The sequence below is a fragment of the Folsomia candida genome, unplaced genomic scaffold (assembly GCF_002217175.1).
Source record: "Folsomia candida strain VU population unplaced genomic scaffold, ASM221717v1 Fcan01_Sc012, whole genome shotgun sequence".
Classification (NCBI taxonomy): Eukaryota; Metazoa; Arthropoda; class Collembola; order Entomobryomorpha; family Isotomidae; genus Folsomia; species Folsomia candida.
Genome location: NW_019091204.1, coordinates 920,396 through 1,051,163, shown reverse-complemented (window position 1 = coordinate 1,051,163; position 130,768 = coordinate 920,396). Strand labels below are relative to the sequence as shown.

The 130,768-nt window shown below is 35.8% G+C and overlaps 16 protein-coding genes and 3 long non-coding RNA genes across 29 annotated transcripts in view; 11 read left to right on the top strand and 8 right to left on the bottom strand.

Annotated features, from left to right (window-relative positions):
* The window catches only part of LOC110855477 (neuronal acetylcholine receptor subunit alpha-7), a 20,062-nt gene extending 6,191 nt beyond the window's left edge, over positions 1 to 13,871 (bottom strand). The window contains exons 1-13 of the mRNA XM_035855946.1: positions 13,325 to 13,871; positions 12,442 to 12,700; positions 7,695 to 7,834; positions 5,891 to 5,935; positions 5,684 to 5,793; positions 2,527 to 2,707; positions 2,350 to 2,425; positions 1,427 to 1,542; positions 1,260 to 1,266; positions 1,136 to 1,176; positions 960 to 990; positions 429 to 497; positions 325 to 342 (exon numbers count right to left, since the gene is read on the bottom strand). Coding sequence (XP_035711839.1) covers positions 325 to 342; positions 429 to 497; positions 960 to 990; positions 1,136 to 1,176; positions 1,260 to 1,266; positions 1,427 to 1,542; positions 2,350 to 2,425; positions 2,527 to 2,707; positions 5,684 to 5,793; positions 5,891 to 5,935; positions 7,695 to 7,834; positions 12,442 to 12,514 — 907 coding nt within the window. The 5' untranslated portion in view covers positions 12,515 to 12,700; positions 13,325 to 13,871. The remainder of the gene's footprint in view (positions 1 to 324; positions 343 to 428; positions 498 to 959; positions 991 to 1,135; positions 1,177 to 1,259; positions 1,267 to 1,426; positions 1,543 to 2,349; positions 2,426 to 2,526; positions 2,708 to 5,683; positions 5,794 to 5,890; positions 5,936 to 7,694; positions 7,835 to 12,441; positions 12,701 to 13,324) is intronic.
* Positions 13,872 to 16,228: 2,357 nt separating this feature from the next.
* On the top strand, positions 16,229 to 17,132 carry LOC118437195. Its single transcript, XR_004835936.1, has 3 exons — positions 16,229 to 16,739; positions 16,854 to 16,879; positions 16,967 to 17,132. It is a non-coding gene; the product is annotated as an uncharacterized LOC118437195 (long non-coding RNA).
* A 2,207-nt stretch (positions 17,133 to 19,339) lies between these two features.
* Positions 19,340 to 23,716, bottom strand: LOC110855322 (uncharacterized isochorismatase family protein PncA). The gene is made up of 4 exons (XM_035856037.1): positions 23,683 to 23,716; positions 23,548 to 23,626; positions 22,730 to 23,112; positions 19,340 to 20,284 (listed from the first exon to the last, which is right to left on the bottom strand). The coding sequence occupies exons 2-4, from the start codon at positions 23,612 to 23,614 to the stop codon at positions 20,147 to 20,149; spliced, it is 588 nt and encodes a 195-aa protein (XP_035711930.1). The 5' UTR covers positions 23,615 to 23,626; positions 23,683 to 23,716; the 3' UTR covers positions 19,340 to 20,146.
* A 12,696-nt stretch (positions 23,717 to 36,412) lies between these two features.
* Positions 36,413 to 37,464, top strand: LOC110855438. Of its 2 annotated transcripts, none has more exons than XM_022103849.2 (3): positions 36,413 to 36,452; positions 36,712 to 36,784; positions 37,054 to 37,464. In XM_022103849.2, exons 1-3 carry the CDS (start codon positions 36,432 to 36,434, stop codon positions 37,371 to 37,373), a joined length of 414 nt encoding a protein of 137 aa, XP_021959541.1. In that variant the 5' UTR covers positions 36,413 to 36,431; the 3' UTR covers positions 37,374 to 37,464. The 2 variants fall into 2 exon arrangements, with proteins under 2 accessions (XP_021959541.1, XP_021959543.1); XM_022103851.2 differs by having other exon boundaries at positions 36,414 to 36,452; positions 37,057 to 37,464.
* A 6,365-nt stretch (positions 37,465 to 43,829) lies between these two features.
* Positions 43,830 to 45,181, top strand: LOC110855437. Its single transcript, XM_022103848.2, has 3 exons — positions 43,830 to 43,911; positions 44,128 to 44,200; positions 44,525 to 45,181. The coding sequence occupies exons 1-3, from the start codon at positions 43,891 to 43,893 to the stop codon at positions 44,848 to 44,850; spliced, it is 420 nt and encodes a 139-aa protein (XP_021959540.1). The 5' UTR covers positions 43,830 to 43,890; the 3' UTR covers positions 44,851 to 45,181.
* A 1,556-nt stretch (positions 45,182 to 46,737) lies between these two features.
* LOC110855476 lies at positions 46,738 to 48,264 on the top strand. Its single transcript, XM_022103882.2, has 4 exons — positions 46,738 to 46,803; positions 47,046 to 47,118; positions 47,770 to 48,094; positions 48,159 to 48,264. Exons 1-3 carry the CDS (start codon positions 46,783 to 46,785, stop codon positions 48,081 to 48,083), a joined length of 408 nt encoding a protein of 135 aa, XP_021959574.1. The 5' UTR covers positions 46,738 to 46,782; the 3' UTR covers positions 48,084 to 48,094; positions 48,159 to 48,264.
* A 1,821-nt stretch (positions 48,265 to 50,085) lies between these two features.
* On the top strand, positions 50,086 to 53,143 carry LOC110855475. Its single transcript, XM_035855965.1, has 7 exons — positions 50,086 to 50,430; positions 50,721 to 50,819; positions 50,954 to 51,337; positions 51,404 to 51,531; positions 51,597 to 51,703; positions 51,806 to 51,936; positions 52,034 to 53,143. The coding sequence occupies exons 1-7, from the start codon at positions 50,197 to 50,199 to the stop codon at positions 52,169 to 52,171; spliced, it is 1,221 nt and encodes a 406-aa protein (XP_035711858.1). The 5' UTR covers positions 50,086 to 50,196; the 3' UTR covers positions 52,172 to 53,143.
* A 1,038-nt stretch (positions 53,144 to 54,181) lies between these two features.
* LOC118437187 lies at positions 54,182 to 54,859 on the top strand. Its single transcript, XM_035856034.1, has 2 exons — positions 54,182 to 54,664; positions 54,731 to 54,859. The coding sequence occupies exons 1-2, from the start codon at positions 54,200 to 54,202 to the stop codon at positions 54,815 to 54,817; spliced, it is 552 nt and encodes a 183-aa protein (XP_035711927.1). The 5' UTR covers positions 54,182 to 54,199; the 3' UTR covers positions 54,818 to 54,859.
* Positions 54,860 to 63,935: 9,076 nt separating this feature from the next.
* Positions 63,936 to 66,866, top strand: LOC110855331 (RCC1 and BTB domain-containing protein 1). 4 transcript variants are annotated; one of them, XM_035855982.1, is made up of 8 exons: positions 63,936 to 64,297; positions 64,373 to 64,680; positions 64,755 to 64,820; positions 65,053 to 65,409; positions 65,755 to 65,876; positions 65,982 to 66,088; positions 66,218 to 66,348; positions 66,424 to 66,866. In XM_035855982.1, exons 1-8 carry the CDS (start codon positions 64,057 to 64,059, stop codon positions 66,562 to 66,564), a joined length of 1,473 nt encoding a protein of 490 aa, XP_035711875.1. In that variant the 5' UTR covers positions 63,936 to 64,056; the 3' UTR covers positions 66,565 to 66,866. The 4 variants fall into 4 exon arrangements, with proteins under 4 accessions (XP_035711875.1, XP_035711874.1, XP_021959452.1 ...); XM_035855981.1 differs by having other exon boundaries at positions 65,755 to 65,879; XM_022103760.2 differs by having other exon boundaries at positions 65,053 to 65,418.
* A 489-nt stretch (positions 66,867 to 67,355) lies between these two features.
* On the bottom strand, positions 67,356 to 71,406 carry LOC110855321 (zinc finger protein 530). Its single transcript, XM_035855983.1, has 9 exons — positions 71,390 to 71,406; positions 70,680 to 70,991; positions 69,966 to 70,188; positions 69,674 to 69,895; positions 69,307 to 69,357; positions 69,050 to 69,238; positions 68,948 to 68,986; positions 68,132 to 68,428; positions 67,356 to 67,560 (listed from the first exon to the last, which is right to left on the bottom strand). Exons 2-9 carry the CDS (start codon positions 70,978 to 70,980, stop codon positions 67,401 to 67,403), a joined length of 1,482 nt encoding a protein of 493 aa, XP_035711876.1. The 5' UTR covers positions 70,981 to 70,991; positions 71,390 to 71,406; the 3' UTR covers positions 67,356 to 67,400.
* Positions 71,407 to 75,457: 4,051 nt separating this feature from the next.
* Positions 75,458 to 78,137, top strand: LOC110855402 (juvenile hormone acid O-methyltransferase-like). Of its 4 annotated transcripts, none has more exons than XM_035856139.1 (6): positions 75,458 to 75,575; positions 75,779 to 76,580; positions 76,700 to 76,928; positions 77,039 to 77,171; positions 77,524 to 77,671; positions 77,827 to 78,137. In XM_035856139.1, exons 3-6 carry the CDS (start codon positions 76,780 to 76,782, stop codon positions 78,027 to 78,029), a joined length of 633 nt encoding a protein of 210 aa, XP_035712032.1. In that variant the 5' UTR covers positions 75,458 to 75,575; positions 75,779 to 76,580; positions 76,700 to 76,779; the 3' UTR covers positions 78,030 to 78,137. The 4 variants fall into 4 exon arrangements, with proteins under 4 accessions (XP_035712032.1, XP_035712035.1, XP_035712034.1 ...); XM_035856141.1 differs by having other exon boundaries at positions 75,491 to 75,563; XM_035856142.1 differs by having other exon boundaries at positions 75,779 to 76,928.
* A 4,128-nt stretch (positions 78,138 to 82,265) lies between these two features.
* Positions 82,266 to 83,851, top strand: LOC110855473 (juvenile hormone acid O-methyltransferase-like). Its single transcript, XM_035856098.1, has 4 exons — positions 82,266 to 82,720; positions 82,825 to 82,957; positions 83,035 to 83,182; positions 83,522 to 83,851. Exons 1-4 carry the CDS (start codon positions 82,452 to 82,454, stop codon positions 83,722 to 83,724), a joined length of 753 nt encoding a protein of 250 aa, XP_035711991.1. The 5' UTR covers positions 82,266 to 82,451; the 3' UTR covers positions 83,725 to 83,851.
* Positions 83,852 to 85,209: 1,358 nt separating this feature from the next.
* LOC110855472 (juvenile hormone acid O-methyltransferase) lies at positions 85,210 to 88,684 on the top strand. Its single transcript, XM_035856089.1, has 5 exons — positions 85,210 to 85,633; positions 85,831 to 86,217; positions 87,050 to 87,182; positions 87,244 to 87,391; positions 88,307 to 88,684. Exons 2-5 carry the CDS (start codon positions 85,859 to 85,861, stop codon positions 88,507 to 88,509), a joined length of 843 nt encoding a protein of 280 aa, XP_035711982.1. The 5' UTR covers positions 85,210 to 85,633; positions 85,831 to 85,858; the 3' UTR covers positions 88,510 to 88,684.
* Positions 88,685 to 88,768: 84 nt separating this feature from the next.
* LOC110855405 (endo-1,3(4)-beta-glucanase 1) lies at positions 88,769 to 89,737 on the bottom strand. The gene is made up of 3 exons (XM_022103831.2): positions 89,554 to 89,737; positions 89,369 to 89,485; positions 88,769 to 89,207 (listed from the first exon to the last, which is right to left on the bottom strand). The coding sequence occupies exons 1-3, from the start codon at positions 89,657 to 89,659 to the stop codon at positions 88,960 to 88,962; spliced, it is 471 nt and encodes a 156-aa protein (XP_021959523.1). The 5' UTR covers positions 89,660 to 89,737; the 3' UTR covers positions 88,769 to 88,959.
* A 3,781-nt stretch (positions 89,738 to 93,518) lies between these two features.
* On the bottom strand, positions 93,519 to 95,479 carry LOC110855471. The gene is made up of 5 exons (XM_022103878.2): positions 95,062 to 95,479; positions 94,955 to 94,989; positions 94,562 to 94,677; positions 93,954 to 94,001; positions 93,519 to 93,716 (listed from the first exon to the last, which is right to left on the bottom strand). The coding sequence occupies exons 1-5, from the start codon at positions 95,259 to 95,261 to the stop codon at positions 93,519 to 93,521; spliced, it is 597 nt and encodes a 198-aa protein (XP_021959570.2). The 5' UTR covers positions 95,262 to 95,479.
* A 2,386-nt stretch (positions 95,480 to 97,865) lies between these two features.
* On the top strand, positions 97,866 to 104,284 carry LOC110855304 (long-chain fatty acid transport protein 4). 3 transcript variants are annotated; one of them, XM_035855986.1, is made up of 12 exons: positions 97,922 to 97,936; positions 98,004 to 98,176; positions 100,326 to 100,476; positions 100,562 to 100,687; positions 101,072 to 101,183; positions 101,495 to 101,727; positions 101,801 to 102,025; positions 102,366 to 102,555; positions 102,881 to 103,088; positions 103,246 to 103,397; positions 103,488 to 103,727; positions 103,819 to 104,284. In XM_035855986.1, the coding sequence occupies exons 2-12, from the start codon at positions 98,019 to 98,021 to the stop codon at positions 103,968 to 103,970; spliced, it is 1,947 nt and encodes a 648-aa protein (XP_035711879.1). In that variant the 5' UTR covers positions 97,922 to 97,936; positions 98,004 to 98,018; the 3' UTR covers positions 103,971 to 104,284. The 3 variants fall into 3 exon arrangements, with proteins under 3 accessions (XP_021959420.2, XP_035711879.1, XP_035711881.1); XM_022103728.2 differs by having other exon boundaries at positions 97,866 to 98,176; XM_035855988.1 differs by lacking the exons at positions 97,922 to 97,936; positions 98,004 to 98,176; positions 100,326 to 100,476; positions 100,562 to 100,687 and adding an exon at positions 100,694 to 100,887.
* On the bottom strand, positions 104,105 to 106,830 carry LOC118437155. The gene is made up of 2 exons (XM_035855989.1): positions 106,287 to 106,830; positions 104,105 to 106,197 (listed from the first exon to the last, which is right to left on the bottom strand). Exons 1-2 carry the CDS (start codon positions 106,561 to 106,563, stop codon positions 104,672 to 104,674), a joined length of 1,803 nt encoding a protein of 600 aa, XP_035711882.1. The 5' UTR covers positions 106,564 to 106,830; the 3' UTR covers positions 104,105 to 104,671.
* Positions 106,831 to 116,174: 9,344 nt separating this feature from the next.
* Positions 116,175 to 117,026, bottom strand: LOC118437198. The gene is made up of 3 exons (XR_004835937.1): positions 116,799 to 117,026; positions 116,558 to 116,733; positions 116,175 to 116,476 (listed from the first exon to the last, which is right to left on the bottom strand). It is a non-coding gene; the product is annotated as an uncharacterized LOC118437198 (long non-coding RNA).
* Positions 117,027 to 122,611: 5,585 nt separating this feature from the next.
* On the bottom strand, positions 122,612 to 124,034 carry LOC118437283. Of its 2 annotated transcripts, none has more exons than XR_004835992.1 (4): positions 123,703 to 124,034; positions 123,258 to 123,434; positions 122,749 to 122,860; positions 122,612 to 122,653 (listed from the first exon to the last, which is right to left on the bottom strand). It is a non-coding gene; the product is annotated as an uncharacterized LOC118437283 (long non-coding RNA). The 2 variants fall into 2 exon arrangements; XR_004835991.1 differs by having other exon boundaries at positions 123,344 to 123,434.
* Positions 124,035 to 130,768: the final 6,734 nt, after the last annotated feature.

The following is a 130,768-nucleotide window of genomic DNA, read 5'->3' as shown; positions in this document are numbered from 1 at the left end:
TAAGAAGCTCCGTAAAAAGTAACCTTGGTAAAGCGAATTTTTAACGACAAAATCTTATCCCGGTAACAAAAAGTTCGTAAAATATTTTACGATACGAAGAAAAGTGGCTGCGGAAGCGTGTTGACAGAGGGACAATGTTCCCAATGTTTATTTAATGTCCCCATCACCTTCCCGTGTTACAGGAACCCATCCCCCTATTCTACAATGTTGATGCCCCCAGATGTCCCCACAGCTTCTGCGGCCACTGAAGAAGAATACTAAGAATACTAAGGATATTTGTACGAAGGCTTCCTGAACACGTTCAATAATTGTAAACAAACAAACCCAAGAGTGGGACGGCATCTACGAAAAGAAGGAATCATGTCGTTACATAAATACATACATAAATATGAAATTTCCCAAGTAGAATATTTTCGAAAAATACCCACCTGAAGTTTCCGGCATCGTTTCAGCCACCATGTTCAAGAAGAGGGTTAAACTAAGCAGGATTGTGACACCTGGAAGAATGACATAAGTTTTTAATAATACAGTAGAAACTTCCGCGGTAGGCTCGGAAACATATTTTATGATTTATGTCTTAGGAAACACATTTTCATAAATACCAAATTTCAAAATTCCTTCAGTGTCATTTCTTAAAATTTCATTTCACATGACTTTGTGGCATGTTTCTACCACATTACAAACTTTCCAACCCCACAAATGGCGTCATGTGCTGTTTAAACCGCGTAAGGAAAAACCACTGCAATTGATTTATGACGTTACACGTCATAGCGTGACACTGATTTATGGTGTGACTTGACGTTCCCTTTCAAAATTCATTGTTTGCAATATATCTCGTAGTTCGGGCTAAAACCCCGATTTTTTATCGGGTTAAAGGAAAGAAAATCGGTTTTACCGGTGGTGACACGGAAAACGGAACGTGAACCGGTTTTAAAATCCAAAATCAAATAGCAACTTACCCAAAGATAATTTTTCACCAGAGTCTGGAGGCTGTTTATAAAAAAGTGCAGATTTTTTAATGTACAAAAAAATTTTGCACAATATAAAATATCCAGGTTAAAAAGTCGCGCCAAAATATGAATAATGTAGAAAATCATTACAATTTGATACGTTAGAGATTTAAATATAAAAATACCAGTGTAAATCCAAGAACGGCCATGGACGCGATCAATACACCTAAAAATTGCAAACATTATGCAAATTTTTTTCACTGCAATTTGAATATTTGACTATGCAGATATAAATAATGATGAACATACATGGAATCTATTTCCAGTAACGGGTCACAATTGTTTGTCAAAGTGACGAAGGGGAAAAATGAGACAAAAGTGAGAATTATCAGTAATGATTTCCAAGTAAATTCTTAAATATTTAATACTCATTAATTGGAATTAATTAATAATCTTAATTATGAATTATATCTTACAATCAAGTTTGAGAAGTAGTAGAGAGTTCTTCTCTGGATGTGAATGACAAACGTAATGTCGACATACGGGCTGGGACAGCAGTCATAATATTGCGCAGTTCGCGTAGCTGGAAGACCTGAAAAAGTACGAATATGAATGATTAATTGTGTTTTTATTTGCGAATTTTTAATAATACTGACGTTCATGTTAACTTCAAAATTTGCAGGTGGGCTAAAACACTCTTTTCAACATCTCATATTTCGTACTTATCGCAACTCGATCATAATATAGTTCGTGAAATAAATAATAGCATATTGTTTGCAAATAAATTCCAATCGTCTCCCAGAAAAAAAAAGTTTTTACTAAGTGTCGAAAACTTTCCGTAATAAATAGGCAATTTATTTTGGTACACTCTTAGAAATCCAATATAACAATATTACCATACGGTACTTATGCATGTATGACTGTACCAAAAAGTGGTATTTATAAATAATTCGGTTTAGTAATATATAGCTTGGTATTCAATTTTGACCATATCTGTAGCAAAATTTTTACCACTGTTATACCCAATTTTAATACCACGTGGAAGCCACTTCTACATAATACCGAGAAATCAATACATGCCTGACTATATCAGATTTCATAGTGTATTCACGTCAACATCTCACTTTTCCCATCTCAACTCACTTAGAAAATAGTTTGCAAAATATGCAAATAATTTCGCAAAACCCTTAACAGCATCGCAGAAAACCCCATCGCTTCCAAAGAAAAAGTTTTTACGTTGCAAACTTTCGACAATAAATAGGCAATTTATTTTGATAAGTACGAACCGTTACTTATAAGATTTGCGAGTCAAGTGAGTACCCCCATTTGTACCAAATTCGAAGAACAAGCTACATCTTTTTTTTCTTAAAAGTTCTTAAATTTCCCAGAAACCTGATACCTTTCAAATCCCATTCTCCATTCTTAACGAATCCACTTATGTCTCCGCCATCCTCCGAGATCAGTTGCAGATCCAGCTGAAAAGTGGAGATAGAGTGAAACTCTTTATATAAAAAAAATGATGCTCTTTTGTATTTCCAACATGTATGTGTGCAAAAAAAGAAAGAAACTTATGTACCTGAGCCCCGTCATAAGTCCAACTGCCAAATTTCATCTCGCACTTTTGTTCATCGAAGGGAAACCAAGTGATGTCGATTTTGCACGTGCTCTTAAAAATGCCTGGAGGGATGTAGGAACAATTTCCGTCGCTTTTCACCACCACGTTCGTTGGGTACGTGCCATCAAACTTTTCGTCGGCACTGCCAAAAGAGAGAAGAAAAACGGGGATAGAGTTACGTACGACCACAATTTATACACATTTTATTTATAAGATTCTTATAATTAAATTATAATTGATCGTTTTGTTTACATGCAACAGGAATTATTTATTAGCAGAACAGAGGGCGGATATGTACATTTTTACGCAAAATAGACGAAGTATGTAGATATTTTTTAAGGGTCATGTCCGTTGGAAACGTGCCATCAAACCTTTCATCTGCACTGCCGAAAGAGGAGAAAACTGAGCTACATATAGTAACGCAGCCACAATTTATACTGATATACTTCTCTTGTTTATAAGATTATTCTAATTAAATTATAATTGATCATTTTACATGCAACAGGAATTATTTATAAACAGAGGGCGGATATGTACATATTTATAGAAAATGTCTGGAATGTGTATGCTTTTAACGACCACGTCCGTTGGACACTTGCCAGCGAACTTTTTATCTGCATTGCCAAAATAGGAAGTACCGAATCTGTAGTAACGCACCCATTGTAACGACCACAATTTGAAGTTATTTTGTTTATAAGATTGTGGAAATTAAATTATAATTGATCATGCTATGTATGTATTTAAATGCAACAGGAGTTATTTATTAACAGAGGGCGGATATTTATTTGTTTGCGAAAAATCGCTGAAATGTGTAAGTATGTATATTTTAAAGGATCACGTCCGTTAGACTTTTTCATCTGCACTGCCAAATGAGGAAGAAACTACGGTTAGTAGGGTTCGGTCGGAAAGTAAAGAAACATTTGAAAAATGCCTGTAAAATCCGGAAAACTTAATTAATTCCAATGACACTTTTAAGGGTTAAGAACAAGGTCCTTATCGTTCAATTTTTTGCTTCATATGGTCCATAGACCCCCATCCTTCCTATCTGGCGAATTATTTGCCTCGCGGTCACCAGAAGTGCTTTGCCACTCTTTCTCGCTACCACTTTTGAGGTGTTTGTCCAAATGTGACGGAATCTTACCAAGTTTTTGGGTGGTTTTGTTCGACGACTATATTCTCTCTTGCATAATGCCCAAAATCGTTCAACTGGTCTTGCCCGAGGGACGTAGGGAGCATATTCCTTTTCTGCAACAAAATCGATTTTTTTCGACCGCAACAAGTCCAGAACAACTTTTGAAGAATTACATGTTGCTGTGTCTGGTCAGAAAAGTACATTACGATTATTGATAAAGGGGATCAAGATCTACTTTACACAATCGTTCAGATATCTTTCCGAGGTCATGGTGGCTGTGGTCACGAACGGCTTTGAGACGTCCCCCAATGAGTCCAATGCTTGCCCGATTATGTGCTTTATGGGGAATTTTGACTTGGGCGTGTATTTGAAGGAATCTTTAAACGTTTTCTTATTAGTATATGCGTAGTACTTCCTCCCAGGGACTTCATCTGGATCATTCGAGCAATTGGTCTCATCATTCATGACCAGAATCACGGGCATGTTTTGCTTGACTCGTTTTTCAGCAATCTGCCGAGAGTTGGGGTTTGCTCTTTTTTGCTGACCTTGGTTGTACTTTGGTGCAGGTGTCGCCCTATAGGATTTGACCCCCAACTTCGTAGGTTTAATGTCATGTAAACTTAATTTTGATATTTTCAATTTGTAGCCCAAATTACTATCTGATATCCCAAGGTTATTTTTGTTTTCCTTCTGAACTCTACGTATCACTTTGGGGGTCGCTACACGAGCAGGGCGATTTTTTAATTTTTTGAATTCAGCATTCCTCCTCCCCTCATACATATCTAAAACTCTGCAAATTGCCCCATTATGATTTTTTTCTTTTTCGAAGTGGCTATTAACCATTATCCGGATGCGCTCGCACACTTTTTCGTAGTAGTGGCAAAATTTTTTTGCGAGTTCCTCTGAATTTTTTGTTCTCATTTTTGAACTAATCGAGATATCGACTTCCGGTTTTCTGATTTGGATAGTCAATCGCATGGACTACAAAACTACCGCGTTCCAACTCAGTGACAATTTTTCTTTCAGACAAATAAATATACTTTTTCAAGTGTTTCTTTACTTTCCGACCGAATCCTAACTTACCCATTGTAACGAGCAGAATGTTAATGTACATTCTTATTAATTAGATTGATATAATTAACTTATAATTGGTCGTGTTATTTGCGTACATGTAACAAGAATTATGTATAAACAGATGGCGGATATGTGCATACATCTTTGCGGAAAATCGGGGAAACATGTATTTTTTTAACGAGCACGTTTCGTTGGGAACGTGCCATCAAACTTTTCATCTGCACTGCCAGACAAAGGAGGACAAAACTGGGATGTTGTAAGTATGTAAGGATACTTATTAACTCACTAATAAAAATTTGAACCGCCTTATTTATAAGATCGTTGCAACTAAATTATAATTGGTCACGTTATTTATGCACATGCAATTGTCTACAATTCCTGGACATGTACATATTAATCTGTAGTTACGAAAAAATCGCTGAAATGTGTTTGTCTTTTGTACTACAAGCCGGAAATATCTATCGGAAGTGAAAGTAGTTTTCCGAAACCGAAGTGAAAGTAAAGAAAGTCGAGTTTCGAGTGACGCAAAACAAAAATTCAAATATCAGAATGTGGGATATTCTTTATGGCGTAGTTCGTGGTCTGAGGGTTATCTGTGCGTGGTGGTTATCTGGGTTAGGTTAACCCCCAATATTTCAATATGTAAAAATATGTACGGATATTTTGAAACTTTTTTGATCTACTTATCTATCAGAGTTAGTGAACACACCTACAAAGTTTGACGGTCGTTCATGCTCAAACGAAAAAGTTGAAAGTACATAAATTCATACATTTCCGCCCTTTGATCACAAACGATCATACTTTCTCTGTAAAATAAAAACTTGAAAATATGGTGTTCTTTCCTTAAACAAATCGAAAATTTTCTGAACAATGCTAACCTGAATTTCTAAAACTTGGCGTGAAATCACCTACCTGTTGTACATTAACACATCCGGTTTCCAAATCCTGTGTGGCGGGATGCGTAAATTCGTCATGTTTCCGTAATCGCTTTCATTCCAACTTAAATTCACATCGTTCCATTCCTGCGGCGGAAGAAAAGGGAGTCAAACACGCCATTTTCAAAATGCATTTATTTATTTAAAGGGGCGAAAGAAGTTGTTGTAAAAAAGAGTCACGTACCAAATTGAGCCACGTATTCGTTATAAGTATTTGATTTTTCTCATCCTGCAAATATTTACACACATGGAAATTTTAGATTTGGGGAATTTCGAGCTTTAAAATTCTGAAAACAATACTTTTTAGGAGGAAGAGAAATGTAAATTAAAGGGTGAAAATAAGCGAAAATTCAAGTGTTGTAAATATGTATGCAAGATTCTAAATCTTTTGGAAACCCTAGTTAAGTAAGCATTTTGAAAATTGAAATTTCAGTTCTGCCCCAATTTCTGAAAACCTTGCTTTCAAATGAAGCTGAAATATAGAAAAACTTAAGATGTGAAAATATGGGTGAAATTCGAGCTTGAGATTTTTAAAAAATTCTCAAAATTTTGAAAAAATTCGTGATTCTAAAATTCTTGGATATTTTTTAATTATTTTGAATATTGAAATTTCAATGATGTCCCAATTTCTGAAAACATTGCTTCTAAATGAAACTAAAAGAAAACCTCAACTAGTTTCATAACCTTCAAGATTTATAAAATGTTCTCAAAATTTACAAATGTTTCATAATTCTAAACCTCTTAGAAATTTTAGTTAATTATTTTGAAAATTAAAATCTCAATTTTTCCCGATTTCTGAAAACATTGCTTTCAGACAAAGAGATGCCTAAGGTGACAATGTGAGTTGAGTGAAAGTATGTAGACCGCAATTCGCTCCGCAAGTTTGCAAGAATTACAAAGTTTTCTCAGGTAACTTTGCTTTTACGAAAGTTTCGAAAACATACAAAGCAAAAAATACTTTTTCATTCGTAACCTGACCTTCTTAAGTTTTAATTTGTTTTATTGCGACAAACTCGATTTGCGTCATAAAATGGTTCGTACACAAGTTACGAAATTTATTTAGGTAGGTAACGAATTTCGTAAGTGACGTGAAAATTCACCTGTCAGGCCCTGGTAACTTTGTAAAATCCATAAATTCTGTAAACTAACAAAATTGTACAAATATTTTGAAGGAAACTAGCTTGCAAATTTTAGTAAACTTACACAGATCAGAGGCGTTTATTTTGTGTGTAAAAGTTTGAAAAATTATTTTACAAAATTTATGAATGTTACAAAGTTAGCAAGAACTGTGTGAATTTCCGTATTATTTATTTCATGTAAAATTTGCTTTTGGGGGTATTCACTCGTTGTTCGTGCAGTGTGTAAAAAAAACTTAACGCAATTCACGCATGGCTTACTAACATGTTAGTAAGCCATGCGTGAAGTTTAAAGAATTTTACGAATTTTACACTGTTATAACAGTGTAAAATTCGTAAAATTTTTTAAACTTCCAAACTTTTACAAAATTTCACAAACATTTCAAAGGAAATTTGCTTATAAATTTTGGAAAACCTACTCAGATTAAGGAAGTACGTATTTTTCTTTTATAAAGTTTGCAAAATGATTTCACAAAATTTCCCGATTTTACAAGGTTACCAAGATCTACGTCAATTGCCTTAATTAAGAAATAATTTTATGTATCTGGGACACAATATCGTCACCATTTCTGCCTAATAATTTGCAATGTTTGCCTTCAAAAAGTTGCTAATAAATATTAAAAGTTACACATTTTGTTCATTCTCTTTAATGGAAAAAGCTTGTAATTTCCCAGTAAAGTTTGCTGTTTTGCAAAATAGTAAATCTGTATGCGGAACGAATAAATCCATTAAAGATGAAAATTCAATTTGCCCTAAATCTAATCAGTTATGGCGTACGGAACAATATTTTTGCCTCCACGATGAGGATGAAAGGGCAATTTTAATTAATTATGAGTGACACTAATTACTTACCAAGTCAATTATCTGCATCAAAGTTAAGCCAAAATTGAGCACGAGTGGACTAGACTCGTTCGCTACGGGTCGTTCTAACGAGTTATATCTGTCAAATAAATCACTCAATAATCGCCGCTCGTTGGGACCTTGCAGAGATTCTGTGAAGGAAAAAAAGATGAAATTTATTAGTTTTAAGTTGAAATTATTAATAATTTTCACAAGATTTTGAAAATTTTGGAACGATTTTCAGGCAAAAGTTAATCAGTTTTTACTTGCAATTATTATTTACTTGCATAAGACTTTACGAATTTTATTTCAAAATTCGTAAAAACTTCATTTAAAAAAGTTTGAAAGGATTTTTAAAGAACTTAAAGAAATCAATTTGTTTTTATTCGCAATTAATATTTTTTTGCACATGATTTTGGGAATTTTGGAAAGATTCTTTGAGATGGAAAAAATAATGAAATCAATTAGTTTTTATTGCCAATTAAAATTTAATTACACAAGATTTTGCGAAGGTTGCAAAGATTCTTTTGAGGGAAAAAGTAAAGAAATCAATTCGTTTTCATTTGAAAAGTTCTGCAGTTATTATTTGCACGGGATTTGCGAACTTTTTGACATCAATTTTATTGAGCTGTTTGAAAAAAGTTAAGGATAAGAGGTTTTAATTGTACATACTCATTTCTAATATGCAAATGAACTCGACACCACTCAACTAACGAAACGACGTAATTTTGTCTCCTGCCAAATTAAGGTTGAAAAATTACAACTTTATTCAGCCCGTGTTCCCACCGAAGTGAATTTGACGTGAATGTGCCAATTTTCATAAATTCTATTGTATGCATGACGCCGACGACAATATCTGCGTAGTCGTAGCGCAGACAAACTTTGTCCATTAATATCGTTCAACTTCATGGACTTTTCCCCAGACGGGGACCCTCCGAGTTTGCGAGCTCAGGAGGCGAGAAGGATTACAATTTTAGTCTATCGGTGTCTATGCATGGATGTAGTTTGTATGTATGTATGTACAAGGTGCAGGGTGGGTGTTAGTTTGTCGTATTTGATTAGGTCGGGGCTCTCGAGGGGATAGGAGGCAAAGTAAATTCGGGGAGAACAGGTGTAAGGAAGGGGCGAGAGGGAAAAGGTACAAATTCTGGATTGAAAAGGCGGACAGTAATAGGATATGTAGGTTAAACAAGTACATACAAAACGTGGACACGTAAAGTATGTATGATGAAAAGACAATACATGGACATGGACAAGGCAATGACAGAGGCATTAAATGAAAACGTAGCGTTACTGCTAAAACATATAGAGAAAGCAGTCCCGAATGAAAAATGTCCAGATTTTGTCTTTTCTTTCCTGTAAAATTGTGTCCGGTTTTTTGACTGTCCATCTTCCGTATGAGAAATGATACAAAGAGTTGAAACTATGTCACTGAACGCAATTAGCTTGTGCATATATTTTTGTCATCTAAATTTATGTCCATCTTTTAGCCTGTCCATCTTTTGTTCTATCCACATTTCTTTGCCCATGTGACAGCCGGATACCCATATCCGAAGCCGAAATCAAACTAATGATTTACCTTCGATAGATTCGATATACGGATAAACCGCCGGACAGACAAATCCATCCCAATAAGTAGCTTCTCCACTTCCTCCCACTATGTACATATGTATTTAATACTTCCTACTCTCCCGAGTCTACCAACTTCTACGGTTGGCCTCCGACCTCTGTAAGTCTGCATTACGTTGAATAATAAATGACACAACTTCAACACGGCCGTTTAAAATGAGTGAAATTGTGCAGACTGAGAGTCCCGTGATTTCCGAGAAAATTTACATTTTCTTCTAAAACTTTCCAACAAAGGAGAAGAAGAAGAAGAAACAGATTTTATTGATCAAAGGTTCTGCTTTCTTTCTTCTTTGTTAGTTCAGCAGCAGCGGCGAGCAGGATATTGAGATGAGTGAAAGTTTGGTTAATTCACCCGTCAGCAAATCTTACCTCGCTGTTACCTACTTAATTTGATAGGTGTCAAGACTTCGCTTGAAAACAAAACTCGGTGATTTTGTTTTTTGTAGAAATCTACTAAATTAAAATGTTTGATGATTTTGTGATTTTTTCTCGGTATGAAAACTCTTAAAAATTATGCCACCCTTTTGAAGTGCAAATGCTTAATTTGATAAGTGTCAAAACCTAAGATGAAGACAAAACTCACTGATTTTTTTAAGGAATCTACCAAATCAAAGTGTTTCATGATTTTTTTCGCTATGAACACTCTTAAAAATAATGTTGCCCTTTTTCCAAAGTAAATGCACTCTGAATTCTAAATTAAGTAAACTATGTACACAAAATCCAGAATAAACTAGACCCTTTATCAAGTTAAGTTTGCTCTGGATTTAGAATAGTTTACTTAATTTAGGATTCAGCCGACATTTACTTTTCAAAAGGGCAACGTTATTTTTAAAAGTGTAAATCCGTGTTTCCTGCACAATAACGAAATCGAGATGAGAGAAGCTTATTCGTGGTCACGCTAAGATGTATTGATTTCACCAAAATATTTACACAACGGAGAAAATGTACTCGGAATTAGAGAAAATCAAGACCCAGCGATTTTGTGGAATCACAATTTTTTGGTAGTGAAGTCGCATTTCCTGCTGAGGAGAGTAAGTACCACGATTTCCTGAGTGTAGTACATGCCATGAATAAGTTCAAAAAACGCCACAACAAATGACATCGCTTAAACCAGGGAATGGCTGAGAAAACCGTGAAGAAAATTTTAACGCCTATACGACACAAGTTCATCAATTATTCCCAGAAGTACGTATTTTACCCTTCACAATTTGTCATTTAAATGAATAGTTGGCGACATGCCAAAAACTGAAGTGGTGTAATCAGTACTTTAAACCTTATACAGATACTTAGCTGTTACCAAACTCTATATTGAGTTTGGTAACAGCTGTATACACAAAATGGGTATACACTACATGAGAATTACAAACGTTCTTTTCGTTGGAGAAAAAAAATACTGCAACAATAAATAATGTCACAAAATAAATACCTCGTTTAAACCACAGAGCAACAAAACTCACACGGGAAAGAATGATGTTATTTTCCCTATTGAAAAGTAAATGCAGTCTGAATTCTAAATTAAGTAAACTATACAAAATCCAGAGTAACGTTAACTTTTTACTCTGGATTTAGTACAATTTGCTTAATTTAGAATTCATACAAAAGAGTAATAACATTTTTAAGAGTAAAATTCACATTTCCTGCAGCTTATGTAGAAACAGGATGAAGATTAGTCAAGTTTAACTATGTACATACTAACGTCAAAATATTAGCGCACAACTAATTTCCACCTGCAAATATTTGCACAACGGAACAATGCACTAAATTCAAAGAAAATCTACGCTCGCACTAGTACGAAATACAGCTATTTTGTGGACTCAAAAACTTTGTCATGTTTCAAAGTCGCATTTCCTGCTGATAGTACTGCATGCAAACATACAATGAATAAGTAAATAATGCCCCAACAAATGACATCGTTTAAACAGAGACAAAACCCTGAAAAAAATCTTTTCGACGCCTAAAAACGACCCAAGTTCATCAATTATTTCCAGAATTGTGTTACCCTTAACAATTTGTCGTTCAAATAAGTGGAGACATGCCAAAAACTGAAGGAGCGCAATCATCGTCTTCCCAAAGCTTAACTTATATATCCATCTCACTTACTCACTTAGGTAACTAAGCTTCTGTCGCCAAATTCTGCTTAGAATGAGAATTGGACACGTCCCTCTCGTTTAATGGACGGATCCACACAAAAGAAGACCACAATAAATAATGTCACAATAAATGTCGCCGTTAAAACGGAAGAAGTTGAGAAAAACCGATGAAATTCGTCTCAACGCGAACGACACCAGTTAATCAATTATTTCCACAAATTCCTTACAACTTTCTCTTTTGAAAGAATCTCAATCGGATAATCATTGGCTTACATAACTTCACAATTCTGTATTACCAAATTCTGCCCTGAACCAGAACTACATACACGTTCATACTTTTCATGACAAAAAGAACACAAAAATAAATAATGTCACAATAAATGACATCCTTTAAACCGACAAAAAACCATGAAACGCGTCTACGACATCTGTTAATCAATTACTTCCACAAATTCTTTACAACTTTCCTTTTAATAGAATCTCAACCAGATAATGATTACCTCATGTTACATAAAATTGCAATATTACCAAATTCTACTCAGAATGAGAGTTACACACGTACCCCTTCAGTAGTGTAAAGCGAAAAACGACCATATCCCAATAACGTTGCCATAAATGTCATCGTTTAAACCGAAAAGAGTGACAAAAAAGTAATAAAACTCGTCTTCACGCGAACGACATCAGTTAATCAATTAAATATTTCCTGAAACCCTTTACCACCTCGTTAAACAGAATCTCAACCGGATAATCATTTCCTCAGGTTACAAAACTTCTCAGGATGTGCCAAATTCTATCCAAAATGATAAGTACACACGTACCACTTCCATTTAAATACAATAAAAAACGACCACAATAAATAATTTCAACGCTTAATCCGAACAAAATTATTTAAAAAACATGAAATTCGTCTTGTTAATCAATTTTTTCCAAAAATTCTTTACCATCTCATTTACATAACCAAATCTGCCTCTTAGAATCATTACCCTTACATAACTTTACAATATTACCAAATTCTACATACCAAAATGTTGAATACATACCTTTCGGCAAGGAAAAGACGACGACAAACAAGGTAAAAAATGTTCTTCCATCCGCCTGTGAAATGATTATCATCCTGCCCGAAGGACGATTCCGTGGGGAGGAGGACAGCCAAGGGACGAATTTGTTCTAAGGTGGGTTTTCAATTTTACAGGGCAAGAAGCTCAACTAACCAGCCGTACCACGTTCCACCGCTATTTACGAGACGAACCAACTGGTCTCTCGACAATTAGAGGCATCATCTTCTCCTCCGTCTGCTGCCTAAACGGAGCAAATAGGTAAGTAAGTAAAAATGAGCAAACATTTATTTATTGATTTCAGCTTGGTTCAAAATTCAATTTCCTTCTCCCACGCAATACTAAATTTTGGGTTGGGAGGAAGTGAAGGTAATAAAAATAGTGGATAGGTTAGAAGTGAAAGTCAAAAATAGTCGATTTGCCGGAAGTGAAAGTAAAAAATGGTCGATTTCAGGGGTCAAAGTTCAATTTCTTTCGACTAGAATGAAATATGTAGTTTATTAGTTAGAAATGAGAATGAAAAGTAATCGATTTTTGAGGAAATGTAAATAAAAATTGTCGATTAATCGGAAGTGAAAGTAAAAAATAGCCAATTTCGGGTTCAAAATTCAATGGATTTCTCTCAAAAACGTTTATTGGTTCGAAATAAAAATAAAAAAATAGTCGATTTCAGAAATGAAAGAAACATAGTTAATTAATCAGAAATGAAAATAAAAATAGTCTACTATTCAAAAGTGAAAGCAAAAATTGTCGATTTCATCCTCAAAATTCGATTTATTTTTCTCCCACCCAAAAAACCGTCTATTACTCCCAAATCAAAACCAAAACCGTCTCTTAATCGAAACTCAGAGCAAAAAAATATTCCCACCGGCGCTTCCCACAAGCTCGTCACGGAGACAGAAAATCGTTCAATTTCTTGTCCCAAAATCTTCTTCACCCGAACAAAATATGGACACTTTTTCCTTCTTTTTCCTCCTTCTAAAAATACAACTTTCCCCAAATTTAAATAAGCACAACCTCCCAGATTGACAATTGAATATGTATGTATCGGGCTTTAATCCAATTTAATACGGGGCACGTTGTGCATGCAAACTATTGACTGCAGGGGGAGAAAGTTTTTTCCTGGAGGAGGACGTGGTCTCGCCACGGATTTCTGTCCTACACTGCAGTGCAGAAGTGAAAGTGGTGGCATTATATCATGCGTTAAAAGGATGGGGTAAGTCTCAATTGAGGCAACTTTCTCCTGGCAATGCTGCAGCAAAGCGTTGTGGGATAGAAAGAAAAAGATAGCGGAGAGACGTGGTGGTGGGTCGGATGGAAATTCTGTGAGGAATTTGGTACATTTGGTGGGTCTCTGTGGTGGTGGATGAACAGAAGAGACCAGACCAGAGGAGAGAAGCAGTGGCTCTTTTTTTATTTTATATCATCCGTCGGTCTCTTCTCTTCACTGGATCGATTTACTTTCCCCACTCCGACTTTCACTCTGTGTCATTCCTCTCTTTCTCTCTTGTGAAAGAGAAGAGAGAGAAAGAGAGCGAGTGGTTTGTGGTGGGGGTATGCACGTGTAGATGGATAGGTTTATGAGAAAAAGAGAGTTAATGAAAAAAATTTGCAGGCGAATTAATGAATGCAAATATTTTTGCCAACGTTTAGCCGGCGTGGTTATAGATGATCGGGGTGAAAGTGGGAGTGAAAGTTGCGTACATACTACTGGTGATATGTACATGATTTTGGCATAGCTGCGGCAGGGAAAAGGCATTAATGGAAAAATTTGCGGAAAAATTCATTAAATTTGCATTCATACAGATATGCAAGGTTGAGGAGGCTGGATATCAATATGAATATAATTGTGGTGAAAGTGAGAGTGAAAACTGCGTAGTTATGATACATAATTTTGGCATAGCTCAGAAATCGCACAAATTGAGAATATTGAGCGACATGATATGGAACGTATGTACCAATTTTTTAAAAGAAATTTGAAACAGCTTGAAACTTTGTGGCTTGATTTACATTAAATCTGCTAAACGAATCATGCACATGTACATACATACATATTTTGATATCGTGTACGTAAATGTGTCTTATACATACACGTTTCGCAAGATTATTTCGCAACCGATATACTTATAAAGCAACTCCCGCAGTCCTTGGTAACACTATGAAATCCGTAAATCTTGTAAGCAAAATTCACTACAAACCATTATAAAATTTTGCATTTCTAACATTCATTTCTAACATTTGCATTTCTAACATTTCTAAACATTTCTGACAAAAATTAGCTTTCAAGTTTCTGTAAACTTGGTTAGATCAACGTCTCTTGGATTTGTAAAAGTTTTCAAAACTATTTTGCAAAATATACCGATTTACCAAGTTACCAATTACAGTGTGGATTACCTACTGTATTTTTGGCGTTAATGTAAACAAAAATTGCTTAGAAAACGACAAAACCTTCCAAAATTCGTGCATGGACATACCCAGGAAATTGGCACATTTAAAATTCTCCAGTTTTTCCAATAATCTTCTAAAAAAAATTATTGACTTGACTCCCCCCAAATATTTACGTATACAATTTGGCCCCAATAAAATAGCTCAATTTTATTTTACGACGTCCTTTTGTAGATTTATGGTTCAAATTTGACGTGAATTCGCCCAGTCTGCATACTAAAATTTGTGCTGCTCTTTGCTGCTTGAGCTTCAAGGGGGACGCAGGATAACTTTCTCCGTATCATTATCCATCTCCTAATGGACTGCCACGCTCTTTTTCCGACCACCACGACACACAACCTGCCTACGAGTTAGATGAGATGAGAGGCAGAGAGGTACAGAAGAAACACACTTTTATCCGAATTTATTGCTGGGTGGAGACTTTTAACATAAATTGTGTCTTACCTTCTTCTTCTGCTGCTTCTTCTGGTGGAATCATGAATTAAACATAATTTTTAACTAGGATGGCAAAGTTTGTTTTGAGGGGGAGAGAGATATCTATATTTTTTCTGGGGAGGAGAGCAGAACACTGATGGAAATCTGGTGGTAATCAGGGGAAGAGTGCTTTTTGGGTGTAAAACTGCTATTAAAAAGGGTATTAAATTAAATTAAATAAATTGGTATTAAAATTATATGGGTTCAAAGAAATTTGGTATGGATATGGTAAAACTTTAATACTGAGCTATATATTACTGCATCGTGTTACAGGACAATTTGCTTTCTCAATGTTGAAGTTCTTAAAGTTGCACCGTTTGGTAATAAGGTTCGCAAAAATTTGATACCGATATGGTAAAACTTTAATAACTAGGTGTTACTACACAGTGTTGCTTATCAATACCACTTTTGGTAAAGTCAGAAAAGTATTAATGCAGCTTCGTATTATGCAAATACTGGATTTCTAAGAGTGTATCGATGACGGGAAATATGTATCTAGTTGATTGCAAAGATAAAATTCACGACTCACAAAATTATTAGCGTCGCTGTGAAAAATCTGGTATTAGTTTCTTGGGATTAAATTATTACGGCGTGGTATTAACAGTTCACGTTCATTTACTTAACATAATAAATAAATTATGCATTCATTATTAAATAAATTCATGAATAAAATGAGTGAATAATTTTTAGAAATTTGTGAATGAATGAAACTTCAATAAAAATATATTCCTTTCATATTCATGAAGAGTGAGTGAATAATTTTAGCCATATTTAATTCAGTTTTTACACTCTTAGAAACTGGGTATTGATCCTTGAAAATTTTTAATACCGTCGTGCTGGTATCATCACTCAGTCACGATTCGGTATTAAGATGTTGCGAAAAATCAATACCACGAGCTTGTACTTGGATAGTATTAATTTGTAATACCGAGTTGGTAAAACATCAATACTTACTGGTACAGATTTTATACCACGTTTACCCAGTCTAAAATCTGTCCGGTATAGACTCGTGTGCGGGATTTGCAAACTACTCACTTGCAGTTGCAAATCGTCCTCTTTTTAAAAGTAAGTTCTTCTAAATTATTTCGGCTGGTGAATTAATTGAGGGGAAGAAATTGACTACATCCAATGGAAACTTTGACTCGTTAAATTTGATTCTTGTTAAAGGGTAAGCATAAATTTATTCTTTCTTTTCGTTTTATCTTTTGCTGTGTATTACATTAATAGGGAGGATTTTAAACCACCAATTTCGTTATATTTTCTGCATTATATTAATTAACTTAATTTTTTTTATTTTGCGCGAGATCATCGACTTAACCAATTCCTAGTTCCGGTCGTGAATATAGGATTCAGGATAATTTTAGGTTTGTGATAACATTTACAAATCAGATCGACAGTTTAAATTAAATTAGACGTGTGTACATATTCTAAGATTTCAAATTTCAACTAATTGACAAATTGTTTTTCACTTATTTCAGTGGGACATTTCCTATGGAATTAAGAGGTAAGATAATTTTAAATGGAAAAATATATAAAAATAACTGCCTCAATGTGTGAATTGTTTACATAATTTATTTTTTAAATTACATAGGCTTTTAGATCCAGTCAGCTCAACTTTTCAACATTATGGTGTGTAAGCCAGTTTTATAATTAAGTTAACTATATTGCATTGGGCTGATTTCCATTTTTTTTAAATATGTATGTCATTTATAATGTTGCGACTTGTAATTTTATCAAATAAATAACGTTAAAATCAATACCAAGCAGTGCTAAACCGTTATTTTTCTTACTGCATGGTATCAATCATCAATACCGTATTTAGTCTTTTAATACCGCTGCATCCTAGATTTATACCATTCGGTATTAATAAACAATACCACCAGGAAAAAAAATCAATACCGCAAGTGACGTTTTTATACCGTCACGGTATAAATCCAAAATAATACCGCTTGGTATTAAATCAATACCAAAACGGTAGAGTCACATATGAATACCGCGTGGTATTGATCTGGTATTGATTTTTCTAAGAGTGTACGCTATACATAGAACATGAGGTATGTTGAGAAACCCATCTATCCGACGGATTTTTGATAAGATGAATAAAAATGAACAATGAATAAACATTTATTTTAAATTTGTCAGTTTTACATATGAATATTAAATGAAAAATAAATTTTCTTTAACATACAACTTATTAAAATTGGGCATACTGGTCGGTAAAAAAAATGCTACCGAAATAGCAAAATTTTAATACCAAGCTATTTGTACATGGTATCACTTATTAATACAACTTACTTTTCTTATGAATTATTTATGAATACCGCTTGTTATTATTATAATAATACCGCATTTCCAAGAGTGCAATCCTCCCTAAAATCCAATCCGGGCTTTTACTTTCATAAGAATTTATGGATTTTCGCTGCGGTCAGTTTTCTGTAGGATTTATGTATCAACGGCATAATGAAACTCACATATTTATGGCAAAACCGCTTTCAACAGCAGAATGCTCCCCAAAATGAAATGCATACATAAATTATCTGCGTATGCATGTCTTTTACATTTCTGCATGCATATGATTTATGTATGGCGAGCATAATGAAATTATTTAGGTTCATATGTACACACATATAACAAGCTAATATTTATCTTATTTCTCTGTATTAAAGGTATGTAAATATGTATGGTGGAAAAGGAAATTGAATACAAATCAAACAATGTGAAAACGAGATATTTATGTAAATTTGTCTGTATTCATTTTGAGTGCACACGGCAAGAACCACTAAACCTAATGAATAAGTAAGTACTTACCGGCCATAAATTCGGCTAAATCTAAGAGCATCTTGGATTGTCGGAATTAAGCACTCTTAAGAATAAGGGGACCCTTTTGAACAGAAAATTCACTCTGAATTCTTAATTAAGTAAACTATAAATGCTCAATCCTGAGTAAACTTTACACTTTATCAAATCAACGTTATTCTGAAATTAGTATAGTTTAGTTAACATAAAATTAAGGGTGCATTTAATGCCCAAAAAGGTAACATTAATTTTAAGAGTGTGGAGAAAATTTGTAAATCCAGGGTACCATGAACTTGATAAGCAGTAAAGTTTGCTCAGGATTTAGAATAGTTTACTTAATCTATAAATTAAGTAAATATACTCTTAATTCTATAGGATTCAGGGTGAATTTACTATTTTTAATAGGGTAACACTATTTGTAAGAGTGTTCCTTAGAAATCTTAGAAATGAAATGTTAATCTACTTATGAAATCGTAATCCATGAAATTGAACTGGAGGAGTCTCATCTGGAAGAAGGGACTTTCCACCATTTCATGCCTTTTATTCTCTCTTCTCCTTTGTTAGCAAAGCTGAATGAGTGGCCCCTCTGGAGAAGAGTTCATTAAATGTGTAAGAATTTTATTTATGCAGGCATTACCTTATTTTGGTCACCAACGTCGGAATGCATTAGCAAGCAAAATTAGAATTGACGAACAAAAACTGATTTATCAATTATACTTTAAATTCATTCATTTCACTTGGAAATGAAATGCTAAATTTTGAAAGTCATTTTCAAAATTTTGGTGTACATAAAAAGAAATTATATTGATGAATAATTGTGAAGGTGAAATAGTTTTATGTACATATGGAAAAATATGTCATGAATTCTACTGCAATTGGCATCAGCTCGGGAACGTCCATAAATTACGTCACCAAAAAGATAGATGGGTTGTTTTAGATCGCTATCTTACTAATGTTAAGCGTAACATGAGTAGGATAGGGAACAGGTGGGCGGGTGGTCCAAAAATCAGTGCTATTTTAATCACATAATTTGTGAATGTTCCCCTCCTGTTTCTTCTAGCTTACAAAACTCACCAACATTTCGAAGGAAAGTAATTTGTGTTAAAAAACCTCACATGGCTAAAAGCCACCTGCGTACATACCTCGTACAATAAATTCGTAAAGTCACTTTCACACATAAATTTTTTATTTCCCCGAATTCAATTCACCTCAAAAGGTTCGTAAGTACATATACGTTACGAAATTTAAGTTACGTAATAAAGCAGCATAAATATTTATCTTCGCTCCCTCACATAAATAAGTAATTCCTTTAATTTCAAGACTATCCCCGTTTTTCGTTAAGTGTAAATTAGCCTTAAAATGTAATGAGTTTTGAAGGGGTGTCATTTTAAGAAGTTTTATTGTTCCAAGTGAGCTGTTATTTACTGAAAGATTATATACTTTACTCTTAAAATGTAACAATAATAAATCCATACATATATCGAAACAAAACATACTTTTCTTAAGAGGATGATTCTTTATTTACAAATAGCCATGTTGTTTTGCTATATACATATGTAATCCATCGAAAATTTATTGCCACCTCATTCATGACTTGGTTAAACTTTACGGTTTCGCGTAAAGTAGAACCAGAGATAAATTTAAGCAATTGTTTTAAAACTTCCAACACTTAAGAGGTACCCACATACTATTTTACACTACCGTCGACGTTATCACTCTCATTATCAATAGTGGTATACAATCGTAATAGTGTTGCAAAGTTATGCTCTTGGACTAAGCACTCTTAAAAGTAATGTTACCTTTCTGAAAGTAAATGAACTCTGAATTCTAAATTAAGTAAACTAAACTAAACCCAGGGTAAAGTTAACTAGATGAAGAGTAAAGTTTACTCATCGTTTAGTACTGTTTAAGAGGGTAGAGTTACTTTTTAGAGTTAATTCGAATAGTAACAGAAAATACTACCAAATGTTCTTTATTAATGTTTTTCACGTTCCTGGATTCGATTCAGTGCTTCTCTCGTTTTCATAACTATTCCCTTGCATCCCAAAAATTTTTTAAACTCTGCAATCCCTCGGCGATGACCGGCTTCCCCACTGATTGTTGTACACGCATCCTATTACATGGTAAAAAATTGGTCAATTTTTTTAGGATTTAGGGGACAAGTCCAACTTAAAAAAGGTTTCAAATTTATAAGAGTATTGCTGATGGCATATTACACTCTTAGAAATCGAGTATTAAAATAATACAAAGCGGTATTCACATATCACTCAACCAAAGTGGTATGAATAATTAATGCTGTGTAGCGATACCTCGGTATTAAAGTTCAAGTTTAGCAATTTTTTAGCGACCGGTACAATTTTACTGCCAAACGGTATGAACTTAAATACTGAGAAATCAATACTTGCGCGACTACATATGTACATACATATACCACATTTCTAAGAGTGAGGATACATAGTTACTTATTTTTCATGGAATCCCGTTTACATTTAAGGCATGTCCCAGGTTTGGTTAGACAGTTGGATCATATGGTATACTGCGCAATTAGTGGAAACTGTTGCTTAGCTTTCTTAGTTTTTTGAAACGCAATTTCAAGGGCTTCCAGCAGGTGTAAAGTATTTTTTATTAAAAAGGCGAAATTCAATAGAAATCTGGGTCAAAATCTGGGTCACTTGCGAATCGAGTTTTTCAAAATTGTCGCTTGACGTGAGTCGAACATGACGTGCCAATACTTCAACGCGGAAATATGTCACAAAATGGCAACGTACCTTTATATTTCGAAGTATGAGGAAGCTATAAATGTAGACATTTATTTATTTATTTACACTATTTAGGAGCTATCAATTAGTTCATTGAGTAATTATATGTGATGAATACTAAACACATTGGATGAATAGGACGAACAGCAAATGTATTGGATGAATAGGGCGAAGAGCAAATACATGTAATGAATAGGGCGAATAGCAAATGTATTGAATGAATAGCAAATGCTCATTTGGCCACTGCTCAAATGGCCAATGCTTCAATGGCCACTGCTCAAATGGCCACTGCTCAAATGGCCACTGCTCAAATGGACAACACTTATTAATACATAGAAACTCACAATATAAGAGTGATCACGTACACATTTATGTAATGTTCTATATCTAGTAATAGTTACTTGTTAAGATCTAGTATTTAAAGATTGGTATTGTATTAATTCGGGAGAGTCTTCGGTTGATCTTCAACTGAGGCGGAACTCTTCGGGAGGACTCCAGCTTTAACTAAATAAAATATTTCTTGTTCCTGTTTAAACTACAACTTGGTCACACCGCCCATTATTCCACATACGGGAAACATTACGGCACACCCACCATTTCTTAGAAGACTCAATTACTCTAGGCTAACCAATTAACAGAAGGACGGCCCTTGGAATCCCAGCAGGATTGGTTTGTATAAGAGAATAAGGCATTTTAAGGCATTTATTTAATAGTCAAATAGCGTTAAGGTAAAAAGTAGAAATAAGGCTAGGCTGGGACCCTTGCAAAGCCAAAAAGTGCGCTTTTTAAAAATTTACAGGCCACCTCTATTCATAGCCACCTATCAAAACTCCAAAGACATAAAAATACTTTTCCGCACTAACTCTTCGACGTAAATTAGTGTCGCTGCTCGGGTACGGCTATTTTCAAAATCTTTGTTCCACAACATTTAAGTTCATAAACTGAGGATTACGAAAAAAAATAAACAAAGTCTCCCAAAGAACATTAAGGACCAAGAAAGCAAAGTACAAAAAAATTATAAAAAATAGTGTCGATGAATGTCATTAAAAATTATCGATATTTATGACGGACACTTCGGCAAAGTTGATCTCTTAGAGACTCCGGGATTGAAATTTTTTCGCTCCGCCAATCCCTCTGACGTGGAATATCAACGTGAGTTTAAAGTGAAAACCAAATTCCTTGTGAAATTCCTAGTTTGGCTACGGCCGGGCAGTTTTGGCAACATTTTGTCAGCTTATATTTGTAAAGGTACCATAAATACAAAAGTTAACAAAAACGCGTTTTTGAAGCGGTCACAGCTCTGGATAAGGAAACTTCGGAATGAAATTTGATTTTTTCCGGACCTCGCAACCTCCCAGTACGCCAAAATTTGAACCCCGTACTTTGGGGCTCATGGAGTCGAATTTGTGCTTCAAAAAGATTACCCCTCAAATGCCCCTCAATTGTAACCAATCGAAAAGTTTTATGCCTTTTGCAAAACAAGGTACTCTAACCTAAACTCCAATGCGAAAAAGCTGGAAGAATTCAAACGTTAGTGGCGAAAAATCTGCCAGGACATTTCGCAAGCGGGTGGAAAATCGATATTTTGAGGGTTGGTGCGGAAATTCGTATTGGTGGCCAAGAAGGGACTGAGGCAAATTCTCCGCAACAAAATCTGACGGCCATGGTTCCCAACTACTCTACCCCAAAGGTTTTATAAAAATATTCTAACCAGGTCGAAAACCACAGGTCATAGATGACTGTCTAACTTTCCCTGGGACACGGTATACCTACTTACATTATACATCTTTTGTACTTACCTGAATCAGCCAAACTTCATACCCTCGATAAAATGCGTCCAACCCGGAAGCGAAGACGCAATAATCCGTATTAATTCCGGCAAGCATGACCACCCCGACATTTTCGGGGGCCATCAGGTTGTCCAACTCTGCCCCGTAGAACGCCGAGTATTGAACCTTTTTCACAAATGTGGATAATCCTGGTAACTTGGTTATCAACTCGGCACACAGTTCGGTCCCCTTCCTTCCTGCGATACCAACGCCGGGATAAAGTTCGTGCAGGGATGAATTGTCAGCAGGGCTGATCCAGAGACGTGAGTCAAAGACGCGTTCCTTTGGCAGAGCTTGGGCTAGCGAGAGGATGTGCGCATGCCCAGGCCACGACGTGATTATGGGGGTCCCGTCTATGGCGGATTAAAGAATTCTTATAAAGTGCTATGAAAATACCTATGTACATAAATACATATCGATATTCAGGGTATTCGCACTTGTTTTCGCATCCTTAATATCATAAACTACATTACGAAGGAAAACCGAGGGTTCAAGCTTCGTAAAAATTGTAACCTTAGTAACGCGATTTTTGCTGAGAAAATCATACTCCGCTTGCAAAATCTCGTAACCGTCATAACTTATTTTGCGATACGAAGAATACTAAAGATGCGAAGAACTAATGGATACAATTTTGTATGTAAAAAACGTATCAAAAAACTAAACGACGCGTATGAATTTAGCAAAAATTGAAAAAAATTTTGTACAAATGTCCTTCTTTTTTACTTGAAATGTTAACGTATATACGTTTTTATACATTATTCGTATTTATAGGCTATTTACATACTTACTTGGATGGAACTGTTCCTGTGCCATGTCGATAATTAGGAAGGCAATGTTTCTCTTTGCTACTGCCATATTTATTGAGCACTATAATTACAAATGTACACAATTTAGCAGTCCATATTTAACAAAATTTGATTTACTTTGCACAAAGTTTTACTAAATTCGCTCCAATGTTGACATGACTACAGCTGACTGAGAAAAGGAATGATGAAAAAAGCAAATACGTAAACAAGTTTGCAGATCTGTTGCTTTGATTGCATGACATAACCAACCCGAATATTGCGTCGAACTCTGCAATACTCGAGGAAAGCTCGATGCATAGTTTTTTTTTTACATAATCCTGCAGAAATTTCAATTAGTTTTATTTTGCAGACTGGTATGCGAATAATCCTCCTTGTTTCTGCTGACCCCTACTTTAATTCCTTAATTCCTTAGTAACTTTGAATTATGTATGTGTTACAAAATTGCAGCATTGCATAAGCTTGTTTAAAAAAATAAGTATTCATAATTTGCCTGAACGCGAATTAAGTTGGTTAGACAAACAAATTACTCAAATAATTAGTACTATAAAGATGAAGGTTATGCTAATAATTGAGTATATTTGTACATATATCTAGACATATTTACATACATATTTATGTATGCAAGTATGCATGCAATTGCATACATACGTAAATAACTCCATATTTGCATAGGAATTTATTGACTCAAATGCGCGTCAGTAGACACAATTAGTTATTTTCGTACACACCTATATATTTATTTACGTGAAACCAGAGGATTTTTCAAAATTCTCTCATAAGCGAAATATTAAACTATTAATACTTCACTTTAATCAAAAATTCACAACCTTCCTAACAATATCGTAAAGAAGTGAAGAAGATATCAAAATGTTCACATTTAGTTGATTTATCGGGTAAAATACAAAGCCGTGAAGAAAAAGTCAATGTTAGTGTTGAAAAGTGAGCTTTTTGGTCAAAAACTACCAACGTTATGGGCTACATACCACGTTCTGTGCATAAGTATATGCAAATTTATACATATTAATGTACACTTATACATATGTGGTAGAACCCTTTACAGTATTTGCTAACTTGTATGACTTCAATTTTGATTCCTGAAGTACATACTGACTTTACAGGTAGGGAACTAAAATTGCAGGATTCCATAAGCTTGTGATCGGATTTAAAACGAAATAAGTTTTCATAATCTTGAATTTTGTGTAATCATTAGTATTTGTAAATGAGGATAATAAATGCTTATTATTATTATTATAATTTATTTGAATTCAAATTATGAATTTGACAATTAAGCAGCCTCAAGCTTTCAACGCAAAATGTACATTCTTACCTGGCTCTAGGATAATCACTATTACAAATAATTATGTATGGCAATAATTGCACTCTGACAAAGGTATAATTTCAAGCATACATGCATTTGCATATTTATTTTCTGCAGTCACAATTAAAATAATTTAAAAATTGGGGCTGTTGCAATGCAACAAACTAAATAATTGTGACTTGCTTGGGCTAATGCCTCTTGTTGCATTATTATGTAACATATTTTCATTGCATGCATACATTTTGATTTATTGATCTGCGCGTTATTTGAAATCGTCGGTTTTGTGCATACACATATGCAGATATTTATATTTAATGTGGAACCAAGTGATCAAGTCGTACATCTATATTCCCAAAACTACCCAGCTTCCAAGTTGGTTTTGGAATTTCATAGCTCCTGCATTACTTTCCTCGTCAATAAATATGTGGCACGTCGAAGGTACTCGTCACTTTCGCGCTTGTATAGCATCCATTAAACTAAACTCGCTACGATCCACATATTTCCTTGAGTGGGACAGCAAAGTTGGAAATGCCATCCCGAAGAAATCTTCATCCCGGCAATATCGGGCTTTTTAGTCGTTCACCCTAATTTCTACGCTGATTGTGCAACCCATATTTTTCCTGCGGTGTTATCAAATCTCCAAATCCCCACCGGGGTCAGTCACCTTGATTGCGTACTACATTAACGTCATTGGCACCATTCTCGCCTTAGTTGCTCTCCCATTGCTATGGTTTTTCGCGAAGGAATCAAACTTGCAGAAATTTGTGACATGTTTTCACGAGGTGCTGAATTTAGATAAGCGATTTTACGGTAAGTTCATTTCACCAGCATTCCTAATAGGTTCGTAGCTAAACTCTTTAAAATCCTGGCTGCGAGATAAAGTTTCGTTTCGGATTGCCGAATTTCCACAAATCGGTTTCGGAACTTTCGGCATTTATAACGTGTCGTTTTCTAAATAATATTGTACGAATTTCTTCCACCAGACATTCTTCCCCAGCCTGTCGTGCCGAAATCAACAAACTTTTTCCGAAATTTAAACACAGTATCAAATATGGCTAATCTCACCACCTTTATGGCTACCTGCTACTCACCAGTGATCACAACCTGGATATCATTCACTGACAACGCCCCACTCTATGGATTTGCCTTATACGTGTTGAAAGTCACGAGTTTAAATTTCACCTTTCGCGTAGTAATTGCGACCTTTGCCAGTATAACTTTTAACATATTCGCGTCTGTAATATATCTCTCCGCCTTAGTAGAAGCCAGTGGCATAGTGGTCCTGAATGTTTGGACTAAAATCCTATCAAAAGCTGACATTTCTTTCAGCGAAACGATCCAAATTTATAATCAGCTAAAAGTGATGACCATACTGATGCAGGAAATAGGGCAAGATCTAGTCTCAGTATGCCTCCACCACGCCTTCGCCGTGATAATGTCAACCAACGCGATGTACCATTTCGTTCTGCAGTTTACTTCGGGTAGAGGCATGTCCATTTTGGTCACATATACGTCCCTTGTCACGCTCTTTGCTGCAACAGGGATTGAAATGTTGGCAATTTGTTTCGTCGCCAAGTCTTCGTCCATGTCGAAGGAGATGTTAAGAAATTTGTTAAGGAATAATGGACAAGATAAGTATCGACGAAGAGTTTTACGATCAATGCGGCCAAATTCAATAAGTTTCGAATTTTTGGATTCTGTAGACTCGATTCGAAACGGGATTGGGATGGATTACTTTGTTAGATACTTGGAAAGAGTGCAATCTCATACGGTTACTTGGTTGCTTGCGACGAAACATAATTAATAGCTTTTATTGTTTTAATAACATGTTGAATTTATTTTATGATTATTGCTCACGGACACATAATATTGAAATGATACATATGTATTTGAGGGGTTGTATAAAGCGTCTTGTATAATGTAGGTTTATCTTCGTATGTTGCAAATTACAACCTAAAAATGAACATGTAAATACACAAATCGTCGGACTAATTCTAAAACCACGTAAGTGGAGTCTCATCTTACTTCTAAAACCACGTAAGTGCACTCGCTTCGTAATTCTAAAACCACCTAAGTGCAGTCAATGTTTAATTCTAAAACCACGTAAGTGCACAACAAAAAACAAGGAAAATAACCTAATTGCAGTTCCAATATAATGTGCAGTTAATTATTTATGCAAGATCACACTATAAACTTAAATATGAAAATTAACTACATATTGTATTGGAACTGCAATTAGGTTATTTTCCTTGTTTTTTGTTGTGCACTTACGTGGTTTTAGAATTAAACATTGACTGCACTTACGTGGTTTTAGAATTAAACATTGACTGCACTTAGGTGGTTTTAGAATTACGAAGCGAGTGCACTTACGTGGTTTTAGAAGTAAGATGAGACTGCACTTACGTGGTTTTAGAATTAGTCCGACGAAATGTAATTAATACAATCATGACTAAAGTTACATGCACCTTAATGTACGTATGTATATTTCACATAAATACAAACAAGATTTGAAAATTGTATAATAAATGTGACATTTTCGACGAAATAATTAATTTGACACTTGCAAAAGACACGATTTCCCGTCGAGCATGTTTGGCAAATATATTTGCATCCAATGGGGAGAAAATGCGGTGTAATGTGGAAAAATTCTATGTACACGTTGCCAATTTATTGCGCATTGTGTCTTCTTAGGATGCAAATACCATCCCTGCCAAACATGAGGACATGCAAATAGTGCACTATTTGCATGTGAAAACCCATGGGTTTTCATAATTAAAGCTCGGCACTAATTTCACCTATGTAAGAATTTGCCAGTTTTTGAGGTTTTGTCACTTTTTAAAATTTGAGTAAGGGCATACCTATGTGTTGTTTAATAATTAAGCTATTTTTGTGTGTAAATATATTGTTTCTGTATGTTTAAAAAAATAAAATGAAAATTTTGTTATCGGGTCGTATTAAGACAAAGCTACATTTAAGAATTTTAAACACGATGTAAATTAAGATAGGGCAGATTAGGACAATTTTACTGATTGCATGGTTTTCAGGTGTTATTAGCCTTAAATGCGCTACCGCCGCTGGCCTGGCTATCTCTATTAATGAGTACAGAGATTCGCATTTTTATTTGATAACGAATTTGTCGTTGAATAACCCCGGAACGGTTTGTCGCAGCGGGTCAAAATTTTGAACAGAGGAGCATGTTATCCTCAGATAGTTGTGTGCAAAAATTCAACTCTCTACTTTCAAAACTGCCTCTCCCACAGCCCCCAGAAGTTGAGTCACTAATTTCAACTCTTTCCAAACTCCGTCTAAAAAATTAGGGTTGCCCCGGGTAGTGGTACTACCCGGTACCCGGCTACCCGGTACTCGGCCTTAAATTGTCGCCGGGTACCCGGCTACTCGGCCGGATACCGGGTAATATTTGTATACTAAAAATAACGGGAATTTTTCTGTTTTTTGCTAAAACTCGTAACAGTTTTATAAAGTTTAAAAATTGCCAGTTAAACACAGTGCAGACGTTATTTACCCAGAGTCAGTGTCTGATTCTAAATTTGTCTCCGAATTGACATGACTATCACCCGTTATGGCATGCCGAATATTAAAAAAAATTTCCCTGGTGCATGTCACCCGATTTTTAATGTATTTACTAATCCTTCCCCTTGACTGCCACTGTCAGGACAAGTGAAACTCGCCCTCTTTGCTTCTTTATGGACTTACGGGCATGACGGTTCCATAAGACATGATTCGAGCTAAAAAGTGGATATTGCATATTGAAATGAAAGCATCATGTCACATGATTCATGTGGGACACACGAAGAGTTTGTTTCTTAAGGGAATTCCCTCACCAAAGACGTCTATTTTAATGTTGGTTTCGTGTCATGGATTTTAGAAATTTCTGTCGCTGATGATTGCGAGGATGATTTTTCGAAATAATCTTACGAAAAAAACAATAGCTTCCTAGCAGAAGCTTTGAGAAATCTTAAAAATTTCTCAAAACTTCGAAAGTACTTAATGTGCGAAATATGCAAATTGACTGATGGCGAATTGGTTGACGCAAATGCACTCAAACTAATTGTCAAATTTGTAGGATAATTTCCACGTAAGTGTTGCTAAGTTTGTATCGATTCTTTCCACACTCATGTATGTATACATTTATTATTTTTTATCAATTTTAAACATGAAATCCATCGGATTATAATTATTTTTGTAAGGTTTTTCATTTTAAGGAAGAAAATTGAATATTTAAATTACCCGGCCGGGTAGACCGGGTAGTGAAGTGTACCCGGCCGGGTACCGGGTAACTACCCGGTACCCGGGGCAACCCTATAAAAAATCGTTCTCCACAGAATTTTTGTTTATTTTCAAGTATCTGAACCCAAAGAAGTCCATTTGACTTACATCGGGGGGATTGTACAGGTATTTCACTATTCGAAGTGATTTTTATCTCCAGTATAACTTCAAGGTCATTTGCATAATCTTGGGTCAACTTTGCCGTCTGGGAAGACGCTCCGTCATGATGAAAAATCACCTTAATTATTTTTTTCCCGTGCAATTTAGGAAAATATTATTCTAAAAGTGGTTTCAATACACGGCCCACATAATACTTCAAAGATTCCTTCACTTTTTGGGGGACTTTGATAAGTGGGAGGACACCACGACCCGAGATTGCACCCACAACCATAAACTGTTTACAAAAGTTCTCCTCACACGGAAGCAACAACTTGCGTGAATTGTTTTCGGCATTTGTCGTGTAGTAAGCTCTTCGAACCCAATTAGTAACTTGTAGTGAAATTAGTGCTTCGTCAAATGTCACCAATAACTCACTCTGATTCCTTCACAGAAAATTCGAATAATGTTTTTTGTAAACACGGGCGCGATTTTTTTCCTGCTTTTCGGTCAGCTGATGCACACGAATTTTCCGAGGAAGTCGTTTTTTCAAAATCTTAATTTCTCTTTTCACTGAACTCTTAGACACCCCGACCTTACGGGAAATTTCCTTTTGGGTCGGTGGATTGTCTTTGGAGGTCAATAGGTCAATTTTCCTATGCACGGTCGGAATTCACACTTTTCTTTGCCATCTTCTAGGGGGTGGTGGCTGTCCTTGACACAAAATTTTGAGCTTTTCTTTTATATTTTTCAATACCTTATTGATTCCAGATTTTGAAACTATTTTCCGTTCACTTTTATGACGTTTAGTTATTTGGCTTTCCGAGTATTTAAGTTTGCAACGAGTTTTTATGACTGCTCACCTTCTGGGGTCTATGGGGGAGGCATTTTTGAAAGTAGAGAGTTGAATTTTTGCACACACCTAGGACAACATGCTCCTCTGTTCAAAATTTTGACCCGCTACGACCAACCGTTTCGGGGTTATTCAACGACAAATTCGTTTTCAGATAGAAATGCGAATCTCAGTAGTCTGGTCACCCCATAGTACATACAATGGTTTTCAGGTGCCGAAAAATCGGTAGTAAAATAAACACGTAATATTTATAAGCCTCGGCCCATATGTGGTCTAAGTGCTACATAAATTAAAAAAATATGTTATGAACTCGATTTCCTCGAAAAAATAACGAATATGTATTTGTTTGATTCCACACAAAGACATGGGGCCGTTCATAAATTATTCAACGCTAGAGGGGAGTGGGGGGGGGTCGATCAATGATATTCATGGGGGATGGGCGAGGTCGAGAAAATTGCGATTTTAAAATTACATAATTTATGAACAACCAAAATTTTACAAATTTGACATTAATAAATACATATAAAAATAGGTATATATGTATGTACAAGACGTGTGCGGCACACGGTGTTCTGTATGTGTGCACATGAATTGGCATCAATGTAAATATGTAGCTAACAAGGAAACCATTTTCGATGTCTCACCAAGATTTCACCAAGAGTAGTGTTTCGGAAATAGAGAACTGTACGTGTATTTGTGTGTACGTGCGACTAATGTGTAACTCGGTGGCGTAAATGTGACCGTGTTGGCGTAAGTAAGTGGTGGTATGGTCACAGAATGGTTACTTGGTTGGTGTCATTTATTTCACACAAATAGCCAATAATTACAAATTTTGAGTGTTAGAGAGACTAGGGGAAAATATGTGTTGTTATTCTGAAGGTTGGAGAGACACTGACTTAAATTCACACAAGATTTCACATACATATTTGGCAAGGCACTGCAACAATTACACCCATTACCAATAGGTGAGAGGAGACGCGGAGGGAGGAGATCACTAAATTTTTAACCAATGATACTAGATAGGTGACAAAGGTTCACAAAAGGTTCAAGGGAGCACAAAAAATGAGATAATATGTGGACAAATTTCCTATTAAATCCAGACTGACTGGCGACTAAATAATTTGAATTTTCCCTCTACTCTTTTCACAATTCACCGTGCATGTACACATGTAAATCCTCATATCATGAAAATACATACAAATCATGAATTCAATATTCATAAATCATTACCATCATCTAGTCAATATTCATAAAAATAATTATGCAGATTCTCGACATTCGACAGATATTCAATTCAATTGCATCCCACTTAAGCTAAAACGTTAGCAACATCGTCGCCGTATAATTTAGTCCCGTCTCGACCAGTTTTGTTGCCCAAGAGGTTGATACCACACCGAATTCACCGCACCGAATTCCCACCGCTTTCAACGAATAGATCACCCTTTTCTCATACTTGGTTAACTTCTTGTGCCGTGCCGTGGCCAGAAATTTGGCCGACTTTTCAATCACATTTACCGTTTCTGGTAACAATATTAGTGGAAAGAAGTACGTAACTATATTTACAAAGGGAATAAATGGATAAATCAGGTTTGAAATACGTCCATAGAATCGAATCGTTCCATAATTGAGCAGAATGATTAAACCCGTTCCGAAAAGGATTATGGGTGGCATAGAATTTGAGCAGAATTCTGAATTTAAAAATTGATTAAATAGTCCAAGTTGGTAATACATTCTGGACGCCAGTAACAGATTCCCGCCAATTTTTATGTGTTCATTTAAACCCAGTGCCGCCCTGGTGGAGCAAGCTAGCATAATTTTACCAAGGATTAGAAACGTGGCAACGGATTTTGTAATCTCTATCATGACCAGAACGAGGGCTACATATCTTACGAAACAGTATCCAAATGAACGGAGTGCCAATTTTGGAAATAAATAGTCCGATAAAGCATCCAAATTTGGCAAAACGATGAAAAGTGGGGCTATCATTGCCAAGCAGAATGATTCCGTTATCAAAAGTTTTAAGAAGAGTTCAGTCCTTCGCGATGTCATTTTGGTCGTTACGATGCGAAGATCTGTTTGAGCAAAAAAAAAATAGTTATTTTTTTAAAACTGACTTTAATGCCTATGCGTGTAAGTAACTGCGAAAGATGAAGACAAAACTTTTGACAGTTGCGTGACATTTAAAGTTAATGTAAATGTCACGCTACAAAAGAAAATTTTACTTTTAATTTTAAACCACCCTGTACACAGGCAGGGTACGGAGAACCCCGGGGTTTTATCTGGGTTTAGCGAGTAGTCAGGGTTTTGGGGGCGAACTGAATCAGTGTCTCATGTATTAAGTTCAGAAATTAATGAAAAAAATCAGTTTTTCAGTAATTTCGCAACAAAACTGCTTATGTATTAATTATATTTTAACAAGTAATTAATTTGTTGAATTGCTAGTAATGCCCTGTTATCATATTTTGTAAAATTTGAATACCCCGACTACCCCGACTACCGGTGGGTATTGCTCAAATTTGCTACCCCAAAACCCACCAAAACCCGCAATACCCCAAAAACCCGGGGTAGCATACCCCGTACATAGGTATGTATTATCCAGACAAACATTATGCATGTGTTAGTGTACGATAATCGTATCAATTTTAATTCTTACGGTTTGGACGATTTGTTTATAGAGATGAGAAATCTTCGTTTTAGGCTTAAGATCCCAAGACGGATTGTAATTTCCGCTTAAATACATACTATATTGAAATACCCGTGGATATGTATATTTTACCTGAAAATTTCCGATCCAAGACCAGCGCGGTGTTCAATATTGTGCCAGCAACGGCCTCATTAAATGCCAACGTCCAACTTATTCCAGTAATGGCAAGGATGAAAAACAGGATCCCCACACGTATAAAGATTTGTAAGATGCTGACACCTTTTATAGTGGAGGAGAAGAACGCCTTCACTAATTGATGGGTTGATATCACGGCGTAAATCCACATCCAAACGGGAGACGCCTTCATTAGGAAGTTTGACTTGGTGGAAAGCCGTGAAAGTGAGATTTTCTTATCAGACCGTGCTACGTAGAATGGAATAACGGTTACGAAGCCGTATTGCGATTTAAATTGGTCAAGGACATCCCACATTCCGCGAGAAACGAGGTTTCCGCTAATTTCGGGAAATTTTAAAACGTTATTTTTCTTTCTGTTTGACATTCTGAACTTTTACGTATAGCAACGTATAACAGGGTTAAACGTTTAACGTATAACAGGGTAAATCTGGCTTCCTTTGCACATACAATTTTGTTTATATAAATAATGTGCACACTCTTAGAAATCTGGTGTAATCAGACAAGTTTTGATTTTGCGGTATTAAGGTTGCTACCGCTTGGTATTATAACTATTCATATATATGTAGGTCGATAATAACTTGCGACCGAGACGGCGAGTGTGTTATGGCCAGCCATTCCTAGATGGTACATGCTTATCAGTTCCAAGCTGGTAGGGTCATACGTATACGTGCAATCAAAACGAAAATTTGTTAAATCAACACCGCCGGTGTCAATAAATACATGACTTAACCGCCTTGGTTACAATTGTGATTTCGAGTGGTAATGAAATTTTTCCGTCCGGTCATAGCATTAAAACTACCGGTATCAAAATCATCATAACTCGGAATCAACATTTTAACCAAGGCGGTTAAGTCATATATTGACACCGGCGGTGTTGATGTAACAAATTTTTCGTTTGAGTGTATATGTATATGTATATACCGCTTGGTTGGTATTATTTTAAAACAAGATTTCCAAGAGTGCAAGTTTGATATAGTTTTTATGTCGGCCTGTTTTTGGTGGAAATTTAAAATAATTTATCGAATTAAAATTATGTACATATGCATTATAAGCTATTATGCACCTACATATATGTAGATTTATCAAATACATATGTATGTACATGTAGTTAAATGCATGCATACATAGATATCTACATAAATAATTGCACTCGTTTATGCACTTAAATATGTGAAAATTCTGAACATATTCAAAAACCCGGTTTTTCGATGAAGGATAATTATATGTATTAGTTAGCTGCATGCGAAATGCATGCATGTTAATTTAAAACTCAATACTGCAAGCTGTACTTAACATTTGGTGAATACGCTTACATACATACATACAAAAATACCTACGATTATCTTTGCCATATATATTATTCTACCGATTATTAAAAATTCCACAATTAAAAATGGAACAACTACAAATATATGTACAAATACATATGTATGTATGTACGAAAGGGAAACGGGAGAACTGAAATTATTTCATGCCAGTTAGAGAATTGAAAAAAGTTTATTAGTCTTAGTTTAATTTTTTTTCAAAAGTCAGTTATTTCGATTCCTAATTGAAGATTTTCATTCACACTCAGTCATTTTCGTTCAAATTTGGTTCATTTCATAATTTCATGTCATCCGACCTCATTTCTTACTCGAGTCCTCTCCAGTCGCTTAAATTAAACTCACATCCACTTATTACGGTGCATTTTTCAATTTTTGTAATTAAGTGAGAAATTCAAAAATTTATGAACAATAATCCACAATATATTTTTTTAATTATACACATATCTATAACGTAATGAGATGGATTTCGTGCACCACAGAAAACGGACCTTGTCTTAACGATGTTCATTCAAATCGCATACTGAATTCAGCCCCTGTCACGGGAAAATCGGACATGTTGCTTTGAGAACAAAGTATTGAACTCGCGTTATCTAATTATTAATACAGTATCTATTTTATAAAGTAACACTTTTCTTCAATTCATATCTAGCCTGATATCGAGCCAATTGTCACCTAAATCAATTTTTAGATCAACTCAGCACACTCTCTGACAGTTTTACATAACGAAGCTGAACACAAAATCAAACATTTGAATATATGTAAATCCAAATATACATGTTGTCTTAGCTTAAAATTCAAATTAGCGTATACGTATTTCAACAAATTATGCAAAAATGTTTGCAATTCCACCGAATTAATTATGCAAACCATCAGTTTATTCAATAGTTGTACGAGCACACGCCAGTTAACGCTGTAACTCTGCAGACTTTGGTAACATCAGCGCACGAAATTTGGTCGGACGTGCAACTCTCGCAGTTTGGTCGTTTACATGGAATCGACGCGGTAAATGTACCGGATGAAAAACAATCCGGGATTCCTCCACTCGACACCGAGCAAAAGTATTTGTCCGGGCACATTCTGGAGCAGCATGCAGCCTCACTGCAAGTCGGACATGGCGCTAAAAGAGAAGAATCACAGGGGAAAAATTAGTGCAAAAATGTTAAACTTAAAAAATTAAAGGAAGAAATTAAAAATTACACTCTAAAAAATAATGCTGGCGTTTAGAAAAGTAGATGCACCCTGAATTCTTTGTTAACTATGCTCAATCCAGAATAAACTTGACCAAGTGTAAAGTTTGCTTTAGATGTAGTGTGTTTAAATATAGAATTCGTAGTGCATCTGTTTTTAAAAAGGGCAACATTATTTGTAAATAGTAAGAGTGTACATACTCTGGGCAAGCAATGACGTCGCTAAGAGAACCGTGAAGAAGACAGTAATTAATTTTGAATCCATTTTTTTATACGGAGCAAAAACTTCCAAAAATTTCCCCAATTATTTGAGTAGTCGTGTAGCACAAGTGCAAAGTTACGCAGAGCAAGGTCACCCTTTTATGCAAATCAATGTACATACATACATATGTAAACGATGAATATAACTTGATTTGTGCGAATTGAATGAGTATGAAAAAAGCTGGTTAAACAAAGATTGCAAATTTTAGATCGATTGTAAGGCGTGGCACGATTACCGAGAAATCCTTAATGGAAAAAAACACGCCATATTTTCACACTTATATAAACCCTACTGAAATCTCTTTTTAGTTGTAACGTTTTATTAAACATTTTGTATAGTCGGTTACAACACAAAAATGGTGAATATTTGTTTATTTTCATACACATACAAATACCGAAGGAGCAGAACGGTTATTATTATTATATAAATACTTATGTGTGTGCACACATATTTACATATTTGCAAAGGTTAATTTCATTATTAAATTTATCCAACATGTCCGATAGATAAACTCGATAATAAAAATATGGTGCTGTGGTGGGTACGTGACTGCAACAATGAACCCAATTTATATTTACCTTCGTGCTTGTTCTGGGCAAAATACCATATTTTTTTACGTAACGATCAGTTTAAAAGGAGACTATGGGTGGAGGCCACGTCTACATTCCATTGCTAAGCATGAACACAAAAGTCGGCACCATGGCGAAAATGCATGTTTTTGTAAGTTGCGAGTATTTACAAATTTGTCTTTATTTATTTTTACTAATTATGTAAATACGTTGAGGATTTCTGAAAAAAAATCAAAACTTGGTCACTCTTTCCTTAATGATAACGCACATGAAAATGCACAATGAAAACGTGCCCAATGAAATCGAAAGCCAACCTGCAACTTATTTTTGAGCAAGATAATTTAACTTTGTTAATTGACAAAGAACGTCAAAATTGCCAAAAAAAGTAACTTTTTCTTTTGAATTTCTAGTTTGTCGTACTGAGCACCTGTTTTGTTGGGTTTTCCGTCGCAGAAATTTTACAATTTAGGAACACCTCGTCAAGTAAGTGCTGTCTTGAACATTTTCAAATTTAAACAGCTTCTCTCTGACATTTGCAAAGCTATCAAAATGGTAAAGATGTTTATAGGTTTACATAATTTTTACGAAAGAAAATCACATTTTTTAGAATTTACTTCAGAAATTTGGTTAATGGACTGTTTAACTTTGAGGATTTATGTTTCCCCGGGTTAGCGACATCTGAATGAACTGTGTCCATGTGATTTCAGGTTGCCAATTTTTCGTAGTATCAAATAAATAATTTGAATTTTTAGCAGGACAAGAATGGTACACGCGCAGCAGGCCAGCCACGCGTCAGGTGGCAAGCTGCCCAGGCGGACATTGTCACTCGAGAAATTGCTGCTCCTTCTACTGCCTCGTGGGTGAATCGTGCTTGATGATAACAGGCAAACCATTCTGCGTTGATGTAGCTGGACAACCCTATGATGCTCCCCATTGCGTCGAAACGCGTTGTCTTGATTGCCCCATTTCGTCCGGATTGTACTGTTCGACCACCATGTGCGCAGATCTTGAGGCATATCCCTCCATGGTGATGTGTGACTTTAGCAGTATTCGCGGTCCCGTCCGATCTTAGGGGTGATCCAGGTTTTTAGGTTTAAAAGTGCTTGTCAAATGTAAGAGTCAACTCAACATCTCTAAATTAAATAAATGCCAATTATCTTAAATTGTTGTAATTCATTTCTTAATTTGTTTAAGCTTTTAAACAAAAGTTATGCTGAAAGTTTGATTTGGATTAAAAAATATATGAAGATAGGGCATTTAGAAATTACGCTTTAAAAATGTGGTAAAGTCACATATGTATGTGTAAACTCCGTACTGGTATTGATTTGGTAATAACTGTGCCTATTTTCGGCGATATGGAGTTTCCATGTTGAAGAAACTCTATGTCTCTCGCGAATGCGTTAGAACATGCAAATGAGGTGACCGGCTATAGAAATTCGACCGTAAATACTCTCGACCCTATTCAGCTTCCAAACTGACTTTGGAATAGCATAAATCCAGACTTTCTCCATCAATATGTGGCATATCGAAGGGACTCGGCACTTTCGCGCTTGCATAACATTCATTAAACTAAACTCGCTAGGATCCACATATTTCCTAGAGTGGGACAGCAAAGATGGAAAGGCCATCCCAATAAAATCGTCATCCCGGCAATATCGGGCCTTTCAATCGTTCACCTTAATCTCCACGTTGATTACGCAACCCATATTTTTCATCCGGTGTTATCAAATCGCCAAATCGCCACCTGGGTCAGTCACCTTGATTTCTTACTACGTTAACATAATTGGCACAATTGTCACGTTAGCTGTTCTCCCATTGCTGTGGTTTTTCTCGAAGAAGTCAAATCTGCAGAAATTTGTGACATGCTTCCACGCAGTGCGTAACTTGGATAAGCGCTTTTACGGTAAGTTAGTTTTATCAGCATTGCTAGTTTTACAGTTTATTAATCCAGCCTGCGAGATAAATTTGCTTTTCGCACTGCCAAATTTCTACAAATTATGTCGGAACTTAAATATTTACTTTTATCGGAATATGTACTTATAATTATGCCAGGACTGGGCATTCAGACATTTATCACATTTAGTTTTACTAAATAAATTTCTTTCTAACGGACATTCTTCCCCAGCCTGTCGTGCCCAAGTGTAAAAACCTTTTCAGAAATTTAAATACAATAACAAATCTGGCGAATCTGACCACCTTCCTAGGCTGCTGCTATTCACCAGCGATCGTAACCTGGATCACCGATAACGCCCCCCTCTACGGATTTGCCTTACACGTCCTGAACGTCACGAGTTTAAATTTCATATTTCGCGTAGTAATTGCGACCTTTGCCAGTATAACTTTTAACATATTCGCGTCTGTAATATATCTTTCCGCCTTATTAGAAGCCAGTGGGCAGTGGGATAGTGGTTCTGAATGTTTGGACCAAAATTCTATTGAAGACGGACTATCCTTTCGACAAAACGATCCAAATTTATAATCAGCTAAAAGTGATGACCATACTGATGCAAGAAATAGGGCACGATTTAGTCTCAGCGTGTCTCCACCACGCCTATACCGTGATAATCTCAACCAACGCGATGTATCACTTCGTACTGCAGTTTACTCCTGGTAAAAAAATGTCCATCATGGTCACCTACAGCGCGCTTGTCATACTATTTACTTCGACAGGGATTGAAATGCTGGCAATTTGTATCGTTGCGAAGGCTTCGTCCATGTCAAGGGAGATCTTAAGGAATTTGTTAAGGAATAAACCGTAGTAACGTTAGAAGTAGCTCACCCTGCAATGACTTGATATAATTTTGCACCATAGGTGCAGAATAAGCGACAAAATAAGTACATACATACGTATACTACAATTTTGCACAATTGGTGCAGAGTAATCAATGAAATTAGGTATATTGTAGTGGTATAATTTTGCATCAATAATGTAGGATAACGCGAAAAAATAAATGTTTACTTTTGACGAAATTTAGACTTTTGGTACGCCCCAATTAAATCGTGATGTCAAATTTTTTGTAATTATTTCTTCCAGTTATTCTTCACTGTTGGTGCACTTTGCATCGATTCTCTCAAGTGTTCCGCATCATTTTGGACAACCGATTGTTCGATACTAACGGTGCTAAATATTCCAAAATTGTAGTCCTTCATCGATCAATTTTCCCAACTAATTTGTACCATCTGCATACTGATTGATCAAATTGTATAATTATTTCTTCCAGTTATTCTGCACATTTGGTGCATTTTGCATAAAGATTTAGATTAAGCCATTTATTTCGCATCATTTTTGATAACCGACTATTCGACCCCAAAGGTGCTAGTAATTCGAAAGTTGTAGTCTTTTCACTATCGATTTTCTGAATTGATACGATATATATGCCGTTTATGGTGCAAAAGATTCGGCCCGCCATTGCACCATTAGTGCAGAATTAGCGACCATTCGGGTTATATAATTTTGAAAACTTTCTCAAAATTGTATGATCATTTCTCCCGGATATTCTGTACTATTGGTGCGTTTTGCATCCCATCCCCCAATTATTTCGCATCATTTTGTGTTACCGATTATTAGATATCAACTGTGCTATTTATTTACTAAAAAAATTCGATCCAGTTTGTTCAATACCAATGGTGCGCCTAACATAATCAATAATTGTGAAGGGGATTTATAATTAGCATCAATTCATGCAAAAAACTCGTTAACAGACAGACAGACAGACGGACGGACAAGAGGAATTCAATAGCTCCCGTGCTACACAGGGTGAGCTAATAATGGACAAGATAAATATCGACGAAGGGTTGTACGATCAATCCTGCCAAATTCGATAAGCTTCGAATTTCTGGATTCAGTAGACTCGATTCGAAACGGGATTGGGATGGATTGCTTTGTTAGATATTTGGAAAGAGTGCAATCTCATACGGTTACTTGGTTGCTAGCGACGAAACATAATTCATAGTTTTTAACTTTTGTTCGAAAAATTGTATTACTTCAATATATAATGGAGACTATTGAATATATATTAATTTATGTGCAGTGTGTCTCGAATTGTATTCAAGCACACAATATTTACATATTGCATTGGCTAGGGGTTGCCTATTGCGTCTAGTATAATATATGTATGTAGTTTTTTTATTTAAGTAAATATGCATGTAACACATACGCTAATATCGAAAGCTAAACAACGAGGTACATTATTTATCTCTTTTATGGTGCAATATAAACAACACTTCTGAATATAAAACTTACTCTCAATTTTGCATAGTTTATTCAAATTAGAATTCAGAGTACAATTAGTTTTAAATCGGGTAACATTATTTTTATGAACCAATGAGTTTAACCTAACCTGAATGTTCAATTTGGTATGGACAAGCATCGAAAAATGCAGATTGAATGATAATAATGAGGAAATTTAACATTAGATTATTTAGATCAAGGCGCGACAAGATTGATGAGAAATATCGTTCATGAAAATTAAAAACAAAACACGCAAATATTTACAGGCCTTGATCCATCTGAATTGTTATATATGTGGTTTTGAACGCGAAGCTATATACATATTTCATGCACTAGATTTGCATGCAAAGCAAATAACGAACATTTGTTTAATTTGTACATTAATTTGGAAAGGGTAAAACTTGTCAACTTTAATTGGGAATGGTGTGCTTTGGAAATTTCATGTTAATAAATATGTACATGTGCATATATCTATGTACCAGATTGCTAAATGTAACAATGCAACCACTTTTGATTTCCCACCAATATTTTACCCAGATCCGTCTCATACAACAAATAATTTCGTAACACCTCCATTAAACCTTACTCGAGCTAACTAGAAAGTGAGCAGCAAAGTTGCCGTATAATTAAGTCCAGCCTCCATCAATTTCGTCGCCCAAGAGGCCGACACCACACAAAATCCACCGCACCTAATTCCCACCGGTTTGAACGAATAAATCACCCTTTTCTCATACTTCGTTACCACTTTGTGCCGTGCCGTGGCCAGATATTCGACCGACTTTTCATTCACATTTGCCGTCTCAGGTAACAACGTGAGGAATATGGAACTATATTTACAAAGGGAATAAACGGGTAAATCAGATTTGAAATAGCACCATAGAACCGAATCGTTCCAAAGTTCAGTAAAATAATCAACCCCGACCCAAAAAAGATCACTGGTGGCATAGAATTTGATAAGAATTCCTGATTTAGAAATTGATTAAACAATTCAAGCTGGTGATACATTTTCGACGCCAGTAGCGTATTCTCTTCAATTTTTATGCGTTCAGTTAAGCTCATGGCGACCCAGGTTGAACAAGATAGCATTATTTTACCCAGGATTAAAAGGGCGTGGTTGGACTGAGGTTACTTTTTCATGTCGTTTGCTACAGTTTATTCTAAACTCACCCGGGAAGAAGGAAGGTAAAATTGACTGATTGGGCAGCAATTGGAAATGATGTTGAGAAAGTGGTGAACAATTTCAGAATGGAAAAGTTACCATGACAAAGATACACTCTTAAAAATATTAAAAATATTAGAAAGTCCAAAAAAATTATCCATGAAGTTTTCATTTTGGCCTCTCATTTTGAAATGGGAAAAAAATTCTGACCTTTGACCGCGCGGTGACCTTAAAAATCGGCGACGAGGGATTATTCGCCAATTAGTTTATACAACTGCGTACAAAGTTTCGAAGCTCTAAGTGCCCTGGATCATATCGCAATTTAAAAAAACGCAAAGGTTCGCTTAATCTTTTTGCTAACTGTATGTGTCCAAATTTATTTTGAGTTTTATTTTATAATTCAAATTTATCGCATGTGTATTTATTTCATCTCTCAAATTAATGCAAAAATGCATGTGTGTCATCAATTTCGTCGAATCAATTATACGAAAACCAGTCTATTCAATAGTTGAACGAGCATATGCCGGCGAACCCAGTGACTCGGCAAACTTGCGCCACATTAGCGCATGAAATTTGGTCGAACGTGCAAGTCTCGCAGTTTGGTCGTTTACAGACTGTCGACCCAGTGAACCCATTGGAAACTGGGTCGAAACATTGTGGGGCACCGCCACCCGTGACGGAGCAAAAGTATTGGTTTGGACACATTCTAGAGCAGCAGGCGGCTTCGCTACAGGTCGGACATGGCGCTAGAAAAGGAATGAATTACAGGTGCAAAATTAATGGAAAAATGTTCAGTTGAAACATTTAAAGTCACGATTGAATGCCACACTCTAAAAAATAAGGTTGCCTTTTCGAAAGGTATGATATGAATTATGAAATATAAAATCTATAATGAATTACTTATATTACTAAATCCAGGGTAACGCTAGCTTGATAACATGTAGAAATTTCTCTAGATTTAGTACATATAGCTTACTTACAATGGGGACGCAAACCATGTTCAACCCGGAGTGTTTTTTTTACTATGTATGTTAGTTCGAAAAACTAGCTCTAAACATATGTAGAAACAACAGTTAGCGCGGCACTTGCGAAAAATTCTGCAAGGTTTTGTCACCCCAAATTCGCGAAACGTGCAATTGCTTAAACAAAGACAGATTCCGCTGAAATACCGAGCGACTTCGCGAACTTGCAGTTCTTAAAACGCGCTTAATTTTTCATATTTTCGCAAGAACCAAAACTAAATGTTGTTTCTCAAGAATTAGTCTTCCAAACAAAAATGGTAAAATAATAACCTGGGCTGAACATGGTTTGCATCTTCAATATTAATATAGGATTTAGGTGCGTCTACTTTTCAATAGAGTAACAATATTTTTAAGAGTGTATGTACATACTCTGGGCAAGCAATGACGTCGCTAAGATAAGCTTGAAGAAGACAGGTAGGAATTTTGAATCCATTTGTGTACGGTGAAAAAGTTTCGACAATTATTTGAGGTTATTTGTATGTAGTTGACGGAGAACGGGGGAAAAACAAGTGCAAAGTTACGCGGGGCAAGGTCACTCTTTTACAAATCACTGTACATCACTGTACATGCATAGGTATGTATGTACATAAAGGATGAATATAACTTGATTTGTAGAAATGGAAAAAGCTGATTAAACAAAAATTGGACATTTATAATGAAACGATTGTAAGGCGTGGCACGATTACCAAGAAATCCTTAATGGAAAAAACACGCCATACATATTTGCACACTTACATAAACCCTATTGAAATCTCTTTTTAGTTGTAACATCAAACTAAACATTTTGTACATATGGTCGATTACCACACAGAAGAAAAGTGAATATTTGTTTACTTTCGCATACATAACACATCAACCGTTCTAATTGAGAATAAAGAAGGAGTATAAAGGTTACTGTTATAATATCTTTACATATTTGAAAAGTTAATATTTAATTATCAAAGGTATTCAACATGTCCGACTAAACTCGATAATAAAAATATGGTGCTGTGGTGGGTACGTGACTCCAACAATGAACCCAATTTATATTTACCTTCGTGCTTGTTCTGGGCAAAATGCCATATTTTTACCGTAACGATATGGTAAAAAACCATTTAAAAGGAGACTATGGGTGGAGGTCACGTCTGCAAAACGCGCATTCCATTGAGACATAAACACGGACGCAGAAGTCGGCACCATGGCTAGAATTTATGTCTTTGTAAGTGGCGAGTATTTCCTAAATCCGTATTTCCAATAATCACGGTCACGGTTTCTTAAAAAAATCAAAGTTGGTCACCAACGATAAATTCATGCACAATGAAAAATACAGCTTAAATGCTTCCAACTTATTTTGCAACAAGTCAATTTAACTCAATGATTGGTAAATTATCTCAAAATTACACAAAGTTTGTATTTTTCTCTTTCAAATTTCTAGTTTTTCGTACTGAGCAGCTTTTTCGTTGGATTTGGTGTCGTGGGAAATTTACAATTTAGGAACTCCTCATCAAGTAAGCGGTGCCTTAAACATTTAAAGCCTAACCAACCTCTCACCTTGATTTTCAAAGACTGCAAAGTTGTAAACCAACATATGGGTTTACACAATTAGTAGGAAATAAATACAAAGTCATAAAGCTATGGGGTTACACAATTTTTACAAAATAAATAAATGGACAATCTTGCACATTTATTAGAATTTAATTAAGAAATTTACTTAATAAATAAGCTATTTAATTTCGTGCGTTAATATTTTTCTGGGCTCTGAGTGAACTGTGTAGATCCCATTTTTAATTTCTAGTTTGTCCTAGTAGGAAATAAATAATTTGAATTTTTAGCATTTCGCGAATGGTACGCGCCCAGCGGGCCAGCCACGCGTCAAGTATCAAGCTGCCCCGGGGGACATTGTCACTCTAGAAACTGCTGCTCCTTCTACTGCCTCGTGGGCGAGTCGTGTGTTATGATGACGGGGAAACCGTTCTGCGTGGATGACGAGGGAGGCGTGGAGCCCTATTTTGCCCCTCATTGCGTCGAGACGCGTTGTCTGGATTGTCCCATTTCGTCCGGTTTGTACTGTTCGACCACCATGTGCGAAGATCTTGAGGCATATCCTTCCATGGTGATGTGTGACTTTAGCAGTATTCGTGGTCCCGTCCGATCTTAGGGATCATCCAGGTTTTTGGGTTTATGTAAGAAAGTGTGTCAAATTTTAAGAACCAATTCAATATCGTTAAATTAAAGCAATGCCAATTATAATCTTCAGTTGTTATACATTGTTTATCATTTTTGTTATTACACTTTTAAAGAATTTTTTTGTCTAAAGTTTGATAAAGACCAAATATAAAGATTGTGCATGCAGAAATTACGCTTTAAAAATGTGGTGAAGTCATGACTACGTGTGTATACATTCCGTACCCCTGGTATTGATTTGGTAATAACTTCCCACAAGATTTGTAATGGTGTGGTTCTAAGGGTCCTAAGTAGTACCACGTATTACCCAGACCCGGTGATGTGATATTCATATTATTCATATGTACTCCGGCCGGTAATGGCTCAATACCATTTTTCTAAGAGTGTACTGCAAAAATAATATAATTCCATTCTGCCTTGCCAATAAACCTATGAGTGCTTATATTTAAATATGCATTATTTTTAAGACTGTCGAAAAGACATGAGTCTTTCAAATTGATATCGTTTTATTTCGAAATTCAAAATCCTTTACGTCTCAATCTGAGATTTAATTCGTTACAACTCTGCTCGGTTCCTCAATAGTTGTATGAGCAGACGCCCGAGGACGCAGTGACTCTGCAAACTCGGACCACATTAGCGCATGAAATTTTGCGCAGAATTGCAAGACTCGCAGTTTGGTCGTTTGCAGACCTGTGCTGCCACAATGATTCCGGAAGTAGGGTCCATACACTCCGGATCAGTGCCTTCAGTCACTGCGCAGACGTAGTTATTTGGACAGAGGGTAGAACAGCAGGCGGACTCGTTGCAGGTCGGGCAGGTAGAGTTACCCTGGCCGAGGGATCCTTCCGCGAGGAGGAGAATTGCCATGACGACGGGTGAAAGTAATTTGAAGTTCATTTTTATCTGCAAGAAATAGCAATTTTGAACTTTTTTGCAAGATGGAAATTTTATACTTTTTCCATGAAGTGTAGTTTTGTAAGGTTACGTGAATACGGGGAGAAGGAGAGAGGCCAGCCAGGTGTATGTCTGTACAACCTGGTGGAACGAGGATACCCTATTTATGCAAATTATTGTGGTATACATATGTACATCCTGCTTTAAAATTATTTTAAACCATAGGCAAAGACATGCGGCAGATGTTTAAATCAAAGGGAACAAGTCAAGGTTTCCAGGGAATTGTTGATAATTTACAGATTAATATTAGACCAAGTTCGTTCATTATCAAATTCATATTTAGATAATTTTGGTTGCGAATATGTAGAAAAAATGCATACACATGAATATATCTAAATACATGCAAAATCGACCTCGATTTTGAAATCTGGTCCACATTTCTGTGTAAACTAGGTAAAATATGTACCAACACTATTTATTTATGTATTTAAGTACATAGTTTTGTGCACATGTGCATGGTGAAGCTGATTAAATACTTAAATTATTCCAAATATAGGTCAAGGTTACGGAGAAATTGTGTATGAAAACTTAAATTAGATAAACATTTCTAAAGTTTAGCCCGCTTGATATCGCAGTTGCGATTTTAAATCAAATATTTAATGAGCTCAATTTACATATATGTATAAATGAATACAAAATATGGTTATTACATATTTGTTCCGCGATATTTGTAGGGAAAATAATACACAAAAATCGAGCTGCATGCCAATTAAACATTGAAGTATTTGCCAAGTTATTATGGGACTTGTTCAAGATTTCTGACTAAACTCGGTAAAAAAAATCATTTCTAATGAATTTACTGATCACAGAAGGGTAAACCAAGGAGAGTAAATCTGGGATTTTTATATGTAGAAATTAGAGTTACCAGAAAATTTGCACTTTAAAAGGACTGCGAACATCGGAAAAGATCACAGTCTAAATACATATCTCCTCGAATCAAGAAGGTAGCATAATGTCCAAAATCGGTATTTGTGTAAGTATACATATGAAATCTATTAAAAAAAACAGTTTTGTCCAGGGGCCGTTCACAAATTACGGGAAAATCGAGATTTTTTAGCGTCCCCCCTCTAACATTTGTCACATAGGCACGATGACGATGCCATTGAAGCCTTACCTTACCTCGATCTCGTTCTACATGATTTATGAACGGCCTCTAACATTTTAATTTCGCAGAGATTACATTTTTCTTAAATAATTTGTAACCTAAATTTCTAGTGTGTCGTTCTGACCGCCCTTTTTCTTGGGTTTACCAACGCTGGAAGTTTACAAGCTGGAGAAGTCTCGTCAAGTAAGTACATATGTAAATGTTTAAGGGCAAAGAGGTCACAAAAAAGGTATTAAATAGAGATTCAGGCAGGTTTTGGTAACATTGAAAAATCCGTAAATTCTGTAAACTTGCAAAATTTTAAATAATTTAGGAAGAAAATTACATGTGCATTATTTCGCATATTAAGGGCGGCTCCTTATTTTGTAAAAGTTGGTAAATTATTTTACAAAGAGCACGGGTTTTACAAAGCTAACAAAAACTGTTAATTATTGCCTCAGTATTTATAAAATGATTAAAATTGTTCTACAGGCCTTGGCAAAATATTAATTTTTAAAGATTTATTAAGGGGCGTACACAAATTTTGTCGGAAAAATTTCTGGTTTTGTGAATTTTGTGGGTTTTTTGAAATTTTGTGGATTTTTTTCGAAATTGTGTGGATATTTTTGAAATTTTGCAATGTATTTTCCCTCCGTTTAGTATGTATCACATAGGCACGATATCATAGGCGTCCCTCACCCCTCTCGCGTTACAAAATTTACGAACGGCCCCTTTAAGCAGATTTTATTTGATAAATTACGTAAAAAATAACTTTCGAAATGCATAATTTTGCACATTTCCGAGCGGAGTATATGGATATTTTTTATCCGGAAAGTAACTAATTTAAATTTCTAGAGCCGCAAGAATGGTACGCGCCACGGGTGACACGTGCAATCTCACAGTGCCCCGCGGGTCATTGCCATTCTCGAAATTGCTGCGCTTTCTACTGCTCCACGGGCGACACTTGTCTCATGATGTCGGGCAAACCCTTCTGCCTTGGTGAAGGGGGTGTGCCCACTAATGCCAATACTTGCTTGGAATCGCGCTGTCTAGATTGCCCCCTGTCGGCCGGGTTGTACTGCTCGTCCACCTTTTGCGAAACTTTGGTGGAAGATCCGTCCTTCCGTGTTTGCAACTTTGACCGTATTCGGGGTCCAATTCAGCCTTAAGAGTCATCGAGGTTATGTTAAAATGAAAATATTTTATTCAATTCCTTAATTAAATTAATTAAGGAATCTATGTAGGTTTCTGATGGATTGGACATTGTCGGGAATATGGAAGGTTTATAGATAGAAATGTTAATTTGGCAATATTAAAATTGGAAAATAAACCTGTTGAAGTGAAACTCTATTTACTTAGTATCCCATTATTTATTTTGTTTACTGTATTTGTACTAAATCAATTTATTAATCCATACATACTCTCGTTCCACGGAAGTTTGAACTTTTACAGAAATTTATAATTCTGAGAACCTACGCCACTGCCGGTCTCAAAATTCCCCGCCAGCATTATTTGAAGGAATTTGAGACTGACAGTGCCGTATCTTTTCAGAATTCTCAATTTTTGTAAAAGTTAAAACCTGCATGGAATGAGAGTACATACTGTGCTCCACGTTAGGTTTGTCACCTCATTTGCGTAAATCTAACTGTGCACGCCCATTTTCGGCGATACCTGCTTTCCATGTTGAATAAACTTTATGGCTCTCGCGAATGCACAAATGAGTTGACACGCACAAATAATTCCACTGTAATTTACGTTACGATATTTTCATCTGCTCGTAGGAAAAATTAGAATTGGTGCCTGATTTTTTTAATGTTTGAATTTGATATATATCAAAAAGGCCGGAAATCTGATTTTTTCAGAACATTTTATTTAAATCGACACAGTGCCAAGTTGAAATAAATGTATAACAAATTTATTTCATGAATATTCGCTCGGTATTTTTATTTCATAACCAAAATGTGCATTTTACTTTGATATTGGTTGGATAATATTTAAACGCATGGATTTGATTACGCGCTCACAATGTTAATCAAGTACAGTGGCCGCAGAAGGGCAGGGACAGAGGGACAATGCCCCCATTAGATATCCATATCATCTCCCATGTTATAGAAACCCCTCCCTCCTCCCACATCCCCAGATGTCCCCACGGCTTCCGCAGCAACTGATCAAGTGGGCACGTGTTTTCGGCAGGCAAAAATTCTCATTTATTTCGTCTTTGAATTTGATGTAGTCAAATAAAGTGTATTTCGAAAAGGCTGCAAAGTAAATATTTTCCAAAAATATTATTGAAATCCAGAGAGTTCCAAGTTGAAATGAATGTATAACATAAATTTATTTGATGAATATTTGCCAATACATATTTGGTCACTTTCATTCATTTCATGCCGAAAAAGACATAATATTAATGAAAAATGTCACCTTCCGTCTCACTATCCCCGTCTCACTTTCTTTCTCGTTGTCGTAGCGGGTTAGCAAAGTAAATACTCGCACGTGTCGCACCTGAATTGTTTTCTTGGCGAGAAAACAAATTGCATTCAACTCGTCAAAACATTAATTAAATTAACGTGTAGTTATCACAAAAATGGAGTCGACCCCTGGAGGAATCATTCCTCTAAACAAGTTAAAAATTTGGAAAGTTTTTCGCCACGTGGGACCCGAAGGAAAGGAGATTTTAAAAACGGCGAAATTGGCCCATGTTGTCGACACGGAGCTCGGATTCGTCGTCAGCAAGACGGATGAAACATACTTCTTCTTAATTGACAAGAAGGGCGAGTGCAAAACTATGAAAATTCCGAACCTTTGCGGCGTCCGGGTAAGAGGCAAGTAGATAATTTTGTGGTCCTACTTTTTCTTAAAAAACCGACCCTAAAAAACGTCCCCGTTACGAAAATCCGGGTGGGATCTTTTTTCTGGTTTTTGCCCCCGTCCCCTCGCTTTCGTGGCAAATGCAGTGCGGTTCAACGTTTACACCACAATAATTAAGAGACGTCCATAAATTACGTGACGCAAAAATGCTGATTTTCAGACCCTCCCCAATTTTAACATGTGGCGCAAATGAGGCTAACTTTTACCCTGCTCAGCCCTGACATAATTTATGGATTTAAAGAAAGTCTTCCAAGTTAATTAATTATCCACTAATTATCACCTGAAATATTTACAGAATTTGTTGTTGCCCCTTTACAAAGCCAAAGCTTCGCCGTGACGGAAGACGGACTCTTGTATTCTTGGATTAAGGTGCCTTGTTGGGTGTATAATTGCGAGCAGCAGGAGGATGAAATTATGGGCTGCCTCGCCCCGCGCCTCGAACAGTTAAGTTTGGCGGGAAAAAAGGTGCAACAAGTCGTCTTGGGGAGGGCGTCTCGCGTCATGGCGTTGACGATGGATGGCCACGTGTTTCACTGGGTTCGAGACATGTACCCGGTTTTGATCCACAAGAAGAACTTTGATTACCAGGAGGTCATCTCGCTCGCCTGCACGGACGACATGTACGTCGCTCTTACATCGAATGGAGAGGTTAGTTTACGACTTTTTAACGGGACTAAGTAAAGGATGTTGATTTAATTCGTCCCGATTTTTCCGAAATGTTAGAAAACTTATTGGGCTCTTAGGGTTAATTAATGCTATGAATGATAGCGTAAGATGGTCATGATTAGGATTTACATATTTTATCTTCATTCTAAAGATAAATATTAGCGTGTTTAAAAGTTTTACATAAACACGGTTCGAGCCAAAAAAGCCTTTATCGGGGGACGAATAAAATCAACACCCTTTAATTCGTAAATTTGTATTATTTGAATTTACAGTTATTCCAACATTCAAGTGCCTGTCCAGTTTCGAAGTGGAGACCGGGAAGGGATCTCGAGCCTCAAAAAGTGATTCTGGATTCGGCTCGGGTAAAAAAGGTGAGCCAAACGACAGGAAAAAAGTTACAATTTAAAATATTGGGATGAAGTCTTGAAGGAATGTCCTAAATTTTGTGAAATTGTAAAAAAGGCGAATTGCGAAATGAATTAATTCCTTCCTGTTTTTTATGCAGATCGTTGCAATCAGCCACATTATTTTTGCCCTCACTGTTGAAGGAACCCTGTACTCGGGAAGAGTGTCACAGGAAAGGAAGCCTGTTTGGGGGGTGGTCATGAAGAATCTAAAATTCCACGATGTTGCCGCAAACGCCGGATCGGATGACGTCGTCCTGGCCGAGTTGAAGAAGAACAAGGTCTGCTTAGCGTTGTCCTACCGTGGGGGAATTTTTGATCCGCAAGTTCTCTCAATTTCGTCCAATGTTACTTTGCTAGACGAGCTTTTTGCGGAAATTAGCTCGTCGACTTGGCGAACTATTTGGGCGGACGGGGAGGTGGAAGGTGGTCTGATGAAACCAGGTAAAATGGGGGACGACATTGGCAACCTGTGGGGGAACAAGGTCTGTGTAAATTTAGGGGAATTGTAAATTTTCGTTTATCGAGTTATTTACATATTTATTTTCTAGGAAAATGTGGACGTTACATTCTCCGTGGAAGGGAAAACTATCTCGGCGCATAAATTGATCCTAACATCACGAAGTGAATATTTCGCTAAAATGTTTAGCAACGAGTGGAAGGAGGCGAAATCAGGATCGTGAGTGTTTTTTCGAAAAATACGCCTCTTTTTCAAGGATATTTTTAAATTGTAAATTTCTGCAGGTGTATCGAGATCAAGGACACGAAGTTCGAAATTTTTGAAGCTCTACTCTTCTACATTTACCAAGATAAGGTCAAATTCGCAGGGGACGCGTATGAAAACATTTTTGGTAAGGGGTATTCAAAATTGTGATTTTTTTACGGATCCACCAAACTTTATTGCTGTGTAAAAAGTGGCGAAAATTATGGTAATTTATTTAAATTTTTGTTAGGCCTCATGATGCTGGCGGATGCCCACTGTGCCGTCAAAATTCGTCGGGAATGTGAACAGATTCTGATGCGAAATATCAACCCGGAAAATGCCGTCTTCCTCGTTCGAAACGCTGCCTCGGCCAACGCTTCGGTTTGTAATTAGTTAATTAATACTATTAATTTAATAGTTAATGATTAATTATTGTGTGATTAATTCGTTAATAAGTAAGTTATCATTATCATTTCAGAATTTGGAGAGCAACGTGATCCGATTTATTTTGGATAATCGACTCCTCAACGTAGGTTCGTCGCCGCAGGAACTAATCGACTTATTAGGAATGGACGCATTCCAGAAAATTTCTGTGGCCGGACTTCGTCGGCTGTAATTAAGAAGTTCTTTTGGAATGACTAAGGGTCTAATAATTATATTTCCATGGTAGCCAACATAATTAATTTTATAGCATTCTAAAATGTGCATAATATTCTTAAAAAAATGAGAAGGCAGCATTACTGTCATGAATGTATGACGTTTTATTTAAATATTAAGTATTATTTTTATGACTCGGTTAGGATGTTGAGACCCTTTTGTGCACCTTTTTCTAATCCTTCCAGGAATTCACTTCATTAACCTTAATATTAAATAAAGCTTTACATAACTAGGCTGTGGTACATAAAATACAGTAAAGTTAACTTTTTCCAACATTTAACTTTTTATCTCGAGTTAAACTACAAGTTCGTCACACACTTTTCACAGTTAACAAGTGATACACAATTTTTTACGACACTTTAAATCTGTGTTAATTTTTAGTTCGTTTTTCCTGCTGCTGCTGATTAAAAATTCATATTTCTCTTGTCCTTACTGTAAGGACCTTACAGTTTTCCGTCTTATATCTTACCGAAATTTCCCTTAGTTGATAAGTTAGTGACCACAATGGCCTCGTCACCTGACGTCATTCCTCGGGACAGGTTAAAAATCTTGGAAATCTTTCGTGACGTTGGACCCGAAGGAGAAGGGATTCTGAAGACGGCGAAATTAGCGCATGTTATCAACGCAAAACCAGAGCTGGGAAAATCTAGATTAAAATAATCAAGATTAAGATTAAGAATAATTAATCTTAATCCATAATCTTAATCAAGAAATTTGTTCGTATTAATCAATAATTTTAATCTTAATCTCACGTCAATTTAATTTAATTTTTAATTTTTAATCTTTGAATCTTCGACTTTAATTTTAATCAGGATTAATATTATGATTAAAATTACGCCATCTGTTACTCGAATCCTTGTAAATCTCTAAATTTCAACGCATGATCATCTCTTAACACTGGAACCATTTTTTAAAATAAAAAAAAATTCTAAGTTGGCAGGTTCTCTTTTGAAAGGAACGTTATTTAAAATTGTATTCATTAAACAGATCAAAAAATTTGTTGCAATTAAAAAATTATTTTTTATTATTTTTATTATTATTAATATTATTATTTTTATTATTATTATTTTGAGTTATTATTTTTTGAAATTTAAAAACGCGTTGCATTTGACTGATTTTTACTCGTATTACAAGTTATTGTATTCACCTTAATTTACCAGATAAAACTTCAATAATTTTGAACAACACTTATGAAGCGCTGATACTTCATGCTTTCTCAAATTTTAGAATTTATGATATTATATAGATGTAAACTATAAAAAACGACGAAAAAATAAAATTATTCTTAATTAATGTAATTAATCTAGATTAATTAATCTTTAATCTTTAATTTGTGTCATAAAAATAGATTAATTTAATCTTAACTAATTTAATTTAGTAGCGGAAGAATAATTTTAATCTTAATCTTAATCTCTGATTCAGGGATTTTAAATCTCAAATCTTAATTTTTAATCTGGAAACTCATTAATTTCCCAGCTCTGCGCAAAACACGGAGTCGTGGTCACCACGAAGGATGAGACGTATTCCTTCGTACGTGCCACCGAGGGTGGAGGGTGTACAATTAGTAGAATTCCGAATCTTTGTGGCCTCCGGGTGAAAGGTATTTAAGTAATTTCGGATTATTCGTCAAAAAAGTGTTCAAGGTTAAGGTGGCATTGTGTGCGGGTTTTGAATTTGAATTGTCGTTTCCCTTCTTCCATATATTGAAATGGCGATTTTGAAACCTGTTCATCTCCGTGGGTTTTTTTACAATGTGAAGATTTTAAAATCGATAATTTTTAGCTTTACAAAGTTAGGAGTCTATAATTTTGATTTTTATCTTCCATGAGAAAATAAATGAAAAAAATAGATGAAAAATAACGAGTAAAAACTAAATATTTTCTTATTGAAGAAAAAAATCAAAATTTTAACCTCTTAACTTTGTAAACCTAAAAATCAGCGATGTTTGGATGCATTAAAATCTTCATATTGTTTAAACCCCACGGAGATGAATAGGTTTCAAAATCGCCATTTGTATATCTGTATGGAAGAAGGGAAACGACAATTCAAACTCAAACCCCGCATACAATTGCACCTTAATTCATTATCCACCCACCAATTTTATTTTAATTTAATAAAATTTGTTCTTCTCATTGATGGCCTTGGCTTCCTCATAACGGAGGAGGGATCCCTGTATTGCTTGCTGCTTTGGGAAATTAGGCTAAAAAATAAGTCCTCCGACGTTCCTCTGCGCCTCATGGGCGGAAATTTGGCGGGAAATAAGGTGAAACAAGTGGCCTTAAGAGGGACGCATATCTTGACCTTGACGGAGAGCGGGAACGTGTATCACAATCACATTCACAACATTCGAGACTCAAATTTGATCCCCAAGAACAACTTTGATTCCCAGGAAGTCATCTCGATCGCCTGCACTGCAGACGGCTTGGACGTCGCTCTTACATCGAACGGAGAGGTATCGACATACATTTTTCATACATTTTTTAGGGAGACTAATTCGTGCCCATTTGTATTCTTGCAGTTATTCCAATGGGGACAGGACAAGTTGCCGAAAAAAGTGATCTTTAAAAATACAGCCGAGTTTAAAAAGGTAAGCTGGATTAGATAAGGGACAAATTGGACACTTTGCAAATTTACTGCTTGTTTTCTCCATGCAAAAATAAAATACCCGATAAACTTCCATATTGAGATATGATATGGTGCGTTTTGTAAATTAATTTAATTTGTGATAAATTGACATTGACAATAAATAATTTGGTCAAAATCTACCTTGGGATACTTCAATCCGCAATTTTACAGGATTAAAATTTCTGGAAAAGATTACAAAAGCAAAATATGTATAAATACATATTTACATAGCCGTAAATTGATTAAGGTTTAAGATAAGCGAAGGAAATTCGCGTGTACATAAAACAATTTTAGAACCTTGCCGACTTTACAATACCCTTGAAATTCAATTAATAATTCATCCCCATTTTGCAGATTGTTGCCATCAGCCACATGATTTTTGCTCTGGCGCTGGAAGGAACCCTGTACTCGGGCAGGTTGGATTATACAGATGTTTGGACGGTGGTCATGGAGGATCTAAAATTCCACGATGTACAACCTCTGGAACGGATGACGTCGTCGTGGCCGAGTCGAATAACAATATCCGGTTAGCGTTGTCCTTCCGTGGGGAGATTTTGGAGCCTCGTGTTCTCTCATTTCGCCACGTGTTACCACCTCGCTGGACGAGTTTTTTGCGGAAATTAGCCAAACAACTTGGCGAACTATTTCGGCGAAAAGTCTCCTTAAACCAGTCACACTGGGGGACGACATTGCCGACTTGTGGGTGAGCAAGGTTAGATTGACGTACATAAATTTACATATTCTGTGGTTTAAAAATAATTTGAAAATTTAGGAAAATTCAGACGTGGTATTTTCCGTAGAAGGGAAAACCATCTCGGGACACAAATGCATTCTTGCCTGTCGAAGTGAGTATTTCGCAAAAATGTTTAACAACGAGTGGAAGGAGGCTCAAGAAGGGTGGTGAGTAGCGTACTTACAATGGAGGTCTCCCAACGTATGCTCACAAATTTGGACGAAATTAGTGTCAATCCATCACAAATATAATTAGTATGAAATTTGCAAATGGAACTATCTGCCAATGTACAGGTTTGGCGGAGATATTTGCATAAAAAGAGGAGAAAACGCACCAAAAGGCTGGTATATTTTTCATTTTCCAAATTTCCTGAGCATTTTTTCTGTTTTGAATGCAAATATCTCCGCCAAACCTGCGTATTGGCAGATAGTTCCATTTGCAAATTTCATACTAATTATATTTGTGATCGATTGACACTAGTTTGGTCCAAATCTGTGAGCATACGTTGGGAGACCTCCATTGTTAGTTTTAAAGTCCCTAATAAGATTTCAAATTTAAATTTTTAAGTGAAACATTTTTTTAAAACTTTGCAGCGTGATTGAGATCAAGGATACTGACAATGGAGGCGCAAACCATGTTCAACCCAGATAATTTTTTGACCTTATTAGTTTGAAAGAGCAAGTCTTTACAAACAACATTTGGTTCACCACTTGCGCAGATGCGCAAAATTCAGCAAGTTATGGGCGCCACAAGTTCGCAAAAACGCATGATTTTTGATGCAAGGTCCAGCGCGAGCCCACTCTCGACCACTTTTTGCGAACTTGTGGCGCCCATAACTTGCTGAATTTTGCGCATCTGCGCAAGTGGTGAACCAAATGTTGTTTCTAGAGACTTGCTCTTCCAAACTAACATGGTCAAAAAATAATCTGGGCTGAACATGGTTTGCGCCTCCATTGTGAGTACGAAATATTTGAATCCCTTCTCTTCTACATTTACAATGATAAGGTCAAATTCGGTGAGGACGAGTACGAACATATTTTTGGTAAGGTGAATTCGAAATGGTGAATTTTTTAGAGGAATATTTTTTTTGCCAAAATTTATTTGTCTATAACCTTTATTCTTTATAGTATTAAGTGTCGAAAATTATGGCAATTGGTATTTTTGTTAGGCCTCATGATGCTGGCTGACGCCCATTGTGCCTTCAAAATTCGTCGGGAATGTGAACAGATTCTGATGCGAAATATCAACCCGGAAAATGCCGTTTTCCTCGTTCGAAATGCTGCCTCGGCCAACGCTTCGGTTTGTAATTAATTATTAGTTAATTAATTATTATTGTGATTAGGTAATAAGTAATTAAGTTGGTATCATTATCATTTCAGAATTTGGAGAGGAAAGTGATCCGATTTATTTTGGATAATCGAGTCCTCAACGTAAATTGGTCGTCAGAAAAGCTAATTGCCCTTTTGGGAATGCAAGCATTTCATAAAATTTCGTTGGCAGCACTGCGTCGAATGTAAATTAGTTGGACAATCACAATGTTTATGTAATTGAATAAGAATTGCTGCAATTTGAATTTGATAAATAAAATTGAGTTACGAAATTAATCAGCCTTTTTTTGCACTTAAATACGTTGATAAATATTATCTTACCCGAGTTAATTTCGTTGATAGTTTTGAAATTAGTGAAAAATATAGTTAAGCATCATAGAAAGTTTGCATGATAAAAACTTATTTTTAAAAGGGTAAAACGCATAGACATTATTTTTTTCATATAATATTTATGCAAGCCCGTTAAATTTGGGAAACAATTTCGACATATTTAAATTCAGAAATTTGCAGCATTCCTACAAATCAGTGGTATACATACGTGTGCATAAACTGAACTATGTAAATAAAAAAACATCCGGGACGGGAAGAAACCCGTAAAATCAAAAAAACTGGACTTATGTATACAGGGTGGCCCTCAGTAACTGTAAGTGAAATGAAGCGCTGTAGCTTCAACAGTTTTTGTGTGGCACATTTCTAGTAAATTTTAATGGAAAGCCAGTTAATTTTTAACTAGAAAATATTATTTGGTTTCCGAAATTTCTTCCCCCAACATTAATGCAGAGCTGCAGACGCGGCCCACAGCCCTCGATTGCAGCCATGGATCTAAAGGAAGGGATAAATCGGCTTCAGTACTTTGTTGCCAGAGCAACATGTCGGATTTGGCCTGTATTCGGGGCTGAATTCAGTAAACGAGTTGAAAATCACTTAGTTAAGACCAGTTTACGACAAATTCAGTACGAGGTGCAATAAAATCATCATATAATTAACTTGATTAATTTTGGAACTTATTTAATAATATTTCTTTAAAAAAATTAACATTAATTCCATAAATACGCAGAAATTTTTGCAACTTCGCTAATCTCATGTACAAATGTACAAATGTCATGTACAATTAGTACACAAGCTTTTAAAAGCTGAAGTTGCGTTAAAACGCTTGGAGTGGCAAATAGATGCGTCGCACCAAACCCTCGCCATCTCTCGGAGGTGCAATGGAATTGCCTGGAGGGCAACTCGCTCTTCCCGCTCCGTCAGGACCTGTACACAAAAATTTCATTAATAACAATCTATTATGCATTATGATTTACATGTAATTTGTAATTTTGACGCACGACGTAATCGATCAGTTTATGATCGAACAATCGAAAAATTGCCTCCGCAATTTCCAAATCGCCGGGATGCAAAGGCATGGTGACCTGTGAGAATAAAACATTATGCATTCTATTTAATATTTTTTATGTGCAAATAGTGAAGTTATATAATCAGAATCCACAGTCCAACTATGAAACAGCATTTATTTATTGATTAACAATTTTTAGTGAGATACAAGTCTCTTAAGGCATCTTAACGTGAATCAGTCACGTAGAACAATTTAAAAATAATCAGTAAATTATTCTAATATAATGTTTACATAATTTTTAACTATTTTAACTCTAACATAATTCTAAAGACAACTTCAATTAAACTAGGTAATCCCAAATAATGCTAAATACAACTTAAAATACATTTAAATAATTCCAAATAGTTGTAAATACTTAAAATATATTCTTAAAAATTATAAGGAGCATCTGTAAGATAATTCTAATGCGCTTCGGTAAATATTGTTAATTTGCCAAATTTGTGCCGTACAGAAGTTGAAATTTCTCGCATCTTTTGAAACCTATTTCCATGATCAAATAAGCGAATTTTCAAAAAATGCATCGAAATTCGAGAACAGAGATCAGACAAATGACTAGTTTCAGTTAATGGATCAAAGTCAATTACGTGATGCGTAAGATGTGGGAAAATTGTGGTTTCTAAGCATCGTGCAGTAACCATCATAGAAATCCTACGGTCTAGGTTAGATACCTTCATTAAACCACCAGAAGTTTTGCAAATTTGCCGATAACATGCATCAGTCAGCTCAACTATACGGAAAACGGAATGACAAGGGGTGAATAAGCCTCCGCTATCCTTAGCCTCAATTAGCTTAGCAAAGTGAGAAGGAAGAAGATCATCGTCTGTGTTAAGAAGTGATTCGGCACAAATCTCACACTTCAACTTCGTCCCAACTACTCTTACCACATTCCCGCTAATATAAGCTAGACAATTCCTATAAAAATCTGAATAATGTGGATCAGAGAGGGCGCTAAGATCTATAATGTCCAACGCATCAATGTCATCCATATCGAGCACCTTCAATTTCCGAACACGTTTGAGAGGCAACATACCACCAGGAACTTCACCTTCGTCAATCTGCGCAATGCAGTTACCCGTGTTGGTGGACTTGAGGAGATTTTGGTGCCAGATGGATTTCATAATGTTCCTAAACTCGACCACAGTTGGATTGTTGTTATTACCTAATCTTCCCCTCACGGTATTAAAAAAAAGTTCGAAAGGATCTTGGCAAAACCGATACGTCAGCACGAATTTGAAAGGATTAAACTCTCTGATCAGAAGAGCTTTGCTAATAGCAATGACTGACTTGATGGATATCATCATTCCTAATGCAGCCCGTCTTGAATCACTATCTATCAGCCTTTTCTCGTACACCGCACGTTTACCTGACCTCTTATACTCTCTAATTCCCACGTATTTCATTCCGTACACAGTCCTACAGAATTCGTTTAAGATGGAAGTCATATGGTCAAAGTTAAAAATATTTATTGGTGACTTGTCTCCTCTCTGACCACAGTTCCTCGAGTTTAAAATATCGAAAGTCGTGTCTAATAACTGCATGAAATATGTAGTTCCTTGAGATCCTCTAAAATCTTGCAAATCTAACGAGTCTCTGCAAAATGAAATAGCATCAACTACAGATCTGCTAAGACTTTGGACAGCTAGTTTTACGTTCATTTTATGATTTATAAAATCTACATGATACCTGCCTAGTTTATTGGCTGCTCGAATTTTCTAAACTGTCTGGAGTTCGAAAAGAGCTTCAACAAATCCCCAAGAGACACAACGACCATCCTCCAATGAGATACGACCACCTTTTTCGAAAGAGCGACCCATCAAATTGCGCCATAATTTCATCATATGAACTACGTCATACATTGCGTATACGCTTTTAGAAGGATTGGCAGGATTTGGAAAACTGCAAGGAAAGTCACCATCGATTTCGAAAGAAGCCCCTTGTATTATGCTATCAGATACGCCATACCCTTCAAACAGTGATACGTTAGACGTACAGCCATCAGAAATTAGCGCCCAAACATTAAATTGCTGCTCCTCCAGTAACACAAAAGCTTTATGCAGAAATGCCCTCTGAGTCTCCCCATTAACTTTATCCGTGTATATGTACCCTATCGGACATTTCCAGCCACCAGATATCCCAGCAATCATGCATACTAAAACATTGCTAGCCAATTGAGGGTTTTCAGGCTCATCAATGTCAGAAGTGCCGTAATCAACGAAGCCAACATAGCAATGCTTAGATGAATCCCAAACTAAAGCTCTCCTTATAGCCATTTCGTCTATGATCATTACTACATCTGTCATGACATTATTTGTGTCAGAAAGTCTTGCCTCGCCTAATCGAGAGATAACGTCTAAATTATACCCCGGGCCACAATCTGAGGATTTCATCCAGGAAGCAATAGTTGATGGGTGCGGCAAAGTTAAGTAGTGACGCAAAAAACGATACGCTTTGGGAGAGTGATAATGAAGTGTAGCCGAGAATTTTTTTATCTCCTCATCATACTCCATTCCACTCTTTCCTTTAATACTAAAGGCTCGTTTTTCATTTTCTACGATATGGAAAAGTAACTCAGGAAACCTAGCATCCAAAGTATCTACCTGCCGATTACTTAATGCTTTAAGGCTTTCTAGACTATCCATGTGAGTCGACTGAGCACGATCTCGACGTTCAAGTTTAAGCTCTAATTGATGATACTTAACTCTAAGGTCTGCCAGTTGTTTTTTTACAGCTTTAAGTTCGTCTGCTGCCTGTCCTGGAGATGCGCAATAACTATGCTCGTTCCTAACAGCTCGCCTTGACTTTGGGGTGACAGTAATAAATAAGGGTGATGAGACTTGAAATGAAACGTCTGATGAAGGGTGGTCGACATCTTCTGGATCATGAAAAAGGCGCTTTCTGGACTTACTAGGGGGAAGATTTGGTTCACCAGGTTGGAGCTGATCCGTGGCACAATGTCCCTGAAGTTTCCCATCGATCTCAGTCACAGAAAATGTGTTGGCACATGAAGGGCAAGAGATGGTTCCAATGGACTTAGCTGTTGATGGTGTGACCTCCATCGGTTCTTCTGGAACTTGTGGGACGTCCAATTGCATTCCGGTAGAATTTACATCGGCTGCTGGTCAAACAAATTATTAGGAGAGGGTGATCGAAAGCAATGCTAAAGTTCTCGCCAAGTGACTTACTCATTGTAGCATCGTGAAGAAAGAGAGTTGGGACAGGTTGTCCTCTGAGCCTACGTCGAATACCGGCCGTATATAATTCTTCTGTTAGGAAGTGACGACTACATATCCTAAACTCACGAGTAGGTTCCCACGCCTCATCATTTCTAAGGTTTCGAATTATGGTGATCCAGTTAATTCGCATTTTCTGATGCATGGCCGAATTTGGGAACCTGTTAATTTATAGTTTTGTAATATTTAACTAATTTCATTAAAATGGAGTTCAGGTTGGACTTACAAATGCCATGATAAATCTATCTCCCGATTCCGATCGACCACCTTACAAGAAGGTACAACGCAAGTGCGCTGTTTGACACAGGCCATTGTTCACGTTGGACCTATGATTTAGACGTTTAAGATTTATGAAACTTATTTGTTTATTCAACTACATTCGCGTAAAATTAGAGATTGTATCCTACTTTGGTCTAAAAAGACTTCGGAATTTTAATTACAATTCGATCTTATTTTTCCAAAATGGGTGATAATGCTTACTTTCGGTGTCAATGAATTTGTAGCGTAAAATAATAGAAATGGCTTCATGAAATTAAATTCCAGTTGAAACGTAGGTAAAATTAGTCTTAGCTGGGCTTAAAGTCAATATGCACCTTGGTAACCATGGTAACCTAGCACTGAATTCGGCCCCTGCTCCGTAAGACCGGCCGTATCCTAGCTCGCTTGCGAGGCCATCCATCCATTACGGTGTACAGAAAAGACTCTAGTTTTTACTCATTGAAAACTGTTTTAAACTAAATTTTAAAAACGTAAAATCGCACCGTACTGAATGGACAACCTCGACTTTCCTTCCACTTACAAATGCACACCATCAAATAATAAATATTCAAATAAATGTACGCAATGAATCAATTCAATATGAAAAAAATATAAAAAATTACCTATGTACTTACTGTGTACTGCTGCGATGGCCAGATACACTTTTTTCAGTATTTCAAAATATAATTTGCAATTATTTGCGAGACTTTTATATTGTAAACAAGTGATGATGATGATGGATTTGATAATGATGATATGAGAGGAGCTACTACTTATGGCCTGTCTCCGCGAGAGGCCTCACCTTCATTCACTTTTATTTCATCTCCAAATTGACTGGTGTTACGAGGCATTGATTGCAGCACGCTCTGAATCCGTGGACAAATTGTTCCATTTCGTGGTCAAAGAATTTTTTAAAGCTTTCAGGCTTCTGTGAGGCTTAGAACACACCTTTGTCCCTAAATTTGACCGTTTTTCATAGTCCAGAGATTCAAATCCAACAAGGAGCATGACAATTCCCAAGCGGAGATAATGTTCGGAATTTGGTTTTTTAGCCACCCTTTGCTCATTTTTTGCACTATTCACTGGTACTGAGTCGTGTAGCGAGGTCCAGTCGACTGGATTGGCTTGGATCTCATTTAGGGGATGTACCTCGGAGTCAAAAACGTATTTCAAAGATTTTTATTCTATCAGGTTCCACCCCGTTTCGACAAAATGAGGAGAAATTACCCCTGATTAGCTCTCATCTGCCAAAATCATAACAAAAAATGGATATTGGGAACTTTTGACCTTCTTTTTATATTGAGGGATATCTTTGACCTATTTTGCGTAAACGAAGTCATTTTGTTTGTTTCAAAAATCCTACACACTGAAAATCTGCTCATCTGGAACGACAATTTTCTTTACTCTTTTTTTAACGTACCGCTTAAAGAGAGCCCTGCATTTCTTTAACCGTTTTCTTCTGAGAGATAATCAGCATGCGATAAGTGCTACGTTTCAAAGCCTTAAGTCCATTGTTCAGTTTGAGCACTCGTTGGATAATGTGCATCGACAATGTCAGCTGTGAGGCTATTTTCCGTTGGAATTTCGAGAATTTTTTCGGATTCTAGCCTTCAGCGCCTTCACGGTGGGTGTGGTCCTTGGAGGTTTTCAAAAAATCGTTCTTCGACTGTTCTTAGTATGTACTGTCCCCATAAACGTTTTTATAGTGCGTTAGACTAAATTAAAGTACACGTTCGATTCCTATCACAATTTTCATATTCAATATTTTTCTTCGCATTTTTTTGTCAAAAATTATCGCCGTCCGCGTCCTTTCAAGATTTTCCCTGCTGATATGCTTTTCAAGTAATTACAAACGGACATGTGGTATTTACGTAAAATTGCACGGGGAATCAAATGCGCTTATCAGATCTTGATTATCTCCAGTGGTTTTGCCGTTAAGAGCTACTTACAGCTAGCATAAGTCCACTAGGTATGAATGCAAAGCTAAAATTATAGAAATAAATTTACCAGAATCAAATCCAAACTAATTATTTTAATTAATTTATAAATTATAATATTCTTCATCTTTTTTAAGCCTCTTTCCCATGATTCAAAATAATCTTATGCATGTCTCAATTTCCTCAAGTTGTCATTGAGTTTCCCACTGGCTCGAACTCCAAGCTACGTACGCACATATGAGTCAATGTTTCCTGCTGCTGATTAAAAATTGATATATTTCTCGTCCTTGCAGTTTTTCATCGTATCGCAGTTTCCTTTAGTTGATAAGTGACTACAATGGAGTCATCCGCCTCCTCACCTGGCGTCGTCATTCCTCGCGACAAGTTAAAGATCTTTGAAATCTTTCGTGACGTTGGACCCGAAGGAGAGGAGATTTTAAAGACAGCGAAATTGGCACACGTTGTCGACACGAAACACGGAGTCGTCGTCACCACGACGGATGAAACGTACACCTTCGTCCGTGAGCGAGGGTGCAAAATTACCCGAATTCCGAACCTTTGTGGCGTCCGGGTGAAAGGTATTTCAGTTTATTATAACAGCTATAAAAAAGAGTTAATTAATTATTAACCACCAATTTTATTTTAACTTGCAGAATTTGTCGTTAACATTGATGGCTTGGGTTTCGTCATAACGGAGGAAGGATCCTTGTATTGCCTCCCGCTTTGGGATATGCCACCCACCGTTATTCCCCACCTTGTGGCGGGAAGTTTGGCGGGAAAGAAGGTGCAACAAGTGGTCCTTAGACGGAAGCATGTCTTGACCTTAACGCAGAGCGGAAATGTGTATCACAACATTTCCGAGCCAAGGTTGATTGGGGAGGACAACTTTGATTCCCAGGAAGTCATCTCGATCGCCTGCACGGCAGACGGCTTGTACGTCGGTCTTACATCAAATAGAGAGGTATCGAGAGTTATCCAGCCATTTATTTACATATTTTAGGGAGACTGATTAATGCAAATATTCATTTTTTTCAGTTATTCGAATGGGGTCTGTACGAGTTGCCGGAAAAAGTGATCGTGGATACGGCACCGTTAAGAAAGGTAAGCTGGACTGGATAAGGGAAAAATTGCACACTTTACAAATATGGAAATATATGTTTCTAAAAACGGCCGCAATTTTACAAAATTAAAATTTCTGGAAACGTTCAGACTTCAGTTTATGAAAGCAAAAATCTAGCCGTAAATAAATTATGATTTAAGATAAGCGAAACCTTGCCGATTTTACAACGCCCTTGAAATTTCGGAATTAATTGATAAATCATCCGTTTTGCAGATAGTTGGAATCAACCACATGATTTTTGCCCTCACTGTGGAAGGAACCCTGTACTCGGGCAGATTTCGATATCCAAAGCCTGTTTGGACGGTGGTCATGAAGGATCTAAAATTCCACGATGTCACAACCTCTGGATCGGACGACGTCCTCGTGGCCGAGTTGAAGAAGGACAATATCCGCTTAGCGGTATCCTACCGTGGAGGAATTTTGGAGCCTCAGGTTCTCTCAATTTCGCCGAATGTTACCACCTCGCTGGACGAACTCTTTGCGGAAATTGGGCAGTCAACCTGGCGAACTATTTCGGCGAAAAGTCCCCTTAAACCAGTCACACTGGGGGACGACATTGGCGCCTTGTGGGTGAGCAAGGTTAGGTTGACATACATACAGGGTGGTTTAAATTTCAGGTTACAATGGAAAATTTTTCAATGGGAAAAATTCGCTAATCTCCATTAGTAACTCCATTAGAATTTTGCCATCAGTGTTCCATAAGTTTTGATAAAAATTTATCAAAACTTATGGAACACTGATGGCAAAATTCTTAAAATATTGAATTTCAGAGGCAAAATTTCAGTTACTAATGGAGATTAGCGAATTTTTCCCATTGAAAAATTTTCCATTGTAATCTGACATTTAAACCACCCTGGAAATAAATTCACTACACTATTCTGTGGTTTAAAAAAAATTGAAAATTCTAAAATTTAGGAAAATTTGGACGTGGTATTTTCCGTAGAAGGGAAAACCATCTCGGCCCACAAATGCATTCTTGCCTGTCGAAGTGAATATTTCGCAAAAATGTTTAACCACGAGTGGAAGGAGGCTCAAGGGTAGTGAGTTTGCGTACTTACTAGTTTCTTAATTTTAGTTAGTTTTAGATGGTTAGTTTGAAAATCTTTAATAATATTTCCAATTTGCATTTTAAAACTTTGCAGCGTGATTGACATCAAGGATACGCAGTATGAAATATTTGAATCCCTTCTCTTCTACATTTACAATGACAAGGTCAGCTTCGGAGAGGACGAATATGAGAACATTTTTGGTAAGGAGAATTCGAAATGATTTTTTTCAAGTATTGGCAGAAATTTAACTTTCGCCAACACAATCTGCAAAATTATTTATCTTGACTGAAAAAAAGTTAGCTAATTCAAAATAATCATTCATGTACCAGGCCTCATGATGTTAGCGGACTCGTATTGCGACCTCAAAATCCGTCAGGGCTGTGAGGAAATTTTGATTCGAAATATCAACGAGGAAAATGCCTTCTTCCTCGTTCGCCACGCTGGCTTGGCTAATGCTTCGGTATTTAAGTAATTAATTAATTAATAGTAAATTCATTCTTTGTAATTTATTAGGATTTATTTTGTACCATTTCAGGATTTGGAGAGGAATGTCGTCAAGTTTATTTTGAACAAGCGTCTCCTCGAATTCAGTTCGTCGAGTTTTGACGAGCTAATAGAATTATTCGGAGTGGGCGTAACCAGCAAAATTTTGAAGGCCGAACTTGATCGAGGGTAAATGTTTCGAGTTTGCAAAATTTTTAAAATGGGGACGGGATTAAAGATTTAATTAAAGATTTTGTTTGCGATTTTATATAAGCGTATGTAAACTCGATAAAAAAGCCTTTTCCTAGATTCTGAAAGATAATATTGAATTCACATTTTTGTACTACATAATTATTCATTTTTTGAGTTAATTTCTTGGATAGTTTTATAATTTCTGAACTGAATGTTACAATTTACTGTTTTTAGTATTTACTTCTGATTAATTATGTAAATACGTTGGCAATTATAAAATAAATTCTGCTCTACGAAAAGGGATAAATTACACTTGTTGCGTTTTTTAATTAGGAAAATAATTGGTTTTTATTACCACAAATTTTGTAAAGTGGGTACAAACTAGGTTTAGATTTGCACAGCTTTTAGAAATCGAGCACCCTTTCTGCATAGATTATTTTGGTCAAGTAAAATAATGACGTGGAGAACATCATCGTGCAATAAATATTTTACTTTTGAGGAATTTGTGTCCTGACATGAAAAAAACGTTTCTGAAAATTTCCATCGTTCAAATCGTATTCAAATATTTGTCGAGTTTCCTAATTTAACTAAAATTTGTTTCGTTTGCCGTGTAGAGAAAAAGTTGAAAAAATGAAAATATTTTTGCAATTTTCAAAATTATTCAGAAAAAATGTTTCCAGCTATTTTAGAAAATTAATTTTCCCGATTAATATATGCATAATCACAAAGGTTTACAAAGTTCATATTCTGTATGCAATCCATGAAAAAAATTACCAACTTATTTCGCCAAGGTAAAGTGGAAAGAAAATGTTATTCAGTTCGAAGATAACAAATTTTTTAGTATTTCAACATGTTTTTTTGTAGTTTTTGCTTTTTCATGTTTTTTGACGTGTTACAATGCATCTTTCGGTGGGTCGAGAGCTGGGAAGATTGAGAGTACGATTTTCCGCAAGCTTCGCATTGATAAGGTTTTAGTCCGTTGTGCATGTTGGTGTGTCTGCGAAATTCAGGATAGGTTTTTTTAGGACGGTACATTTTATTATGTATGTAGTTATTTTAGCAGTATTTCGCGTTAACTGTACAAATTTGGCGCAGTTAATTTGCAAAATATTTATAATGAAGCAATTCACGCAAGCCTTGATAACATTCTAAAATCCGTAAATTCTGCAAACTTACAAACTTTTATAAAAGTTGACAAATATTTCTGAGGAATATTAGATTAGCTTAAATGTTTTTTAAACTTACTCAAATCCAGGGTGTCTCTTTATTTTGTAAAATTTTGTAATATTGTTTCAGAAAATTTACGGATATTAAAAATGCCTGCGTGAATTACCTCAATAATTCTAGACAACGTTGCTATTTACAAAAATTGTAATATTTAAAAAAATCCAGAGTTTACAGTTGAAAATTATGTATTCATATTTAAATTTAAAATCCATGCAAATTTGCGGCTATAAGTTTGTTTTGTTTATATAAATAAGTTTACATAATTTTTAAAAAGCATTTTTGCAAATTATTGAAAATTGAAAATTTTAAAATTTACTTTAAGCACTTCAAATTTTACTCACTTGACGAGATCGTTCTTATTGATGAACTGTCTTTCGCACTGGTCACATCGGTGGAATCGGAGCCCCATGCGGGCCAAGTCGGCGTCCGTGTAGGGAATTTTGCAGACGGTGACTTCGTGCGAAATTCGGAGCGAATATTTGCTCAGAACTTTTCCACACTTTGAGCATGGATGAGAATTTCCAAGGGGATGTGGAATTTGGGGGGAAATGGGGACAGAATCTGGCACGTGGTTAATGTCACTATCCAATTTTGGTGGGAGGAGGGAACTTCCCTGGGACGAATCGAGTCCGGATTCACTGAAATATTTAAGGTTTACGAGATTTTTTTAAAATAAATTGCGTAAACGATATATTATTATTTTATAAAATTTTGCAACTACAAAAAGACGTCTACAATCTATTTGAAACCTGTTTTTTTTTATTTGAAAAAAATTGTAGGTAGGTTTACGAAATGAAATTAGATAATTTCAATTCACGCCGTTTCTGGTAACTTTGTAAAATTCGCTATAAAATAATTTTAAAATCTGTATAAAATAAAGCAACACCGTTCATCTTAGTAAAAATTGAACAAACTTGGAAGCTAATTTTGTTTCTTAATTTTTTTAAGAAATTTGTAACTTTACGACTACTACAAAGTTACCAAGGACTACGTGAACTGTTTCTTTAAATAATTTCACAGAATTACAAATATCCTACCTAGTGAATTAAACTACTATTTTAACTAGTTAAAAAATATGATTTTACACACAGAATTGCTATATTTTCCAAAATGTAGGATTGGACAATTTTTTTTACGTTTCTTTCCAATTTTCTCACCTGGCCTCTTCGTCCAAATTGTGGAAACTGTTAATATGCCTGAAATTCGAAGAGATAATTTATGTATTAATAGGTTAATTAACTTAAAATTTAAATGCTCACCTCGCTAGCTGGGTTTTACTGGTATATTTGCGATCGCACTGATCACACGGGTGAAACTTAAGTCTCGTAAGGTTCGGATCGACGGGAACGGGAAGTTTGCAAACTTCGACCTCATGGCGAATGACGTGCGGTCGTGTGGTAAAAGTTTTCCCACATTTGGAACAGGATAAATTTGTGGGGTCCTTTTCCCTGGAGAAATATTGGCATAAATAAATTGCAAAATTTGTGCGAATTTCACATAATTTTCGAAAACTAACGTCTCATGCGTCGTCAGAGGTATTTCCAAGTTGTGTATTCTATGGAGATGTCTGTTAAAAAAAAAGTATATTACAATGCAAAAATATTAGTTTATAAGGGACAATTGTGCAAAAAATGGAGGCAATTCACGCAGTGATTGGCAACTTGATAAAACCCAGAAGTTTTGTAAAACCAAAGTTACAAACATAAAGAAACGCCCGTAATCTGAGAAAGTTTGCAAATATTTGTGAGCTAATTTTCCTTAGAAATATGAGCAAAATTATGTAGAAGTTTGTAAGTTTACAGAATTTACGGATTTTACAATTGTTACGAAGGCCTGCGTGCATTGCCTCAATATTTGCTAAATTTATTTCAAACTTAAAATACCTAGCAAGGTGCGTCTTGCTGCTAAAATGACGGTCACATTCGTGACAAGAATGGAATTTAATATTTGTTCGGCTCTGATCAAAGGGAATTTTGCAAACTTCAACTTCATGTCGGATCAAGTGTTGCCTGCAGCGAAATACTTTTCCACATTTTGAACAAATTAGAGCCTCATTGTTTCCGGTTTCCGGACTGTAATCGCTTCCGGTCTCGTCAAATTGAGATCTGCGAAAAAAACAGGATTTATGCAAAAAAAATTGGCAAAAATTTAGTTAACTAAAATTATTAAGTTTACTCTGGGGAGAAGTAGTCAAGTTCTTGTTCTTGCTCGTCGTTTTTGGTGGGAGTTTTCAGGGATGGCTCAATTTCGAAAGATTCTGGAATTATTTCGGAAAAGTCTGGTAAATCGGGGAACTCTTCTTTTATTTGGAAAAATACTTCCTCCTCTTCCTCTGGTGGTGGGGGTTGGTTTGTGCAAGGTTGTAAAGAATTTAGACGTTTTCTACCGCGTCGAGAAACTGAAAACAGGAAAATTAAGCAAATAATTAATTAATTAGTTATGTACGCGTATGTTTTTAGTGTAGTAAATATTGAGAAGTTTATAAATGTGTATTTTGTAATCAAGACGTGATTTCCGAATGTACTGCTAATTACAAAAATACAAATTTTACCAAACAGGAATTTTACCAGATAAAAATTTTACCGAATAACATTTAAGAAATATAAATTTGGTCAAATAGCGATTTTATCAAATATCGGTTTTACCAAATATTTAGTAATTTTACCAACCAGTAATTTTACTAAATATAATTTGATCAAATTACCAAATATAAATTTTACCAAATTACCAATATCAATTTTACCAAATTACCTATTACATATACTAAATATCAATTTTACTCAATTTTTTAAACAGAAATTTTACCAAATTGAAGATCTTCAAAAATTTGTTTATAAGACGTAAATTTATATATATTTACATAAATACAACCCCGGAAGTAAGACCGACCTATGCGCGGGTTACTGGTCAATTTCTTCCTCGCTGTGACCAGCAGTCCGTCCAGTTCCGTTTGTAGCGCCACGATTTCTTGGCGCAGGGCGAAAACTTCTTTAATCGTAGTCAAACAGACCGCACAGGTTTCCACATTTGTCGCCAAGTAATCCGCAGGAATCGTGTCGCGAAAGGACCCCGTCATCACCAAAGTTTTAAAGATTGTCGTCAACTCGGCGTAACGACGACGGGGCTGCGATTCCGAGGCGACGTTGGATAACCCGCAGACGAAGCAGTGCTGCTGACTGGATGTCGCCATTTTTCCACGACCTGAGAAAATATGTGATTAAAATTTGACAAAAGTTTTGAAATTTTGTGGAATTTCGAATTTCTCCGATAAAATCCTAAAAATAATTTCGAAAAGGTCAAATATAACCATGCACGCAGTCATTGGTAACTCGTAAAATTCGTGCGTTTTGTAAAATAAATTTGTAAACTTTTACAATTTGATCCGAGAAAGTTTGCAATAATTTATAAATTACATAATTTTCCTTAGAAAAATTAGTAAATTGTGTAAAAATTTTCAAGTTTACAGAATTTACGGATCGTAAAAGACTGCGTGAATTGTCTCGTCGTAATTTAATTATAAAATTGATATTAAATCATTTAACAAAATGTTAATAAATTCATGTTTGTTTAATATTCTTAAACAAATGATAAATTTTAACCTGTGAATTGTGAAAGTTTGCAATTTTATCAAAAACTTAGCTGCTATCTTACTTACAAATTACGATATCTTGGTCACCAGAGTATTTTTGGAAATGTTGACTTTTAAATAAAATTAAACTACAGATCCAAAAATCATCAGGATTTTGGATTTGTTATTATGATTTTGTTCAAAAGAAGAAAGTTGGAGGAATCCCGGTCGTGAATCTCAATGGGGCAAAAGTGCAATTTTATGTAATGAAAAACCCAGCAAGTAAATATGTTGAAGCAGTGGCCGCAGAAGCATGGGGACAGAGGGACAATGTCCCCACGGGTATTCGATATCCCCATCGTTTTATCAACTGTTGGGGTCAATCGGACCACCCCCTCGGTATCAGGGTGTTCTATCGGAGCAAAATGAGATTTTTATTACATTTTAATCTATACAGTGAAATTAATTTTTCCCGCGCTGATTGGGGTGAATTGAGACTGAAGCTACTTCAGTATGTTCGAGTACTACGGTTTATTTCTAAATTTTTAATACATCTTAATCAGTTTGAGTTTATCATAACTGGTTGCAAAGCCGTGATATTTAAGTAGCGACGGTAAAACTGGTTCCAATTTGCGCACGAAACCGGTGTCTTGAACACGACCTAGCTTAACCTGCTTTTCCTTGTTGTGTAAATATGGTGTCTAGATCTGCTTGAACCAACTGGAGTTTATCCAGTACATAGATGTGAACAAAGGATCAATTTCTGCCGAATAAGTGCATAGGTATGCATGTAAATGCAGCATGTTTATGAATTGAAAGTATTCAAGCAGTGATTAAAAGTAAGGTAAGGGGCCGTCCATAAATTAGGAAACGCAAGTCGCGATTTTTCCATATTGTGGGTCATGCAATGCACCACAATAAGACTTGCATAATAAGATGGGACGTCCAAATTGGAGGTCCTAATTTATTATGTAAATGGTTAATTTCAGCTAAATAAGTGGGACGTTAAATTTAATATAACCCCTTGAATATTTGTGCCAAAGGTAAATGCCTCCCAACTTTGCGCCGATGGCGCTGCGGCGTCCTAATATTGAAAGAATATGAGGTCAGATATATCGGCGGCGCGTACACTGGCCTTCAGCGGCGTGCGATCGGCAGCGTTGAGTTGACCTCTTATTTTAAAATTAGGAACATTCTAAAAATTCCTTAAACACGTGTTCAATTATTAAGGGGTGAAAACCCCTTTATGGAAATGTCTTGTCCGTCCGTCTGTCCGTCTGTCCGTCCGTCTGTCCGTCTGTATCCACGATAACTTTAGAATGGTTTCGTATTTCTGCATGCGGTTTTCGCCAACGTGTTTCTAATTTTTGAAGTATGGATGAGTTCGAAGATAGGCGTCGTAGGTCATACGGTCACGGCGCCACGGTGATGAGATAAACGGTCAAATGTGTCGAATTTTTTGTTTCGGCCGTTTTAGACGTAGTTTTGGGCGAGGATTTCAAAGATCGACATAGTTTTGACGTGCCACGACCGTGTGACCGTGTAGACGACGCCAAAGTCGAAAATTGTCGAATTTTTTGTCGCCACCGTTTTAGACGTATTTTTTGGCGGGGATTTCAGAAATAGCCATTATTTCGACGTGCGACGACTCCATGACCGTGTGGGAGGTGTCGAATGTCGAAAAATGACTTTTGTCATGTGAGGTGTCTATTGAAAGGTATTGTCGTATACGTTAAACTACGCAGGTGGGGGTGTCAAAACGGGGCAAAATGAGACGTGGGGTAATGTGAGACAATGACGGGAAAGTGCAGAAAGACGTTGTGGGCGTGCCACAAAGACAATTCCGTGTGTTTTCACCCCTTTGCTACATTTCGTTTGAAACGGTTTATTTATTTAAAGTTACACAATTATTGTATTTTCATCAAAATCGGAGCGAGACCGCTGGTGTTGTCGCATTGTGCCAGAAAAGTCGAAAACGTTATATATTGAAGTCATATTTTTTTGTACAAGAAATTCCAGCATGAATCTACATATATTTGCAGGACTTCGGGTACATTATACGTATGCCATAACCATACTCAACATACTGTCTTCTTCTCCATTAATGTGTGCTTGAATTCTATTGTCTTCTGCCTTGAGTTAGATACTCGAAACATACCAGTTTTCAGACGGTCACGGCCATCGAGAAATTCAAGGCCATCGAGAATTCGTTCTCAAAAATGTGCAAGCTACTTAACCCAACCTGGACATTTTAGAAGGAAAAAGTGTTGCTGACGTGTGAATACATACAGTATGTAAATATGAATATATATACACAGGTATTATTTTATTACGGATAGAAAGTTGTGTATGCAGTTTATGTACATACATCATGATGCATCATGATGCATAAGTATTTTCGTCATGTAAATATGCATGTAGGGCTGAATCATTAACTATGTAAATACCTAGTAGTGCCATATGTTATGTACAATGCATTCCGCTCAAAGATAAAATTAGTTGGAGCTACGTTAGGGTGTTATACTATTTTTTATTGAAATCCCCATGCAATTGTCGATCAGAAACCATGTTGCTAATTTTTTGTGACCTAAAGTGCCAAAGCGACAGATCGGCCAAACCGACGTTTTGCAATTTTTGAGCAACATTTTGGTAAACAAAAAAATCCGGCATTTTTCAATTGCTCAATAAAAATCGGAACTGAACGCATGATGGTCGACCGTACCACAAAATGACCAACTGACACTGGGAGTGACGACTGCCGAAAAAGAAGTGGAAAGAGACGGTCAAAAAGGTCACCAAAATTCACGAAGGCCCGAAAAAATGGATTCGCCCAAATCCATGCCGAGCTCTAAAAAAATTCCCTCACAAATGAACGGATGAAGTAAAAGTAAGTCCAAAGCCCGTAAACTAGACCTTGGACTTATGTCTTCACGACATAAGGAGAAAAGCTTCCTAGCTACACGCCAAGTAAAAACAGACCCATTAGAACCCAGGCGCCCATCATGCGGTACACGCTTGAAAAATGGAATTGCTCGGCTTTGATCGGCCAAGTCCACTTTTGTGATTGAGATCAAATAAAATAGCAAAAGAACTGTGTTCATACCTCCCCGGTCCAGACTATTCACAAAAATTTCAAAAACGTTGAGAGGATCCACCATCGTGCTTCTGTGATTTTTTTGTTGGACACAAGTTGGATTTGGTCGAAAAATGATTTCTCTTCTTCTGGGGGTGAACTGAAGTGTCAAAAAATATTTGTTGAAGTTCTCGAGCGAAATGTGGAACCCCTGAACCACTCTCAATTCAATAACACCCACTAGACGTTCAGGAAATGTTTAGGTGCTGCTTATGAGGCCAAAATTGAAAAATGGTGGTTGAAATCCAAAATTCTTGACTCCATTTAGGATTAGGAATAAAATTGACTGTCGCCGAAAATCAGCCTTCTTTAATATGACATATGGTCCAAACTGAAGCTCAACAAATTAATTTATTACAAATTAATTAATTATTTAATTAATCAATTTATTAACTTGTATGTGCTAAACCACATACAAGTTTGGCATCCAAGAAGAAAACTATCCCTTAGAAATGAGATTAATAATCCTTGGAACGAGTGCGTACCGCGAGTGACATGAGAATTCCTAAACTTTGGGCCAGTGTCGCTTCGAAAAGAGGAAATTTGAAAACTGGTTGATCTATTTTGAAGAGAATTTAGTGGGCTTTCTCGTGATATTGTTATTTTTTCAAAATTCAATAAACCTAGCCGGCTATATTCATTTATGTAGTCCACAAAACATATGGCACTACTGGGTATGTACCTGGTAAAGCTACATAGATAAGTAAGAAGTAAAGATTGCCATGGTTCGTAATATTTACGTACTTTGTTTTTGCATGGTTTCCTAATACATATCTTTATGAAATTAACGGAAAATATTATATTCATAAATTATATGTTGATGAATTTCAGATCCTTGTCAAATCAAGACCGGATTGTAAAGAATCAAAGATTTTAAGACATTAATATTAATCCATTTAAAAATAATCCTCTCGAAATAAACCGTTTACGGAACCCTGCATTGAATTTCATTGGAACGGACACATATAAAAGTGGCAGATTTGCGTCCAGTTTGTCCCCAATTTTGCGAGAGTGAGAGAGAAATTTTGAAATTTATATTGATATCATATTTTGTGAATATTTCCCAAACAAGGTAAATCTTAAGGTATGCAGTTAATAATTTTTTTAAATTTTTGAATTTGAAGAAATATTAATATCATAAATGATTCTTTAATTTGCTGTAAAAATTGTAACGCTTTCATAAATTAATCAATTGTTTAATTTTTGATTTCATTATTTAAAATTTTCAAGGTTTAAATACTTATATACGTAGTTAATACATAAAATTGTCTCAATTTTCCCCTAAAGCCTACTGCCTTCCACCGCTTAATTTCAAAATGTGGGATCCAGACACGTATGTAAAGGCCATCGTGACAAGCTATGCGGCAAAACCGCTGAAAATTTCTATTTTTTCATACCAAATATGAGTTATGGATTTTAATTTTAGAAATCGCGCCATATCTTAAAAACCAAGGCTTATTTCGAAAAAGTCAATCAGTCGAGGGCACTAGCCGGGACCTTCCCCAATACGATCCCGTTTAATTTAGGTTACCAAAATGTATCGTCTAGGCTGTAGCTCAGTGGAGAAATTGGTAGCCGAAATTGCAAAATTTTTCGGAAATTTGAACTTACCGCCTGTACCTAGCATTATTTCGAAAAAATTTTCGAGTAAATATTATAGATAATGCGGTTATGAACATATTTGCTATTACATACAACTTTGTGTTATGCACCCAATTCATTCAGCGAAACATTTATGATTTCGAAACCGAAAAATCGGTTTTTATTGAATTTCTTGAAAATGGTTCAAGATACCATGAATTAGAAAAAAGTCATTTTAAAACTTTTCGAGAGGCATCTAATGCACTTTACGGCATCTCTTTACGCCCAACCATTTTTTTGTACGAGCCCCCGACATTTCCCATAAGAGTGCCTGACAACATACTATATGTTCCACATATAGCGCCAAATGTCTCAGGTTGCCCCGACATTTGAGCTTATGGTGGAAAAAATAGAAAAATTCCCGAATGTCTGCATGATCTAACCGATCGACTCGAAGCGATCCCTTGGCGGGAGGGCGAGGTCGTTCTGGATTACGGGTGTGGCACAGGTCAGTGGCGGCGGAAGTAGGGGGACATTGTTACCCCAGAAATACATTTAAATCATATCTTGCCTATGTTAATAAATCGCTCCTCTTCCTATCCTGCAATGCTAATGTTCAAAAATCAGGTCGCACCACGGTCCCCTTCATCCTCCCGAAAACGGTGGCCACAAAATCCCGTGTTTTCGGCGTCGACAAATCCTCCATCATGATCACCTCGGTGAACGCGGGGAATAAAAGTGACCACGTGTCCTACGCGTTGGGGAACCTTTTAGTGGATGGCGGCTTTCCCCACGTGGGTGTCCAGTTCGATAAGATCTTCTCGTTTTACTGTTTCCACTGGTTAAAGGAGTACAAGTAAGCGTGGGAATTGCGGGATTTTGGAATTAATTAGGACGGCGGGAAAACTTAGATTTTGGGGGAATGTGAAACTTGAATTATGTATGCATTTTTTTAAATATCCGCAGACAAGTCTTGGCCAAGTTCTACCCTATCCTTAAACCCGGCGGGTATATTTGTCTCGTGTACGTAATTGATGCTCCACATTTCTTACTTCTCCAGCAAATTGGAAACCTGCCAAAGTGGGGGGGATATATGAAGGTGGGTAATAAAACCGTGTTTTTTTCGGATGTTAAATAATTACGATGCAGGTCTCTCATTGTATGCTCTCTGATTTTGATCAAATTAGTGTCAATCGACCACAAATTTGCATCAGAAGATTAGAAAACGTGCAGAAAATATTTTCAGTTTTAAATTTGTCAAATTTGTAGAGCCTTTTCTTCTCTTTGGATGCAAATATCTCTGCCAAACCTGACCATTGAGTAACGGTGCAAACCTTTCGCAAATTTCATGTCAGTTAAATTTGCTATCGATTGACAACAGTTTATCGAAAATCGGAGAGCGTACGCTACCAGACCTCCATTTTAATGTTAAATGTAAATCACCTTTCTAGAAAATACGGGATCATCTCCCCGAGTGGATTGAGCAATCGCAAGATGCACAGAAAGAGTTGGAACAATCCTGTAAAGAAATTGGGTACGAGAAAGTGGAAAGTCTCGTGCACAAGAGCAACGTGAAACTGACCTTGGACGCTTTCGCGGGTAAGAGATTGTATAAAAACGTGTCCGAAATTTGCTCAATTTCCGGGTAACAATGTCGATGTCGGTACTACATAATTCACCACTTTTACAAATATCGCCAAAAATGTCGACTGTTTTAGTAAGGTCGTTTATGCCCCGTTTTTATATCTGTTTAGACGTGGTCATGTCGCTGAACCCGTTTTTGAGTGAGATTCCTCCCACTTTGTATCCCGAGCTGAAGGCGGATTACACCAAGTTGATCCTTGCCAAGGAAGACGTGGTGCAGAATGGAGGTCAAGAATTCCAGTTTAAACACGACGTGCTATTTGCGGTATTTCGAAAACCAGGAAACGAAAGCAATGGGTTTGTGAAAAATTAAACAATTTTTTACGCAATTTGTTTTTGATTTTTTTTTCATTTAAATCATGCATGTTTTCTAAAAAGTTATACTACAAGTTCGAAGAATAAAACGTATCTGAATTTTCAGAAATAATTATTTATAAACAAAATAATTACCACGATAATTCACATTTATACTTTTTCGGGCATATTTATTTCCTGGGTATTCATACATATTCTCGTTTGTACTTAATATGTGACAAATACTCACTTGAATCACAGATTTGTCTGATTATTTTTATTGCAATTTTTTTAAATTAAAGTTTAAGTTGCGAAACTTTGAATACCTATTTCTAGATAAAAACATCCAATTTTCAGTTCAAAAGTATGTGTCTTGGAAATGTTTCATATAATAATAAGCATTTATTATCCTCATTTACTAATACTAGTGATTACAAAATTCGGGGTTAATAGTAAAAAACACTATCTAATTGATTTTTGCAAAACAAACTAGAACTATTTTCATGAGCTTACAGTATCAAAATTATATAATTAATCTTATCTACAGTCAAATATATCCTAATTAATTATTCAACAAGTTTGGGATTTCTCAGGTTTGCAATTGTTTCTAGTTTATAATCATAAATTGTTTGAGATTCTTTATACTCCTCATTAATTTTATTAATAATTACATTAATAGTTGTGTTTTGATAAAACGAATTTTTAATATAAGGTTGAACAATAATATCTTTTTGTGACCTCAATGGCCTCAAATTTGTGTTGGCACTAAATGATGGTAAAAAATAATTGTCTTCCAATTGATAATTTGAAACCGAATTTTTCAAGTGCAGTATTCCTCCTACTTACAACTGATTCTATGTTATGTAATTCTAAAACTTCTTCATAATTGAACCTATCTACCCTTTTACGGTTAATAATTGGCAGTGCCCTTTTTTGCACCCTTTCCAACTTGTTACTTAATTTACTGAACAATATTCCAGATTGGAACACAAATAAACACAATAAGCTCTTACCAGCTCGTTAATGCCAAACCCTGCAGTAAAAAGTTTGCGTAATTGAAATAATTTTGAGTTGGCTTTACCAACAATATCTTGAATATGGGCGTGCCATTTAAAACTACCAGAAATTGTTACCCCTAATATTTTAATTTTTTGGACGACAGGGACCATTACATTATGAATGAAAAATTTGGATTCGTATTTAATCCTCCATCCTCCGATGTTAAGCAACAATATTTCACATTTTTAGCCCGAGCCAGGGCTTATGTACCCGTTATGTCTGTCTGTCTGTCCGTCCGTCCGTCTGTCTTCGCGATAACTCTCTTCAAACTCAACCGATCGACTTGAAATTTTTACCACATCTATATCTACCCAAAAGACAAATCAAGTTCGAAGATGAGCCGAATCGGTCAAGTGGTTGGCCGGTGGGGGCCATATGGGTGGTGGGGTTATTATGCATCAAATTTTCAAAATTGTTGTAGAAAGCTGAAATTTGGTAAATATGTAACTAATGGCTTCTAATGAAAAGATATGAAGTGAATTTGCGAAAATTTTTATCTGGAGGGACCCTATGGGGTCACTCAAACTGATTTTTCAAAATCGTCCAATTAAGCTGAAATTTGGTATGGAAGTCGATAGCAGCTTATAATGGGAGTTTATGATGTACAATTTTGAAAATTTTGACCCAGAGGAACCCGGTGGGGTGACCCATACTGATTTTGCAAAATCACTCAATTAAGCTGAATTTTGGCGTAAAGATTGGTAAACAAATTCTAGTTGTACCCACCCTGGCTCGGGCTAAGCAAAGCTGCACTGTAGGTTTTCGGGATTGTGCCTAATCTTGACTTCCGTACAGCTACTAGCTAAACAATCCAATGCTTCCTGCATTTTTGGGCGATTGTTAATAACTCGCTCGACCATTACAATATCATCGACAAATCCAGCGCAGCAAAAATTTGGATTGTTGATAAAAAAGATCTGTAACTTTTGTAATACAAAATCAATCAATAAAATAAATAATAAGGAAGCTAATTTTGTGCCTGCTGCTGTTCCACATATAGTCACACATTTATAGTCCGTGCAAATTTGTGGTTATACAAGGTTGAAAAATTTACACAAAATGTATTTAATTTAATCAATGAAAGTATAAATAATTTACATATGTACATATGTCGTTAACGCGTTCTTTCTGATGAAATGTGTCGCGTCCCCATCGGAGCCAAGCGGGGACTTTTACAAACGATAACTTCAGATTCGGATTGTCGTAGTGAATATTAACTGAGAACTTTTTCGATTTATTGACCTTGAAGCCGACCAATATTTTTACGTTTTCTTGAATGCGCGTTTTGTCGCTGGTGGCATACATTGGGAGACCTCCATTGCCAGCAGGCTTGAAATCTTGGTCGGGCACTAGCCTATCTTGCAATGTTACTAGCCCGGGCAGGAGATAGAGATGCCCGACCAAGATTTCTAGTCTGATTGCCAGTAGACAAACTAACCTTCAAAATTAGAATGAGGTACATACTTGCTTTATCTAGAAATAATGCACTTCAGTGTGCAAGACCGGTTCAAATTTGCACACGAAACTGGGAACGTGTCTGGGACACGACCTAACGTATGTATGCAACTTGCTATACCTTATGTATGTAAGATGACTGGACTGCTGGATCTATGTGATCGAACTAAAATTTACTACATACGAACTATGCATTTATGGTTATTTAATGACCTAACCTAACTTGCTTTGCATTATGCAAGACGTCTGGATCTGCTCGATCATATCAAACTAAAATTAATTGCATATTAGATAGATACTTTGTAATGTGTATGCAATGATAATAACTGAAATAAATAACTTATGTACATATGCAGATTCCAGACGGTCAAGGACACTTAATTCAAGGCAATCAACAATGCAGTCGCAATAAAAAAATAAATGTCTCGCCAAGCTAGTTCAATACAAGTATTGTGGTCATACAAATAAGTCACTAACCAACAAACAATGTGGACACAAACCATGTTCAACCCTCATGATTTTTTGACCATCTCATTTAGAAAGTGCAAAAATGTAGAAACAAAATTTCGGGAGGTGCTTGCGCAGATGTAGAATTCGGCAAGCTATTTGGGCCGCAAGTTTGCGGAAAGGCCAAGTTTTCAAGCAGAACCCGTGTCTTTTCGCGAGCTTGGGGCAATCCTGGCGGTCTGCAGTTTGCGCATCTGCGCAAGTGTCGCACTAAATAAATGTCTTTCTAAAGAGTTGGTATTTCAAACTGAGATGGTCGAAAAATCGTCTGGCCTGAACATGGTTTGCCTCCCCATAGTATAGTCAATTTCCAATGTTAAGTAATTAAAGAACGAATTATAAAGAATTCAAGGTGTGAAGGCGTTCTTTGTCCATTTTTAAATAAATCTCTGACAATGAACGATGTGCGGCGCTCTGCATTAAATACTTAATGCCACGGATACGTATAAAAGCAGCTGGTTTTCGTCCAGTTTGTAGACAAATTTAGTGAGAGAGAGACTAGCTACATAGTATTGTGGTCATAAATTGGTTTTGCATATTTTCAATTTGTAAACTTCAAACGAGGTAAACTGCACGGAATTTTTGAAAACTTCATAAGCATAGACACGTCTGCTCATTTCTTAAAATATTCCATTAAATTAATTTTGATTAATAGACACAAATTGTAACAACTTGATAATTTGGAGATTGTTTTGATTTAGGGTATTCAAATTTTCAAACTTTGAATATGTAGTTAATACAAAAAATTTTCTTGATTTTCCCTTAAAACATTACCCTGCACCGCTTACTTTAAAAATGTCTTGGTGACTGACGCGTTCAAATTGTAATACTAAAAAATTTCTGTTTTAAAATCCTAAAAATTTAATTGTGAGTTAATACTCACAATTAAAAAGTTTAATTTACCAATTACCCCTTTTTGATTGATCAAAATTCTCAAGATTTCAATAACTAACATTCTCTGAATTATCTCCTAAAGGCTTCCATTTTGCCGCTCATTTTCAAAATGTGGGACCCCAACATATTTGTTAAGGCCATCGTGAACCTTCCTGAATGTCTGAATACGCTGACCGATCGACTTGAAGCGATCCCCTGGACGGAGGGCGAGGTAGTCCTGGATTACGGGTGTGGCACAGGTCAGTGGCGCCGGAATCTGGGGGACATTGTCTCAAAAACTCATTTAAGTCACATTATCTGTATGTTGTACATATGTATGTACTTTGGTGGGTAGACTGGCCCGAACGCCAAGGTGCGGGGGTAGATCATTAAAGTCTAATTGCCGGCTCCCCAAATACACGTGCTAGTATAGCCATCTTGCAGATGTCCTAACTGCTATGCGACTACCCCACCATGCACAGTCCCGTGGAGTAGGGCATCCCCATACATTGTTAATAAACCCCTACTTTACCAATCTAACTATGCTATGTATTGTCCCCCTCCAATTTGCGCCGCCACTGGCACAGGTCGCACCACAGTCCCCTTCATCCTCCCGAAAACGGTTGCTACAAATTCGCGGCTTTTCGGCGTGGACAAGTCCTCCGCCATGGTCACCGCGGCGAACGAGGAGAACAAAAGTGACCACGTGTCCTACGCGTTGGGGAACCTTTTGGTCGATGGCGGATTTCCCCACGTGGGCATCAAATTCGACAAGATCTTCTCGTTCTACTGTCTCCACTGGTGTAAGGAGTACAAGTAAGAAGGGGGAAATAGTGATTTTTAGTTCAGAATGGCGGAAAAAATTAGACTCTGGGGGCAATAGGAGACTTTAATTATGCATGATTTTTTCCAACCTCCAGACAAGTCTTGGCTAACTTTTACCCTATCCTTAAACCCGGCGGGTATATTTGTCTCGTGTACGTAATTGATGGTCCACATTTTCTACTTCTCCAGGAAATTGGCAAACTCCCAAAGTGGGCGGGATATATGAAGGTGGGCAAAAAACGCTTTTCAGGTGTTAACAACTTTTTACTCCACGTTGAATATAAATATGTAAAATCACACCCTAGAAAATACGGGACAATCTCCCCGTTTGGATTGAAGAGTCACAAGATGCACAGAAAGAGTTGGAACAATCCTGCAAAAAAATTGGGTACGAGAAAGTGGAAAGTCTCGTGCACAAATGTAACCCAAAATTGACCTTGGAGGCTTTCACGGGTAAAAATTCATGCAAAAAAGTGTCAGAAATTTTGTAAATTTTTGGTAACCATATACTGTTAGAAATCTGACATTGTCGTTGATTTCTATGTATTGAAGTTGCTACCTCTTGGTATTAAAAATATTCAGGTCCCTATGCGATCAGGTAAAACTTATCAAAACGACGTTGCTACATGCATAAATACCACATCATATAATTTTAATACTGGATTTCTAAGAGTGTTGTGTTTATGCCGGTACTACAGAATTTACGAACTTTCTGATTATGTATCAGCTTTGTTGCAACAATTTAGTTTTTTTAATGACGTTATTTATGCACTGTCCTTCTTATTGATTTAGACCTGGCCATGTCGCTGAACCCGTATTTGAGCGAGGTTCCTTCTGCTCTCTATCCCGAGCTGAAGGCAGATTACGCCAAGCTGATCCTTGTCAAGGGAGACGTCGTGCAGAATGGAGGTCAAGAATTGCACTATAAATACGACGTGCTATTTGCCGTGTTTCGAAAACCAGGATATGAAAAGAATGGTTTTGTGAAAAATTAAACAAATTTTTCTAATGAAATTCGTTTTTGATTTGTTTTTTCATTTCGATTATGTATAACTATTTGCATTGTCATAACTGCGTTTTTGTAAAATAGATTTACAAAGTTTTATGCTTTACAAAATAAAGAGACGGATTTGATCTGAGGATGTACGAATCTCATTGGGGAAATGCGATTTTGCGTATCTTAATATGCATACAAATATGTCCATTTGTAGTCTTCCATATTTTAGAGTTTTCGTACATACATATCCATTTTTTCCAACATATTTTGAGTTTTTAGTAGAGATTGTATCTCTTTATTTCGAGCCTTTCTCTAATATATTTTAATACATATTTCGAGGTTTTACACGTAATTTTTTTTTTGCATTTAGAAATATCGGTTTCCTCAAAATTATGTCTTCAACTAGTGGGCACCATTTGTAAATCCAGTTTACCCCATTTTTGAAGTCGAAAAATTATTCTTCAAAATTTCGAAAGTAAAATTATTTAAGCCTCATTATGAGTCATTAAATTAAGATTAAAACGTAATTCATATTATATTAGACACATTAACTTATAAGATTTAAAAAAATTAGAAACTTTCTTCGAGTTTAATAACTCGATGAAATATAAATATACTAGTAAATTTCAGTTAAAAACATTTCTCACGCGTTTTTATGTACATTTTTTAGTTTATTAAGCACATATATATACATACATATTTAGAGGAATGTACAAAGTAATTAAGTACATATCTACATATGCATGTATACATAAATATGTACGTATCCACCCTATGGCATGGTAATGAAACCAGTCTTCCCGTATTAAATTTTTACATTGATCAATACCCAGGTTCTAGGAGTACACCTTGGATAAGTTCAAGGCGATCAACTAGTCCTTCCCTAAAATGTGAGAGGTACATACTTAACCCAACATCGAGATTTTAGTTGGAAAAAGGCTGTAAAACGTGTAGAAAAACAAGTCATAATGATTGTACGCAAAGGGAAACACAAGCTTTGCAGTTTGTATTAGAGGTAGATAGAAAGTTGTTTTTCTAAATACGTAGATAGGCTATGCGCATCGGATTACAAGTATTTTCGTCATGGACTGACAATGGAGGTCTCCCAACGTATGCTCACAGATTCGGACCAAATTAGCATCAGTCGATCACGAATATAATTAGTATGAAATTTTCAAATGGAACTACCTGGCAATGCTCAAGTTTAGCGGAGATATTTGCGTAAAAAGAGGAGAAAACGCACCCCAAAGGCTGGCAAATTTTTCATTTTCCAAATTTACTGTCAATTTTTTCCTCTTTGGATGCAAATATCTCTTCTAAACCTGCGCATTGGCAGATAGCTCCATTTGCAAATTTCATACTAATCATATTTGTAATCGATTGACACTAGTTTGGTCCAAATCTGTGAGCATACGTAGAGAGACCTCCGTTGTTAGTTATTAACAGGGTACGTGGTAAACCCATGTACAGGTAGGTACAATAAGTAACCGTTGCTATGGTTTGTAATATTTACTGTGTTTGTGCGTGGTTTTCTACATAGATACAATTATCGTATTCAATATATATTTATTCAATTAAGAAAACAAATCTAAGATTCATGGAGTAAATCGCAGACGAATTTTAGATCCGAATTAATTCTAAATTTTTGAAGATGTTAAACTCTGTTTCATTTCTGGTGATATCAGCGGGAACGTCATGTGCCCATTTACTTAACATGGGCACGTGACTTTCCCGTCGATATCACCAGAAATGAAACAGAGTTTATTAGTCCATTTAAAAATATTTTTTTTGCTAATGAACGGAACCCTGCATTGAACAAGGGCAGTTCAATGCCACGGGGCACGTATAAAAGTGGCCGAGTTTTTGTCCAGTGTGTCTCCATTTCCCGAGAGAGTTGAACAAACAAGGTAAATATTACGGTATTTTTTCAATTAAAAGACATTAATTTCGTAACAGGTTTTTTAGCGTGTTATTTAATTGTATAAAATTGTAAACTTTCATAATTTATAATTTACACACATAATAATATATTAAATTGCTCAGAGTTTAAATACATAGATACATAACTATGAAGACATAAAATTGTCTCAATTTTCCCCTACAGCAACTACTTTCCACCGCACACTTTCAAAATGTGGGACCCTGACATGTACGTTAAGGCCATCGTGAACCTTCCAGAATGTCTGGATGCGCTGACCGACCGACTTGACGCGATTCCCTGGAGAGAGGGGGAGGTCGTTCTGGATTACGGGTGTGGCACAGGGCGTGCCACGGTCCCGTTCCTCCTCCCGAAAACGGTTGCTACAAATTCCCGGCTTTTCGGCGTGGACAAATCCTCCGCCATGATAACCACAGCGAACGAGGGGAACAAAAGTGACCACGCGTCGTACGCGGTAGGAAATATTTTAGAGGATGGTGGCTTTCCCCACGAGGGGGTCATATTCGACAAGATCTTCTCCTTTTACTGTTTACATTGGTGCAAGGAGTACAAGTAAGGGGGATTTTAAATTTGCAAATTAAAAAAATTAGATTTGGGAACACACTCTTAAAAATAATGTTACCCTGTTGTAAATTAAAATTTGTTCGGATTCTATATGAATTGAACTATACTAAATCCAGGGTTACATACATACGTTAACCTGATAAAGAGCAAAGTTGACCCTGGATTTATGTGGTATTGTCACCGGTCGAGTGGTCTAACTGGGCTAATGTATGGTGAATAATAAGTAGATGGGAAGTCTCAGTTAGGAAAAGAGTAAGGTATTTATTAGAGTGTAATATTGGAGGCGAGATGATACAGAACTGTGTGTGACTTAACTATATAGACTCGACTGACAACTGATGATGTTGACCTGTGGTGTCAGTCTGAACTGACCTCCCAGACTGCACACGGAGATGCCAGTTGTCACTGGTTTTGTTAAGACGACTCGGGAGAAAGCTACGCTTTCTCCCGACTCTCACAATAAATGTATCTCTCAGATATGAGCCTTACAGTATGGTGTACTTAATTTAGAATTCAGGGTGTGTTAACAGCTCAATATGGTAACACTCAGGGTATTCCGACCCCGGGTTTTACCGTGTTACTTGTTTACTGGGGTTCACTGGGTAAAGTGCATTAGTTTAACAAATTAGAGTATACGTTAAGTTATATTAGGTCACCCCAAACATTGAGCAAAACCAAATAAAACCCAAACCCTGAAACCCCAGTAAAACGCCGGGGTAGTTAGTTTCAAGGTAAAACCCCGGGTTTTTCCGAACCCTGGTAACATTATTTTTATGAGGATTAACAATGAGAAATTTATAATTTGGTTAATGACCCACAGAAAAATTCTGGCCAAGTTTTACTCCATCCTCAAACCGGGCGGGTATATTTGCCTCCTTTACGTAATTGAATGTCCACATTTCTTACTTCTCCAGCAAATTGGCAAACTCCCAAAGTGGGCGGGATATATGAAGGTGAATAAAAAAAACGTTTCTTTTCTTACAATAAATTCACTTTCCTAATTTCAAACTCCAGGAAATACGAGATCATTTCCCAGACTGGATTGAACATTCGCAAGATGCACGGACAGAATTGGAAAAATCCTGTAAAGAAATCGGATACGAAAAATTGGAGAGTCTTGTTCACAAGAGCAACGTGAAACTAACCTTGGACGCTTTCACGGGTAAGAATTTGACTAAAATATGTCATCAATCTGCTCCATTTCAGGTACACGCATGGTATATGTATCTGCAGTCACGCTGGTATGTATTTCTCGGTACAACACCGAAGGTATCAAAGTTCCTGCCGCTTGGTATGAGAATTATAACTGACCGTAAAAATTTGCCGGCGATCCAGTAAAACTTTTATATTATTGAGCTATTACTTATAGCTCAATATACGATTTTAGTACACTCATACATACAAACATGAATTCTGTTTGGTATTATTTTACTACTGGATTTCTACTAGTGTACATGCCCGTACTAAGGAGGGGAGGTTGTGTACTATCAACTCCCGGATCTCGATGCCCTTTGGATATTTTGTAGTGTCCGATGAATGAACAAGAACCCTGAAGTGGTTTGATTCCATGGCCACATTTGCGCCCGCCACACCCACTCAAAGGTGCCCAAAAATCGCTTTCACTCCAGCTTTCACTCATTCAAATCCACGCCAAAAATCCAATTTTACTCGGATTTTCAAATTTCTTTCACCATTATACTCCTGGATAGTTGCTTTCTTATTTCCAACATCCAACTCAACTTTATTGATGATTATTGCATAGGCATAATTTGTTTTGTTGATTACCACAACAATGGTCATTCAGAATTTTAAATTTTAAAAATACTATGAATTTTAAAAAGTTGAGTTTGATGTTGGAAATAAGAAAGCAACTATCTGGGAGTATAATGGTGAAAGAAATTTGAAAATCCGAGTAAAATTGGATTTTTGGCGTGGATTTGAATGAGTGAAAGATCCAGGAGTTGATAGTACACAACCTCCCCTCCTAAGTTACAAACTTTGGCAATATCTAGCTTGTACCATAAATTGAGATTTTATTGCGTAACGTCATTTATTTATATTTTAATGATATCTGTAGACCTCGTCATGTCGCTGAACCCGTATTTGAGCGAGATTCCTTCAGCCTTGTATCCCGAACTGAAGGCAGATTACGCCAAGTTGATCCTTGACAAGGGAGACGTCGTGCAGGATGGATGTCAAGAATTACAGTTTAAGCACGACATGCTATTTGCAATATTTCGAAAACCAGGAAATGAAAATAATGGTTTTGTAAGAAATTAAACCAATTTTTATAGTTTTTGCATGTACATACCATTTTAAGCATGCATCATATCTAAAATGTTATATATTTTCAAGCATGAAAAATAAAAGGTATCTAAATTTTCAAAAATAATTAAACGAATAAAATGTTTTCAATATTAAAAACACAACTCGGTGAATAAACAGTTCCAATTAATGATGCCTGATAAATCGTACCATATTGAACGCATATTCAAGACCTACTCAAAAATTTTTGCAAATTTCCAATTGGGGCGAAGAATTTTTGAAGATTATTTTTTTTAATTACCAGAAATATTCACATTTAAAATATTTTTCGTTAATATTTCCTCATAGAATCACATTCTTTCTTTTACTTCGGTATGCATGTATGTAGAACAAACGCTCACATGCATCCAGGACCAATTATCTGACTTTATTAATAATTTTTACTACCCAGTCATTACGGAATCGTTAACGCCTGGCTGGCGTAACTGTGCAGGAGTACGCTCCCGTAGATGGCGTGCAGATACAAAGCAGGGTTGGCCTTGGAAAAAAGTACGGTCCCATCGGACAATGATCGGATGGTGCGGTTGTGGTTGACGATGGCGTAGTTGATGATGATGTGGTTGACGATGGCGTAGTTGACGACGGCGTAGTTGACGACGGCGTAGTTGACGATGTCATAGTTGACGATGGCGTGGTTGTCGAAGTTGCAGCAACTGCACAAACATAATTTTAATGGAACGAATTCTCTACAATCAAATCGCTTGGGTGTGAGGGAACATTCACAAATTGCGTATTACATATGCATGTTATACAAATACTGACAATAATCAAACTTCCGGGAAATTAAAAATCTTATCTTATATCTTTTTCTCACATGGATTTGGGCCGCAAATATAACCGCAAAAACTCCAGCAGTGACAACGTATCGCGCCGTCCGCTACGTTAGGAATGTTGTACCATGTTCTCCCCGGACAGCCCGGGTTCAGAACCCCTGAAAAATTTCGAAAAACAATATATGAATCATTAACCTTTTTGTGGAATACTTTATGAAAAAACTACATGTTTCTCCCGTCGCAAGTGGCACAATTTTGCTGGCACAATTCGTCTGGCCCCAGACGCCGTGGGTGACGAAGAGGAAAGCCAAACAAGTTAAAAAAGATTTCATACTTGAAATTTGAAACTAGACGATTTTACGTGTTTTTTCTTATCCGTCCTTCTTCCTACAACTTTGCTAGTGCGTGATGAGCTTTATATAGTTGTACAGTAGCAAGTGCAAAAGTTATGTAATAGATTTTTTATAAGATTATGTAGCTAAGAGAGTTTAAAAGAGAGAGAAAGAGTGAAATGCAGCTCGGAATTAATTTGACACAAGTCACGAGCCAAAGTTAGTCACGGTTAGCGGTTGTTTGACTGTCCACAGAATTATGTATGAACGATGTCAGGTTCTACATGCTTATAAAATTTGTAGCATGCCAATTTTAATTTTTTTTAAACCAATTATTTTTAAAAATTCATGTTTATATTTTGTTCTTTATGAATTTTAACCAAAGCCAATAAAAATTAACTTCAAACTATGTACATATGTATGTATACATACATGTAATGAGGGTATTCATGATTCCCTCGTAACCTTACTATTTTGCAATTTATGACTTTATACAGTTACTCAATAATTATTCGTATAGTAAAATAAGTTTACGACTGTTACGAGATTTTGTAAGCATACTTAATTCTGTGACGACTCATGTGGAGATAAACTATAAAAATTATTTAACTGGTAAACCCTGGCTCAGGTTATGCAACATTGTATTAATTATTGATCTAGAAATTTCCGCAAACTAGTATTCAAATTAAATTTGTCTAAGAGATGAAATTTTGATCCGTCTTGTTCACCTCAGTCAATGTTAATCTCATCCACAAGCAACTTTGTTGGTAAATATTGAACTTGGGCTTAATTAATGGCATATACTTATTTTATGCATACATGGAGTAGTTAAATAACTAAGAAGTTCTCCAATTTATTCCACATGACTCTGTCTTGCTTAAATTGTTCAGTAATAACGCACACTTCGTTTATTATAAAAAATTGAGTCAGACTTTGATCACGTACCCGGTTAACTAAATAATTTATTTATCCTCGGCATGGAATATTTGTACATATGAATGTGAACAAGTATGATATCCCTAGTAAAAATTTTAACAAATTTCCTGCATAAAATTGGCCCAATATTCTGCAGAAAATTGGCCCAATTTTCTGCAGAAAAGCTTTATGCATAGAGCTTTCTGAAGAAACCTATGCAGAATTATGCATAATTATGCACATATGGTTCTGCAGGATAATAGCGACACAAATTTTCTGCAGGATTATGTAAAAAAATTATGCATAATACAATATGCATAGGGTTTTTGTCGATTTCTGCAGAATTCGGCAGAGTGATTTCAACCAGGGATATTTGCCACCTTGAACTATCATGGTGGTTGAACTTCTCATTGACACTCTTTGACGGACATTGATTTCCAGAAATTTGTCTCAATATTCCTCCAGTTTAAAGAATAACTTTGGAATACATAGACAAGATACATATTTAGTTTAGTCTCCTTGTAATTCAATTATTCAATTTATGTATGTAAGTCGTATTTATAATAGTATTTAGCATGAGTTCAAAACTTATTTTCATTTTTGATCAAGCGTATGGAAATAAATCGACGTTAAGATGTAGGAATCATAAGCATTACTACTAATTTATTAAATAAATTGGTGTTGTATTTAGGCACAAGTACAATTATCTATGTGATAAAATGCATATTAAGAGTATGTGTGTCTAGAACATTCTATCTAATATATCTACATACAATGGTGTTATATCTATAGTGGTATATGTACCTCTACTAATAATAAATATATTAAGAAGGACCATGTTCATGTTTTAGTCTAGCAAGGAAAAGTACAAAGAAAAGTGAAGAATACAAGAATATTCCTAACATTACTGTAACGAAAGACATCATTGCATTTATCTAGCTTCAGCCAATCGATCCTATGCTACAAATATGTGGCATAAGCATCAGTGCTGTCTATGTACATATGTATAGTACATTATATAAATCCTTATTATGAAGTGTCTTAGACAGAGACTCCGACATAAATATGTTTTTAATCCAAACGTATGAAAAGGCGTAACCTTCGACATTAATATTTAATCCAGACGTAGGAAAAGTATGAGATGAAATCGTTCATATACGTATGTATGTATGTATCTAATTTCCTACGCGGTGGCCAACACGAACACGTTATCTTGTTTACCAATTTTTTTACTAGAAGAGTCATGAATTTATAACGAATTAAAAGTGCGAAAAGGCTTTCTGAAGCCGTAGACGAACAGGTGTACGGAAATTTGGGTATGGAAATTTGGGTCTCAGAAATATGGGTATGGAAATTTGGGTATAAGGAAATATGGGTATCGAAAGTTTCGGTCTGCAGAAATTTTGGTCTCGGAAATATGGGTAGCGGTATATTTGGGTATGCAGAATTTTAGATATGGGAAATTTGGGTATGACAAAAAATACTTTTCAACAATTGCTCTTCGGAAACTGTGGTGGCCCTTAGAAGGACCGTTGGTTGTGCGGTAGCTAATGCAGATACCAAGTCAAAACCATATTCACCTTGAATACATGCCTTTGCATATTTCAATTGTTTCAATTTGAAAGCCACGGTCATGATGTTAGACCTCCAAACTGTCCTGGGCGAAAAATTCCTGTGGGCCTAAAAAAAATCGTACACGGTCGTACGATAGCTCATTTTTTTCGTGACGCCTTGCCGCGTCCAATAAAAAATATTGGAAAGTCGAAAAAAATTATCCATGAAGTTTTATTTTTGGCCTTTCATTTTCAATCTTTTAAAAAATGCTGACCTTTGACCTGTCTGTGATGCTAAAAATCGACGACGCGGAAATTGTCCGTAGATATTTTTGACATTTGTTCCCGAAGTTCGGAAGTTTAGAAATTGTGGGATCATATCGAAATAAAAAATATGTCGTTGCATCTACAATTTTGTTACATACTGTAGCTCATGTAATTAATTTGTAAATAATCGACACTTTTAAGGGCCACCACATTTTTCGAAGAGCAATTGTTGAAAAGTATTTTTTGTCATACCCAAATTTCCCATACCTAAAATTCTGCATACCCAAATATACCGCTACCCATATTTCCGAGACCAAAATTTCTGCAGACCGAAACTTCCGATACCCATATTTCCTTATACCCAAATTTCCATACCCAAATTTCCGAGAACCAAATTTCCATACCCAAATTTCCGGGAATCAGACGAACACATAGTTGACATAATGAAGGTTCATACGCGTTGTCTGGTGTACCTATTTAGAGGAGTATTTAATTACCTGAAAGGCTTTCGTGTGTAAGTACATATTTACTACGATTTGTCTAAACTTAAGTGTTTTTCTTATACTGTTGTTTTTGTTTCTTAACTTTTAAGTCAACTTAATATACTTAAGTGTAAATACTTATTTTGTTTATGAAATGCCTAATGTGTTCGTCTATTTACTTGTTTTTGAAAAAATAGGTAAGATTAAACCCGGGAAAATGAGATTAGGTAAATCAGTGGGGAGAGATAATTCATTTATTATAGAGCTTAAGTAAGACAGAGAACGGTGAAGAGAAAAGTGAACGTACATGTATCAAGAATGCAAAAATATGTAATGTGCGTTTAATTTAACGAGGAGGCATATTGAGACTTAGATTTTGAATGTTGAACACGAATATGATTACCGTTTCGACCTATGACCACCAACCCAGTGACCGTGTGAGTCAGGTCAAGGCCAAAACACTCGCCCGGCGGGAGACGGGCTTATATGCTAGTTTAATAAAAATCCTATACATACTCTAAAAAACTTTGCTCTTGGTCCAACTAAGGTTAGTTCTTCAAATTTAAATCATCAAGCAAGATTTATTGACTTTTCCTCATATTTATCGTATCAGGGATACATAATAACGCGAATTTTTTTTTTCTAGCACCTAACAATAATAGGTTTTTCGTGCACTTTTAGTTTGGCGTAGTCCCCTGAATACTTGAAAATGTGGAGGGTGGTCACATTGCCGGCTTTGTTCTTGACCGATTTGTACGAGCCGTCCGGCTTGCTGACTGACACCGAGTAATGGGCCACTCCCTTCAAGTACGGCATCCAGAGGCTAGCTACTCCGAGTTTCTGGAAAAAGTACAATGCGTGGAATTAAATTTTTTAAATGCCAGTAAGTCACTTTAAGCGTAGTATTATTCAATGAAAAGGTAACATTCACGACATGATTTACTCGAGTTTATTCCAATGTGTCAATGACAAAATTTTATTATGTGGATCATTCTTGGCCCACCCCAAAGCAGAAAGGACCCCAACAATCCCAAATTGAGCATTATGTATGTCCGACATGGTAACCAAGTAACTCACCCAATAGTCCTTGATGGCCTCATTTTCGTAGATATCAAACTCAACGAACTGCAATAAACAAAAATATTATTTAACCTACATGAGACAGTAAATAAGTAAATGGGAATGAAGATTCTTTTATGATATTTTCTGAAATTCGAGGCCGACGTTTCTTATTGTCTTGGGCGAGGCATGTGGGCTAATTAACCACATTTTTTGTGACCTCATACAACCATGTGTAGACTATTTCTACATAAAAACTCTCAAGTTTCGAGCTCAAACTTTTGCAACAAATATCAAGATATGCACAAAAAGTGAGAAAAATAAGATTTTTGAGCATATTTCGATTTTTTCTGCAAGATTTTCTGCAAAATTTTAAAAGCTCTGTTGAACATGCTTAATCGAGCGGAGTATGCGCAAACGCGGCTCGTCTTTCGGCATATGTATGGCGTTCTGCATCTGTGCCACCTCTCGTTGACTATGACTAGGTTAAGGTGGGTACTATGAAAAACTACATAACCACATATGTATTCCCGCTCTCTTCCTGCACAACTTTTAACATTCTGATAAAGTACGATCGATGGGGACGAGTTGTTATTTGAGGCTGTTTTGTAATAGAAAAACCGAACCTCGTCCTCGTACTTGAAGGAGAAAACTTCCGGAAAAGCGGGGTTGTACGAGCCGTCGATTGGTTTCGTCCTTTGGATGCAAGACGTGTGAGATTTGTACGCCTCGATATGTAAATCTGTAGTGAATATTAATGTATTTCACTTAAATAATATGAAATACAAATGTCTGTGGTTGGTAATAATCTGGTAAAGTCACGCAGGTAATGATTTCTCGGTAACAAATTGGGTAATAATATTTTACCTAGTGGGTACTACAAATTCGTTACCATCATGGTTAAACTTATATATGTACCATTACCACACGGTACAACTTATCATTATCACTTTGGTAGAGTCATATGCTTGTGCGTTTCGATAATGTTTATTACCAGATTATTTATTATGTTTAAATACCCGGTTTGCCAAACATGTCCGTGTCTGGGGCGTCGCTGAATAGGAGAGAAAAAATAATATAATTTTTGAAATATTATGTTTTATTAATATTGTTATGTATCTTTTACTGAATTTCAACTCGGAAGTTCATCAAGTTGTCTTTGTTTCCATGAGACAATTCGGCCTGGATGACGAACCAGAGAAAGAAAGAAGTAGTGATGCGCGACATTACGGGAATAAAATTTTTTTCTAGGAGTGATTCAAGTGTAATGAGCCGTGAAGGAAGTTGATTTGGAAAAGAGAGGATGTCGTAAAAATACGGATGCATTGCTTACTAAAACAAAGGGTATGACGGAAAAGAGGTTTCGTAACGTATAATTACTCAGTTTACGACTTGCGAACTTTGGTCCGTCGTAATTTTTAAATAAATTCTTATAGGAATGATAAAGAATATAATGAGGGGATTCATTATGTCTTCGTATCCTTAATATTCGTCGTATCGTAAAATAACTTACGACAGTTATTAATACGAGATATTGTAATCGTCGGAAGATTTTGTTATCTTGTTTACCAATTTTTTACCAGAAAAGTCGCGAATTTAAAAAATAAAATAAATAAAATACCCCTAGGCTTTCTGAAGACGCGGACAAACACGTAGTTGACATAATGAAGTTTATCTGGTGTATGTATGTAGAGAAATAATTAACTGAAAGACTCTTGTGGATACGTATTTACCACGATTTGCTTAATCTTAAGTGTTTTTGTGCTTTTGTTATTTTTTCTTTCTTACATTTAAAGTTCGTTTAATATGCTTAAGTGTGAATAAATATTTTATTTATATAATGCGTGAATTTTTCTGGCATAATAGTTACGATTTGGAAATTCGATTTATATATGCTCGTCTAACAAGGGACACTCACGACCTGTCGTTTGAGTCCAGGGGAGGAATTCAATTGTAATTTGCGCACGGCGTAAGTCTAAATTTTGGTTCAAAATCAGTGCTTACGCTTTGCGCAAATTATAATTGAATTCCTCCCCAGGGTACTAACTATGTTTTTTAAATCTACTAGCACCCCAGATGAAGGATTCATTCATATTTCCGTGTAAAACTCATATTTGGCGTCGTGCCGTGGCGCCAAATTTGAATGTTTTTACTTTTTAAACCCCCATAACTTTTGAAATCCTTGACGGTTTTTCAAAATTTTTGGCAAAAATCATGACAACGAGTTCAGCTTTCTTATCATATGAAATTTTTTCCAAAATTATGGCTTTTAAAAAATTCGCAAAATTTCTTAATTGTCTTAGAAGTGGGGGTTCGTCGAAAAAATGATAAAAATGTTTCAAAAATTAGAAATCTTGTGTTTTTATTTTCTTCTCAAAAATTTCAACTTTTGTGATCATTTTAAGCGTAAAATTTTGAAAATCCGACATAAACTGCAAAAGTTATGGGGATTTAAAATTGGTCGAAAATGCAAATATTTAAGTTTGGCGCCACACCATGGCGCCAAATATGAGGTTAACACGGAAATATGAATGAATCCTTCATCTGAGGTACTAGTAGATTAAAAAAAACATAGTGGGTACCATGGACTCAAACGACAGGTCGTGAGTGTCCCTTGTAAGTATTAACTTGTTTTAACCTATGTATTTTTGCTGTTAGTCGTCTAAAAATTGGGTTAGATTAAAGCGGGGAATATGAGATTGATTCAGTGTGTATAATTAATCAATGCAGCTTAAATAAGTAAGTAAGATAGAGAAAGAAAAAGAGAAAGGTGAACGTATGTACACATGTCAAAAATGTAGAAATATTTAACCTACATACGTTTAATCAGGAGACGTATTGAGACTCGATTTCCTCCGTAATAAATAAATCGAAGTTACATATGTATGTATTAAAGTGTCAACTTTATACTACTATCAAGTATGTGTAAATATGCATAAACACCTATGTACATATTACATAGATATGTGTGCAAATGAGCTTATGTAGTGTTTAACTAATTTTTTTACTTACATCAATTGGTATTTGCCATATCGACACCATAGCATCTGGGAACCGTGAATGAGACTTGTACTCTATTTTATTTGAATGAGATGCTCATAAATTCATATTCTTCAATGTTAAGTACATAACATAATAATATGTCCCCATCCTTTGGAAGGGCTCGATCGATGATTTCCTTGACGTATGTACCCCACGATCTGTAGAAAATCTCATCTTCGCCTCGATTTGTGTATAAGTTTAAGTATGAACTTTGGAATATCATGAGGCGAGTGGAGTATTAAGTTGACCTAAAATTGACCTCTCCTCAGTCCAAATCTCTTCGCTGTCTTGTCTCATTCCTGCATTTATTTCATTTTATCCTTGTCATTGATTGAAGTTAATATGTGGGAGGATAAATTGAATAAACGCATGTAACGAAGTAGTTAAAACAAATATTCGACATAAGTTTCCTATGTATGTACATACATATAATCGCGCACACCAATATTTAACTGGCATGCTGCTTATCGAAATAGGCATACATATGTATGTTCATCTAAGGAAATGGTCAATATTTTGTGGCTGGAATGGTTAATGAAAATTAGCATTTTCATTGTTTAAATGATTCCTTTATCTTCGGTCTTAATTCCGGTGTTTAATTCAATTCAATCGGATTTTTTTTGGATATTTGGAGCCGTAATAGTTTCTAGTGATTTTCTTGAAATTTATTTCTACGAACTTACTGTATGTCTGCAAAAAGCATGGATTGGATAAAAATTTAAAACTTATACTCGAGAATATGTAAAGACAGACAAAACAGTCCCATAAAGCAACTTCAGATGTTGAGCATGTATACATATATTTATAAAGACATATTCCTTCTCAATTCTCTTATAAATTTAGTTACTTAAGTATTTGTTTGGTCAATCTTGTCGTAAATATTGATCACAATTATGGACCAGCTTTTTTTAGTCCAACTCTTTCACTCAGGGTGACATTATTAAATTTTTGCGTGTCTCGTCAGTTAAGTATTTTTTTATTTAAATAATTTTCCGTATCTAATTGAAATAGTTTTTGAAATTAAAGTTAAAACGGTGAAATATGGGAAACGTAATTTCTTGGGTGACTGATTCAGCCGCGATCCCTGCAAATTGGGCAGGGCTAATCATCGCAATTTCGGCTTTGTACATTATTTGGAAACTCGTTAAAAATCGGAGATATCTTTACTGCGTGTGGAAAACATTGCCGCGGGATTTTGGGTACTTGCTTAAAAATATTAACTAGTTTATTTTAACCCGGTGAAACAATTAACACAATGATGCAACAATTTTTGAGTTGAAGAGAGTAACATTTTCCACGTGTTGTGCAGAGGTTAGTTGCATAAAAACTACTTCACATGGAGGAATCTTTGCAACAAATTTGCAGCAAATTATACCCTGTAATTATTGGAAACCAATTAAAAATTAGTGGAAAAAGAGATTGTTTATATAGCCGTATTTTTACATATTTTGACGTTGTTTATATGTAGTTCTTTCAAAATTTCTTAAATTGTTTACACAATTCTCAACATAACAAGTACACTCTTAAAAATTTAGCACTAAAATAAACCCTTACAAACGAATATAAAAAAGTAGCGTCAGAACGATCGAAATATCCTTAAAAATGACAGCATCTGACAAGTATATATTTTTTACCCTTGACCTCGTCCTTAAGGTCATGAGGTCAAAAATATTAACATCCCTATAATCTCGGTCAAATTTCATTTAAAATGACACCCCATTTGAAAATTAAGGTTATATTTATTTTGGACCACATCCCCTGGCGTAGTTGGGTGTTGTCCGATTGACCCAAGTTCCTAACTCGACCTAGAACTAAAAATTAGAAGCACAATGGCGAAAACGGGGTTTGATTATGTTGACCCGTTGTGGAGATATCCTGCTTACGGACAGACAGACGGACGGACAAAACGATGGGTTTCATAAATGCATGTAAATATAATTTATTTTTATGCCTCTATCAAAGTGATACTGACAAGTAATACTAATCGGTAGTAAAGTATTACCATACCATTTGCTTACTTTTTTTTACGGACCGGCTTATTAAGGTTAGCTTCGAAGACGTAGTTGTCTCAAAAAATCATAGAGTAAATTAAACTGTGCGAAATTGACATCCCGCTTTGGACTTTGAGTTACATTACCCGAATTAGCCGAATCATTTTATTATTTAGCACTGGTTATTTTTAGTTTGGCGTCGAAATCATGCGAAATTGAATAATTTGAACGTCAAAATAAAAATAACCGATGCTAAATAATAAAATAATTCGGCTCATTCGGGTAATGTAATCCCGGATCCAGTACGATCCAGTACGTCCTTCAAGTTGGACAAACTCCACACGGCAGAAATCTTCACAGTTCTCCCATACTTTTACATACATAAATACACAGCCATGTTCATAGATTTCAAACTAATTTATCGAGACTTAGAAATCGAATTTCGAAATTCTGCCCAGTGAAGTTATAGACAATAAGCTGATTAATGAGATCCTCTTGAAATTTTTCCATTTCTACAAGCCAATTTTGCTGAGGTACAAATTTAATATAACATGTGGTCTTATGCTTTTTACATACTTTTTGTACCTCAGCTTTCAAAAACCACTGAAATATTGAATCTCTTCTTCGAGTAGGACAACAACAATATTATCTATAATATCAATGGGCAGAATTTTCAAATTCCTTCTGGTAGCTGAGAAATAAATAAAAATGTGCTGATCTTTGGGGTTGTGACGTCATTGTTATGACGTAGGCTGTGACTAATGGAGTCTCACGTTAAGTAGCGTCAGCTACTTATTGTGATCGTTTTGTCCGTCCGTCCGTAAACAGGATATCCCCAGAACGAGTCAACATAATCAAACCCTGTTTTCGCCATTGTGCTTCTAATTTTTAGTTTTCAGTCGAGTTCGAAAATGGGGTCAATCGGACCACACCCCACCGCACCAGGGGGTGTGGTCCAAATTAAATTTAACTTTAAGTTTCATACGGGGTCTCATTTTAAAGGAAATTTCACCACGAATTCAATGGCGTCAAAATGTTTGACCTTTTGACCGTGGCGACGATGTCAAAGGTCAAAAGATACATAATTGTCATATGGGGTGTCATTTTAAAGGAAATTTGACCGAAATTTTGAAGACGCTGATATTTTTGACCTCATGACCTTGAGGACAAGGTCACAAATAAATAATTGTCGGATACGGTGACACTTTAAAGGAAATTTCGATCGTTCTGACGCTACTTTTTTATATTCGTTTGCAAGGGTTTATTTTTAACTCCAAACTGTAGCAAACTTTAACACCGAGAAACCAAAACCAGCCTGAGTGAAAGATTTCTAATTATAATTTTCTATTTCTTGTAGCGCTTTGCCCCAGCTAATCAAAGTGAAGCGGGACCTGCGCCATTTTCAGGGGAAGAATTCCACCGTTTTTACCGCTTTCGACACCATCGTGAAACAAGATCCGAGCAAAACTGTGCTTTATTTTGAAGATTTCCAAATGACGGCGGAACAAGTACATACATAATTTAACTGAATTGTATAAAGCTTCCTTTTTGGGGGACAGGAACTTATTACGAAGGTTTTTTCCCTAATTTCAGGTGCAGCAGTTGAGCCACCGAGTCGCCAACTATTTCTTATCCCAAGGCTACAAGAAGGGCGACGTTGTTGGTATCTTCATGGAAAACTGTGCTGAATTCGTTCCCCTGTGGGTGGGCCTTAATCGGGTAAAAATATGTGTATTAATTATTATTGTGCTATATGCAAAATCGATTTGGCGAAAATTTGCTATCCTTCCTTAAAAAGAGAATTGTTCAAATTTACTTATTTATCGCAAGATGCTTTAGATACAATTTGTTACCAAACATGTGCGAATAATTTGCATGATGCTTCAATCGTGACCGCGGAAGAGTGGGAACCCCCACGGGTAATTAATGTGTAATATGTGCATGTAAATCTCTCCCTGTATGTTAATGCCCCCAGATGTCCCCACGATTTCCGAGAAAATGCGAAAATTTTCGCAATATAGATTCTCGTTATACAATTTGGTGACCAATTTACTTTCCAAGGAGTGGTAATTTTTATGTATGAAATTTTAACGAATTGTGCAGGTTGGAATTATCGCCGCCTTGATAAATTACAACCTTCGTCTCACCCCATTGAAGCATTGTATTGAAGCCGTCCACTGCAAAGCGGTCATTTTCAGTCCAAGTTTAAGTCATGGTATGTAAAAAATTTCGCAATTAAACAATTCTTCGTAACGTTTTGACTTGACCTGACATTTATGTACTTATTGGTAAAATCGCTCATTATTTGTTGAATGATGTTCGTCAGTATGCAAAGTTTACAGGTTTTGATCCGATTTTTGAAAACCTGTAATTTTTTAAAGCATTTTTTTTACTGATTTCAAAACAGCGTAAAATATTTTAATTAAATTCATTCGGGTGAATTAAATATTTATAAAAATTGTGTTAAAATTAAGTAAATACGTTATGCCGTTAAGAAAATGTACCATGTTTCCGCATTTCTAACAGCTTTAAAGGAGCTCATGGAAACGACCGGCGCTTTGGCGGGAGAACCGAAACTGTTCTGTTTTAATGAAACCTCCTCCCGCTCCTCGACTATCCAACCCGCCCTCCATTTTGCCGAACGGTTAGACCAACTCGTCTCAAGTTCCCCGTCATGCCCGCCCCTCGTCACGGAATCGATCGGTTTCGGGGACGTTGCCCTCTTTATCTTCACCTCAGGCACGACAGGACTTCCGAAGGTATTCTAAAGGTCAAGGGTTAAGGGTTTTATGCAAATTATTTATTAACCTGGTTATATTTACATATTTAAAGGCGGCATCGATCAAACACTCCCGCTGTTTTCTGTTCGCCACGGGATGCTTCCATGGGACCCGGTTGATGCGAAGTGACAGAATTTATACATCCCTCCCTCTGTATCATGGGTCCGGAACGTTGGCGGGAAGTGTGCTCATGCTAATTTACGGACCTGCGCAGGTCATCAGAGGGAAATTTTCGGCCTCAGGGTTTTGGAGAGATTGTGTCAAGTATAAAGCTACGGTGAGTGATAGATAAACCGGTTTTAAAGTTTTACCGTATCGGTAGCAAATTTTTATGGGCCGGTATAATTTTAATACGGAGACAATACCTTCGTGGCTTCATAAATATACCAGGTTTTCAACCATACCTTAAATCGTTCTTGAATGAAGCAAATTTATTATTTCAAAAAGTGGTTATCGTTCAGGTCAAAACTTTTATTATGACTTTTATGAAATTTTTTGTCCCAAAATTTTGAAAAATTGTGCTCACTGTGTAAAAATAATTGAAATTCGTGATGATCTATGTACCTTGTAACCCTGTTTCTTGTTCATGAAATCTAAATTAATCTCACATTTCTTAGGCGGCGCAGTACATCGGTGAAACGTGCCGCTACATGCTCGCCCAGCCAGCCACACCCCTCGATAAGTACCACACGGTTCGCGTCATGTATGGAAACGGGTTACGGGGAGAAATTTGGGGCGATTTTGTGGAACGATTCGGCGTCAAAATTCAGGAATTTTATGGCTCCACGGAAGGAAATTGCGGAATGGGTATGTTCATGGCTTTTGAAGCTTTAAGATAACATAAATCAAAAAATTGACAGTCGTTGGTAACCTTGTAAAATTTCGGAAGCATTTTAAACTTTTACAAAATTTTACAAATACATGAATTTGTAAGTTTGGTAAGTAAATTGTTTTACAAAATGCGAAGATTTTGCAAAGTTACCGATGACTGAATGAATTGGGTCATTGTATTTACGTTAGTTTGCAAAGTACCCGATTTGTGAATTTATTTAGCATGTATATGCAAATTTTGTAACCTTGAAAAAGGATTTCAATATGCATTAGCGTGCTCATCTAATTTTTTATATTTCAGCAAACATGGACCACACCATCGGAGCGGTCGGTTTCACTCCGATCTACCTGCCGAACTTGCTACCCATCCGTTTAATCCAGGTCAACGAGGAGACCGGTGAACCTATCAGAAACCCGAAAACCGGATTTATTCTTACGTGTGACACAAACCAGGTGGGCGAAGTGGTCGGAAGAATCATTAAGAAAGATCCACTCGCGGATTTCGAGGGGTGAGTAACAATCAAAAAATATGTAGTACACTCTAAATAAAATTGTGCAAAATTTAGTCAAAGTTAAATATAAAATTTTACACCATTGCTTTGTCATTTTTTATTCTGCACAAATTTAGTTTGACTAGTTCATGTATGCAAATCTATGCAAATGCAGGTATGCCGACAAGAGTTCGACACAAGGAAAAATTTTACTCAACGCATTTCGAAATGGCGACGCCTGGTTTCGCTCAGGCGATATGATGGTCAGAAATGAAATGGGATATTTCTACTTTCGTGACAGAAAAGGGGACACGTTCAGATGGAAAGGTAAAATGAAATTTCCCGCCAAATTTGAAAATCCAAACTTGTCCCGGTAAATCGGGCGCCAATTTTAAATAAAAATTGCATACGATTCAGGTGAGAACTGTTCTACCACCGAGGTTGAAAGCATCATCAGTACTGTTACCGGATTAAAGGGGGCTGTCGTCTTTGGCGTTGAAATTCCCGGGGCGGATGGTCGTGCCGGAATGGCGGCCATATCCGATCCTGACAATTCTCTGAATTTGGAAAAATTAGCGGACGGGGTAATAAAATCTTTGCCAAGTTACGCGAGACCTCTTTTTGTACGAATTATCAGAACCGAGTTGGACATGACAGGTGGAGACATGCATAATTTTATTTATTTATCAAATTTTGAAATTTAATTAAATAATTTTAAGTACTAATTAATTAATGATTTTTTATTAAGGAACGTACAAGCTAAAGAAGAATGAGTATCAAAAATCAGGTTTTGACATCCACCTTTTTCAAGATCCGGTATATTTTTTTAATGGAAAGTGTTACACCATTTTGGACGAGGACTTGTACGAAAACATAATTTCTCAAAAAGTCAGAGTGTAAGGAAGAAGTTTATTTTGCTTGAGAGGTATCCTATGTATGTACATACAAAAATACAAAAGTTGTGTAAAAATTGCGAAAAATTGTAGATGCGAATTGTGTATGTAGCTAATTTTTCAAATTGTGAGCATCTGTAGATTCTAAAAATCTTTGCAGTACATATCTTGTTAGATAAATATTCCCTTTTACATTCATACATAATTCCAAATATTTATTTTCTAAGTGCGGCATGTATAAAGTATCATCCTATGTATGCACATTTGTGGGCAGTAAATGTATTCATAAATACATATGTATACATATATGGGTCATTTAATCAAAGATTTTGTTTGTAATGCACAATTTTTATTGCCAGTAGTTAAACTCATAATTAATTAATAAATACTTATATATTTAGTAAAAAAAATGTTTTTTTGGACGAAACAAAATAAAAATCATCTTTAACAACTTAATAAATTAATAATCAAATTAATTATTATTGTTTGCTTCACTGTCAAAAATTAACGGGTGGTATTTAATGGCTGCCTTATTTGACTGAAACCAGGCCTTATTAAATATGCCTTACGATTGACTGAATGTTTGCCTTAAACGTTGAAAAAAAATAGAAATCGACTGAAAAAAGTGCCTTAATTTCCCGATATTAAAATTTGTTTATTTACATGATCTTTGAACCCAGATCACACATGTAATTAAAAAATATATAATTATTCAACGATAAGAGCTTGTTTACATTGTTTGGGGCGACCTGGGCGTCGTTTTATACCAATTGGAACATTTTTGCAGGCGTCAGAAATATTAAAATCTTTGCGGTTGGCAGCGAGCCCAATTAAGTGTTTACAAATATGCTGTTTTTTAAACATGGGACAATTACAACGGGATTGCATCCAATTTATAATATCATACTCTATCACCCAAAGCTTTTCTTTCGTCTTCCGGTATGTTTCGAACTTTCTCCACGACTTTTTCTCTGTAAGCTGAATGTAGTTGGCTATGTCCTTTTCATCTAGTGACCTTGTTCCTTTGGCTGGTACGAAAAACTTGATTATGGTATCGTTAATCTTTTTTTGTCTCGTTGATGGACGAGAGGTATCTTTAAACCAATTGTAGGCATCGGTCATGGCCGCAATTGTTATAACTGGTTCGAGTCTAAATCGTTTGTAATCCGGTAGCTGAGGGTCTCTCTCACTGGACCAACCAGATAGAAGCTTGGAGATACAGTTGACGAATTCTCCAAGAGGTAGCCTCTTCCGAAGTGTTCCCTGACGTTTGATGAGTCCATTTATTGACTCGAGTCCATTATTAGTGGAAGGGAACCCTGGGGCAGTTCCTTCATACCAGCCGCACCTTTGGTCAATATATTCTCCAATAAAGTAGCCAACGAAGTTTTTGACGGCATCAACTCCGGACCATTTCTGCCTAAACAAATGTACAGCCGCATCGAAATCAAGTTTATCTTCTGCTAACTGAAGTAAATCTATGTCAGACTTTAATTCACGCCTGGTTTCCGGACATTCTATTTGTTTTAATCGATCCTTGATCTTTGCACTCACGTGGTACCAACAATACACTCGAACGAAGTTGCTCCCAAAAACTGATTCGAAGCCGTTTGTGATTGCTTCTGCTGAATCAGCAATTAATACTTTTGGCTCATATTTAGTGCCACATGAACTCGCTAAAATCCTAAAAATGTTGCCATAATCTTGCTCTGTTTCGCCGGTTGATACAGCAATGCTAATTGGGTGGAAATTTCTATTTTTGTCCAACGTCCCAAGAACAAGGACTGGAAAATTTTCCAATACCAATTTGTAGGTCCCATCAGCATGTAAGCAATCTCCAAATGTGAGAACTTGCATCAATCTTGGCGTAGATAGCATGAAGTGGAATGTTTTCTTTTCAAAGTCAATGATCTTTCCTACCAAAATTGTTTGATCTTGGCTAGTAGGTTCTGTTAGGAGTGCAGATAGTTGTTTTTCAAGGTCCCCTAATGATACAATTCGTGGGGCCTCAATTGATTTTAGGTAGGCTTTGGCATTTGAAATTTGCTTTCGATTTGGTATTGGAAGACCGGAATCACGAATACTTGCTTGGATTTGAGAGGGACCTGAGATGCCATTTTTAAGCAATTCGACCATTAATTGTCGCGTTGGACCTTGAACTCCGCTTGTTTTATTTTTCTGTAGGTGGTCATGAGCAGTGTTGGTCTGATAACGAATTACGTCTTGTCCGTCTTCTATACATATATCATACAATATTGAGAGTAAAAGTAGAATATATAATTTACGATTACATTAGGTCATTGACTGCCAATGATTTACATACCAGCGAGAAGCAGATATAGCTTAGCAGAACACTTGCTGGATACTTTGCACTTATAAAAATGCTTCATGCCACATTCGGTTTGATTGGCAGATTTGAAACGAAACTCTCCTTCGGCCTTCAGAATTTCCTCCGCAATTGTTAAGTTTTCATAAATTGCACCCTTAAAGTAGTCTAAGAAGTTTCTTTTGAATTTGGCCTTCTTTCTTGGTGGTAAATTGTCTTCGTCTGATGACTCCGTATCAGAAATATTGAGAATTGTGGTTTCAAACTCGGTCATTGTAAAGTTTGTTTAGAAAACTACAGATAAATGTACTTTCTACTACAGAGTGGAGAGCTGGAGTGAACAAAAGTTGATCATTATGAGGGGCGTATTTGAGGATATTAATTAGGAAAATAAGGCCGTTTTCAGATATGTAAGGCTACACAATTTAATGTTTAAGGCAAACATTCAGTCCATCGTAAGGCATATTTAATAAGGCACTGTTTCAGTCATATAAGGCAGACATTAATATTTACCCAAAATTAACAACTTCAATCAGTGAAATTAATTAACCAATCAATTATTCAATATTTTTTTTAAGTTTCTATTACAACAGTATAGATTTTAAGTTACTATTTAAAAAAATTTAGAAAAAAATGCATATATATATATTCTTTAAAATGCATGGAAATACGTATTGTCTATGTAAATACATACATACATAGCCAATATCGAATTAATTTCTATTAAATTAAACTCGAATTATATAAACAATAACTTATTTAAATCTATGCAGCTGAACAATATAAATTTTTTAGTTAATTATAATTCTTAAACAAGGGAACTCGAGACAAAACATGGGTCTTACGCTGGATATTTGTGAAGTGAGAATAAAAATATTGAAATGATGTGTGTTGAATAAACATATGTCAATTTGTTTAATGAAACAAATTATAAATGCTGTAGACATTAAGCTGGAGGTAACAGTTTTCCCTACTTCAATATAATCTAATCTAATCCAATGTCCTTTCGGTTGAGACCGAAATTCGGTGTGGGAGAGAATTGAAAAGAAACTTGGGTAAGAAGTAAGTGTAGAAAATAAGTCCAGGAATGACAACAAAAATCTATTGATTTTGGGCTAAGGTTGCATATTCTACAGACCAACCTATGTATCTGTAATGAAGCTTTAGGGGTTGGGTTGTAGGAACTGTGTGACAGAAGTTGCGAATTTTGCAAAATATGCAGGAAATTCATTTGTAGAACTTTCATTAATTGGACACTTCAGGATTTACATTACAATTTGTTCTCACTACATGGAAAGCAATATATACCACTACCTGTTCAGAAGAACGTAGACGATGAGTGCAAATACTACTCTTACTGCAAGAACCTCGAGCAGAAAGAGTTTATTAACCGAATTTATGAACCAAGTTTGCCGATGATCCTGTGTGACAATTGCTCGGAATGGTATCACCCAGCCTGCGTGGATATCCAGGTGTCAAGATTCAAAGCAAAACGAGCACGGAAGTGCCCCAAGTGTAGCTCGAGGGGCCACGGACTTAGGTCTACTAAGTGGAATGAGGTGAATCATTTTTTATCCCAAAGATTTTTATAACTGTAGCGGTGGAGAATAGTGGTACTAATACCAATTTAAATATCATAAATTGGTAACAATCATTTTGTATGCACAGACAATGAAAAGGAACATTTAATTTAACATGTTACAGGTACAGGCTTCATTTAATGACTACCTGAATCCAAGCAAGTCATTAAACATAACCTGCGAATCATCGGTGTTTTCAGGTAGGCCATGTATATATTGCAAGAATATCACATATTTTTACAACCACGTGTTACTCAGAAAATGAAAGAACTCGGTGGACATCAACTCCTAAAAAAAAGAATATAACTTTCTCTCTCCTCTAATTTCTAGTATTCATCGGGGAAATACTTGTGAAGATGACGAGGATGAACGGTTTAAGTCCAAAATATGCAATTTAAAATTGAAATATGTAAATATTAAATATGTGATTTTATGTGTATATAGTTTTCCTAGGTTTCGTGCACTCGAACTCATTTAACCTTTACACATTTTATTTATGCCGCTCTCATAAAAAATTCTAATCCCCCCATCCTAATCAAACCTTTCAAGCACTGTTTGCCAGCATTGCCGTACTTTATGGCGCATGACCTTCATGATTTGATTTTTGGAATACCTAAAAAAGACTCACGACAATTGTGTTAGTTTGCCTTCGACAATACGTTGTTTCAGTTTGTGGAAATTTGTTCCATGATTTTGCTGTAATTTTAGTGTATTTTAATCGTCCGAAAAACACCCAGTAAAACTCAAAATCTATAATTGTATTTCCCCCCAAAAAAGAACCTCAGCTTGCAAAACTCAACGCCATCGATCTAAAAAAGGCAAGGTCCACGTGCAACATAACTTCTGCAATTTTGAGATAGATCTCAATTTTTCCGGTGAATATCAATCCGCGAGGAACAATACGCCGAAAGTCGCCAAGAAATAATCTCACTGTGCACCAGGACACGTTGTGGTTCAGGTACATCTAAAGTTAATCTTAAAAAAAGTCTTCAACAATACCACAGCTCTGACTTATATATGATTGACATGATGAAATATATTTTTTGAATTTGTTTGCAGATTCTGATGACGAAAGATAAAATTTCATTCTGTCTGTATTAAATAGGACTTAGGATTTTTAGTTTTAACTTTAAAACTATATAAAATTGTTGACAAACAATTAACAAACAACTAACCTGACAATTATCAGTATGGCTCGGCGTACTGCTCTTCATAAAAATCTTAGTTAAAAAGTACATTAACATGAATGTATCTCCTTGTATAATTTATTCATTACTCTTTTAGGCCACTGGCCCATACATCACAGAAATACAATTTTACATCATTTTACAATATAACGGGTTATTAAACATCGAAAATTCCAGGTCTCTTATTAGACGGAAAAGCAACCATAAATTGATAAGAGATCACCATAGTTACGGCGAATCCCAACATTGAAAAACTCCTGAGATTTCACACAAACCGTTCTTTGCATGGAAAACCCAAGTGGACTGTTTTCAAATGTTAACTCTAAATGCATGTGTTGAATGCAGGGAGCGTACCAGCAAGTATTCCGGAGTTCCAGCATGACTTTCCAGGAACAAGTAATGTCGCATTACCTTAAATCGACTGTTGGAAAAGTTTTCTGAGGAAACCATGATCTTCAAAATGATACAACGGAAAGGCTAACAAGTATAAATTAGCTAAAGTGGGACTTCAAAAACTGGTTGGTTCTTCAAACTCGTATATTTACTAACTTCGAACTAATCGGTCGCGCGCTTTTGGTTTATCATGAAGGAGAGACAAGCGACAAATACAACAGTTCCTTATGTTAATTCTAGCTAAAAGGTAAGAAACTTCAAATTCTTACTGATTAATTGATGAAATGTTGCGACTCTACTGATAATATCCATTCTTTTTTTGCCTTTGATTTAAACATCTTTCTTAAATATATTGTTGTAGGCGGAAAACAAGTAATGACACAACGTATGAACAATATTTGTTTTCCTTACAACACTCTGACGACTTAAAGCCTGCAGAGCACATTTCCAAATAATTTAAAAAAAAAGGTCGTCTTTATTGATTCCCAATTTTAGCCATTACATTTGAATTACAAGTGAACCAAACCTCACATAAGTGAGAAAGAGATGGTCACAGGTTCCTAACTATGGTGCCCGTAGTGCAATGGACACCGCACAGACCTGTGCAACAAGTCAGAGAGGAAAACCACAAGGGAAAAAACTCTCAGCCAGTACTGGGAATTGAACCCAGAACCTCCATTCGGCTTGAAGCACAGTGTGATGACCACTCGGCCACCACTGCCTGCCATTTAATGCCCCGCTGCTACTCTACGCTGAGAACTGTTTAAGTTACCACAGAGTTATATCTGTGAGCATTTAATTTATTTATTTTGTTAACAATGCCACCTGCTGGGGTTTACCACACTTATCAGTCTTAACTTTCTTTTAGGTGTTTGGCACTCACTGGAAGGAAGATGCAGATGTCGGCGGAAGCATCGTTATGGTTACAAAGCACGATTCTTCATTTAGAAAGGCCAGAAGTCAATTGCAGCAAGGAAATCTAAACCTGAATCTGGATGCGTATAAATTTCTAATTCATCAAACCAATCCGCACTTTTCCTCAGATGCTGTAGAGAAAACATTCGAATCCTATGGAGGTCTGTTTACCCCTGAGACAACACTGGCTGAATAGATGAGATCCTTATCAACCGCGGCAGCCATTGTCAGCAGTAAGTTAACTAGCCTTGAATGTGGAAATACGGAAAGCTTTAATTTGACATAATGATAATGGAAAACAGATATCGATACACCAATATCCGAAATTTTTCGACAATATAAACCCGACAATGCGAAGATACAATCTAATCGCAAGTTAAATTAAAATCTGGTTAAGATATTTAAGATATTCGAATACAATTTCAAAGTGCATTACTTCCCTACAATCCTTAATATCTTCAATTTACCTAAACCAAATGAATGAGTACCTAAATGACTCACAACTAACTTGTCAGTTAGGTATGTCTACAGCTTTTTCTCATTTTCGCAAAACTATTTAGTAATGTTTTACATGTGTCGTACAGGCGTCAATTTAGAAATGGTAAAGAGCTAGATTGATATGCAGTACGTGTTTTGATGTCACAACCCTGAGGATACCTGGCAAACTTTTGTTAGGAGGGGACGTTCTGATGGATCATTCCGTGCACTTTGTATTATTGTTATTAGTATATTTCATATAGTGGGTGCATACATACACTGATACACACACGTAATAAAGAGTGCTTACGCAATATACAGTTGTTATACATACATATATTCAGCAGCAAGGGGGTCGGGGTTAAGGCCCCTATAAAATGCCAAATGAGTCAACGAAAGAGAGATCAGTTTCAGCTCAGGTTTCTTACCAAGTTGTGATAAACTGACCTCTGGACAACCTGGTTCGTCTTGAACTGACACAGCAAGGAGAAGCTACCTTCGCAACTCAAGCAACCAATTTCGACAATTCGAGGAAATCCAGGTGGAACCGAGGGGAACATTCAATTACAGAAACAATTACTCTCACAGGAATTATTATGTAGTTTTAAGTTTCCAGTTTTTTGCTCAAAATAAAATAAAACTGTTTTCATTTATCACATAATCAGAGATTAAAACAAAAACCACGTGAGTATAACATGAGGTTTCATACCACGCGCCGCAAACACACCGCGACGAAGGGCGTTTAGAAAATTTAGGATTAATTTACATTCGCAGATCGAGTAATATAAAATGAAACTGTTTGTCCCATTTGTATTGCTTTTAGCTTTACATTTTTGTAAAGTTTGCCGACCAAGATCTTTCAACTTCCGACATTAAGCGTATCCGGTTATCTGGTACCAAGCCTAAGACAATGTTGGAGTTGTTCCAAAGGATCCAATCTCCACCAAAGGAAACGTTAATACCATCTAAAGAGGCAATAGGAGAATTTTGAAAAACCCTTCAAATTCCACTTATTAAAAATTCATAACTGTGCTCAAACAATTGTGCACAAGTGAACAGCATGTCGGAATGGTCATGATAAGTTGAGGCTGTGAACATAAAAATAAAACGACACAAAAAATTCCAGTGGTAGTCGAAAAACTAGCTTTTCGATATAAAAGTGTAATCTTTGAGCTGTTTCCCATCTATACAATACAATCATCCTTCCACAATCTTTTATTTGTTTCAGCCATGCAAGAATTTAAAATTACGATCTTCAGCACTTTCATGATAAACCAGATCAAAACCCCTTTGGATAATTATGAGTCTAACCATATGTGCATACCTGTTCACATTCACTTATACGAAAATGAATGAATGAATTAGTGAATAATTCATTGAATGAATGAATAATTCAACATTTCCAAATTTAATGAGTGTGTTTTTTATTCATTCATTTTTTGACCCATGTTAAATACATGGGGCGAACAAATGAATGAATGAATTATTCATTGAATCAATGAACAATGAATCAATAATTCAAATTGAATTTCGAAATGAAGAAATTTTGAACGAAGGAAAGAAATAAGCAGGTATGTGTGCATGCCTACCAAAGGCAAATTCGCTATTAATTTCAGTCTGAATTTGTCAGATTTAACGAAATGAAAAACCTCTTAACTGTTTCTCTTAAAACCTCGGTTTAGTTTACCCATCCTCCACGTGACATAGTGTGACCATATTTAAACCTCTACATAGATAAATAAAGAGGAATTTGTACGCTTAAAACCGGAGATTTGAATGGGACTAAAACTTGTCTTATAATTAATTTATGTGAATAAATTCGTACCGAAAACGCGACCACCCGGACCGTCTGGAGAATGATCCACTGGGGTGGATGTAGTTCATCCATCGGCGTATGGGTATTATCCAGCAGTTGATTGAGGAAGACGGCGTTGATCTAACAAAAAAATAAAATATGTAGGACTGTAAATCGAAATTTTTAGTTTAACAAATTAAATTTAAATGGAGCTACACATTCATTGCGACTTCGCATCGTTAGCAATGTTCGAAAAAAATACAAAGTTCCCAAGTAGACAATAAATTTTGGCTAGTGAATTTATTAAAAACTTGGACATCTTAATTGTTAGTGTATCTATACCTACGCTCCATTAGCACAAAGTTGAACCTTATCAGAAATTGAGAATTCTGAGAACCTACGCCACTGTCAGTCTAAAAGGCCTCCGTTATCAAAATTTAAGGGAAATTGAGACTGACAGTGCCGTAGTTTGTCAGAATTCTCAATGTCTGATAAAGTTCGACTGTTTTCTAATGGATAGTAGTTCGCAATTTTTTACAAAATTAAATATGTCGCGATGGGAACATGTAATTGATGTAATACCCTCAATATACTTATGTAGGTAAGTTAAATAAATGCGGCCAACCATACGTATATTACGTCATTAAGAATTCTCGGTTTTAGCACCCACCAACCAAAGGTAAACACTAAAAAGGTAAACAGTAAAAAATTTTGAAAAAATTTCATGCTCTTATCAAACTCATTCCGACGCGATATATTCATCAGTTTAAATTATTTAAATTTCTAAATTTAACTGTAATTAATTAAACCAGATTTTACATACCAGCAAGTTGTCAGAATCCTTCTGAAAGCAAAGTTTAAGACCAAGGTTTCATAATTTTGAAGTGGTATTTCCCCCGCTTGTCAATCCGTAGAGATAAAAAAATAGGTTTTTACACACAATTTTTAATCCAGAGTTATTTGCAATAACTGCACATTATCAATCGCAATAATCAATATACATATGTATGTACATATACATAAATAATAAACCGTAGTAACGTTAGAAGTAGCTCACCCTGTAATAATGATGTGGTTATAACTTGCCCCAAAGGTGCAGAAAAATGCAACAAAATAGATACATAGTTTTTTGGCAATTATGCACCAATGGTGCAGAAAAATCCAACAAAGTAGATCAATAATGTTTATGCAATATTACACCAATGGTGCAGAAAAATTAAACAACATAGATCAAGGAAAGTCCAAAAATTGTGCATCACTGGTGCAGAATTACCTACCAACGAAAAATTTATGTCAGAATTGTCAAATAAAATCCGCCGAGTAGTATGCACTATTGGTGCGTTATGCATCAAAGCCCCCAGTTCTTTCGCATCATTTGGTGTTTCCGATTGTCAGATACCAACGGTGCTATTAATTTATGAAAAAATGGACCTGATCCATTCTAGTGAGTATCAATTGATGCCCATCCAATTGTTTCGCATCAGCTTGGATAACCAACTGTTCAATACGAACGGTGCTACTTATTCCAAAATTGTAGTGCTTTCTCGATCCATTTGCACAATTAATTCGCACCATTTGCGGCAGGATTGTTCGATACCAATGGTGCGCCTAATTTATTCCATAATGGTCAAGGGGATTATTAATTAGCATCAATTGATGCAAAAAACTCGTGAACACACAGACAGACGGACGGACGGACAAGAGGAATTCAATAGCTCTCATGCTACGCAGGGTGAGCTAATAATACGGGACAAGATAATATAATTTGCATTATTCACATTAGCATGAAAATTGAGAGATTAAAATTACGCAAAAACTTATCTAAAATCACATCACAAGTACAATCTCCAATTGAATAGTAACTTATAATTTCTATTAAGTTATATATGGAATGCAATGAAATTACTAAAGATCATTGGACCTTAACTTAGGAAACTTTTCTTAATCAAGAAACAAAAATATAATATTGAATACATTTTTTAATAGTTACTCACCTTGAAATATTTCTGCCAATTTAAATATGAATTATTTTTCACATTGGATCAAGAAACTAAGGAACTATGGCCATGCTCATTTGGTGTCGAGTGAGATGAATCTAAGCTAAAGAGGTTGGGTGGACCAGATTTTTGTACAAATATGCACCTTTGCAGCTAAAAATAAATACCTGGTCATTAACCCGTTTGGGTCCCAACTTCATAAAATGAAGCAAGTTCATTGCCCGAGACGCATCCCTTCATTCGAGGTAGGGATAAATTTGGATTGTGTAGCGGTGAAAAAAAGAGTATGGTTAGAAGGGTCAGAATGAAATGTGACCTTTTTATTGTTCTCGTAATGCTTAAGGCATGCACAGTTGTATGTACATGGTTAAAATTAGGTGCTGAGTGCATTATTATTTCTTAATGTGAGGAGGTGGAGTATTTATGCATTTAATGATTTCACTGCTACATATGTACATACAGGGTGGTTTAAATCTCACACTACAAAGGAAAATGTTTCGATGGGAAAAAATCGTAAATTTTCATTAATTACCGAAATTTTGTCTCTGAAATTCAACATTTATAAAAATTTTGTCACCATTGTTTCCATTAGTTTTGATAATAATTAGTAAAAACCTCAAATCTAGTAACTAATGGAGATTCGGGGCTTTTCCCATTGGAAAATTTTTCCATTGTAGCCAGGGTTTTGTTTGGTAAAAACCAAATTGACCAGGGCAGCGGGAAAACGTGGGAAAAAGGCATTTTTACCACCCACCCAAAATAGGTGGGAAATGGGAAAAATGGAAGAAATGGGAAAAATGAGAAATACATATAAGTTGTAGCATGAAACTGAATACTGCCCTACAGCCCGCACCATTTATGATCAAAACCAGTCATCTTCACTACACTACCAATATCAATTTAATGTTTATGTGACATTAAATAGTTTATAGTCAATTGCGAAACTTTTTTACTCGTCGTTATCGTCACCACACCCACCGTATAACTAGGTCAAGTAGTTTTTTGCCTTGACGAGGGCCTTAGAAGTAATTTTAATTTAATAAAACAATTAACATGCAAAAAAGGTCCGTCGATAAACCTCAACTTGTTAAAAAAAAAATAAGAAGTGCAAGCCGCTCCCCACTTTTATTCTGCTCCTGCGTCAGCCTTGTCTGTTCCAGCGTCAGAATGTGTTGCCTCGAACGGAGGACTGTAAATAGGTCGAAATTATCGGGTTTATATACACATGCAGTCATGGATCAGTTTGTTGATTATGAGTGAAGACTGCTATTCTCGGTACACAATTAAAAATATTAATTTTATGGTAAAATCGATCAAGTTCATTGTATTATTAACAAGTCTATTCTTAACTTTCTGAGCGCAGAACTAAGAACAATGGAGGACATTTCTCAACGAAGTTCTCAGTCTAGAAACAAATGCTACATTCGTCATGAGACTATGTCAAGAATGCCAACGCCTTAAGAATGAGATGACAAACTTAGCTGATGCATTTAATTTGGAGGATTTTTTTGATATTAAATAAAGAATTTGTTACTGACAGCTAAATTTGTTGAAAAACATTTATTTATAACATTTCCCCAATCGACCATCCTGACTCAGGATTCCTGAGATCCTGACACAAATTTGACTGACTCAGGAACATTTTAAATGACACAGGAACAGTCACTCAATTATATTTTTGATTAAAAAATATAGAAGTCGCTGGCATAGTTAGTTTCAACACAATTAGACGATCTCGTTGCTTGGTCATTATATTTTTCAATGTAGAAAAACTGGCTTCTAGTGGGAGTTTTTTGTCAAGTTCAGTCCATTGATCGCCGTCGATGGTGTCTTTTCTTTGGGTCTGAAATCAGTAGACAACCAGAAATATAATTATAATCATTCTGTTCCAGTGTCACAAAATGTGTTCCTGTGTCAGACTCACCGTATCTAATGGAACAAGGCTGTAAAATTTCGAAGATTTTATCTGGTTAAACAAATCAGCGTAGTCAGGTATCAATGGAATACTTTTTGTTAAGGGTACTATTGATTTCTTGAATTGCCTGTTTCACGATTTTATAGCCTATAAATCCATACTTCCCAAAGGCTGACACAGGACACCTGGGAATAAAACATGAAGAGTTAATATTTTGTACCAATTTGGTTCTCGCTTTCTTCTTATCGACCTTAATTTAACGGCAAGTATAAGGCGACTTGTGATTCTCATCAGAATGATTATCAGCTGGCCTTTCCGCTAATTAGACGAGTATTAAGTATTAAACACAAACTGCTCCAGCGTCATTTTTAATACAAATGTTCCTGTGTCAGTTCTACCAATATTTGTTGATTTGAACCTTGGCCAATTCGCTCAAAGTTATCTCCCAAACCGAATTCGCCCTAATTTCGTTATCTTCTCGAATATCTCTATCTGCAAACACGGACATAATTACCATTTTAAAGAAGCCGACTTTACGAAATATTATATACAACTTGCCCATGCGGATCCATCTGGATAATCGTAGCACGAAGTGAGGATTTTTGGTATTATCCATTGCCTAAAATTTTCAGCACTGCCTACATGCACTACTCTCATTAGAATGTCACTAATTATTTATATTGCCAACAGTTCAATTGGGTTTATTTATTTTGTGCCACTCAAGGAAAGTTTATAAAAACAATGATTGTAGTTTTTGGATAACAATTTACCCAAACTAAATTTAACTGACACAGGAGCAGATGATAACTGACACAGGAACAGTTCAAACAAATACAGACTTATGCAATTTGAGATAAACTAATTATTTAAACAAGTTAAGGACTTATCAACTGAATATCTATTTCTCACTTCGATAATTAACTAACAACATATATAATTACGTTGGAATGGCTGTTTAACAAATGAGGAAAAGCAAACAAAACTTAATCTCACCCTTCCCACATTTTGAGTGAGCCGCTCTTTATTTTATAACAGCCAATCTCATCATTTTTCCCATTCTGGACGGTAAATACCGTTTTTCCCGGTATTTACCACTTTTTCCCACCTGCCGTGGTAAAAAATCGTTCTTGACGGGAAAAACGAAACCCTGATTGTAGCGTGACATTTAAACCACATTGATTTTACTGGGTTTGAACATGGTACCATGTACATACGACTCATGGTTTAATGAGTTATACATTTATAAAATGTAGGGTCACGTTAAAACAACCATAAAAAATATCAAAATTGCAGCTCTTCTTACATATATCGGAGGAGAAAATGAAAATTTAGTATTTCAAAACTAACGCAACCCAAGCTTATGTATACCAATAAGATGTGTCACTCTTAAAATTAAGTAGGCAGAACGCAAATCTTATCAGCATTTAATGCACAATTTTTATTGTCTGGAATTAAATTCATACATACCTACATAATCCTTAGATATTTTATTAACAAATAATTTATTTTAGTAGTAATACACATTATGATAACTTCATCCTTATATAATTAATAATTATATAGCATATTTAAAGTTTGATGTATTGCATAAATTATAAATGTTCTGTTAGCTTCATAAATTATCAAATTAATATTTACCACAATTAAAACTAATTAACAATATTAAATAAAAGGTTACAAAAAGCCAAACTCAGAGTTTTAGAATAAGGAAGAGATTGGTAATTGTCCCTTAAAATTTGCGAATCCTTATTTTTGACCTGCTATTCAATATACATAAACTTTCGTGTCATTACGTCAAATATTTTATACTTAATGCGCCATTTTTGTTGCCGGTAATTGTGTACATTCATACCTATGTACATAATTATTACATATTTTAACAATAGAATGATAGTTTGAATAGAAGAAGGAAATATGTACGCATTATCTTAACTTCATAAATTAAATAGGTACTTTGTATATTTACCACAATTAAAACTAATCCCACAGATAAATTGAAAAGTTACCAGAGGTCCAACTAATCACAATTGTTTAATGAAAACATGATGAGAATCCGTGCTTCAGACGTTTGGCATACATAGACTGGAACCTCTTCTCAAGACAAACAAGGTTAACGTACCTATGTAATTATGTACATACACATATTTATGTACATGATTTGCAGAAACTTGAAACATGTGAACAATTTGAAACGGATATGGGTGTCAATATGTACATGTAAAGATACCCATCGTGAAATTATTTGTGCTAGTCACCTCATTTGCATATTTTGACGCATTCTTAATAGACACAGATATCGCAGAAAATGAGCATATCTACATAATGCTATTTATGCAATAAAAATTCTGTCAAAAAAATTTTGTACCCAGATCCAGTCGGATATGTAGGAGGTGTCTTGCCTAAAAGCTGTGCACATACTAACACCTTCCATTGCAACCTAAAAACTCCCAAAAATGACTTACAATAAGATTCGCCAGAAAAAACTCGCTACGATGTGCATCGACACAAAACCTGATAGTACCTAAAATAGCAAAATGATGCATTGTATTTCTAATATTTTCCGAGGATTTTTGCGATATTCACCATTATCGATGCCCATACATATAAATTCGCTGCAGGATTTGGCATTAAGGATTTTTTAAAGGATTTTATACTAAAGTAGCGGTGTCGTGGAGGATTCAAAGGCGCTAACCATTACCCCATACTGATCGAAACCTTTTATGGTTATTAAGCTACTTTTGGACGATTTCAAATAATCGTTCCTTTTAGAAATTAATTTTTTGAAATACATTTTTAAAAAAATAAGTACATTCTTTTTGGATTAAAGTGATCAAGAATATTCAAATTTTTGCCACAAATGTTGTCTCACTTTTATTAATAGTGCATCTGAAATATAAGTTTGTGCAAATTTATACAGCACCAAGATACCTTATTGCTCTGCAGAACTATAGAAATAGGAAATTTCCCACCAAATGATGCGATTAATTGAATAATTATAAATCCTTTGTGTTTGCATCATACCACGTGACCACTTTTACAATTATGTTTAATAAACTCATCAAAACTTATGCTAATTAATCTAAGGAGTAGGGTATTCCAGATGTGTAGCATTTGGCATTAATAAAGTAGTAACCCACACAGGTCTTTTATGTATAAAAACGTGGTAAAGGGTTGTGTTGCACATGGTGAAAGTCAAAGGTATTATCGGAATAAACGTTAAAGGAAAAACGACTTTGCGACCTGGACATGCAAGAAATCGCACAACATGCAGAAAGTTTAACCCCACTAAACTACTTGTAATGTTGAAGGAAATGTTCCCAAAAAAGTCTTGTCTTAACTTAAAGGTTACAGGACAATAAAAACAATTTTCATTACCTCACCTTAGTCTTTAATTTTGCAATATTTTTCAGGAAATATATTTTTTTGCCAGTAAGGTCACAAAATTAATGTTACCCTGTGGTCCCAAATCTTTCCACTCTTAAAGCTTCTCTCACAGTAGTTTAGAAGGTTTTTTAAAGGTAAATAAGTAATGTTGATTATGTTGGTTTCGTAGGTAATGGCTAAAATTATCAACATGGTTGACAACAGCACCTACATCTCAAGGTTTATGTAGATTGATGTCTAAGTGGATGAAGAAAGTTGTGGACAATCAGGTACGATATCGTGTCGTTCACAAGAGAAATGTCGCATAGCTCCTATCCATTCAGAGACTGAGGATTGCAAATGTCACTTTCTCCTATTGAGCAGTTTCGAACTGTTTCCCTAAAATCGTATATTTTGTTATGTGCAGTGAATATGTATCGTACAATGTACATATTCACGTCTTTATTTAAATATCTATTTTAATATCAGTACACTAAAATTATGATCAATTTGTACCTAGTTCTTTCCCACTTCTGTAATTTAACAGACTGTTAATAAATGCATTACTGCAAGTAACACTGTTGCAAAACTATTATGAAAAAAAGGAACAGATATTAGCAATAATGAACATATTTATCTATGAAGGTGTCCAGTGATTCACAATTAACCCTTTCAGCTCATACAAAGTGCTGCTTAATTAACCTGTAGGCAACAGCCTACGAGGTTGTGCACTCTAAATAAAACTATGCAAAATTTGCTAATCGTTGAGCTCAAGAGAGGATTGAAGGAAAATTTTGCAAGATTTATCCGGCGACTGTGTAAATTATACACGATAATTGTGTCATCCTCTTTTCTACATACTCAACCTTGAATAAATTGTGCATAAATTTACGATTTCGAAATCTATTTCAAATGAACGACAGGTATGTACATATTTTTATTCTGATGTGAAGATCTATAAGGACGTACATATAAGTTGTATTTTACTAAGCATTTGGCCGTTTTAAAATATTTATTTACATTATAGAATTTTAAAAACTTCCCAGATCGAAGTAACCTGAAGACTCTCGGTCATGGGATTACATGAGCGCCCGAAATATTTTCCAGGCTTGCCATTCTATGGAACAATGGAACTACTGACCTACGGACCTGCAGTCAAGATAAACGGAGTTTTCGTGGTTCTTGCGTATAATTGTTGAAGTTGTGGATGAACTTTTGCGTAAATTGTGTACAAGTTAATTTTTGAAATACATTTACAAAAATAACTAAAATCAGCATGTTAGGGTGTGCAGATCCTGTTTATTTATACATAGGCAATGGACCCGTTAATATTGTAGGAATGCTTGTTTTTGTGAGTTTTACTTCAATATTGGAAGCAAACTCATCCAACTACAAACAGGCTTCGTCTATTTCGTTCCTTAATTCTCTTTCTGCAACTTCTTATCTTTCAAATTTTTTGCTCTAGTGGGATCAGAGATGTGATGTTAAAACAAGCAGATATTTTATGGGAATATATATGAAGTCAAATTTGGATTTTATGCATTACCTGAACTCTAATCTTCCTGGCCTGAATAACCTTTTTATGTGAACAATGTGCTGTTTTAAATTGTCAAACTCTGACTTGCAAGACCACGTGGTGCAATTTAAACACATACCAGGTGCTGCTTAATGCTAACCTGCAGCATAAAGCGTACGAAGTCAATGTGTGCACTCTAAATAAAAATATGCAAAATTTACTCATTGGGCTCAAGAGAGGATTAAAGGTAAATTGTGCAAGATTTATTCGACGATTATGTAAATTATACAAGATAGTTGTGTCATCCTCTTTTCTACTCAACCATGAGTAAATTTTGCCTAAAGTGTGTGTATTTAAATAAACAGATTCACAATTTTGAATTTCAACTGATTCGGGTACACAAACTCGCTTTTTAACTCGATAAAGTTAATATATATGCACCTATTCATTAGCTATTATGAATATGCATGTATATGCATACATTAAATGGGAAATTTGAAACCCATGTTCGTCCAAATTGCCATATTTTACAATTTATAACATGATTCAATATATGTAAATATGTGCATATGAGGGTCTGGCAAGATTACAGAACGTCACGTTAACCTTATTTTTTGGGCGAAATACGCGTCGCCTACTATTTTAAGTGCTTTCATCGTGTTTGTCACCCTTTTCTGATAAGGAAAAAAGTAAGCATTTTCGATGTCGAAAAGCCGATAGAAAATTTTCTTTGAACCACTTTTCATCTGAAAGTTTGCAAAACTCCTAAAAAAATTTGATGTTAATTTGAAAAAAGTGTCGACCTGAAGTTTTCTTCAGGTAATGAAACACCGAATGCGGAATAACCGAATGCCCATGTGTTCTATTAACACTTGAATAAAGGTTTAAATCTAAATCTAAACATTTTTAGATCTTAAAAGTTATCCTGCGATCTCACATAAATAGAGAGAAAAAGTGAGACCAGAACTGAAACTCATCCCTTATTGGATTCCGCCTTAATAATTAAGATGAACTAACTTAGCATAAAATACTTAAACACTTGGCAGATGGCAAAGAAAGATAATGGGAAATTTCTATCGTGAAACTAATTAACATAGTAAAACGCGTCGCAAAATGGCTTAACTCTTGCCTCCGAATGATGATTGATTGGCTGCAATTAAGTTTTGTTTCCAAAGTACTATAAGGTGTCATCTTCCGCGGGGCGAGGGGAGACCATATAGGAAATTCTAAAAAATAGGAATTTTTACGTAATTATAAAATCGGAAACTTTATTCGAGATTTTTTAAATACGTTTTATAATTAATTTATTAATAATTCTTACCTAAAAGTCTACCATCCTGGAAATCTGGGGAATGGTTTAGAGGGCGGGACATGTAGACACGAAACGGCGTATGGAGATGATCCCTCATTTCATTTCGTAAGGCTACCTTGATCTGAAATAAAATAAAATTATGTAATTGTATATGTATATTTCCAGAAAAATGTCAAGGCTAAAAATTAAGATAAGTCACTTGAAAAAAATAGTTTTAATGAACGAGCAGTAATACGTTGTAATTATGTAGTTTAAAACGTTTAAAACAGTAATACTCAAAATTTTGAAATTTCTTTGTAACGCAATAAATTAAATTTTCCATACAAAATCAATTCGTGGCATGTATGAATATTTTATAACAACCAATCAAAATATAAAAATAATTGGTTCCACACAAATAACTTTGTAGAATTAAAATTGTAAAGGAAGTGTTAAATAAGTACATTAAAAATTACCCCAAATTTTCAAGCATTTTACAAAAATAAATTTTAAAATTTGTGATAAGTCTGAATGCTCACATTATCACACTTATTTTTTGGCGAAACTTTAATCACTTAGAGTTATTTAACTTTTACTGGCATTAATTCATCGTGACGTTGCGCACCTGCAAGACGTGAGCTTCCTTCTGGCAGCAAAGTTCAAGTCCAGGCTTGCATCAATTTTGAGGTGGTATTTATGCACCCCGAACATCAACCCTACGAGGACAAACATTATTTTTTATGCAAATTTAATACTGATAACTTTACATACGTAATCAAACTCAAGTGTATACATACAAACGTGAAAATACGGTTCAAAATAACACAAATTACTCAGATGTAATTAAAACAAGAATTAATCTAATTGTAAAATCATTTTATGTACATTTACGTAAATTGAAATTAATTAATTAAAAAGTATCTACTAAAGATTATGACCTAGTAAAGTCAAAATTTTAAAATATTTCGAAATAGTTATACTCACCATGAAAAATTTACGGCCAAGTTCTCAATTATTTTACACACTTTAAAAAGAAAGTAAGGAACTAGCACAAGTCACAATGCTCACTTGGTGGCGAGTGAGACGTATCTGATCTAAAAAGCTTGGGTAGATCAGATTTTTGTTAAGTTGACGTTTGCATCAATCATCGCGTCTTAACCAGAACTGGACAAACAACACTATTTCACTTCAATCTTAAAGTAACTAACTAACCATTTATCAGTTTCGTTCCAGCTTTCACAAAACGAGGCAATTCCATTAACGCGTCATGTTTGTCCCTGAAATCCAGGAAGGGACGAATTTAGATTGATCCTGGAAGAGACGTGATACTGGAATAAACAGAACCTTTGCACGGGTGGAAATATTTTCTATCAGAGTGTAATTATGAACATCCATGCATTCCGTCATAAAAAAACGCCGATTTTTACTTTTACCATTTTAGGTTCAGCACGTGAAAGACATCCGAGCCAAAACCACCCAACTGACCATTTCGACGACGTAATTTATGTACGTGGCCATCCGACCTTGCTAATTTTATTTGGGTACTTAAGGCACGCAGTTGTGCAGTGTTGTGTGGTTAAGATTATGAGAAAAAGATTATTAGGAAATGCTGCCTAAATAAATATGTATTTACAGTCATCGACCAAAAGTACCCATGCTTGTATATACATACATATGCAACAATACTTTCAATACAAGACAAGACAAGTTCATTACTTTAGTTACTTATTAACGCTTGATGCTTGTCCTTTAACGCCAAGAAGGGACGGATTTCGATTGCGATAGTGGAATAAAGAGGACCTTTGCATGTTTCCTATCAGAATGAAATACACAGCGTGCATATATAACGTCATAAAGAAATGCCGATTTCTGTACAGCACCAACAAATCTCTTCCTTAGTTTACTTATGTTTCATAAATTAAACACGATCAAGGTTCACTCAAAACAAAAATTTGTCAAATCAACCCCGCCGGTGTCAATATATGACTTAACCCCCTTGGTTACAATTGTGATTCCGAGTGGTAATGAAATTTTCCCGTCCGGTCATAACATTATAACTACCGGTATCAAAATCATCATAACTCGGATTCAACATTGTAACCAAGGCGGTTAAGTCATATATTTATTGACACCGGCGGTGTTGATTTGACAAATTTTTGTTTTGAGTGTACGTGAACAAAAGCTGCCAACCATCTTTTTGATGACGCAATACCCATATGTGCACGTTCCCACACGACCTTTCTAATCTTCTCTGGGTATTTATGGCACGCAGTTGTGAAGTGCTGTGTGGTGAAGATTATGAACAATGATTATTATTTAGGAAATGTTGAGTAAATAAATATTTACATGCATACATACTTATAGATTTTAACCTTGGAGCGGAAGTCCAGATGGAAGGATATTTTTAATCCTGCGTACATAGATTTTATTGAGTTTGGTCATTCTTTAAGATGTAATCAACGAAGGGTCAAAGTCCAACTTTTCTTCAATCTTATGGATATCATTATCAGAGAGACTGAAGATTTAATCGCACAAACCCCACAGGCTAGATTACTCAGCGCAAAACTCGTCCAAATTAATATCTACATTTCAAATCATTTTACTGCTCTGGTAACTTACATACATATTTCCAAGAAGATGTAGTCAGTAATTTTGATTAATGGAATGGCTGAGTTTTTTTAAACTAGGTTCGATGAGTTTAAATTTTTCTGAAGGCTTCTTATGAAAACTACTTCAAAAATTATAAAAATTTGCATATTTACTGCATATTTTTAACCATTGGCAAGAACCTACTATGCAAACATATTTGTTCAGAATTTGAAAACACTTACATAAATAACTAAATAGGGTCGAGAAATGCTTAAAAATCTCTGACGATGAATCTTCGGGCCCTGCCTTAAGTAAAATGTCCCATTCTTTGAATATGTGAAGTAAGAACAAATTGAGTCAAATTTCAAAGAGGGTGGGGCCTAAAATTTATATATGCGAATTATGTACGTTTGGACACATACATATGCACATACATACATACACACATAAATATGTAAATATGTACTATGTATTTAGAGAGGCAGCACCATATTCAAGCAAGTATGACGATATGAAAATACCTACATTCAAACACATGCAAATACATCGATAAATATTTGAAGGGTTAAATTTAACGCCACACTTATTTAGCTGAAATTTGCCACTTGACAGTACATATGGGACCTCCAAACGGCTGAACTTTACCCTATTTATGCTTTCAGAACCATTATTAGATTAAGTTTCGATTAGCCGGATACATTCATTGATGAAAAGACCCCAAAATAGTTGTAAGTAAACTATGAAACTAGTAATTACTTGTTCGAATTGCGAAAATAGATTCATATATATACATATATAATTTGTGTAATACATCAATTTTATTATTAAGATAGATATTTCATTTTGACTTTGAAATTTACAGATATTTCTTTGTGAGTGTGTTACAAAGCATTTACATATGTGTATAAATACATATCTATGAACATAATGACGTCAAGTAATGCATATTATTGCTAATTAAACTAACTTTTATTTACCCCATGATTAAATATTAATAGCAAATAATTTATTTTGAGAAGGAATAATACTATCTTAACTTCAGAGATTATCAAATTAATTAATTACTTATTTAAAACTAATCGTGTCAAATAAATTCGAAGATTACGTAAAGTCCAATATTTTGTAATTGTATACCTACATGGTAAATACAAGTATGTACAAGTAAATACAAATACAAGTACATGTTTTATTATTAATTTTCAAAAGGTATGTTCCGCACTGTTTCTGACCAAAATTGTGATGAAATAACAAACTGCAAATACATTTAGGAGGCTGTGATTTTTTTCAACTCTGTGGGTTAACATAAACACTAGCAATAAATCGGCAAACTTTACCTCGACGGAAAAAATGCTAGATTTGCAAATTAAATATCGTAGTGTGATTTAATTTTTAATGCTGGATGGGCAATACGTGTCGCAGATTTATGGTTGAATGCTTAAAATGTACAATGAAAACTGCCCAACACAAAACACAAATTCAATTGGGTCAATAATTTTTAATTATGGCGAAACGAGGTCTCGGGCAAAAAGTCGCAAGGACGCTCAAAATCCGCTTCTTCCACAGAAAGGCTCCGGAAACTAGAGGAACCAATAATGAGAGATCCGCGATTGAAACTGTCCTATATAGCAGATGAGATGGGTGTTCCAAAACCAGCAATTTGTTCCATGTTAACTGAAGACTTAGGTATGAAAATGGTTTCCGTCCGTTGGGTACCAAAATTGCTTTCGGCATCTCACAAACAGGATCGAGTCGACTTTTGCAATGCCAATTTTAACCTATTAAATGAAGACTTGAACCTGCTCAATATTTTATTAGTTGCATATGGTACTTGGGTTTACTATTATGACCCGGTGACCAAATAATAATTCCCTCAATGGAAGCACGAGGGGTTGCCACCGCCCGTTAATTGAAAAGTGCAAAAATCTGACAAAAAAATGATGATGACCACTTTCAAGGATACCAAAGGTCCCCTCCTTATAAAATTTATTGCTGTAAATACTGCAATAAATGGGGCCGTGTATGCAGGAACCCCGAAGGAGCTGCGTCCTCCGGTTGAAAAGAAACGTTAGGTCAAAATAAAGAGTTGGCCTTTTTTTAGACGACAACGCGCCACCTCATACCTGGCTTTTTGCAAGGGTTAGTGCAGACGAAAATCGCTTTACCTGCACAAACCACACCCCGTGCAGTCCGGACTTGACCCTTAGTGATTATTATTCGTTTCGAAACTTAAAGAAAAACGTCAGGGGAAAACGGTTTTCGGATGATAATGAAATCAAGTCGTAAATTTTGGCATATTTTCGAGGTAAATTTTAATGAGTTATTGCTAGTGTTAATGTTAACCTACAGAACTGAAAAAAATCACAGCATCCTAAAAGTATTTGAAGTTTGTTATTTCATCAAAAGTTTGGTCAGAAACAGTGCGGAACATACCTTTTGAAAATTAATAATAAAACACCCACGTAAACCGATAGAACGCATGCTGCCAAGGAATACTAGCAGCCGGTCTTCGGAAACATTTATAAAATATAAAACGCAAAATTAAACATAAGTAAAATTTATTTTGAAAATAAAATTTCTCACAATTGCTGCTTGCATTTTACATATCTGATAAGCACCAAAGTTAGCAAAATTTAGTCATTTTTAAACATTGCAAACGGCAAAATGACGCCGCCTTGCGCACACTTAATATAACGCAGCGCATAGCTAGTCTCACAATCGAAAATCGTCCGCGTTAATAAGGCGCTGTTCGTAAACTTCGTAACGCTGGCCAGTAGGTGCAGGACAGGGGAAAATCCTTATCTTCCTTTTGTTATTAGCGTAATGAAGTGTACGAATAGCGCCTAAACACGTAAAAATACACGTAGGATAAGTGGGCATGAGCGGTGTGCCCAAAATTTAAGGACCTTATACAGAAGAATCTGAGTTTAGCTGAAGAAATCCGACTTTTTTACTAAGCTCCTGTCTATTAACATGTTACCCATTTTAATTAATATATTTAGGTATGTATATTATGAATGTTTATTCCTGCTTCAATATTATAGCCATTGTTTCATGTGTAACAGGGATCTGCGAAAAGAAGGGCAAATCGGGATCAGAAGACCATCTTCCTTGACCTCTTCGACACCTTATGAAGATGTCGAAATTAATGGAACAAATCCTGCAGCAAAATTTTTTCTTAGATAAACTATTCCTATTAGAATTATGTACTTGTAACGTAAAGTTTTCAGTATCAAAAATATGTGACTGGCCCTTCCCATTCTTTTGTAAATCGTGACAATAATTAGGCACGCTAACATAAATAGTAAACGTGCGAGCGCAACGCTGGCGCCTTACAAAATTTCCACTTGATTGCAGTTAACCCAACTAATTTTGCATCAATTAAATACCAGAAATTTGGATAGATGATGATTCCTGTATAACTAGGCCCCATTCAACTATCCGTTCTGCTTGGAGTTTTATTTTCCACGGGAAAATAAACTAGATTTTTTGCTCTAATTTTTGCGAAACCAATGAAGGCTTCAATTTGTACCCCCTCTTTCCGTTTGGGCAATCCGCTGGCCCAATGTGCGTTTTTAGCACACTGATTATAACACTGTGCGTACCATCTCTGTTCCATAGTGATGTATATAATTGGGTGTTTGCTGAAAATTTAATGAGCTTTAATGACAAGTTAAGAATAGCGGAACGTATATGAGTTTGCTCTGCATATTGACATGAGCATATTTATCTTCCTGAGCCTCATGAAATTTGTGAATATTATCGACTTGTTTCAGAATTTTATCACACATTTGTCACTGAATTTGAGACAGTCATTCAGGTGAAATTCCTGGTTTGCAAGGTCTCTTGCAAGACCAACTTAATTCAGGACATAGACAATCGATGCATGCGGTCAAGGAGGAGAGTGCCTATCTCAGTACATAAGAAAATTCAGCACTGTAAAACAATATTTTTGCTCTCTGGACTGATGCTTTTTAGATGAAAAAATTAATGATAAAAACAATTTGAAATCAGCCATGCGTGTTTTTACAGACATCCATGTAGATGGCGGTTATATGTATTGCATAGTTAGTGAGTGATACACGCATAATATTGAATATATTGAAGGTATTCCAGCCACTTAGAAAAAACAATTAGATCAGCGCTACCAATATCACGTCATCAATACCAAACTCTGTTAACAATGAACGCAAAAAAACCTCAAGAAAAACAAGGACACAGATCGGCACAGCTTGGGTTGTCGTAAATGCAAATGGTGGTATTTTGGTTTGGGGCTGCCGAAATCAGTAATTGGTTTTCCCCCCTCAGCGATAAGATTAAAGAGTGCTGTTTCATCTGTTTACATCACCTATTTACTTTTCCCAGAAACCATCCACTAGGGAAAGGTTATACGGTTAACACTGTTCAGATGCCGTTTTAAGTCTATTTAGACACAAAGTGTCGTGTCCCGTAATTTGTGCATCTCACGTATAATTTTTGGTAGTTTTATGCGTCAGCAAGATAAATTTATTGCCATGCGGAACTCTAGAAATATAAAATTTCCAACTATGTATATTACGCGATTAATTGACTAATTATATATCCCTTGTTGTGACATTACATAAATATACCACGTGGACGTGACCACTTTCACAATTATGTATGTATATTCAACATGCTGGTCAAAGATGTTGTTGGACAAAAATGTATAATTAAAATATTAAACTGTTACTTTAGAGTATCGCTTCGTTGATTGTACCTTGACGCAGGCGATGGACTCATAGCATTGTAGCCCAAACCTAACCATACAATTTAACACTTTCCAGCTGCAATTTTTAATTTATTTACACAAAATGTATCAGTTACCCCGTAATTGGCGCAGCTAACGCATTTTCAAGTTTTTATAATTTTATGCAGCAGCAATATACCTTTATTGCTCTGAAGAACTGTAGAAATCGGAAATTTCCAGCTACATTGTGCGATTGATTAATTTTAAACAGGCTTGAAATATTAGTCGGGCATTCGCCTATCTCGCAATGTTACTTTCCCGTGCACAGCATACACCTGCCTGACTAAACCCCCTTGCTTCGACATTATACCACGGATACCACCCCCCCGCCCCTCCCCCCGAGTCCAACTCGATCAATTGACGTTAGCTTCTTGAGATATTGCTTACATACAACGGAATATGCGCCATCGAAGTATGGTTACGGAGAGGATTGTGAAAAGGTGAATTCGTCATTTTAATAGTACTCTAAGGAAATAGGAAATTTCAACCACGCTATGCGATTAATTGACTAATTATAAATCCTTTGTTTTAACGCGTGACTAGTTTTACAATTGTACTCTATAAGCTCAACAAAATTTGTTATGCTAAATAATTGTAGTTTAATGTTGAAATATTTTTCAAATATTTGCAGGCTTTTTTTGATCTACTAATTCAAATAACAAAAAAACCGACAAAGTTTACTTTCTATCACTTAAC

Bases quoted from the DNA above. Each gene is read 5' to 3' on its own strand.
- LOC110855322 (XM_035856037.1), bottom strand. From the start codon at position 23,614: ATGGCAGTAGCAAAGAGAAACATTGCCTTCCTAATTATCGACATGGCA. The intron at 23,113-23,547 runs GTAAGTATGTAA...AATCCGCCATAG, and splicing joins ACAGGAACAGTTCCATCCAA to ACGGGACCCCCATAATCACG. The intron at 20,285-22,729 runs GTAAGTACAAAA...ACCATGTAATAG, and splicing joins ATGAAGTTTGGCTGATTCAG to GATGCGTGTACAACAATCAG.
- LOC110855438 (XM_022103849.2), top strand. From the start codon at position 36,432: ATGGCGAAAATGCATGTTTTT. The intron at 36,453-36,711 runs GTAAGTTGCGAG...TTGAATTTCTAG, and splicing joins TGGCGAAAATGCATGTTTTT to TTTGTCGTACTGAGCACCTG. The intron at 36,785-37,053 runs GTAAGTGCTGTC...TTGAATTTTTAG, and splicing joins ATTTAGGAACACCTCGTCAA to CAGGACAAGAATGGTACACG.
- LOC110855437 (XM_022103848.2), top strand. From the start codon at position 43,891: ATGGCTAGAATTTATGTCTTT. The intron at 43,912-44,127 runs GTAAGTGGCGAG...TCAAATTTCTAG, and splicing joins TGGCTAGAATTTATGTCTTT to TTTTTCGTACTGAGCAGCTT. The intron at 44,201-44,524 runs GTAAGCGGTGCC...TTGAATTTTTAG, and splicing joins ATTTAGGAACTCCTCATCAA to CATTTCGCGAATGGTACGCG.
- LOC110855476 (XM_022103882.2), top strand. From the start codon at position 46,783: ATGTCCAAAATCGGTATTTGT. The intron at 46,804-47,045 runs GTAAGTATACAT...CTAAATTTCTAG, and splicing joins TGTCCAAAATCGGTATTTGT to TGTGTCGTTCTGACCGCCCT. The intron at 47,119-47,769 runs GTAAGTACATAT...TTAAATTTCTAG, and splicing joins AGCTGGAGAAGTCTCGTCAA to AGCCGCAAGAATGGTACGCG.
- LOC110855475 (XM_035855965.1), top strand. From the start codon at position 50,197: ATGGGCTGCCTCGCCCCGCGCCTCGAACAGTTAAGTTTGGCGGGAAAA. The intron at 51,532-51,596 runs GTGAGTGTTTTT...AAATTTCTGCAG, and splicing joins AAGGAGGCGAAATCAGGATC to GTGTATCGAGATCAAGGACA. The intron at 51,937-52,033 runs GTTTGTAATTAG...TTATCATTTCAG, and splicing joins CTGCCTCGGCCAACGCTTCG to AATTTGGAGAGCAACGTGAT.
- LOC118437187 (XM_035856034.1), top strand. From the start codon at position 54,200: ATGAATAGGTTTCAAAATCGCCATTTGTATATCTGTATGGAAGAAGGG. The intron at 54,665-54,730 runs GTATCGACATAC...GTATTCTTGCAG, and splicing joins CTCTTACATCGAACGGAGAG to TTATTCCAATGGGGACAGGA.
- LOC110855331 (XM_035855980.1), top strand. From the start codon at position 64,057: ATGGAGTCATCCGCCTCCTCACCTGGCGTCGTCATTCCTCGCGACAAG. The intron at 65,880-65,981 runs GTGAGTTTGCGT...AAAACTTTGCAG, and splicing joins TGGAAGGAGGCTCAAGGGTA to CGTGATTGACATCAAGGATA. The intron at 66,349-66,423 runs GTATTTAAGTAA...GTACCATTTCAG, and splicing joins CTGGCTTGGCTAATGCTTCG to GATTTGGAGAGGAATGTCGT.
- LOC110855321 (XM_035855983.1), bottom strand. From the start codon at position 70,980: ATGGCGACATCCAGTCAGCAGCACTGCTTCGTCTGCGGGTTATCCAAC. The intron at 68,987-69,049 runs GTGAGCATTTAA...TTCGAATTTCAG, and splicing joins AGTAAAACCCAGCTAGCGAG to GCATATTAACAGTTTCCACA. The intron at 68,429-68,947 runs GTGAGAAAATTG...TAAATATTTCAG, and splicing joins AATTTGGACGAAGAGGCCAG to TGAATCCGGACTCGATTCGT.
- LOC110855402 (XM_035856139.1), top strand. From the start codon at position 76,780: ATGATCACCTCGGTGAACGCGGGGAATAAAAGTGACCACGTGTCCTAC. The intron at 77,172-77,523 runs GTGGGTAATAAA...TCACCTTTCTAG, and splicing joins AGTGGGGGGGATATATGAAG to AAAATACGGGATCATCTCCC. The intron at 77,672-77,826 runs GTAAGAGATTGT...ATATCTGTTTAG, and splicing joins GACCTTGGACGCTTTCGCGG to ACGTGGTCATGTCGCTGAAC.
- LOC110855473 (XM_035856098.1), top strand. From the start codon at position 82,452: ATGTATTGTCCCCCTCCAATTTGCGCCGCCACTGGCACAGGTCGCACC. The intron at 82,721-82,824 runs GTAAGAAGGGGG...TCCAACCTCCAG, and splicing joins CACTGGTGTAAGGAGTACAA to ACAAGTCTTGGCTAACTTTT. The intron at 83,183-83,521 runs GTAAAAATTCAT...TTATTGATTTAG, and splicing joins GACCTTGGAGGCTTTCACGG to ACCTGGCCATGTCGCTGAAC.
- LOC110855472 (XM_035856089.1), top strand. From the start codon at position 85,859: ATGTGGGACCCTGACATGTACGTTAAGGCCATCGTGAACCTTCCAGAA. The intron at 86,218-87,049 runs GTAAGGGGGATT...AATGACCCACAG, and splicing joins CATTGGTGCAAGGAGTACAA to AAAAATTCTGGCCAAGTTTT. The intron at 87,183-87,243 runs GTGAATAAAAAA...TTCAAACTCCAG, and splicing joins AGTGGGCGGGATATATGAAG to GAAATACGAGATCATTTCCC.
- LOC110855405 (XM_022103831.2), bottom strand. From the start codon at position 89,659: ATGAAATCTTTTTTAACTTGTTTGGCTTTCCTCTTCGTCACCCACGGC. The intron at 89,486-89,553 runs GTAGTTTTTTCA...GAAATTTTTCAG, and splicing joins ACTTGCGACGGGAGAAACAT to GGGTTCTGAACCCGGGCTGT. The intron at 89,208-89,368 runs GTGAGAAAAAGA...ATGTTTGTGCAG, and splicing joins TATTTGCGGCCCAAATCCAT to TTGCTGCAACTTCGACAACC.
- LOC110855471 (XM_022103878.2), bottom strand. From the start codon at position 95,261: ATGCATCCGTATTTTTACGACATCCTCTCTTTTCCAAATCAACTTCCT. The intron at 94,990-95,061 runs GTAAAAGATACA...TCTCCTATTCAG, and splicing joins AACTTCCGAGTTGAAATTCA to CGACGCCCCAGACACGGACA. The intron at 94,002-94,561 runs GTTCGGTTTTTC...TGTTTATTGCAG, and splicing joins CCTTCAAGTACGAGGACGAG to TTCGTTGAGTTTGATATCTA.
- LOC110855304 (XM_022103728.2), top strand. From the start codon at position 98,019: ATGGGAAACGTAATTTCTTGGGTGACTGATTCAGCCGCGATCCCTGCA. The intron at 103,089-103,245 runs GTGAGTAACAAT...ATGCAAATGCAG, and splicing joins CCACTCGCGGATTTCGAGGG to GTATGCCGACAAGAGTTCGA. The intron at 103,728-103,818 runs GTGGAGACATGC...TTTTTTATTAAG, and splicing joins AACCGAGTTGGACATGACAG to GAACGTACAAGCTAAAGAAG.
- LOC118437155 (XM_035855989.1), bottom strand. From the start codon at position 106,563: ATGACCGAGTTTGAAACCACAATTCTCAATATTTCTGATACGGAGTCA. The intron at 106,198-106,286 runs GTATGTAAATCA...ATATATGTATAG, and splicing joins GCTATATCTGCTTCTCGCTG to AAGACGGACAAGACGTAATT.